Genomic DNA, 144,179 nt, shown 5'->3' with positions numbered 1-144,179 from the left:
AATCTCAAAAAAGGTAAATGAAATCCTGCTTCCGTGGCAAACCCGCGGTTACTACAGATGCTATAGATGTTCAAATAGTTTGAGGTTTACCCATTGGCGAGGCATATAGGCATATTCTAGAGCCGAAAAGGAAGTATACTTGCAGTTCCTCTCCTGCTGAAAGACGAACTGTTGTTCTATGCCCAAGGACGTGTTTTGTTACAAATTCAAGTTCAAGTCAATAAATACCAATCTATTCACTTTGGTCGCTTTGAATTTGGCTTATCTACAAAATCCTGATATTAATTTTGCCGAACCACCGAACTGAATATCTAAAACCCAAAGATAACACTCTTTTTTAGAGAAAATTTTTTAAAATACTTTTTTTCACATAAAGATTCGGGGATGAAGGGTTTTTTCTGGCCGCGTGACAATGAAACTTCAGTGTCCACAATGCTGTGCGTAAGCGGATTTGTCCACCCGCGCATGTTTTGACATCTTTGAATGCCGCGACGCTTTGGAATCGACTTTTATGTGAATTGCGAATGACGTCACGTTGTTTTCAAACTGCTAGCTTCCAGGTAAGTCGTTCCACTTTATGTCCAACTTAATGCGCTATTTTATACCTCCTATGATGTTATAGACTGCACTCACCGAAACCGCTACCTTCTTTTTGGACTTTGATGCTAAATGGCTGGATTTCCACTAAATTGCACAGTATTACGCGCGATACCGTCCCAGGAGAATGTTTACAAATCAATAATTTGCAAGGCAAGTGAAGCAGCTCTCCATTGAGTCGGGAACCATCAGAGTGGTTCAAATACGGAGACTATGTGAGCAGACACAATTGTTCCGGGGAAACTCCGTGCGTTCCACCTATTTATTCATCCAAACCGCTTCTTTTCCAACTTAAAACTCTATGTTCAAATGAGTACCATTTAGAATTAGAATTACTAACTACATGACATGTCGCCAAAGCTGCTTTATTGAATGTTTTTTGGATAAACCCAAGCCCGATCAGCTCGCGGTGAAATAACAATAATTCTTCAAAATCTAAACACTTTCAAGAAGTCAATCGAAAAGTTTGCTTTCGTCAGCACGCTTCAGCCAATACTTCATTGCTTCTTGGAATCTCGCAGACAACACTGAATGCTGCATATTCGACCCTACTTTCCCGGAGCTCATATTTTCCAACGTGTTATCTTTGGAAACACATGTATCCATTGATAGGATCGGAAGTACGCCAATAGCTAAAAGCACGCCGTAAGATTCTTTCCTTCGTATTTCAGCCATAATTGCTTCCTCGGTGGGAATTCTTCCATAACCGACATTTTGCAGTGTCTGCTTAAAAGACTGATAGTAGTATTCTCTGATCATGTGTTCGTGTCGATTTTTGAGAACTTCAGCAGCAGGACTAAGACCTAGAAAATGGTTGATATCATTTCCAGGACTCCCATAAACTGAGCATTGGTAATCAACCTAAAAGATTCCTTGTGTTTTTATGTAATAGGGAAACAAATTTTCAAATTTCGCTACTTACAAAAATAAGGTCCTCTGGTTTTCCATTGCTGTCATACTTGAATAAAAAGTTGTTGACCCACATATCACCATGATTCAGAATTTTAAAGCTGTCATTTGAACAATCCGCGACAGTTAAAAGCCTTTCAGCAAGCTCCTTGGCCGTTTGAATACCTTTCATCTTCTGTGCAACAGCTTCATAGCCAGGCCAACTTTCTGCAAGGGCTATTGTAGACTTGAAATTTGCCCAATGTGTCATTTCAAATGCTGGCGTGTTAACAGAATAAGGCGTTACAACGCCTTCTTTGAAATGTTCCATTTTCATCGGATTCTTTGGTAATGGAATGATAAATTACTGTGAGCTGATTGATTGATATAAGTGACATAAATACAAATTACCTTTTCCGCATATAACATGGAAAGTGCGTGAAATTGCCCCAGCTTTTCTAACACTAGTTTGCAATGGTCTTCGTTTAGCCCCTTTTGGCGATCACTTAGACGATATCCTAGATGTTTCAAATCTTCAATGACAATGGTTTTTGGTTCTTTAAGCGCCGCGAAAAAACCTCTGAAGAGATGTAGTTCTTATCTTAATATAAAATGTTTAAAAATGGATAACGAATTTCAGTTACCTTGGGCTCATCCTCCCTTCTTTCAAGCCCTTCTCTATTGCTGGTAAAATATCGAAATACATCATTGCTTCTTTTTCATGCATTTCACTTCCGCCTCCCGCATACAGAGGGATGTCGGGGACGACTTTAACGATTAAGGAGACCGATTTTGGTGGCGCATTGCCGGTAGAGTATGTTACCAACACTCTATAAACGCTACTAAGGAAGTTCTCTCCAGGACCGCTTCCCATCGAAAATTGCAAATTAACAATTTGAATATTGTTCGTTTTTAAACCATTCTCCAAAGCGATTTTGAAATATTGATGATCCAGGAATGGTGGAATGTTTGACGTGTCCATAGTGGGGATTTTGAAATAACCCTAATCTGCGAAAAATAAAAATGAATTTAGGTTAATGAATTCCATCTAGTTTGTAGCACAAGATTGGATTCTGATAATTTTATATTATTATTATTCTGTTAAGGGAAAGTCGCACCGCGTCCTTGAAGAACTATTGTGCCCGTTTTACTGGTTATAGTGTACCTATTGAACGTAGTATCTCAAGCGGGCCTATAACCGTTAGGAACTTTAGTATGTTCCCTACTTCTAGATCTTTCAGCCTTGCATCTGGTAGTAAGTGTTCTCCCAGATGCCTCGACCTACTTTGCACAAGTGCCGGATACTGCCCCCGGGCGTGTATAGAGGTTTCGTCCTCCTCCTCGCAAAACCTGCAGGCAGTGTCCGTAGATGTCCCTAGCTTCCCTAGGTGATAGTTCAGCCGACAATGACCAGTGAGAATTCCTACTATGATTCGGAGGTTCTTTTTGGTGAGGTTTAAGCAATCCTTTGTGTGTATGGGTTCGTATCACCCAATAAGCACCCTGGACTGCTCCATCCCCGGTAGGTCCGCCCAGTATAGTTCCCACAACCATTCCTCTTCATTTCTGAGATTCATAGCCATGAAACCGTTTCCGATTCCACAGAAGGGTTCTGGCCCGTGTAAAGGCGTCCCTGCTCCCTTCTTGGCTAGTTCGTCCGCTGCCTCGTTGCCTTCCAACCCAGTATGGCCTGGAACCCAAAGTATCCAGACCTTGTTGGACGAGCCGAGTGTATTCATTCTCTCAAGGCATTCCCATACCAGTTTAGAGTTCACCTGGTTGGACCTAAGTGCCTTGATCGCTGCTTGGCTATCGGTGAGAATAGCTATGTTCTGCCCCTATAGTTCCTTTCCATACTTTTATATACTTAGAAATCTGTTTCTGCGTAAAAGTTTCCATAACGCCATTGGAATTCCTATTGATCCAAACCGCGCCTGTATTTAATCACATAAGAGTTTGCAGTTTCTTTGCGGAAGTTCACAATGAAGACGATACCGACAAGTGGAAAATCATTCGGGAATATCCTTACTTGCCTCTTACATTCTGCTAGTTAGCACCTTCGCTTTTCCTAGTAGCAACGTTTTGACGATAATAATAACATTTATAGGAGAAATTTCATAGTGTTGCTGTCTTATATGTTACTATAAAGCGATGCTTCGTTCCGCTTTTATTATTATGACGAAAATATCACTTTGCGAAACAACATATGTATGGCGTCTTCGAAAAATGTTTTATTGACAACGAATTCGTCACCATTCCAAAGCCACGTATTTCGACTAGTGAATCACTTTTTATGTGAGATACCAATGATTCGATCATACCCCTCCATGACTAGATACGTACTTTGAATTTCCACCCTTGTCATCAGCATCACGATTAAGTTTGCCTTGCTCTAAATTCCAAATATATTGTGGGCCAGATACTTCCAACTACCGAAGGAATTGCAAAACCAAAACAGTATCTATCATACGCTTGGCAATTCCTGCTCTAGTAGTGGATGCCGTCAGCCTACATATTCGGAATTCATAACGTACTTGCCAAGCGCACGCCTATATTCCAAATAATTGACATCATGTGAAGATAATATCTATTATATTTCCAAACCGCAGCATCAGCACAGGCGTATAAACTTCCGACCGATCAATTTAAATCGCTTTTTGCTAAAAGGACTGGAACGACTACGGTTCATAAGGGATGCATACATCCCTATGTGGCCACTTCATTGTGGACAAGATGCATACCAGAAAGGCAAAACTACGGAGACAGCACTCCATGAGCTAACGGCAAAAATTGAGAAGGCGTCTTCAATTATGCCTCACTCGCGGCGATTTGAAACGCGGCAAAACAGAGTGAAATCAATCCGCGGTTAATCAATTGGATCCTTCACATGCTAGAGTAGAGAAAGGTCCATATATTGGTCGGACAGAAGTTCATTGAGGCACGATGTGTTAGGAGTTGCCCCCCCCCCCTCTGCTATGACTCCTGTTATGGATACCTTGTTATAGCTCGCGGAGTACGCAAAGGTTTTCACACAAGCGTTTGCGACGATGTGGCCTTAATAATTATCGGCAAATTTGCGGGCACCGTATGTAACCGCTTGTATACAACATGCATGTAATTCACAATGCTTGCCTCCGCAATAGACAATAGTGCTGCAGGACGGCGATAGGTCGAGACTTTCAGCGCAACGAATTCATTGGATGTATTATATATATCCATAATAAAATCCATTTTGATGCATGCATGTATCGTTTAGTAGCTGAAGCTAAACTTTGCCAACAGTAAAAACCTGCTGACTCACAGTTCTCGGCAAATCCGATTATGGAACAGGTTCGACCTATCGGAAAATTGACGATCATATTCCCGGAGGAGATACATACCATTTTATTGGCAGCAGAAGAATGCTTGCTACAAAAATGGCGAGTCGCATCATTCGAATCTCTTCCAACAGTCGGACAGCGTTATCAGCACTAAACAGCAATGACCTATCAAACCAGTTGGTGTGAAGTTGACACCGGTTGTTGTTGAAACTGGGCTCTCAAACATCACTGGTAATAAGGAAGCTGACAGTCTGGGTCATCAAGGGTCTCGCTTTACCAATGTGGGTCCGGCCGTTCACTAGCAAGTCTACTTTGAAGGGTAAAATTGCACGGATTCACGCAGCTGAGTGAAGAAACTTGAACTTTTGTCGGCAGGTGGAAATCCTTGTGGAACCCGAGACGGCCAAAGTGGGATTTTTCTTGTCCCTTAATAAAGGGGACATGTAAACCCTAATAAGGCTTTTAACGCAACACTGTCCCTTAAACTAAAACAAGTCGGGCAACCGGAAGCTGGACACTTCAGATATGAAAGGTTTTGTGTATTCCTTTTATAAAGACATTTGAGTATGAATTTGTTGGAAAGGCGGGGAGTTCAGGCAGTCGAAAGTGATAATTTCTTTAACGGGGCCATTCTCAGAAGCTACCCAACCGAAAAACCTGAAAACAATCAAGAGGCTGCCACTATATGGTGGCTAGGTTCCCAAATACCATACCGACATCCCCTCAACTAAAATGAATAATAGTATATTATTATAATTTTCAGTAATTGGCTGCGACACCCCCTTAAGTTCATCCTAGCACCACGACCAACCGACCACACCAATTTTGTAGCAATGTAGACTATAATATAGAGCTTGATCCTACCAAGTTTGGTGGACTTCGCACTAGTACTATCAAAGGTATAATAGGTCAAAGTTGTCGTTATACTATAAAAGTCAATATCACCCGAAAGTGGATATCCTCACATAATATATACATACATTACATGTTACGTACTAATGGGACAAATGCACACCCAAATGTGTTTATATGAGATATACACAAAACCCTTCATACCTGAAGCGTCCGACTTGATATTTTTGCCGGATCTATCACCAAGAGAGTTGAGATATTGATCTATCTCCCTGATTCCAGCAATTTATCTTTATTTTACTAACGGTAGTACAAAGAATGTTGCCTCAAACCCCCTCTTTGGGCTTGGGACCGGTGTGCTATATAATTAACATGGCTGAGTTCCCCATTGCAGCGCTGGCTCTCGTTCACGTAGGGCCAGTTTGCGAAATCCTCGAATGACAGCAGTCACCCGCATCCTGAATTTGCGGGCACTGTACCACCTAGCACAGAAAGGCCTAGTCACCATCCCTAGGGTGCGAATGAAACCCATTGCCGAAATTAAGGGGGTCATCCCGTGTGAAGGCGGTTTTTTTCGCTTTTTTTTAGAATTTTTTCGTGAAGAACTGGATAAAGATACAAATACGAATTTTTCACCATATATTTATTAATATCTTGAGCGTGTATAATAATTTCCCCAGCTTGATAGCATAATTTATTGTTGAAATGCAGAGCAATTTATACACCCATCTCCAAAAAAGGTGTTTTTCTGCTGCCACGCTAGAGGGCGCTACGATCATCTTAAAGAAAAAAAGTAAACGGCATTTTAACGTCAAGACTTAACTATAGTTCGCAAACTAGGATTATTAAAAAGTATGAAAAGCTAAATTTTTGGGGTCGCGTTAAATTTTTATTTGTGAATTTTGGTGTCTTTTAAGGCTTCTTTCATGAATGAAAAAAAACTACTGAATGAATCGCAATTATCCTAGTTTGCGGATCGTAGAAATATGTTCTGAATAAGTCCTGAAAATTTCAAAGAATTTGGTTGGATAGATTTTGGGCTATGGTGGCAGCCGATTTTCAACATGCGGTTTCGAGAAAAACGCATTTAAAAAGTATAATGCGATTTTTAGTCATAAAATCTTAACTGATCATTAATCTACTATACGTAGTCTATTAACCTTAGGTTTCTTCAAGAAACACATGTACAGCCTTGGCTTCAATTCTTCTCCTTTTAGTGAAGTCATTCGAACGTCATTCCGACCGATATATACGTGCTTTATTACGGCGATGGGCATAAATCTGGCATATGACTTATTACGTGTTTAACACTCTAATTTCCGAATCACTCCGAATATCAAAAAATCACATTGCCCATATATTCTACACTATATCTAGATACACACTGCGACACACGGAATGACCCTCTTAAGAAGGCAACTGAGGCTTTAGAATTAAATGGCCTACAATAGGGAAAGAGTGAGTTGAAGTACATTGCCAGGAACCAGCAGCATTGGCGCGTAGGCCTGGTTGATGTGGTTTGCCCTTACAGCAGTTTATGGTAACCATGTAAGTCAGGCTGTCACTATCGGCATGGAAGAAGGTTTTGGAGAAAGCTTCCTCGCAAATATGTTGAAGAAAGAGGGATCATAGTGGAAATCAGATGTGACGGAACACTACTACTACAGTTACAAATGCATAACTGTAAGACAAACAAATGAACATTCACATCTGTTTGTCATAAAAATAGGATAAGAAATGCATAACTGTAAGACAAACAAATGAACATTCACATCTGTTTGTCATAAAATAGGATAAGAAATGCATAGTGATAAGAATGCATAGTGATAAGAAGTTTCACATCTGTTTGTCATAAAATAGGATAAGAAATGCATAGTGATAAGAAATGCATAACTGTAAGATAAACAGATGAGCATTAACATGAACATTCACATCTGGTTGTCATAAGATAGGATAAGAAATGCATAGTGATAAGAAGTAGTCATCGACTCCTACCACTCATGAGTCATGTGTATGTAAGTAGTGATAAGTTCGAGATGTAAATGTAAGGATCAAAGTACGAGCCTGACCTTCTATAAAATGTGATGTAAGATGGTCCGCTCGCCAGTTGTATTTGACGTATCGGAAGATACGTGTCGAAAATAATAAAAAACGAAAATAAAGAAATAAAATTGGCGCAGTCGGTAGGATTGCTACCCAAAAGTGAATTTATTAAAATAATTTTCACAAGTTTTAATAACAAAGTTTTAATAAAGTGAGTGTACATCAAAAAAAAAAAAAAACTTTTTATTAAATAAAAGGGCAGTGGTTCGTCCTGAAATGACTGAGTAAAGTGAACGTATATCACTTTAACTGCAACTCAGTAGCTTATACGTAATAAGCGGACATTTTAAAGTTATATTAAAATTCGACACAAATACATACTCAGGACACAGATTTTCCTTAAAGTTATTTCGTGAAACTTGAAAATTTTGTGAAACAGTAGACTACTGTTTGTCAAATAGTCACCGCGTTCTACTTGAAGTAGAAATTCGAAACAGTAAACCACTGTTTATTAAATGGTTATAGTGAAAAACAGGAAATAAATGTGGACATCTGAGATCATCCAGAGGAGCAGATTAAATTTCAACGCAGAGGAATACACCAACAGCACAAAAAAGCAGGAATCAAACGAAGAAAGCGAACACAGAAACGAAATGGCTACAAATTCAAACACCACCGTGGATCTATCATCAATAAGATCAGCAATTCGAGGATTAATTGACCAACTCCCGACGGTCACTACAAGTAAGGAATATTATGAGTTTAGAGACAAGGGCGATCAAATAAGCTATTTGGCACAATTTCTTCCAACTGTGGAACAAGCTCCAGTTTTAATAACAATGTTACATAAAATTAATATTTTGCGAATTCGCTACGATTCATCGTTAAGATGGGACGTAATTAAACAAAAAGCGGAAAAAGAACTAGACAATGGCAAATCGTATGATACCATGTTAGATGATATTAAATTAATAAATGTTAGAAAGACATCTGAATACTTCGATATCCTTAGAGATAAATTAAATGAAATCAAACTTATGATAGACATCAGAGAAACAACTAGGCAAGACGAAACAAAAAAACACTATGAAGCGAAAGTAATTAAAATAGCAATCCAAAAACAGGATAGCAGTATCATTGGAGTATTAAAATCAATCAAACCTAAAACTTTAGAGGATTTGATACATGAAATGAAAGAAGAGAATTATTGGGATAATGATGAAGACACGAGACAGAACTATACCGCTGAACGTAGAAATAATTTTTATAATAGGCACAAGAATGAAAATTTTAGGCAAAACAATTTTAGGAATCAATACCGAAGTTCAAATTATACTCAACAACACCAGAATCATGAAAATAGACTAAATCATACACAACAAAACCATAACTGGGGTAATAATTCAGGAATATCTAGACAAAATTTTTCACAACAAAATCGGATTTGGGGACAAAATTCAAGACAGAACAGGCAAAATTCTACACAAACCAGACAGAATTGGGGACAAAACAGACAAAACTCTGCACCAACTGTACAAAATTGGGGGCAAAATAGAAATTGGGGAAATCATAATACATTTCAAAACCCTTACAATCAGAGCAATAATAGCGTTCAAACCAGAAGGGAACACACTCCCATGGATACTAACACGATCAGTGAGCAAAATTTTCGGCTAACAGCCTCAAGATTAGATTACCTTACATAGAGCTGTATCACCCATTGAGGAACATAAAAGCCATGATAGACACAGGTTCTACAATATCATTCACTAATACTAAAATAACAGACCCAAGAGGATACATTAAAGTTGACAAAAGGATAATTAATACAATGAACGGTGGGACCGTTTTAGACACAATTATAACTAGGGATGCATTCGAAGAATTCAATTCAAAGGAAAAATTTTCATTTTTCGTACATAATTTTTCGGATACATTTGATATATTATTGGGTTCAGACATATTAGAGAAACTTAAAACAAATATTAATTATGAAACACAAGAAATCACCTTCAATGGTAGACTCCATAAATTAATAATACCTGGTAGGGAATTATCCGAACCGTCACAATTAGAAATAGAGGAAATATGTAATTTAGTTGAGGAAAAAGTTGACAGATTTAGATTAGACCACTTGAATAAGGAAGAAAAAGACAGCTTAGGGAAAATATTAGGTAAATATAACGACCTAATGTTTAATGAGGAAACTGACAATTTGAGCTTCACTCATCATATTAAACACCATATTCGTACTAAAACAAATGAACCAATATATACACGGGTATATCGCACTACAGGAAAACATAAAGAAGTAATAGACAAAACAATTGAAGAATATCTAGAATCAGGCATAATTAGGCATTCCGAATCACCATACAATGCACCAGTTTGGGCTGTACCCAAGAAAATGGATGCAAGTGGTAAGGAAAAATGGCGAGTAGTAATAGACTACCGCAAGATTAATAATGAAACAATAGAGGATAAATATCCTATACCTAATATCGAGGATATATTGGATAAATTGGGAAGATGTCAATATTTCACGACATTGGATTTGGCGAAAGGGTTTCACCAAATCGAAATAGAAGAAAAGGATATAGAGAAAACTGCTTTCTCTACTTCTAGCGGTCACTATGAATTCTTAAGGATGCCATTTGGGTTGAAAAATGCACCTGCAACTTTTCAACGATTAATGAATAACGTATTAAAAGAATATATAGGTAAATTATGTTTCGTTTATCTCGACGATATAATTATATTCAGCACATCATTGGAAGAACACTTAGTTGCACTTAACAAAATATTCGAAACTCTGAGAAAAGCCAATTTGAAATTATCACTTGACAAATGTGAATTTATGAAGAGAGAAACGGAGTACCTAGGGCATATTATTACAACAGACGGCATTAAACCAAATCCGAAAAAGATTGAAGCAATTCAAAAGTACCCTCTACCAAAAACTGAAAGGGAAATAAAATCGTTTTTAGGCTTAGTAGGCTATTATAGGAAGTTCATCCAGGATTTTGCAAAAATCGCAAAACCAATGACCAAATACTTGAAAAAGGGAAATAAAATAAATATTACAGATATCGAGTTTATCAGTGCATATAACAAATTTAAAACTTTATTGGTAAATGATCCGATTCTAAAATATCCAGACTTTTCAAAAGAATTCACATTAACTACTGATGCCATAGGAGCAGTTTTAGCTCAACAAGGTCATCCAATTTGCTTTGCCAGCCGAACTCTAAATCAGCATGAAACCAACTATAGTGTAATTGAGAAAGAATTCTTGGCGATTGTATGGGCAACAAAATATTTCCGGCCATATTTATATGGAAGAAGATTCACAATAAAAAGTGATCATCGTCCGCTTCAATGGATCAATAGTCTAGACGAATCAAATAGTAAATTTGTCCGATGGAAAGTTAGACTATCCGAATTTGACTATAAAGTAGAATATCTTGAAGGGAAGGAAAATCATGTCGCAGATGCTTTATCTAGAATTAAAGAAACTAATATGCATGTAGAACAACAGGAACAACAAGATGAAAATGAAAGTTTAGCCACTCAACATAGTGCCGAGGAAGACAATAGAAACTACATAGAAATCTCAGAAAAACCTATTAATATATATGGGACACAATGGATTATAAAAAGGGGAAGAATAGGAACTCACATATTTGAAAAACTATTTAATACCAAACAAGTCGGAATACCGGAAGCTCGCGCTTCGGGTATAAAGGTTTTGTGTTCATCTTATGTAAGAGACGCACATTTCTCTGTCCGTATATAGCTACAAATCCAACATAATCCTTCATATTTTTCCAAACTACGAGACATACGTACATATTAGAGCCATAGATATCACGCTCACCCTAAACAAACAAACTGCCTATTACCTGCTGTACACATATATGCATGTATCTAAATTTATCGTACCCATATTTCCGATTTACGTCTTATATCTATCTGAATTAGGCACTAGCCGCAAAGTTCATTAGCACGCATATATTATATACCTACATATACACATGTCTGGTTGACAAATAACTAAAAAACTAAAACAAAATAATTCTCTGCGACCCAATTCATAAGAATTCTTTTCGTTGTGGTATTGACGAATTGATATGTGATGATGACGTCATGCGGGTTGTAGAGTGCACGAAATTCACAAAAAATTGTAAAGTTTCACCCCCAATAACTTTGTTAATAATAATTGGATTTTCTTCAAACTTGACCAAACTGTGCATTATATTCTTCGTTACACTCATGCCAAATTTTGTATTTCTGGGATGAACATAAGGGGTGGTGCCGGGTAAATTTCTAAAATGTGGAAATATACTATTATTAACTTTATTTGTGCAGATATCGGAACCGGATATATTTTGAGGCCTAGATTTCGTAGAGATGCACCACTGTGATTTTTTCCAGATTTTTCGGTTGGATAGGTTCTGAGAACGAGACCTGTTACACTTTTTGTGGGTCATATTTTCAACCCTTACTCCCCTATGTTTCATCTAATATCAAATATTGAACCAGATTCGAAAAGTACTAATTGAGACCTTTCATTTGATACCCTACTTGGCTACATTCTGTGAAAAAAAAATTTGCACCCTCCATTCACATGTACGGAGAGCCCCCCCTTAAACTTAACGCAAGATGGCGCCACTTACTGCATGTAAAGGGATCACCAGATTACATACTCTCACCAATTTTCGTGACAATCGGTGTAGCCGTTTCCGAATAAATCGGGTGTGACAGACAGATAGACAGACAGACAGACAGACAGACAGACAGACAGACGGACAGACGGACAGACAGACACCGTCACCATTCTAATAAGGTTTTGTTTCACACAAAACCTTAAAAACGACATACGTGGGTAGTGAAAGATAAATTAACTGAAGAAAAAAGTAAAGAGATACTCAGGAAGATTCATAGTGAAAGTATCATAGGAGTGAAAATTGATAATATAGACGACTGGAATATGTTTCAGAATACGTATTTAACATTTATTAATCAAGATTTGAAAGTAAAATTATTAAAATGCAATACTTTATTAGAAGATGTAAGATCAAGAGCCGAGATGCAGGAAAAAATTTTAAAAGAGCACTTGAAGAATAATCACCGCGGAATCAGTTGTGTTTACCAAACGATGAAAAGAAAGTTTTACATACCGAATTTAGAACATCTGATCACTGAAACTATAAACCAATGCGAAACTTGTAAACTGGCTAAGTATGAACGAAATCCAGTTAAACTGCCATTTAAAGAAACAGAAACATGTAATGGACCGAGAGAAATTTTTAGTATGGACATTTGGATGCCTACTACGGGTGTTAACTATGTATCATGTATTGACAGATTCAGCAAATACGCTACTCTTATTAAAATTAAAGACAGATCATGGTTATCAGCGAAGGAAGCGATGTTCCAAGTAATAAATATAATGGGGAAACCAAAAAAGCTCATTGTTGACCAAGACGCATGTCTTACAGCCGAATGCTTTAAGAATTTTTTAACTAAAGAAAAAGTAAAAGTGCATATCGTTAGTTCAAAGACAGGTTTAGCAGACATAGAACGATTTCATGGGACAGTGAACGAACATATTCGAATTTTGAGAATAAAAGAAGACAAAGAGAATATCGATGAAGTTGTTGAAGCACTCAAACATTATAATCATACCCTTCATAGTACTACAGGACAAAGACCAATTGCCTTACACCTACAAGACGAAAAAGAAACAAAGAATAAAGTGAACAAAAGTAAATGGGTACAGTACAGAAATAACAAGGAAAATAGAAAAGACGTCGAAATTGACGAAAGGTATGTTAAAGATAAAAATAAAAAGCTTGGTAGAAAATATCGTAGAGTTGGTAACACTTCGAGGGAAAATGATAGGAGAATTTTAGTTCAAAATAAAAAAGAAAAACGAATATACAATAAAGGAAAATTTAGGAAAAAGACTAAAGTATAAATATTTCACTATTCATAATAATTGCCTTATTAAACCAAGTAGATGTCAAAGATGACTGTATTTTAAGTATATTGAAAAATGTGAATGGAACGTGCAGTTTCGTAAAAAGCTCTAACAGACTTATAGAATCAATTAATGAAAACATGATAATAACCCAAAATTTACAAGCTACGAAAATTTATCATAACTGTAACAATAGATACAAAGAAAACATTTTAGGAAGTAAAGTAATCAAATTTTTTAATTGTACTGTAGAGATTAGTGATTTTAAGTTTGAAGGAATTCCTCATTATAAAAATTTCATGATTCACATTCAAAATAATAATATGACGACTGAAATCCAATTTGTAGAGATAGATTCAAAAAAACAAATAGTCGAACATATTAATGAAATTAAGGAAATTAAGTTACAAAACCAAATTAACTCCCGACTCAATTTTTCCACAATTACGATTATAATTACAATATGCATAATAACCTTCTGCTACATGTATGTAAAATGTCAAAAGAATAAAACGAAAATTATAGTTAAGACCGGGTCTAGCGTTGAATATCAGCCCACAGCTTTTAAAAGAACTCCTACCCCAGATTCATTTAAACGAGTTGTTTTTCCACCTATGGATAATCCTATTAAAAATTCGACTTTCTAAATTTTTCGGGGACGAAAAAACTTAAGGAGGGGGGAGTTACAAATGCATAACTGTAAGACAAACAAATGAACATTCACATCTGTTTGTCATAAAAATAGGATAAGAAATGCATAACTGTAAGACAAACAAATGAACATTCACATCTGTTTGTCATAAAATAGGATAAGAAATGCATAGTGATAAGAATGCATAGTGATAAGAAGTTTCACATCTGTTTGTCATAAAATAGGATAAGAAATGCATAGTGATAAGAAATGCATAACTGTAAGATAAACAGATGAGCATTAACATGAACATTCACATCTGGTTGTCATAAGATAGGATAAGAAATGCATAGTGATAAGAAGTAGTCATCGACTCCTACCACTCATGAGTCATGTGTATGTAAGTAGTGATAAGTTCGAGATGTAAATGTAAGGATCAAAGTACGAGCCTGACCTTCTATAAAATGTGATGTAAGATGGTCCGCTCGCCAGTTGTATTTGACGTATCGGAAGATACGTGTCGAAAATAATAAAAAACGAAAATAAAGAAATAAAATTCTACCACCATTACGACTAAGAAAGTTCTATATAAGATCATAAAATTAGATAAAGGATCATCATTGAGATGCTTTCGCGAATTAACGAACTCTTTTGATGCAAATTTCAAGTTAAAGTGGGTCATTATAAACAAAAGTAGCTAGCACGGGTTAACCTACGATAACAGAGTGACAGGTACACGAAAGGCGACAAATGCAAAATAATGAACCTATCTATTTAGCCTATTGGCAGCAGAAAATGTTTACTACAAAACTGACAAGGTCACAGATTTCGAATCTGTAATGAGAGTCACTTGGTATTATGGGTACCAAAAGAAACTAAATGACTAGGACACCAGGGCACTCGATTATCGGTGGTAATGTGAAGGCTCAGGAAGCGCTGACTCCACGATTGAAGTGCTGGAGCCAGATTTTATTTCCAAGCCGCTCCCCGGTTCATTTTTAAATCTACCAGTATCTTAATTAACTAATTACTAACTCATTCTAAATTAACTGACATTATTTTATTTTTAGGCTTCATTGCCTGGGGAGTACCTATTAAGCACTGTTCATACTTACCAGCACGTAGTGCGTGCAGTACGAATCGCCACAGATAAAAATATTCTTTCACATACTATTCACGATGCCAACATTCATTTAACTTAGCATAACCGCAGAAAACATGGGACAGTACACGTCTGAATTGAGAACTTGCATAATTTCTAGCATGCCTTTTTAAGGTGCTGTGTAAAACAAAAGCTTATTAAAATCTGTCCATTGGCTGTTACACGTACTTTATTCAGAAACGATTATACCGATTCGTACAAAATTTGGTGGAAAGACGAAAAATATGCGTTCTCACTTATGCAGGCGGTTACCTAGTTCCGCACCCCCTCGGACACCACCTTGTCGTGGTGGGGGAGCCTGTAGTAGTTTACTACTACACTAACGGTGTCCAAAATATGAATATGGAAACGATGGATATAAACTCTCCAAGTGGTAAGTAGTCATAGACTTCGAATCCACCCGCGACCAAGAGCAATTATGTCGCGGCCGAGGCGCGGATTTTGGAGGCCTCACCACATTCATACTCGCCTATAGATCAATCTGTAGAAGGCATGCTTTCCGACTCAGTGGAAAGCTTGCATTTAGTGCCTACGGCGAAGTTAGCCAGAAAGGAAAGTACGGAAACTCTCAAATTGGGAGAAACTGGAAATCCGACTACGGCCGGCCGTCCCCGGTACTACAGTCCAAATCTACCTGCAAGCGGAAGAGGAAGGCCCGGCAGAAGGGAACTTCGGCCACTAAGGAGGGGGGACTGTAGGCTGAATCCTGCCTGTCAGAACCTTCTCCTTCATCCTTACCGGGAAGAGCGGAAGAACGGGAAGCTGGTGACGTGGACGCTACTGGTTTAACGTCAGTATGTGGTAATGGATCCAAGCGGTCCGGACACCGTGAACCTGGAAAGGCCCTAAGCCGACGGCAGAAGAGAGCACTGCGAAGGAAGATGAAGCACCTTGGGAATGAGGACATGGACGTGGCTGTACCACTAGGCGCGGTAACGCCCAGAGAAATTGGACGCAAGGAAGCGGAATCTCCGGCAGAAGGTGGGGATAAACTGGAAACTCCGGTAAGATCCACAGTGGATGCACCAGACTCTTCTGTCAGCGGTAATGCGCGCAAGAAGCGTAAGACCAACACATCTGCTGTGGCCAACGCTTTATTGTGCTCCGCACCAGGGCTTATATCCACGCGTCGCGCGGGGATTAGGACCGGTGTGCTGGGAGGTGATCAAATCAGCGAGAGAGATCTCAATGAAGCTGGTCCCTGGTACGAACACGAAGGCGGGAAGGGAGAGGACGTATGCGCAAGCTGCAGCCTCTGTTCTGACTGCTGCCGTGAGAGTTTACTCCAAGGATGGCAAAATGTTTTATGACTAAGTTTATGTCGAAAAACATAAAGATTGGTCAAATCAACCTATAGCATGCCAAAGGTCCCTCCTACCTGTTGGCAGCGAGAATGACAAAGCTACAGAATTTCCCCTATATCTTTCTCGTGCAAGAACCGTGGGTTCGATTTAACAGAATCTGTATCATTGGATCAGTAAAGAAGGCTAGGATCTTCTACGACGAAAGATCCATACGACCGAGAGCTTGCGTCCTGATGTCAAGACGGTTAGAGGCAACTATGCTGAGACAATATTGTTCCCAGGACTTAGCTACGGTCATCATACAATACCAGATAAATGGCGAGAGGAAAAACATCATAGTTGCCTCCGCTTATTTACCTTATGATTCTTTGTATCCTCCACCGACGCAAGAACTTAGGGACCTGGTGGCATATGCAGAATCAAGTGGTCTCGAACTCTTAATAGGTTGCGATGCGAATGCTCAACATATTTGTTGGGGCAGTAGCAAATGCAATCCAATAGGAGAGAAGCTATTTGATTTCATCACTTCAGCTGGTCTTATGACTGCAAACGTAGGGTGCGCCTCTACGTTCGTGGGACCGAGAAGAAGCGAAGTAATTGACCTAACAATCTGTACCCCAAAATTGTTAGAGTTGATTACAGACTGGCAAGTGCTAGACGAGGTCTCACTGTCAGATCACCGATATCTAGAAGTCAATCTGATTATTGCGGGCGAACAGTCTGCAGTACAAAGACGGAACCCTAGGAAAACGGATTGGGCAAAGTTCAATGATCTTCTTGGCAATAAAGTGCAGTTCCCTAGGCGACTAACGACTCCTTTGGTGCTGAAACATGAAGTGAAAACTCTGAACTGCACACTTTTAGAGTGCTATGAAGAGGCTTGTCCTATTTTCCGAGGCCAAAGCGGTAAAACAGTTCCTTGGTGGAACCGAGAATTGCAAAAACTCAGGAAATCAACCAGGTGACTTCTAAATCGTGTTTGCAAAAGTAACAAGAACGAAGACTGGTTAAATTTCAGGAACTCACAACGTGAATATAAGAGGCTCGTGAGGTACTCGAAGCGAGACTCCTTTAGAGCGTACTGTGAGGAACTGGAAGGCGAAAGGGAGACTTCAAGGCTGTGCAGAGTCCTCAAAAAGGATGAGTCGGCCAAGTTGGATTCTGTTAGAAAACCCGACGGTACTTTCACGAGCTCCAGACTGGACTCAGTTCGGACCCTCCTGAAAGTACACCACCCGGGAGAACGGGTGAGAGAAGTGGTAGGGGGAGAGTTGATGGTTTTGCAACCCCTTCAACACGCAAGTGTTACAAGGGGAACTGGAACACTGCGAAAGCGGTTGTTACCCATGAAAAGGTGAGAGCTGCCGTACTGTCCTGTATGGAGCATTTAGAGCGACCTCTAAGAAATGTTTTTCGAGGATGTCTTGCTCTGGGCTACGTGCCTTCTTCCTGGCAACAGGTTAAGGTAGTGTTCATACCGAAACCTGGGAAAGATGACTATTCTAATCCAAAGAACTTCAGACAAATCAGCTTGACTTCATTCTTGCTGAAAGGTTTGGAGAGACTGGTGGAGGGTCACATTCGTGGAAACGCACTTAGGTCGCACCCACTTAGTGAAAACCAACATGCTTACCAACGTGGAAAGTCCTGTGAGTCTGCTTTTCATTCTTTGGTCACAAAGATAGAGGATGCAACTTTGAATGGTGAGTACGCGATGGGGGTGTTCGTGGACATTGAAGGGGCTTTTGACTGTGCGCCTTTTCAAAAACTTTGTGATGCCGCCAGAGCGCATGGTATTGATGATGCTTTAATTAAGTGGATCTATGCTATGCTAACGCAAAAGATTGTTGTGCGCTGAGGTAGGGGTCGATCGCTACCTGGCTACGGAAGCAACGAAGGGCTGCCCCCAAGGAGCTGTGCTTTCGCCGCTTCTGTGGAGTATGCTGATCGACTCACTACTATGCGAACTGCAAAATTTGCCAATACACGCTGAAGCTTATGCTGATGACGTGGCTGTACTTGCTGTTGATCGGGATCTTGGAACGGTGTGTAGGAATATACAGCGTGCCATTGATTTGATAGACAGCTGGTGCCTTAGACATGGTTTGTCACAATGGTTTTATTCACAAAAAGGAGAAAACTGGATGGACTTTATCTGCCTGAGATGAGGGGTACTACCCTTCAACTCTCCGAAGAAGTGAAATATCTTGGTGATATCTAGATAAAAAACTTCTTTGGAACAAACATGTAGAGGTAAAGATGAAACGAGCTCTCACAGCTTATGGGCTGTGCAGACGGACCTTTGCCTCGACATGGGGACTCAGGCCTCATGTGGTAATGTGGATATACGTTGCCATCATTAGGCCCATGTTCGTATATGCATCCGTAGTATAGTGGGTTAAGGTGAGACAAAAAGGTTTTCACCGTAAACTAGTCGCACTGCAAAGAACTGTTTGTCTGGGTATCACTGGTGCCATGAGCACGACATCCGGCTCAGCTCTGAATGCACTACTCAATTTGCAGCCACTGGATATATTTATTCAAAGCACTGCAATGAGGGCAGCTCATAGACTAATTCGATTAGATCTATGGGAAAAGAACGGATGTGGGGGGCACAGAGCATTGGAAGAGTTACTGGGAGGACTGAATCCAGTTCTTACAATGTCTTCCGATTCTCGTGTCCCCATACATATGTTTGGTAGAAGATATGTAGTTACCCTGAAGCGTAAAGAGGACAGGGAAGACCCAGAGGAATGCGTGGCGGGATATACGGAAGTCTTCTACCCCGATGGCTCAAAAACAGGAGAGGGTTCTTGAGCCGGAGTCTACCTCCCGAATAAAAACGAGAAGTGGGCTTTTCCTTTGGGACAATATGCAACGGTTTCTCAAGCCGAAGTATATGCGATCCTAAGGGTGGCAAACTGGGTGATTGACGAGCGGTTGAAGGGCAGGCGCATCGCAATCTGCAGTGACAGTCAAGCTGCACTGAGGGCATTGAGCAGTCCTTTGATCACCTTGAAAATCGTTCAGGAATGCAGAAACCGTTTGAACTCTATGTCTAGATTCAATACGGTGGAACTACTCTGGGTACCTGGTCACTGTGGCATAGAGGGAAATGAAATCTCGGATGCTTTAGCGAAAGAGGGGTCAATCTCCCCTATGCCGGGACCGGAGCCAGCAATTGGGGTATCAGTAGCATTGGCTAAATCTGTTTTCAAAAACTGGGAAGAAGTTTCCCATAATGACAGGTGGCAGAGCCTAAATGCTGCTCGACACACCAAACTTTTCCTGCCAGAACCCAACATACGTACCGCAAAGTTTAATAATAATAATAATAATCATTGGCGCAACAATCCATATTGGATCAGGGCCTTGAAGTGTGTTAGAGCACTTCATTCAAGACCGTAACGGTACACTAGGAGGCAATGTGGTCAGCATTGCGCTCGCCCGAGATTATTACCCTGATTTGACTCAGGTACTCATTCACAGCTGAGTCGACTGGTATCCGACGTCAAATCACGATGCAAATTCCACTGCCACCAGTGAGATTTGAACCGCGACCTTCCGTATGACAACCTAGTGCTCTAACCACTGAGCTATCCGGACACCGCAAAGTTTATTCTGTCGAAAAGCAGGAGGACCTGCAGGTGTATTGTGGGCATTCTGATAGGCCATAATTCACTAGCTGGGCATATGTTCAGAATGGGAATTACCGAAGATGATACGTGTCCCTCCTGTAATGAGGAAGCAGAATCCACGAAACATTTCCTATGTGAATGCCCCGCCTATGGACGCATCAGGCATCAGATCTCAGAAGCTGTAGCTTCTCCCCCACCACACACACACCTAGTTCCATGGGGCTGTCAAATTTTTTTCATCGTGCGGGGCCACACTTTCCGAAGCCAGTCTTAGCTTTGACCTTTATTGAAAACGCGGGGAAATTCTCAGAAACTACCCATCCGAAAAATCTGAATAAAAACCATGGAGCTTTATCGGGTCCATGCCCTTCATACCGATATAATCTATAATATGGGGCATGATATTCCCAAGTTTGGTTAAAACTGCTTTATTATTAGTGACAAAGTTACAATGGCTCGAAGTAGTCAACCGAAAATACTAAGTATTAAAAATCACACTAAAGTAAGCAGTCTGACGTGCTAAATGCATCTACATTACGAGCTTCGTAGAAACTGAACAGTTTTCACTCAGATTATTTAAGCAAAAAAGACACAAACTCTTTCATACCTGAAGCATTGAGCTTTTGGGTTTCGGCTTGCTTTTTGTTTTTACAGGAAGATTTAACAGAAACGCAAGGAAATATGCCTGATGGAATGAAAATCACTGACGATGAGAAACCGAACTTAGCCATCGCTTGCAGATTTCACAAAGGAACACATTTCTCACTATCACACCAGAGTTAAAATTCCCCAAAAATCATATCACCTTGAAAGTTTCTTTACCAAAGGCCAGTGACACAGGAATTAATTATCGATTAAATCAAATGCAAGCTCCCATAATTAGCGAAATTATCCATAAAAAAATAATACTTTTACGAACCTTTAACAGCTTAAACTGGGGAAAAGTGTAATTGTTGGAATTAAGTCAAGACTAGCACGGCCTAGTTTTGCTACTGACACTTTTCGCTAAATATTCACTTCAGATCACGTTTTCAGCTTTTATCAGTTAATGTAATACTTTGTAGCTTGTAATAAACAAAACATTTAATAAGCAATAAAAATTCATGAGTAAATTTATTTGTAAAGTGCACTGACGGTGTATTAAAATTACAAAGCAAATATGTTACTCAGTAACTGGTTATCACCAGGTGAGAAGTAAATGCAGTTTAAATATATTCAGGTTCTATGCACATAATACATGCACATATACGGGAGCAAATATATGAAAAAAATGCACATGCATATGAGCATCGGTTAGGCGGTCTCTTTAGAAGGACTTTCAAATGGTACCCATAATAAACTGTAAATGTGAAAGCACCTGCAGTGCACATATCCAATATCCTAAACCAAACACCAAACAAACTACGCGTATAAGCTGAGTGTAAAATTGGCTATAACAATTAATATACCCGATATAGTTCTAATTGAGGAACGAAAGAAGAATATATTATTATAATATATATATTATAACCGGCTGTCAACCGCTGAGTAGACATAATAAACGTTTTGCGGTTGGAAACGTCATTAAACAATTATTCTTCCATTCTGTCGAATAAGCGAATAATTACACCGGCATTATCGGTTCTCACAATGCACTAAATAACAAAACATTTCAATAGAAAAACGAAGTATCAGCATTCAAGGACTATCGCGCAAAGTTAGAAATGACTTGAAGTTAACAATGCAAAAATAAATAAATGGCTCAACTATTATACGCCCAGCCGGTTTTAGACTTCATTTCACTACGACAAGGCGATGGTCGGCGTTGGAAGAAGAAAATTTACTTCTCCCTTTTCCGTAGCAAGGACTCGCTTTTCTACATCCAATTCGCCGACATGTTAATTATGTGAACTGGGTAAAAGGAAAACTAAGAGCTTTAAACATAATTTCTGAACATTTAATCGTCACTACCGCTCCACCTCTCACTCAATATACCTCCGCAACTCACACTTTTAAAAATGGGCGGATTAGGGATTGTCTTACAAATAATTATCGAAAAAATAATTATCCAAAACAATAATTCACAGAAGGCGGCGAAAATGAAATACGCTATCACACAGTCATACGAAAGCGCAAGCTTCGCCCTGAAATCGACCCATCATCATCATCATCATCAACGGCGCAACAACCGGTAACCGGTCTAGGCCTGCCTGAAAAAGAAACTCCAGACATCCCGGTTTTGCGCCGAGGTCCACCAATTCGATATCCCTAAAAGCTGTCTGGCGTCCATCGCTCCATCCCAGGCAGGGTATGCCTCGTCTTCTTTTTCTACCATAGATATTGCCCTTATAGACATTCCGGGCTGGATCATCCTCATTCACACGGATTAGGTGACCCGCCCACCGTAACCTATTGAGCCGGATTTTATCCACAACCTTCCGGACATAGTAGCGCTCATGGACTTCGTCGTAATATTGGCTACAGAATCGTCCATCCTCATGTACGGAGCCAACAATTCTTCGCAATTCCTCTTGCTAAGAACCCAAGTCTCCGAGGAATACATGCGGACTGGCTCTTCACATTGTCTTGTACAGTAAGAGCTTTGACCGTATGGTGGGACGTTTCGAGCGGAACAGTTTTTGTAAGCTGAAATAGGCTCTGTTGGCTGACCACAACCATGTGCGGATTTCATCATCATAGCTGTTATCGGTTGTGATTTTTGACCCTAGATAGGAGAAATTATCAACGGTCTCAAAGTTGTACTCGCCTATCTTTATTCTCCCCGTTTGACCTGTTCGATTTGATGTTGCTGGTTGGTCGGTTTTCGGTGCTGACGTTGCCAATATTTATTTTGTTTTCCCTTCATTGATGTACAGCCCAAGATCTGGCGCCGCCTGCTCGATCTGGATGAAGGCAGTTTGTACGTCTCGGGTGGTTCTTCCCGTGATGTCGATATCGTCAGCATAGGACAGTAGTTGGGCGGACTTAAAAAGAATCGTACCTCTTGCATTTACCTCAGCATCACGCATCACTTTCTCCAGGGACAGGTTAAAGAGGACGCATGATAGCGCATTCCCTCGTCGTAGACCGTTGCTGATGTCGAATGGTCTTGAGAGTGATCCTGATTCTTTCATCAGGCCTCGCACATTGGTCAGGGTCAGCCTAGTCAGTCTTACAAGTTTCGTCGGGATACCGAATTCTCTCTCTCTCTCTCTCTCGCCGTGTACACTTTTACTCTGACTATGCTATCATAGGCGGCTTTAAAGTCGATGAATAGATGGTGTAACTGTTGTCTATATTCCAACAGTTTTTCCATCGCTTGCCGCAGAGGGAAAAGCTGATCTATTTCTGATTTGCCTGGAGTGAAGCCTCTTTGGTATGGGCCAATGATGTTCTGGGCGTATGCGGCTATTCGGCCTAGCAAGATAGCGGAGAATATCTTAAAGATGGTACTCAGCAACATGATACCTCTATAATTACTGCACTGTGTGATATCTCCCTTTTTATATATGAGACAGATAATGCCTCGTTGCCAATCGTCAGGCATTGATTCGCTGCCCCATACCTTGAGTATCAGTTGATGAACCACTTGGTGTAACTGGTCGCCTCCGTATTTAACTAATTGGGCTGTAATTCCATCGGTTCCTGGCGACTTATGATTTTTAAGCCGGTGAATTGCACGGACTGTTTCTTCTTGGTGGTGGCAGTATTTGCCCGTCGTCTTCAGTTGGCGGTGCCTCCATCTGGCCGATGTTCTGGTTGCTCAGTAGTTCATCAAAGTACTCAACGCGCTCGCTCCAATATGCCCATTCTGTCGGAAATCAGATTTCCCTCTTTGTCTCGGCAGGATGAACATCGAGGTGTATCCTGCTGACTTGTTGGTATGGTTGCTCCCTGTACTTTTCCAGTTCCGACTTGACTTGTTGGTCCTCCCAGGCTTCCTTTCTCCTTCTGTGAAGTTGCTTCTCCGCTCGACGGAGTTCGTGATAAGTCTCTGCGCGTGCCCGCCTTCTTTGAGAATGCAACATTACTCGGTATTCTTCCGTTCCGTTGCTAGCTTACATTCATCATCAAATCAGCCGTTTCGACTTTTTTTGCGGATGAGGCCAAATATCTTTGTGGCCGTATCAATAGTAACGTTCTTCAGGTGGTTGTGAAGATCATTTGTTGATGCATCAACTCCAGGACCTCTGTTGAATGTGGTTATTGCGCGCCCATTTCCCTCTTATAGGTGTCGCGGAGGGCTGCGTTGTGGATGGCTTCAGTATTCAGTATTCTCACCTGATTGTCAGAGGGGATTGTAGGTGATGTTGTAATTCGAGGTCGGAGCACCATGCCAACGAGATGGTGATCCGTGGAGTTCGATCAACACGTGATCAATTTAGTTGAAAGTGGTCCCCCCTGGAGAAGCCTACGTTTGTTTGTGGACCGCTTTCCGCACAAACCAGGTGCTTTCAACAACCATTTCGTATGACACTGCTACTTGAATAATCCCCAGTCCGTAGTCATTTGTATTTTGATGAAAGCTGTGGGAGTCAACGTATCGCCCGAATACGCGCTCCTTCCCTACTTGGCTGTTAAAATCCCCAAGTATGATTTTGATATCATATCTGGGACAGGCTTCGAGGGTTCGTTCTACTGCCTCGTAGAAGGTATCCCTCTCCGATTCTGCAGTCGCCGCTGTAGGGACGTGAACGTTATTGGGGCTTATATTTCTAAATTTGCCTCACAAGCGCAGAATGCATAGCCGCTCGCTTATGACTTCGAAGCTGATAACAGCAGGTTTCATTTTTTGGCAGACCAAGAAACCTACTCCGAACACATGGTTTACTGGATGGCCATTATAATATATGGTGTAGCGGCTCTTCTTCAGGAAACCGGTCCCTGTCCATCGCATCTCTTGCAACGCTGTTATATCAGCCCTATATTGGGACAGGGTATCGGCTAGCTGCTCAGCAGCATTCGGTCTGTACAGGAAGCGCATGTTAAATGAAGAAATGCGCAAATCGTTAAGCCGTTGTCGTTGCCGAGTTCGTCGTTGTAAGATCCATCCTGTCCGAGGCTCTTTTCGTGGCTTCGTAACATCGGTTTTCCGTGAAGGGTTGTCAGCCCTACCCAACCCCCAACCTGAAAGACCAGGTGGTAAATTTGGTCCCGTTTTAGGCGCGGGAGATTCGCCTTTATCCTTCTCCGTCTGCAGTTTTTCATAAAGAAAGAACTTCCAGCGATCACCACGTGGAGATAGAGATAGGGTTTGGTAGTAGAGCTGTTGATGTTGGTTCAGCAGGCGTTTCCTAGGTTTTATGCTCTATCGTGTGTACCAATCTATGCTTCGCCCTGGGACCTATACTACCCTTTGACCCATGTGCTTACAAATTGCACAATCCGGAAGCCAACTTACCCTTAACCCTTCAACTACTTCCACTTAACAACTTTTTCAAGTAATTCATCACACGGACAACAATTTGATGCTACTAGCGTTCAACTCCTTCGCTGCAGTAGCTATGTGCTAAATGCTTCGCAATTCCCCGAGATGATACGGTATGCAAAATGGATGCGCATGGATAATCCAGGAAAGACACCAAGAAAGAATATTGCTACAGCATTCATTTGAGAAAGATGACATGAAATTTTATTATTATTTCTGTTCCCTTATCTAAATACAGTAGCACGGCTTTCAAATCACAAGCCAGCGTATCAAACTATTTTTGCTTCCGACCCTGGCCTCTTGGTCGTTTACCATCGACTTCGATGTTCAGACCAATCTTGGTAAGTGAATTCTCGTTAGTGCCAATTACGTGAGCATACCATCGAAAGCGCCTCTTTTGAAATTTTTCCACGATCCGTGCAATTCCATATTGATCATTCATCAAGCCATGTTACGACACAAATACAACGCAACATCTTCGTACCCATTACCATAAGACCCAATGTATTGTCTTTTATGGTCAGCCAACACTCAGAACCATAGAGGGTGAAAGGGTAGACAACACTGCGATTAATTTTAGATTTTTAAACATTCGTTGATGTGTCGATCTCAAAGAACACCAGTTGTAGAACGCCATTCCACCCAGGTTGCGATAATGCGTGAAGGAATTTCATAACGCGGCTCTCCATTGGCTGATAGCATTGACCTGCTCTGTTTTGGGCAGATCACTGCCATTGACAATGGTAGTGCCTGTTTCGAAAAAAATTCTGTTTTATTCAGATTAAGTAGGAGACTATGTTGGATGAGGTAATCTTCCATTTTTGGACAAGTTGCTCGAGATCTTCTTTGCTTTTAGAAGCTAGGAAAACAGCATTTGCATGAAGCAGAATATAGGGCGTTAGACGCTGGCTGTCCGGTGTGGTAGTGTCCATAACGCCATCTATCGGTCGTGGCTCGTCGGTCGGTAAGCAAAGAACCGTCCCTGCCATTAACGCAACAGAAGTTTTCGATATCCTGCATGCGTTGGTGTTGGCTTTTGACAAATCGATACAGATTTCTTTCGCAATCCCGAGTGTCCAGTTTATCATAAAGATCTTGCTAATCGATTGCTTAGGTGACAACGATCGCTTCCTTGGCTTCCCGGTGGGCATTTTTATATATCTGTCAATTGGCCAGTGTTTTATCGTCGAGAAATTTGTGGTAGAGGCCTTTCTTTTCACAGACTTTTGTTAAGCCCCTTTCCCTATGGCACTTGCTTCTGTTTGACTTCTCACCCACATGACCATTAATGTCTCCTGCAATTGTAATATGGTCATCAGCAGGCACGGTATAGTTCTTTGCATCGAGAAGATGCTAGAAGGCAATGCCAACAACGGATTGAGTGTGTGGGCTACCGAAATGGGGAAATTGGGTTTCTTATGAAGCGCAGGTATCAATGAGCTTTTTCTCAAAGTACTCTTTGGGGTTTGTAGGTCTTTCCAGCGAGGGTGCCAATATTTGGCGTGCGTACTTCAGGAACCCTTGCCCGCCCTTCCGCGTCAACTAAAGTGAATGCGCTAGCATTTCTCCGAGACCTAGGATTTCTCAACATGATCAATTTATTTTTGACAACATTGGATTCGTTTTCTTGGCCGGCCTGTCACTGGAGCTGTCATCCAGGGAGAGCAGGTGGGATTTACTGTATTGGAATATTTTCAACTATACCTATTTATCTTTTTCCGATTTCAGCATTTTATTTTTATTTTACTGAGGATAGTACAAAGTACTTTACCGCAAAGCCTCCTGCTTTACCTGGGCTTGTGACCAGCATCTTATGTAATTAAATGGCGGAGTCCGGGACCCTTTTGAATAGTTTTCATAAAATCGTCATGAAGGAATGATACTTGCTGGTCTACAATAAACCAATTTTTCGAGTGATTCTTCGCGACATCCGACAGAAAATAAGGGATTCTCCCCATAGCAACCCCATTTCATATAATATATTTGGCGCTGAATATAAATGAATAGAGAAAAATGTTTTTCCACATTAGCTGCGTACTATGACACATAGAATTCAACTTGTAGGGAATATCATGCACCTAGTCACAAACTTTCACTTAAAATGAAGGAAGGCTATAGCAATAAAGAACTCGATGGTCTTGTAAGGGATTTAAATGAAGGTCTAAGTCGGATGAATATGATATAAAAGCAACAAACTGAGGTATATGCTTCATGCCTGTAATTTCAAAACGCGAATCACCTTATTTTATATGGGAATATATAACATCTTTATTTGCGTCCAGCATACAAAATTTTTATCGCCACATGGTACTAAACGAAATAAAATGCAATTCAACTTAAACGAAAAGATTCAAACTTATCGAATCCAACCCAAAACAATCCTCTTCCGATAATTCACCACCTAGATTATAAGACTAATCTACATGTTTTCCGCTTGCCACAAACCCTAAACATTGTTTGTAACTTTTCCACAAACCTGCAATTTTCCGACCGCCCTACAATCTTACTGCTACCTCCATAAATGTGTGAACTATAACTCGCCTGTAACTACAATGTAGAATGAACATCTCACGTCGACGTACTTCATTCTCCTTCATCTCGCACACATATTTTACGAAGTTTAGAACATCCTCACTAGACAGCTCACACATTGCACTAAAAAATACTCACGGCCGGGAGTGCTCACAAACATATCGTGGTGTCGCAATCACTGCCGGCAAACTCCCTTTGATTTGTGCCAAAAAACCGACACTCCATCGGATCGGCTGCAAGCGCTAACAAACCTACGTAACAAAACTATATACTCCATTGACAAGTTCGAATTTACGACAGTTTGTTGAGGTTTGGTAACTGAGCGGACGTGACAGATCGTCTGCAAGCGATAGCAAACCTATACAAATCACGTCTAACAACCTATCCACACCTTTGGTTTGTGGCTGTTTGGTAAGGTTTGGCAAACTTCTGGATGTGACCTAAAACTTATAAACCGCTAAACCTAGTGAACGTAGGCAATTGAGTCAGTCAAATAAGCTACATTAGTAGATTCCGAAAATCGGACCCAGACAGCTCTTAAACAATGAGTAATACGAACTAGAGTTCTTGTGTAGGAAATTAACTTTCTTTGTGGTCTGAATAATCGCCCCTGAAAATTGTTTAACTTTTCCAGCAATCAGGTTTGAGGTAGGGATACCTCAGGCTTGCGACAAGTTTTTATCCAAGGATGCAACGGATGCACTCTGAATGTTACGTTATTTCTGAAACCCATTAAAAAACATCCTTAAGGCGTAATTAAAGAACACAAGAGCAGATGAGTCCCTTATTTAGTTGAGTTGGTTGACGACCATGCTAACATATTATCTCTTATCAGAAAGAATGGATTAAACGCATCAACAAGCACCTTATCAACCCGAAGGGTCCAAGAGCATTGATGGTGTGTTTTAACAGAACTTCAGACACTTTGTACAGAACTACTTGCTCATGCACAACTGCTTCAATTGAACCAACTATCGTCCTGGAGAATGTCTCAGGCCAAAGGCAGCTATCGCGGGTGTTCGATTTACGAGGACATGGTTACCAGAAGCTAATCTGGCAAAATGGATAAAAATAAACAACATTTCGCCAGCCAAGCAAGCAATGATCAGCAGATCCCGCAAAGAAGAGAGAAGACCGCCGTCAATCCATGGCCTAAAACAGATGAAAAGTGTTAGTAGTAGTAGTAGTATCGCGATGATAGTTTTTTTACAATCTTCTGTAGCCCTGCCTGAATAGCAAAATGTTTTATCTCAATAATAATAACCGATGTGGCAATAATTCAACTTGGGTCAAAAACTTGAAGCGCGTTAGAATATTTCATTTTAAGACTGTAACGCTGCACTATAAGCGAAGGGCGTGACTACGCTGCTCGCCTAGAACTACTGCCCAATTGGGGGAAGGTGCTGATTCACGGTTGTCCGATTAAACTTACTTAACGGCTTGATTTGAATAAATTGAATTGTTGTTCGGATGGTTCAGCGGTGGCAGCGGGATGCATAATGTGGCTTGGATGTCGAATACCAGTCGACTTAGTTGTGAATGAGTACCCTAGACAAATTAGCGGAATAATCGCAGATGTGCGCAATGCTGACCTCATTGCTTACTACAGGGCATCGCTATTCTGTAGCGTGACATTACGGCCTTAAATAAAAAGCTCTAACACATTTCAAGACCCACAATCAAATGGATTGTTGCGCCAAAGATTATTATTATATGAATATTAAAAGTAATTCGTATCTACTGTTTTCAGTGATAATGTTATTAACATGATAATGTTATATTATTAACATATGTAAGTAACATACCATTTACATATTAAATAAAAGGAGAACTATCCGATAAACCAAAAAAGTTGACGAAATTGACAGCGAAGGTATTGAAACTCCACCAAAATGTTTTGGTTATCTACGCTCGGAAATGTGGGGATTTCCTTTTAAGGCTTCAGTCCCTCACACGTCTCAACAAAACTTCACGTATTCTTACACCAATGAATGGATCCAACTAACCGTTCGCATGAGCGCATGAAGCAGTAAAACTCAAACACGAATGATAATCTACAAAGGATCGCATCCACAATAGATACTTCTTTAGGGTTCCCATCCAGTCTTGCCATCCTCAAGCCCCTATATTGGAAGTTGCCCCTTTGTTACTATGGGCCTTGCGGGCTAAAGAAGACAAAGTCCTCAAATTAAAAGGAACCAGCCCCAGTCATTTCATTATAACCTAAAATAAATCATTCAGCAGGAACAAAAGACATAAAAAAAGTGATAACAACTCAGAAACCGGGAGCCAGGGGCTTCAGATATTAAAGGTTTTTGTTGATCTTTTATTCAAGAATATATAGAAGAGTTCACATGGTTCCATCTATGTATAGATCGTAGTGTATATACATACAATCTACCCGTTTTCAATAAAACTTTAATAAAGAAGAAGAGAAGCAAATTGAAAATAAAAGAAGGAAAAAAATTTTAAATAACTGTTCATCTAAAAAATGTAAATAAAATGAAATGTCGAATTCAAGCGATCCGGAAACGTCATTACGAGCCCCATGCCAGACATAGCACTGGTGACCTCTACATCTAATCTATGACCGAGACAGACTTCTACCGGTACCTAGCGATTCTACAAGGAAGCCATGCTCGCGTTGGTCTGAAGGATGCTCTGCTGCCCGAATTACGGCTACGTGTAACGTTGGTGTCGAAATTGCATCTCTCGGGGAAGAATAAGATAAGCGCATTGAATGTATTTCCTTCATCGGTTTATGCATTTGGGATATTAGACGAAAACCGATCTGGAAATCGTCCAGCGGCGGATACGGACTGGGTACGTAGGTAAGTATCAGTGGCCGCTCTGAGGAGCCCAATTAGCCCTTTGGTGCGCCGTTTTGATACCAAAAACTCCTAAGACCGTGACTGCTGTTATCAGAGCAGGGAGGCAGAGTCCAGCCGGCTCAGATCTTCAGAGCCAACCCATAGCATTCACGAAGGAAAGCAGCTCTCCCAAAGAATAGTTTAAGAGTAGACTCCGCCCATGACAGCCGCCTGCGAAATACCGACTGTATTCACCGAAGGGCTGCCAAGAGCAGAGCCTCGCCTGGCAAATCCGTCAGCCCGCTCATTCCCCTGTCATTCCCGAGAACAAACAGGAGGGTGAGCGTGCCGCCCAGACGGTTCAGCGCGTCTGCACATTCCCCCACTAGCCTGCAAGATGTCGTTGCTGAGTACAAGGCTTCGATGGTCGATTGGCAGTCGGTCAGAATGGCTATGTTGCGCTTGGGGCTCGGATTTCGCTCCAGAGATCGACAGACTTCCAATATCGCCAGTACTGCCGCTTGTAATACACTGACGAAACCTGGGAGACCATTCGACTGAGATATGGACTACTATGTTCAAATTCCGAATGCATCATTCGAACTCTGCCATGAAGCAATGCACGGTAAATACAACACTAAGACGGAGGAGTTTATGTGGGCCACTCAGGACGGCGAGAGAGCGACTAGTGAAGAATATGTGGTTCGGCGTTAGAGACATTATACCGTATAATTTCTGCACTGTTGTGACACGAGGGTAATAAACCGACTGGGATGATGCTGTATGTAAGGTGCTCCATCAAAAGCAACTTCGAGCAACTTAATGTGTTAACTTGTATTGGGACCGGCAAAATCTAAATGACCTTACCACCACCACCACCACCAGCCACCGAGTCCCGTTATCTCTTAAGTAGTTAGGATCATCCGAGTCTAAATGCCTGGTCTTAGTACTTAGTATTAGGTAAAATTCAGCATCTGCCGAGATTGTGAGAACTAGTTAAGAAAATAAAATGTCCTGCCTTTTCAGAGCTCCCTAAGAAATGATTTGAATGAGTATTAGCAAAAGCCGTCTAATTATTTTCAAATAATTTAATTATTTTAAATACCACAAGGACACACCTAGATTCACTAGCGTCATCCTTGCAAATTGTATGTTAATTTAGTGTTTAAAGATGTCACACAGTCCACCGGAGCCTGGGCTCAGCTCGTCCGGTGGTCCCTTCATGGGAGAATTCTCGCCTTGAACCAACGAATACGCACATGAACACAACCAACAAATGAATATATATCTTTCGTTCAAACACATATCTTTCCACTCTGGATACTAACACTCTCGCCAACAATTGAAGAATTTGTTACTTCGCACATTTCTGAATGTTCTGTTCTATTTTTTGACCAGGGTGAAAAGACGGCGGGTTTGTTTAAAAACAAAACCTTATTCAAATCGGTTTACTGTCTGTCTGTCATACTCATTTCCTCAGAATCAGTTAGTTCTATTGATGCGAAATTCGGTGAAAAGGTGGGAATTTTGAATCCCCTGGCATTAGAGTTTAAGAGGGGGTACACATATATGCAAAAGGTAAGTGTCAAATCTTTTTCCCGGAATATAGTCATGTGGGATGGCAAATGAAAGGTCTCGATTAGTGCTTTCCAATGCCGATATTAGCTGCAAAGAGGAAGTGTAAAAGTCCGAAAAGGGTCAATCACTTCAAGGACCCCGAATCTACCCAAATCAAATATCTGAAAAAATATGGTGGTCCGTGCGCATGCTATCAAGGCTTCAAAATACTCTTCACATCTATAACTCTTTAAATAAAGTTAATAATAGTATATTACCATATCTCGCATTAATATATTTCAAAGAAGTTGACTATGAGCGAGTATAGGCTACATTATAAAGCATATTTTTACAAAGCTTGGTGGATATTACTAACAAAGTTATAATAGTACAAAGTCGCCACTTTTGTGAAAATCTATTGCAATCTAAGACTACGGATGTTATACTAAATGCATAGTTTGAAAAAATAAATGTGTAAACAATACGAGCTAAGCACAAATGGGGCCAATACTTACTCAAATATTCATATATGAGAAAGCAGCAAAACCAACACGAAAAATCGATTCATAAGGAAACCATCCACCCCTGTTCATGCCCTAGACTATAATCGACTAAGACTAAATAAATTCACTTTGTATGCGGTGACATGTTTCCATTGCTAAGAAAAGATTGAAAATTCAGAGAATGAATATATTTTTTTCAACGACTTCTACTGAATATAAATAACACCAAATTAAATAGATTTTTGTACCACATTCTTCATATAAATTTATATTTTATTGGTCTAAAAGTCCCAAACTATCTGCACGACGCAGCACGTATTCCAGTTTCGCCCGAAATTTTTCTGCGCGAGGTGCCAAATTAATACATGTTTCAAATCTTTTCTCATCATTTAGCCCCTCCAGAAATTTTGCATAGGATAGTTCATGTATCAGTTGGTTTATAGAGGAGCCGATTGCCGAAAATAACCCAAAAAACTCATAATTCAATATATCTGCTTCAACGTCGCTATAAGTTGGAACTTTCTTATAAGAAAGCTCTTCTAGTGTCTTCCTCAAGGTCTGATAGTAGCACTCCTTCAAAAGGTAATCGCGTTTACCTTTAAGTATGTCAATTTGTACGCTAGTATTCAAAAAGTAGTTAATGTCAATTCCCGGGCCTGAATAGATGCACCCTTGGTAGTCGATCTAAAAGAAATGAAATTTGATAATTATAAAAAAATTAATTATACTCGAAATCACAGATAGTTTTGCTCTTAAATAGATATAAACTGAAATGAAAGCAATTGCCTTCTTCTTCAAACACAGAGCCATTTGGCCAAAGCCCAAGGCCTTGAAGGAGTTTGAGAATGTTTTGAGTACAGTGCCATGCCACTCTACTCTACGCCGGTAGTAGAAAAAGACCGGAATCATCCACCACACCATTGTAGCAAATGTAGTCAAGCGACCGTAATTTCCCGATTGTCGGCAGGTAAGGGTGGAAATACCCATGCCCTCTGAACAGCTGGATTAGATAATAGTCAACTTAATCATACTTTCCATTGGACCACGACTGCACGTCTTTTATGAGTTGCCTGATCCATCTATACATTCATTCCTTTTCCCTCAATCCATCCTGGCATTCTTAGAGGGTGTTGACTCTCTTTTCACAAGTAACGACTTCCTTATTCTCCTCTCTTTTCAGAGGTATATAGATCTCTGTTCTTTAGCATGGGGAGTGATCGGAATAACTTCTGTTCTCACCATTACTACTGGCAAATGCCAAACATTCTCGCTGTAGCCTTGTCTGCGGTCATCCGAATGTGCTCGAAGAAGCTTATCTTTACGTCTATCATCATACCAAGGTATTCCATTGCCTACTACGGCAAAACCATGATTTTATCAACCTAATTATGGAGGACTATAGAAACCGTCCCGGCTCGGTTATTATGAGCTTTTCAGGCGTCCGGTGAGATTATTCGACCATGTCGAAAGTGGTTAAAATTTTTTTGATGGTCCCGTGGAGGACGTTAACGACTCTTTATTTCTCATAATGAACCACTGAAAATATTGAAGGAACGTTCTATTAGGTTTTCCGACCCTGTAACATACGGTGAAGTTCCACTTTTCGTGTATGGAATAGTTCGTTACCGGAAAATGTCGACACGGACTGCAATCCAAATCCTCTGAATTTGAGAAATTTCTCAGCGAGGAGAAGAAAAGTATGATCGTCAAACTGGCGAAAAACGTCAGGTATTCTGAGAGCGTAATTGGATACCCTTTCCATATGCTTCCTGCCGTTTCAAAGATAGGAGCTAAAATGATCCTGGGACGAATTAACGAGTGCGCCCATTAGGAATGATACGGCACGACACGCCAGTTTTGCCAGCATCCACCGGAAACGACACAATACGACAGATTGGTTAACATCCACTGAGAGCGACACAACATCAGACAGAAAAATGTCTGCGTAACGCAATTGTCTGTCTCAGACAAAATCTTTTTCAGCATCAGGTAAATGCCGCTGCCTGTAACATCAAACAAGCCTGCCGGTGCCAAACAAATGTCTGCTTCACGCAGTCTGTTTCTGTTTAAAGCAAAAGTCTGAGTGTGGCTCAGACATCAGACAGAAAAATGTTTGTATTAGAATCTAACAAGTTTTTCTATTTGAATTGGACCACTGACTTACATTTGTCTTTATAAATTGGGAGTAGTCCAGGCTGTCCAGTAGGTGCACATATATATTGTGCGCTTCTGAATTCGCTACCTGGGCTTGCAGTCAAGACAATTCTAAACGTGAATATATGTATAAATTGTAAACAACCCCTTATGGTGTGCACCATTTCGGAAGAGTGAGTTCCACTGCATGGGGTACTCAGCAATGCAATTGCCGTTCCTTCCTAGTGGGAGGCTAATTCACTACCACTTCCGCCTTCCTACCAAATGGCCTGTGTGCCAACTAACTTCCTTGTTCGAAATAGTGCCAAGCCAGCATATTCCGATAATACGTCGCAGACAATTCTCGGTTGGATAGGTTCTGAGAAGAAAATTTTGCAGCCTCCTTTCACCTGTATGGGGAGCCTCCCCTAAAACGTAACACAAAATAGCGCCAGTCGCTGCATATAAAGGGAACGGCCGATCACATACTCTTACCAATTTTCGTGACAATCCGTCCAGCCGTTTCCGAATAAATCGGGTGTGACAGACAGACAGACAAACAGACAGACAGACATTATCGAGAAGCGCACAAGAAAAAGCTTTACAGGTCGCGGAAAAATTGCAGCTGGCATGCGATGCCTCTATGCTACGGCGTAGCGCTTTCCGAAAACGAAATCCCAATTTCTGGTGGAATTCAGAAATTGAGGAATGTCGAAAAAACTGCCTCAGAGCTAGGAGATGCTCCCAGCGCAGGAGAAATCAACCTAAATTCGTTGAGCTACACATGCAATACAAGAACGCGAGGAAAAAATTGCAAGGAGCTATCACGAAGAGCAAATCCGAACATTTCAAGCGGATGTGTACCGAAGCTGATTCTGATCCATTGGGTGGCGCCTACAGGTCTGTAATGTCATCACTGAAAGGCACCGATTACCTGTCCAAAATTACTACAAAACATAGTGGACACTCTCTTCCCAGAGGATGTGAACTACACAAATCTGCCTAAAGTGCATGTAAACCCCGACGAAATTCCTGAAGTGGTAGAAGAGGAAATTTTTGATGCAGCAAGGAAGTTCGCTGAAAATAAGACCCTAGGGCCAGATGGAATCCCGAATATCGACCTGAAAGTGGCAGCCAGGTCAGCACCAGGTATGTTTGCCAAAGTTTTTACGGCATGCCTTAGAGAAGGAGATTTCCCCGAGAAATGGAAGCTGCAAAAGTTGATACTTATTCCGAAGCCAGGTAAACCATTGGGAGACCCCTCCTCATATCGACCGATATGTTTGGTCAATACCATTGGTAAACTATTTGAACGGGTATTATACAACAGGCTGCTAGCTGTTGCGAAAAAGGAAGGAGGCCTATCCGACAACCAATTCGGGTTTCGTAAGGGGAGATCAACCATCGATGCAATCAGCATGGTGACTGGCCTGGCTCGCGCTGCAATACAAAGTGACAAATGCTGCGCAGTGGTGATACTCGATGTAAAAAATGCATTCAACACTGCAAAGTGGACGAAAATCGTAGAGGCTCTAACCAAACTACAGGCTCCAAAGTACATTGTACGCATCGTTGTTGCATTTCTTCTTGGAAGAAGATTATATTGCGACTCGGATGGTGGAGAGGAATTATTCCCAATGATGTGCGGCGTACCACAGGGGTCTGTCTTAGGTCCCTTACTGTGGTTAATTATGTACAATGGAGTGCTGACGCTATGCCTTCCTAACAGCGTGACAACTATTGGCTTTGCGGACGATCTCGGGATAACAATAGTGGCAAAACACTTAGACGAGATCGAAATCTACGCAAATGAAGCGATATGGGAGATCAATTCCTGGTTAGAAAAGTCCGGTCTATCACTTGCTGAACATAAAACGGAACTAGTGCTAATCAGCAAAAGAAGGAAAGACACGACCGTGAAAATCAAAGTTGGTGAAAAAACAATTTACTCCCAAGAGTCGCTTAAATATTTGGGAGTAATGATTGACAAAAGACTCAATTTTAAAAAACACATTGAGTGCGCTGTGACTAAAGCATCTTCCATCGCTGTAACGATCTCGAGGATATTACCGAACATTGGTGGACCAAGACAAAGTCGACGTCGTCTTATTTCAAGGGTAGTTAATTCCGTACTACTCTACGCAGCTCCAGTTTGGACAACCGTTCTGGAAAACAAATCAAACTGCGGAAAACTAGGAATGGCGTATCGACTAAGTGCACTCCGGGTATGCAGTGCTTATCGAACAACATCAGGAGAGGCAGCATATTTACTGGGAGGGACAATCCCCATAGACATCTTGGCGGATGAAGGTCGGCGTCTCTACGACAAAATGTACGCAATCGGGGAGGCTATTGTACTTCGGCGGCAACTAGCACGGCGGGAATCCATCGCAAACTGGCAAAAGAGATAGAACGAGGCACAAACTGGCCGTTGGACCTACCGTACCATTGCACACATTCGAAGATGGATGGAAAGGAATCACGGGGGACTAAGCTACGAGCTAACACAGTTTTTAAGTGGACATGGAGGTTATCGGGCTTATCTTTATCGATTTGGATACGACGAGTCACCATGGTGCCCAAGATGTGGTAACGTGGCTGAGAATGCGGAGCATATTGTATCTGAGTGCCCAAGGTTTACAGCACACCGAACTAGGCTGGAGGCGGTCGCAGACAGGCGCTTAACACCTGAAAATATAGCGGAGTTTATGTTGGAATCAACGGAGGCTTGGAATCAAGTGGTAATTGAGCTGAAGGTTTACAGCACACCGAACTAGGCTGGAGGCGGTCGCAGACAGGCGGTTAACACCTGAAAATATAGCGGAGTTTATGTTGGAATCAACGGAGGCTTGGAATCAAGTGGTAATTGAGCTGAAAATGATTCATCAACAGCTAAGGCATAAAGAACTGCGAAGAAAGCAAGAAAGGCAGCGAACAATAATGCGCCGCAGTTAAGAACTGATCCAGCCTCACGATGCAGTGCTTATAGCAGTCCCGTGGGGAGAGTGGAAGAAGAAGGAGGTGGTTTTAGTGAGTAGAAGTCTCACATAACTGTATGGCAGGAGCGAGCAGTCGGGCTTGAACCTTTCCACCTTCCAACGATGCAAAAAAAAAGACAGACAGACAGACAGACAAACATCGAATCGATTCTAATAAGGTTTTGTTTCACACAAAACCTTAAAAAACACTTGCAGAAAATAGTCCCAATTTGATCTTAGTTTCGAGATAACTGCATCGCTTTTAGTGAATCGAGATAATATATTGTATTATATTTATGGACCTCAAATCCCTGTCAGCGAGCGCAATGCTACCCACATTGTCTTCTACAGTGTAGTCTATTGTAAGGTTACGGTCTTGAATGACTGAACAATTATTATTATAATATATGTCGCTTTGACATTCATTGAAAGCTTTCTCGAAAACTAAAGGTATTCATGTGGTCAATGCAGAAGATCCAAAAGATAGCCAACCTGCCTTTCATAGGTGAATTTTTCGAGATGTTGCCTTATGTGCTCCAGAATTAATTTAGCTATTATATTTGCGACAGCAGGGAGTATGCAGATACCAATTCAGTTATTGTATTCAAAACGGGTGCCCTTCTGCAGACTGTTAGCGATTATCCTTTTCCTTCCTTTCCTATCCTTTATTCCGTTTGAGGCTGATTTCTCTTCTGTTTGGACAGTCCATATCAGCATGTTAACATGCTTAGCCTTTTCAGGCACGTCCTGCAAAAGACATCGGTGACAGACTGTGATGCAATATATATATATACTTTTGATATGATTGCTTTCTTCTGAATTTTCTACTTTCCTGGTAAGCATTTCAATACCCCCTTACTCCCATTTCAAATACCCTTTGTCACGCGCATACTATGTTCAATTTCCTGGGATTTCGCATGGTTTCAAGACTTAAGCTTATTACGCACACCGGCAATGTGTTTAGTAGCCGAGAAACGAACATTTTTGATTTTCGCCCAATGCCAATCGGTATTCTCGGGCGAGTTAATCACCGTACCTGCCGTCCGATCGGCCAAATAGCTCCCCCACTGGCGAGCGGCAGCTGAATTATATAAGCGATTGATATTCAATTTGGGGGTTTTCAACTCTCCAACCTTATGCTAAGTTTGGTGCTCGAACAATATGTCACCAATGACGAGGTGATGGAAACTGCAGAATCCTTCCACCATTTTCGCAACGATCGACAAAACCGTGTTTCCCCATCCCGAGCAACATGCTGTCAGAGTCCACCTTGGTATTCAGATCATCCATCATGACCACAATATCACTGTACTAGAAGAAAGAATCCTTCTCCACTATATCGGAAGCTTCGTTTGTGCGCTGTACAATTATGATCCTCCTTTAACCAAGCAATCCATAGGGCTTTGATCCTTATCTACTAGAAATAAGTCATTGAAGAAATTATGTTTTAATTGGTTAAGGACATGTAGCATTGGGTCAATGCGAGCATGAATGGGTAGATGGCCGCCCAGGCTGAACTTTGTTAAAAGTATTGCTTGCTTATTATTCGTGCGATAAAATATGCTGCTCACGGCAATACAAAGGGTTCTACATTGTCACCCTTCCCCTTTCATTATATGAAATGAAACTAGATAACGAAGCGTATAGGCTTAATATTTTTGGCGCGCGAGAAGGTGATCAATAATCACGATCATGAAAATCAGGTGCCTCTGATGCCAACTGATCAAGTGGTTTCCGGGCTTGCTTTTGAGAAGGATTGCCTGTTGTAATCAACAACAAACGTAGGGCACTTATTGGACATTTTCGAAAAATACTTTGTCCTATTCACTAAGATGCAGAAAACTTCATATAAAAATTAGTCATTTCAGGAGGATCGCATTCAAATATATTTTCAGAAAATTTGGAAATAAAACCGTTTTAACTCCCTGCAAATAGGACGTGTCGTATTCCAGTGGAACAATTTTCCCGGTAAAACTGACATGGTTGCATTAATCGATTTTCTTCCGGCAGCAAAATTGTGTGAATATTGCCAGACGATAATTCCATGCCAAGCTACCACAAGCCACTTAAGGGGGTCATCCCGTGTGAAGACTGTTTTTTCTTAAGCATGCGTAATAATTTTTCCAGCCTGATAGCATAGCTCATTATTGAAATACAGAACAATTTAGACACCCATCTCCAAAAAAAGGTGTTAAACTTTTTGTTTTGTGAATTTTAGTGCTTTTTTATGGCTTCTTTAAGGAATAAAAAAAAACTACTCAATGAATCGCAATTATCCTAGTTGCGGACCGTAGAAATATGTTCTGGATAAGTCGTGAAAATTTCAAAGAATTTGGTTGGATAGATTTTGAGCTATGATGGCAGCTGATTTTCAATATACGGTTTCGAGAAAAGCGCATTTCAAAAGTAGAATATGATTTTTAGCCAAAAAATCTTAACTGATCATTAATCTGCTATACCTAGTCCATAAACCTTAGGTTTCTTCAAGAAACACATGTACAGCCTTAGCTTCAATTCTGGCCCTTTTTGGCGAAGTCATTCGAACATCATTCGGGCCGATAAGTACGCGCTTTATTACGGCGAACGACATAAATCTGGCTTGTGACTTATCACGTGTTTAACATTATAATTTCCGAACGACTCCGAAAAGAAAAAAAATCGATTCCCCCGGATACACGGGTGACCCGCTTAAAAGCTCAGTTGGCTATTCGTAGCAATCACGATCTAAGGGTCGGACTACTCAGTTACTACTGGGAATAAAAAGGAAGGTGGATTAGCTAACAAAGTCAAAGTCAAAACATTTTTGGGGCCAAAGCCACCGTTTGGTACATTTCGTTCACCGTCGCGGTGTTGCTGAAGGACGAAGTCGCTTTTATTACCACTTCGTTAGCCTATTTTCCCTGATAAGCAACCGTTTTCTCATTAAAATGAACAAATTAAAGTAAACAAAGGGTCGACTTAAATTACGCAAAATACACTTCTAGGAAAAGCTTATCTACATCGAGTATATAACGGATACTTACAAATAAACATTCAGTTGGAATATTACTCTCATCAGATTCGTATTTGAAAAATAGATTGTTGCGCCACAAGTCACCATGATTCAAGACTTTAAGGAGTCCTTTTTTGGAATCAAAATTTTCCCACGCTCTCTGAATATATGTTGGTTCCAGGACCTTCATTTTTTTAGCTATGCTTTCATATCCAGCCGTCCTTTCGGTTATCTTAATTGCCATTTGAAATTTCTTCAGGAAAAACTCCCTATTTTGCTCTGCTTGAAAGTTGCGCTCGCTATACATTCCTATTTGGAAGTTGTCGAAAATATTTGGGTTCTGTAATTATAGATTAAGTGAGATCAAGCTGGCAAGCTTGGCGTTCTGCTAGAATCAAATGAGAAGTACATACCTTTTCGGCCAAGTGCATGGACGCAGCATGAAATTTCGCAAGTTTACTGAAAACGATAGCACAATGACTCTCATCAATTGCGTTGAAACGGTCTATTTGCCTGAGTCTGCGAAGTTTCAAGTCTTCAAAAACTATCGTGTCGATTGGCGTACTTGTTACGTAGTAGCAGCTGAAATGACAAGGAAATGGAAAATAATTTCATTCATTTATTGTTGTAAGTTTCTTTTCAAAAATGGAAATGAATAGAGATTATACTTTTCTAGACACAAATCTAAATATTAACTGGTAAATCTGATTATTTCACGAAGAACAACAGGTGCGATCCCTTCGAGGTCAAAGGAGTGAAACGGTCTCGGAGTGAACATTTTACCAACCACCTCCCTGCTAAAACTAGTCGGGAAACCGGGAGCTGGACGCTTCAGGTATGAAAGGTTTTGTGTATTTTTTTTATAAAGACGTTTGGGTGTGCATTGCCCCATTAGTACCTAGCACGTAATATATGCATATATTAAGTGAGAATATCTATATTTAGGTGATATTGACATTCAAAGCTTTAAATTTCCAAAGAAGTGACAACTTTGACCTAATATAACTTTGTTAGTAATAGTGCGATTTCCACCAAAATTGGTAGGATTATGCTCTATAGCAGTCCTTATATTCTCTTCCGAACTTAAGGGGGGTTTTCCTGCCAATTACTAAAAATTATACTAATATATTATACTATTATTAACTTTATTTAAGCAGATATCGGCATGGAGAGTATTTCAGAACCTAGGCACCATAGAGTGGCAGCCTTATGATTTTTTCAGATTTTTTGGTTGGGTGTTTTCTGAGAATGGCTCCATTAAAGAAATGACAAATCCACAATAATTATTGCGCTAAGCAAGCAGTAGGGAAGGACACATCTTTATTCTGCAGGGCGATATAGAAGAAGTGGTAAGAGACCATTGTTTCATAAAGAAATATGAAGACAGCATTATCAGTGGTTAGAATTATTACTCCAATTATTATTAGTCCAAAGGCGAAACGTAAAGTCAGAGTAAGTTATTTATATGATTGGCTTTTTCGGGAAACTCACAAGGTTAAAAATATTTTTTGCAAATTAATTACTTTCTGTCAATTGTACGTTGAAATTCGAGACCTTAAAATATATTAGGCGGCTAAAAGGCATACTAGTAGTTTTGAAAACTGCTACCGAAAGTACGGAAAAGAAAGGGTTATTGGCCCTTATTGGAAACATCGGCAACCGAACTGCTTAAAAAAAGCTCTAAAGAAAAATAAAATTGCCAATTCACCCAGAGCCAATGATTGCCCTTAATGTGGGCAATCTATCATATGTGGGGATACGAAAAATACTGACCAAAACTGACCCGTGTCCGGATAGCTGGGTGGTTAGAGCACAGGGCTGTCATACTGAAGGTCGCGGTTCAAATTTCTCGCTGGGCGCGTGTTTTGACATTGGATACGAGTCAACTCAGCTGTGAATGAGTACCTGGGTCAAATCAGGGTACTAATCTCGGGCGAGCGCAATGCTGACCACATTGCCTCCTACAGTGTATTGCAGCGTACCGTTACGGTCTAGAATTAAGTGCTCTAACACACTTCAAGGCCCTGATCCAATATGGATTGTTGCGCCAACGTTTATTATTATTATTATTATAAAACTGACCCGACCTAAAAGATCGAAGCATAAATATCAGCAAAACCCGAAGGAGGCAGATAGGCGATCACATGTTTACCTAGCTTGGGCAAAACTGACGGATTTCGTAACAAAGTTAAGAACTCGTTGGGGAGTATGTCACAGTATAGGCTCAAAGCTGGGAGATCTATATGCAGTGCAAAGACCTCGACGAAGTAACATCTATAAGAAAAAGCTGCATAGCATTGAAAGAACAATTTAACTTGGAAGAACTGGAGAAGACCCCATTGTAAGTTCGGAAAAATACTGTGGTAGTACTCAAACCTACAATATACCACGTACGTAATGCATCACCAAATTTTTTGGCGCGTCTATGCCCAGGAGATGCATATTCCCCAGTAGATAGCTGAACTACTGTTGTGATAGTGAACTAACCTTCGATCAACCTGCTTCCGAGCCAGATGAACGATTTAAAGTCGTGAGCAAGTACCTATCGAATTATCATGGGATAAGTCGGATGTCGCTCATCCCCACAGATCACGTGCCTTACCCTATTGTTGAAAATCATCCGGTTATTCCCAAAGCGAGGGGGCACTGGCAGCTTCAGAAATCTCTGCATGTGACGGCGATTTCTGCAATAATCAAAAACGAGCTGCAGAAAATATATACTGTTATAGGCTACAATAAAGCCTAAAGGGTAAACGGAGTGCCGAATGAGACCCTTAAGGTCGCCATGAAATCTAGACCGGACATATTCGCTGATTTGTTCAAATAGTCCGTATCAAAATGAAATGCAACATGGAGGCGACAGAATGTGATATCGCTAAGGCAGGCAAACCTCCAGGTAAGCGCTTCGCCGATAACATGATTCACAGAAAGAAGCATCATTGTCAGCAAGTATTGCATGGTGATCATTTACGTAAGAAATGCTTTCAACTCCGTCAATTGGAGCCTAATATGAAAATTCATGGCGACGACTGGTATTCCTATTTATTTTGAGCCTCTTACCGATAACTATTAAGTAGAACGGCAGCTCGGGTATGGCACCAGTGACGGGCCCGAGGAGTATATTGTACCCACGGATATCCTGCGGAGCTACATCACGTCCAATAATATATTTAACCTTCCGATTGCACAGGAGGCTACGGTGATGGGTTACACTAACGATATAGCACAGGTTGTAGTGCAAAGTATCTAGAATATTCTAAGCTATTTCGTGGCAAGCAATCAGTGCTGCTAAAGCCTGTTTAGAGAGTGCTGGAGTGGAGGAAAAAACGGAAGCGATCACTTAAAAGCCGGCCATCGAATACTTGGGAAAAATAATAAACAAAACGCGAAGTTTTAAACGACACGTGCACTATGCTTGTGGTAAGACATCCACTACGAGTATGACAACATGTCGAACGTTGAGTATCTGCGGCATACTTGTCGGCTACTTATTGCCAGCGTGGTGGACTGGATCGTTCTTTTTGCTACCCCAATTTCGAGAAGCGCATTTCGATACATTCAGTTTGCTTAACTGAGTGCGGTCTACAGGATACTCTGCCTTCAGAGCCATCTCAGATAAGACAGCATTTGCCACCACGAGAATGATGCCGATTGGCATCTTGACACATGAGGTGGCGATAATATACAATAAGAAGCAGTCGAATAATATAGGCAGATATCTGCAGGTAGATGGCAAGAGCGTTGGGAATGCTCGGGAAAGGGTCGGTCAACACACGACAACCCGTACTATCAAAGAGTGATTAGAGAGATTAATATAATCTCACCCCCTTTCTCATGGGGTATGAACTATATCGCCAGTACCTGCATAGGTTTAAATTAAGCAACTCACCCAATTGCCCAAACTAGCATTGAGGCACCGAGGCCCTTATGGTAGCTCAAGGAGGCAAAGTTTAGGTGGATGTCGGGGTGATGCATAAAAATGGGTAAAAATTTCCCACACTGGTGTGGCCAGCCAGTTTGTTCTGAAGATCTCCATCTCCTTAAGAAACAAGTCGGGAAAACAGAAGCTTCAAGTATGAATGGTTTTGGGTATTTCTTATGTAAAAACATTTGAGTGGACATTTACCCCATTAGCACCTAGCACGTAATGTAGATGCATAGATGATGTCAACTTTATAAATTATGTATTATTACTATAATTTGAAGATTTTAGGATGAACTTAAGAGGGGTTTTGTAGTCAATTGCTAAAGATGATGGTATTATACTCCTATTAGTTTTATTTTATCAGATATCGATATGGGAATATTTCGGAACCTAAGCCCCGTGTAGTGGCAGCTTTGTTATTTTTTGCAAATTTTCGGTTTAGTAGATTCTGAGATTCGGTCCGTGAAAGAAATGACCACTTTGCAGCTCCTGTCCTGCCCCTTTGTTCATTAAATATCAGAACTGCAACAAGCTTCGAAGAGTACCTTCCATTTGATATCCTACATAACTAAATTCAGTGAAAAAAATGTAAATCCCTCATTTGCATGTATGATATAGAGACCCCCCTAAATTCCATGGAGAAGGATGTAACTCACTGTATGCGTAGGTGTTCACACATTGGTATAACCGAAACGGACAGAAATCTATGTGGGGGGGGGGGGGGGTTAGCGATAGATGTAACTGACCGTATCCCTTAGATAATAGCTGACGATTTCCACGCATAGGTTGAAGAATAGGGCAGCCGAGAAACGAACGCAAGCTCTTTCTCGTCTGAATATCAAGCACTGACGACATCATCAGTTTTCGAAAGAAGAAATGGGTTCCGTGATAGATGTCACATTTGTTAGCGATATTTTAGTTAAGGACCTCCAGTAGTACGCAAGCGAAGAATATACGCACGGTGACCACCACGCTATCATTTTTTAAATAATGCATAGTACAAGAACGAATTAATCCCGGAAAACAGCCGAAGGATGCGCAAACACTAAGTTCGACGAGGAAAAGAAGTTTTGCATTACAAGACAGCGCTCGAAGGAAACGCAGATGATAAAGGCTTACAAATTGGCGAAAAATTACGGCGAGCAAGTGAGCGTTCATATCAAGTTGTAGTGTATCCCAAAAGCGAGTTCCGAAGTTTTGGTAGATCTCTGAAATCGGAGAATACCGCAAGGCCTGCTTTAAGGCCGTCTGGGTGCAAGCAGCTGCATGAAGAATATAAAGCGACTAGAAAGAAATTATATTTGACTATCATAAAAAGGAAGGGTGAACACTTTAAGTGTGCAAAGAGACTGAACTCGAAAGTCAAAGGCAAACATTCACCACCAATTTTTGTCTTAACTTGCTTAATGAAATTGTAACGAATTTCTACAAAATTTGAGTATCGCTAACCTTCCACTGACGCGATAGACACCAACGAAGTTTCCTTGGTAAGTGAGGAGGAGGTGTTAGAAGCTGGGAAAAAAATTGCTGGGAACAAAGCGCCTGACTTGGATAGTATCCACAACCCCTCTCAAGGTAGCAGTCAAAACAGCGCCAAACATGTTTGCTGTAGCATTTACCACATATCTTAAAGAAGGGGTATTCCCTAAAGAATGGAAAAGGCAAAAGCACTAGTCCCCAAGGCAAACAAACCTTTGGGTGACACTTCATTCTATAGGCCGATATGCTTTGTAGATAACACTGTAAACTATTCGATGCAGTTAACCTGGTAGCTAACAAAGCTTGACGGGAATAAATGCTGTGCAGTGATCATACTCGGTGCGAAGAATGCCTTGAATATACTTGAGTCCCTAATCAACCTAGACGGGCCGAAGTATATGGTGTGTATGGTTGCCGATTTATTATTCGATAGGCTTTTGCGCTGCAAATCAAATGAGGGAATAAAATCATATCGCACGACATGCGGAGTCCGACAAAGCCTGCCCTAGGCCTCCTTTTATAGATTATTATGTATTATGGAGTAATGGCGTTAGACCTTCCTATTGGTGCATCCTGGTTGTTTTCGCGAACGATATTGGAGTGACGGTTGTTGCATAAAGTAGCTCATGATATTAAGTCCTGGTTGGAGAATGCTGATCATTTGCTCGTAGAACATAAGACAGAAGTTGTATTTATTACCAAGCAGTCAATGAAAGTGAAACACAAGCTATGCATTCCAAGTTTACGTTCAAGTTTTTAGACGTAATAATTAATAATAATTCAAAACCACATGTGGAATGTGCAGCAACGAAGGCATATAATACTGGAGCACTGATTGTGAGAATGCTACAAAACATAGGTGGTTTCCTCCTTATTACGAAGGTAATCAGTTCAATCGTATTGGGTCCACGCCTTGTGAGAGTGGATGCACTGGAAAATACAATAAATAACCGACAAATTGGAACCACGTATCGCACTAGTGCCCTCCGAATGTGTTACGCTTACAGAACAATATTTGCTGAAACAGTCTGCGTGATAGTTGGAGTGATCCTGCTTGATATACTAGCCAGAGAAGGTCAACTTCTTTATAATCGAGCGTATTTCATCAGAGAAGAAAAGAATCATATCGAATATTTGGAAATGAATCGCCATGTTGTTCAAACTGCCCGAATATTGCGGAGGAGAGCGAGATTCGCACCTCAGAGGACTGCAATGCAAGTTGCAACCGGGGAGTACCTACAAGCCAAAAACATCATACACGTTGAAGTCGAGGGCGATATGAACTCAAGTTGGAAAGGTAATAGCAGCCATCTTAGGTAGGAAAAAGAAACGAGAGAGGAGCACGAACATGAACTGCAGGACAAATTCTCCTCCAGTTTCGCGACGTATCACCATATGTGAGTCCCGTGGGAATGCAAGGAGGTGGAGCCGATTTTAATAGGTAGGAATTCCACATAATTGTTTGAAAGATGCCAGCGGTAGACTTTGAAGCTTTCCACCTTCCATTGAAAAAAAAAGCAGACGGACAAATGGACAGTAAACGGATTTTAATAAAGTTTTGTTTTACACAAAACCTTAAAAAGACGGATAGGTGGATATTGAATAGATTTTAGTAATATTTTCTTATACCCAAAATTTAAAAAAATGGTTCAATATCATATGGAAGGATGAAACAAAGATTAGTTTCTTTCGCAACGAATCGTTCGTTGACAAAAGGACAAACAGTTTCATGGTAGGCTAATTCAAAATAACGAATTATGGCCGGGGAAGATAGCAAAATCAAATCGGTGATCGGCCAAAGAATGGTTCCAATCCAGTCAATCCGATTGTAGATTTCAAAGTTGATTCTCCAGCAGATGAACACCAAAAATTAAGTTACCTTTTATTGAAAAAAAGATAATAGCATTTACTTATGGAGTAAATTATTAACTGCAAACGAGAGATGCATCAAGAATAAATAATATTCCGTTCAATATCCGCATAACATTCCTCTCCAAGTAATATGCGTAATACCTTATTTGTGTTTTTTATTGAACAATTTACCTGGGCCCAAAATTAGTCTGAGCGAATTTATCCAACTCGGGAAGAATTTTGAAGTAAGTCTCACTCTCCTTCTTGAATAATTGCATGTCTTCGAAAACCTCATATTCTCCAACGTATGGCATACTCTTCACGATCCACGTTGCACTTTCACATTTTGATTTATCATACGAAAACTGCACTCGAACGCGATAAATAACGCTGCAAAAATTCTCACCGCTCCCGCAACCCATTGAGAGCTCAATCCGGTCTATGTTCCCATCAGGCCTCTTGAGGTAGTTTCGCAAAACTTCTTGAAAGAACGCATTGTCGAGGTACTCGGGGACGGCCAGCTTACTTTCTTCCATTCCGATGTTGACACTGTACACAAAGCATATGAGCAAATGCTAGAGCAGAAACAGTTCGTAGGTAGCCGCTAACTTCATTGATTCAAACCTGTTGGCTACACAGCGGCTATGGTGGAACTTATACAACATTACAGACTTAGTTTGGCACCGATTTGGCATTATCTACTACGCCCATTTTATTGGTCACAGCTGAAATCTGTTAAGGCGAATATTGTCGGCCTACATTTTATTTTTAATTTTATGGTGCTATAAACTTTCGCTAATCTAGATATTAACATTGTCAAGACCTATAAAGATACGTTCGTTAGCTGTGCTCAATAAAATACGAATTGGGCATATATTTGTATGCAGATCTGACCAGGGAGGCGTGGAAAGAAGAATTTCCCCTTGCTCTCGGAGTTTTCTGAAGAAAATTTCAGTGAAAAAGTAACAGAGGGGCCCCCACAATTTTCGTCCCAGGCTCCGTTTGTCCTACGGCTTTGTTTATATATTTTAGATTATATGCATATCGATTTGTACCTATAATATCTACTTAAAATTGCATATATACATACAATTGTTTGATTAAAAACACCTTTAACATAATATACATGGTCTTTAATCGGGTGTTCCTCTTTGTAAAGACTAGACTGCGAGAAAAATCAAGATCAGAGACCGGATTGAGTTTATCTACAGACTTATCATATGTACATATATACATGTGAATCTAGATTATTTATGTTCATTAGTCATAAGTCTCTGCTTATCAATTTGCAGGGATCAATTATTGCTTTCATTTAAAAATTACATGTGGTGACAATAATCCACGTTCAAGGTCTTCGAGATACTATGTACACATTTCTATTGTGGCAAAACAGACAATTGTTCCAATAAATCCCTACACATATAGATAGATAGAGATAATCACTATGTGGGGAAACTAGACGGCTGTGAAAACTACGCATCCAATATTTCTTATATTCCAATCCCTCCATATTATTTACATCAGTAAAATGAAAATAAAATGCTGATATCAGGGAAAGAAATACAGTAAATAAAGTACAGTTGGAGTTAATCCATCGTGATACTGATTGATATACATATATAGTACTGATCTCTTTTGGTGACAGATCAGTGTTAGCACGTAACCAAATTAGTCCACGCTAAACAACAGGCAAGGCGCTAGGTAGTCACGGCGACCTTCGCGGTTCCCATACATGTAAAAGGGGGTTGTACACATTTGTTTCATCGAATATAGTCATGTGGGGTATCAAATGGAAGGTCTCGATTAGTACTTTTCGAAACCGGTCTTAGTTTGGAAATTTATTAGAAAGGCGGGGAGTGGGAGAGGTCGAAAGTGATGATTTCTTTAACGGACCCATTCTCAGAAACCTAAAAATCTGAAAAAAATATTGATGCTGCCTCTATATGGTGCCCAGGCCTCAAAATACTCTTCATATCGATATCTCTTCAAATTAAGTTAATAATAGTGTATTACCATATTTTTGGGGGAATTAAGTAAAACCCCCTCTTAAATTTATCCCAGAGTTATAAAAGTTGGTAGTATTATAAAATGTAATATGGAGCATATTATCCCTAAGTTTGATCAAAGTCATACTATTACTAACAAAGTTACAGTAGTACAAAATTGACTTTACCGTGTAAATTTTTTACAACTGAATATCAATATCACACTAAAGTGGGTAGTCAGACATGCTAAATGCAAATACATAACGGGCTACGTACAAATGGGATAGTTCTATACTTAAATATACTCACAGAAGAAGCAAACAAAACCTTTCATACCTGAAGCACCCAGCTTCCGTTTTCCCGACTTGTTATTAGTAAACAAGTCGTGAAACCTGAAGCTAGGCTAGGTTTTGTGTATTTCTTTTATAAAGACATTTGAGTTTGCATTTGTCCCATTAGTACGTAGCACGTAAAATATGCATACTTTATGTGAGAATATCCACACTCAGGTGATATTCACATTCGAAGTTTTAAATTTGCAAAGAAGTGACAACTTTGACCTATTATAACTATTAGTAATGATATGATTTTCACCACACTTGGCATATTATGCTCTATATTATACCTTACATTGCTGCATTTTGTGGTGCTAGAATGAACTTAAGGGGGCTTTTGTAGCCAATTACTAAAAAGTATAGTCATAGATTATTATTAAGTTCATTTCAACAGATATCGCTATGGAGGGTATTTGAGACTAGGCACCATATAGTGGTAGCGTCTTGATTTTTTTGAGATATTTCGGTTGGGTAGTTTCTAAGAATGGGTCCATTAAAGAAGAAATGATCACTTTCGATCCCCACCTTTCCAATAAATGTCAAAACTAACAGCACTTTCGGAAAGTACTAACTCAGGACTTTCTTCTAATATCCCACATGACTATCTTTGATAAAAAAAAATACACCCCCCTTTTGCATGTATGGGTACCCCCCTTAAATTCGATGTAAAATTATGTAACTCACTGTATGCGTGATCGTTTACAGTTCCCATCTTTCCACCAAATTTGGTGAGAATCGCTACAATAAAATGCGTGTGACGCACAGAAAGACAGAGAGACAGATAGTAAACCGATTTTAATGAGCTCCTGTTTTACACAAAACCTTAAAACTCCATGTCTGTAGGCTATCCAGTGACACCTCTTCCATGAAAACGGGGGAAATTAATATTCACGCTCTGCAGCAGACTCGAAGGTAAGTGCTTAAAGGTGCGACATAGAACACGATCGCGGTAATAATGGTTATAAGCTTCTGTATTTTGATAGCCCACGCACTGGCTGAGGGTTTCTGTGATGTCATTGAAGAAGTCGAACGATTTAATGACCGGTTGCTGAAGCTCCTCATTATATCAGCTGATTGCACAATCACTTCTTCACTGCATAAACACTGCATGCCGTCTGGCAACTACTTAATACAAAGACCTGTAGCGTGTCTCCCGATAATTATATTGTCATGGTAGGCGATCTTGATGGTCATGTATATATATGAACAGGCAGATGGCAACAGTTGCTACTAAGGGAAAGGATTTGAAGCACACAATGAGAGTGGCGAGCGTATCGTCGATTTAGCGGACACTTACGTGATTATACTTGTCAGTACATGGTTCATCAAACGATTGCCCCTTTTGTCTACATTTTATAGTAAGAACAGTAAACGCAAATCAGCTATATCCTCATAAGGCGCAGGCCACCTATAAAACAGTTTGAGAAACGCATTAGGTCATCGCGTATTAAATGGTGGAAAGAAATATTCATCAACCGAGACACTCTTCACTCTTCTTCGTTCTTGTAATGGACACTGTCACCCGGGATGCTCACTGCCCAATGCAAATGATGTTTTCCTTATACCAAAGCTGATTTCGAGCAAGTTGATCAAAAATGGAATGATAGCCCCATGCGACATGGCCTCAGACTGGCTCTAAATAAAACAGAATTTTTATTGATCGATCCCAATGAAACAAGCATGATCACTCTCAGTGGCACATTCGCGATCGATATAGGGTTAGACCATGGCAAAATTGCGAGAGTGACGTCTTCGATGGTATGAACATCTAATTCAAGTAAGAACTCACTCACCAGGATTGGTCTGAATATCGAAGTCAGTTTTTTAAATTTATTTTGTAATCAATATTATCCAACGACGACATTTTCCATATGAGACAGAGCATACTGTAGTGTAGTGTACTACATCTACAATTGTACTACAGCTGTCAATGAATCAAAACATTCATTGCAACCCGCGTCATCATTAAACTAATAAATTACATAATCGAGTAAACAAAACAATCCAAGATACAATTCCAAGGTACTTGAACTCGACATAGAATAAATTCACACAACCTAAAAACCTATTCAAAAAAAAATGCCAGGGTAAAGAAATCACATGCATTGCATTTCTTGCATGCATTTCTGATTCGAACGAAATATATGCATATGGTTATGAGTAATGCATATACACACGGATGAAATTTGATATTTGAAAGCACGTACCTCATGGGAAAATATGCTAAGTGCAGTGTTCGAAGTAACTTGGTGTTGAATTACTTTCGAACCAATAATTAGGTCAGATATTATTGTTGAATCTATCAACAGCAATAGCAATTTTAGGTTTAAGAATTTTGTATAAAAAGAAACGAACCGATGCAGTTTATCTCTGCACCCCATACACTCGTGGCAAGGTGAAAATCAGGAGCCATTAGCAACCACGGCAAGTGTTCGTAATGGATATATTGCCATCTGTGTTAGGTAAGGAATTTTTATTCCTTGAGTTCTCCCCTTTTATCTTTCGGACTCAATCCGTAGTTCGCAACTATCATCTAGCGATAGCTCTGATGGACCTATCTACCCAAATACAGCAAGCTACGATCCAGCATTCAGCGCATCATACATGGCGACTTAAACATCATCCCTCATCCTGCAACACATGGCGACCGTGACAACCTCCCTCGTATATTACACAGCCATCCTGCCTGCCTCCATCATATATTACAATACCATTTCTCTTTTTCCTACCATAGATATTGCCCCTATAGACTTTCCTGGCTGGATCATCTTCATCCAAACGGACTAGGTGAACTGCTCACTTTAGCCCATTGAGCCGGCATAATGAACGGCAATTATACTGCTCGTAATGTTCTTCGTTTTTTACCCACTGGAATCGTTCATCCTCGCATAGAGGGTCAAAAGTTTCTCGGAGGATTCTCCTCTCGAACGCGGATAAAAGTTCGTAATTTTCCATGCTAAGAATCCAAGTCTTCTAATAACGAATGACAACTAACAAGGTCAAAGTCTTGTACAGCGGGAGCTTTGACCCTTTGACATTTTAAACGGAACAAATTTTGAAATGGACTTTCTTGACTGCAAATAATTATGCGCTAAATTAAAAATCATAGCTGCTATCGGTTGCAATTTCCTACCCAAGATATTCAAAAGTTCTTCAAGTTTAACTAGTCTTCATTCTTATTACCATTATAAGCTCGATGAGTTTTTAGCTGTTCACCACATTTGCTTTGGGTCTGTCTCTCTCTCTGTCCGCTTGTCCATCTGTTTGCCACACCAGATTTACTCTCAAACGGCTAACCTCATTGTCACGAAATTTGGTGAGAGTATGTAGTCTGCATATGTCGGATTTAAAGGAGGGCTTCCCCAGTATTTGAAAGAAGGTGTGCATTTTTTTCGGTATATGGTCATCTGAGGTATTCAATAAAAGAGCTTAGGTAGTACTTTTGAGGACTGGTGCAACTCCTAACGTCAGCTGAGTGATAAGCGAGATAATGTGCAACAAGCCCGTTCTTGGAACCTTTCAAAGCGAAATATCTGGGAAAAATGAGGATGTTATATCTATATGAAATCTAGGCCTCAAAATACATCCCTTTCCGAAAACTGCTCAAATAAAGTTTATATAATTATCAAATGTATACTAAAAGATTTTCCAAATTTATAAAAAATAACTTTATGCTTGTCCTGGGAAAGCAGGATGGGTATAAATAGTAATATAGGGCATACTACTGGAAGGTTTGACCAAAATCCCGCAATTATTAACAATGTAATATTTGTTCCAAGTTTTCTATTTCATGTGGATTTATTGCCCTCTAAGACATCATGCATAGAAGATATTTCAGATATGTACTGATATACCACAGTAAAATGAGAGCCTGAGATAATAGTTTGTACATAGGGAAGATCGCATGGGCTTATTTTTAGGTAGCGCCTAATTCAAACAGATATAAAGGTATCTATGTCCTCAGTGTTAGTGTTATTTGCTTTTGAATACAAAGTAGCGGAAATATTTGCATAGATGGATGCGCAGACAGTCGCGATAGTATAAACGGTAATAGGCTATATTTGTCTGTTTACGATAAGTATAATATTTGTGGCTCCAATATATATGTGCAATGTCATGCAGTGCTAAAAGCATACTCTGGATGCAGTGGGAAAAACAAAACCCCATTATTTTGGAAGCATTCTTTTTGTGCTTGTAAGAGACCACTGGACCTGCATAATTGAAAATATATTATGCATCTAGTTGGTGTACTGAGCTATGAACGACTTTCTACATATTGATATTGACACTTCGTTCATATCAAATCTATGATTGGTTTTCAAGATTTAATAACAGGCTGAGATTAAATTATTTTTGCGACCCGAATTCACAAGTAGGCTAGAATTGAACTGTTAAGTTAGATTATGTAAAGAATTACATGATAGATCTCATTTTCGCCACAAGGAATGAGTAACATATTTTTGCGCTGCTTTGCTAAAATACTATGCTCCAAATTTAGAAAATTATTCAAGTAATACATATTATAGGTTTATCGGCACCCTTTTACTTTACCTCCTTCAGTATACATATACGCATACGCATTGTTATAATATATATACTCATATAAGAAAACCTATATACATATTGTTACGTTACTTGCTTTACGTACACCCGTACCACAGAATTGCTTAAAAATTCCTTGAACTGATATAATTCGAGGTGTATTTACAACTGACGTGATCTGTTCTAACTCTAGCACTAAACTGACTCCAAGGGCGAACCTCCGGCCCTTTTATACCACGCGGAACATTCCAGAAAGGCATACAAAGACCTTAATAGAAAATTACTTTGCTTCTTTGACAAGATCTCCTTACTGACATTAGAATTATCTGCTAACAATTATCCTAACTAAACATTCGCCCTACTGCTATACAATTTTGATATCCTGGCTAATTGTAGTTGCTACGATTTAAATTGTCATTAGACATAATTTTCCCAAAGTGATTTTTGTCATTGCTATCTGCCTTGTGTTACGAATCGTGCCTTTCCCTCTAGGTACTCCAATTCCATGTTCGTCCAACTTTTACCCACTTCGCTTAATTTAGTTAATTTCCCGACGAAGGACTGTAAACTCTGGAACAATATTAGTTGGTCCCCAAATAAACCTACTGAACATTCTTAAATCAAATCTTGCTTGCCTCTTATCAGTTTACAGGTTCAATTCCTTTTTGCTGCACCCTGATTTGTAGTGTAGTTGCAAGCTTACATATCCACATGTCCCTTCGCCTTCGTATCTGCGGCGATTTTGCAAACTCATGTTGGCAACATAATCTTACGCAATCTGGTCCCTAAACATGTAGCCCAGTAGAACCGCCGCCCGTCCTTCGCAATAGTTCCTCTGGCATCCAAATTCTCACTGCTTACTACTTCATGTTGTTCTAAAATAATGCCTTTGTCCTTGCTTGGAACGCAACAATCAACACTTGTACGAGTCCACTACCTTCATTTTCCGAAACGTTGAATACGTATCTCTCCACTTGCGGAATATTCTGCCGTTGTGCCACATAAACCTTAGCTATCCAAATTTTAACCATAAATTCAATCCATTTCATCTTTGGTTTTTCTCCTCCAAACTAATTGTTTCTTTTACTTTTACCACTTTTCGAGAGCCTTGCCATACTTGCTCGAAAATCAACTCCTGCTTTGCCATAGCACTCAAAGGATAAATACTAGTGGATCACCTTACGACATTCAGTTGGGTATCCTCCCTACTTTTCAACTTTGCCAATCTTCTTCTATCGATTCCTTCGCTCTTTTTGCAGTAATTATTCCAAAACTCTGGCCTTTTCTGTGCTGTTTTATCCATCACTTCTGATTCCTTCCAATTCTTGCAACGCTTCTTATAATTCCGTGCTACGTAACTTCCTCTACTCCAATCAAGGTACTCGCCTCAAAAAATGCACACAAGTGTTACACTCATCAATTTTTCAACTTTGCGAACCATTGCCTTCAGGTCACTCACCGAGTTGAACACTGCTGTTGGATTCCTTGCCGTCCAGCATATGCCTGTTGCTACCTCTATCCTTAAAGGTCTTAAGTTCTTATCACTTGCTATTGATTCTTATTATCAATTCTTCAATAGTCATCCTCCGGCTTTTCACTATGTTGCCAGGTATTTTCACCCTGCTTACAAATTTCCTATTGCCTCCTCATTCTGCCATTTTACATCTTCACTTATGATCTCCTTTCCATGGTCTACAACTTCTCAGTAATTCCGCTAAACTAAAGAGAAACTCTTTAGTTATCTCCTGGTCGATTACTACTTGTAGTATTTCAACTTCCCCACCCTTATGAAATTTCGTCCTTCCTACCTTTTTGTAGCTTTTGAATAGCATCCACCTACAATTTCAGAACCGCCTGACTAATCTTGTTCGCTTTGTAACTTGTCTTTATGATGCATAACTTCTAACGTGCTTCTGTCGCTGCTTTTTATCAATTGGTTCATCGTTTTTTGAATCGATTCGTAGCTTTTTTGCGTACGGCTGTCTCTTCGTAGTGCTTTTTGTGATTTCCTCTGTTTCCTGCTTTGACATTATCAACATTTTCTTCATCTTCTGTTCGCTTATCCAATTTTCGTTCGCCCGTCGCCACTTGCATCGCATCTTCCCGGTGAATTGGCAATTACAGTTTTCTTTGCCTCTTGGTGCTTCGCGTTATTTTGATGCTACTTTGAAAAACTCCTAGTCAAACTTCACTGTCACTTTTTACTTTCTCGTACGACCTCTACTCCTCCGCTTCCTTTCTGCTGCATTAACTTCTCGTCCTGACGCACTTTTCTTTTCTGTCCTGACGTTCTTCAGGGGAATCTTCTCATTGCTTTGTAGTTTTTTCCATCTGTTCTGCTACTTCTGGAGTACCCACATACTGCGATTTTTCATTCTCTCGACAGGCTACTTCCCTGAGCGCTTTCCTTTTGTTCCTCGTCCACCTCCTTTCCATTAGATATTTCTTGAAACCGTTGCTTGAATTTCATACATTAACTCCAGAATTACTCGAACCAGGAATCATCCATCCCTGCGGCTTACGCAATCCCACCGCTGTTACCAATTGCTACTTTATTTGCGTCTACGTGGAGCACGTATCACGTAACACGGGATTGCGTGCATTAGACAAAAGCCTGTTCTACAACTTTCATATAAGTGTTTATTTTACACTAAATTAATTATAGAACAATTCCTTCAACTGGTACAATTCGAGGCGTATTTACAACCGACGCGATCTGTTCTTACTCGAACACTAGACTCAAGCGGAAAATGCAATTAAGATGAATGCGTAATGCGCACGAGACAAGCTCCGATCAACATGCGATTTCAATATGCAATGAAGATTTCCGGTCGGCAAAGTTCCCTCCTCGTCGGCTAGGTTCTTTGTAATGACAGATTACGCCATTTGAAATTTGGCGGCACTTTTCGTTTTCGGCTGCTACTTTTAAATGTAATTAATTTGAAATAATTCTATGGAAGGCATTACTTGCGTTGCAAATGCTAATTATTGATGTCACTTGTATTAGTTCCGTCATTCCCTTCATAGACATTTTTTGGAAAACTTGGGTGTTTAACCAAAAAACGTGGACTACAAGATTGGAAGCAAGTTGCTTCCCATGTGGTCCCGTCCCTCATCAAGTGGGTGGGTGGGACTCAGAGCTCCCAACATCAACAGAAACTGAACTTACGACAGATTTCACTTCAATTTAATTCGCACTCATGTCGTGTTTGCTATTATATATAAATGGAGCGATTACCACCTGTCGTCACATTCGGTCACGCTGCTCTCACGGCAGAGGTGAGACAGCGTCTGATGAGTTGCTTCTGCCCTGAAAGAAACGGTCAGTCAATTTTTTTTTAAATTCTCGAAGTTTATGCAACTATGATATGTTATGAAAACTATGCAATTAAATGCCAGTAAGAGTGCATATACCCCCGAGTTAAATACATTTTTTTATTAGTAGACCGCATTGCTGCGGCCGAACGCTGATCCTTCCATGAGTTCCAGGGTCAAATGAGCGAGGTCAAGCCTCAGGGAACTGGGATAGGGCCTTTATTCCCGAGAGTATACCCATTCCTGACAACTGTAGCCCGCTCCCTTGCATACGATGCGATGGTAAAAGCTTAAATGGTGAATACAAACATTATGAATGAGGAGATAGTGGGAATGGAGAATGAACTGGCGACGAGACATCGTGATGTACAAACAGAGAAGAATACTCGTAATCCAAACAGTACCACACAGTTTTCTTGTTATTAAAAATTGTTGAAACTGATCAGCTGGCTTCCAATATAAACCGAGTTGGAACTCTGTCGACTACTCCAACGAATGTGAAGAGGAAAAACTTATCAAGAAGTTGTGAAGCGCAAGCCGTCTGCGACGTTCCTTCAGAAAAACGTCAGCAAAGACGTGCAAAACGCACGGACATGGAGAGTAACAGAAGATGCGCAAATATCAGAAACAACCGCGCCCATGCTGAAAACACCGCAAGTGCCAAATGCAAATCGCAGACAGCTCGTTGCAGAGCGAACTGGGAAAAAAACGAAAGGAGGGAGGGCATCTGAAGGAGACTTCATTCAGCCCCTGTGCAAGGGTTAAAAGAAAAGGACGAGGAAGGACAAGAGGCAACAACACGCAGCGTGATTGGTTACAAGGCGGACACGAAGGATGGAGCACAAAAACAAAATATCAGGAGTCGAAGGAAGACTAGGCGGGCAGCTCTGCTTATTATGCCTACGGAAGGCAACACCTGCCGAAGTCTTCAGCGAAATCCATTGGAGGATCAAACGCGAAGATAACGGAACGGAAGTGTTTTCCATTCGGAAAACAAAGCGTGGAAGAGAGTAGAATTAGGCCCGAGGACAACAGATAAAGTTACGTTCTGTGAAGCAGTCAAGGGGGTGCTGGGAGAGAAAGCCTTGGTTTCTAGTCTGGAACCCACATACTCTCTGGAAATCTGAGACCTCGACCTCGAACGAGGTAGAAGAGGGCATCAAGCGCGAATGTCCAGAGGTACCCAATGTCCGGATTAGTATCACCTCTGCAAACTCTCGAGGCCAAAAACTGGTTGTGGTGGAAGTTTCGGAGCAATACGCGAGAAAGCTTCTAAACAGCGGGAAAAGTGTAAGTCGTTGGGTAATATGTAGGATATGACACCGAACGAAAATGAGAGTTACGTTCTATGCAGGGATCCGAGCGGACTGGACGGATAACACGGCGGAGGAACCCGGCAACGAGAACTGATTAACGATTTGCGCATTTTCCCATGGAGCGTGCGCTTCCTGTACAGTGCGAATCTACCAAGCAACTAGCCGATACCCTGTCCCAATATATGGCTAATATAACAGTGTTGCAGGAGATGCGTTGGAGAGGGACCGGTTTCTCGGAGAGGAGCCGCTACATGATATATTATAGTGGCCATCTAGTAAACCATGTGCTTGGAGTAGGTTTCTTAGCCAGCGAAAAAATGAAACCTGCTTTAAAAATATAAGCGAAAGGCTATCCAGTCTGTGTTTGCGAGGCAAGTTTAGAAATATAAGCAGGCAGGAGGCATTGAGCGGACCCTCGAAACCTGTCCCAAGTATAATATCAAAATAATACTTGGAGAGTTCAACAGTCAAGTAGGGGCGGAGCCCGTATTCAGGCGATACGTCGGCTCCCATAACTTATATAGGATACCAATGATAACGAACTGCGAATTATTCAGTTATCAGTATCGCACGAAACGTTCGTTGGAAGTCTCTGGTTTTTGTGGAAAGCGGCCCACAAACATTCGTGGGCCTTTCCAGGTGGGACCACTTTCAACCAAATTGACCACGTGTTGATTGAACGCCGCCACTTCTCAGCCTTGATGAATATCGGAACATATAGGGAGGCCAATATAGACTCGGCATGGTGCTCCGAGCTCGAATTACAACACCACCTACAATCCCCTTTGACAATCAGGTGAGAGTGAATACTGAAGCTATTCACAACACAGCCCTTCGTAACATCTACAAGGGCGAAATGGATGCCGCAATAACCGCAGCCAACTGAGATCCTGGAGGAGAAGCATCAACAAATGATTTTCACAACCCCCTGAAGAATGTTATTGATACGGCCACAAAGATACTTGTCCGCCGCAAAAAAATTCGAAACGGCTGGTTTGACGATGAACGTAAGCTAGCTAAAGAACGGAAGAATGTCGCATACCGAGTAATGTTGCATTCTCAAAGGCCGCGGGCAAGCGCAGGAAAAAGTAGCCTCTGAGAACCAACAAATCTGTGAACTAGAAAAGTACAGGGAGCAACCGCACTAGGCGTGGAAGTTTTACCAACAAGTTAGTAGGATGAAGCCTTATCACCTCGATGCTCATCCTGCGGAGACAAAGGAGGAGGTCTGATTTCTGACAGAATGGGCATAATGGAGCGATTGGTTGAGTATTTTGATGAATAGGAAGAATGGCTTTACAATTTGTGACGGTGGTAAAATGTCGGCGTCATGAGAATATAGTCGATTTGCATTTTACTGTTCCCACTATAAAATGTAGGAAGATGAGACAATTGTTTGATGAACCATGTATTCATAAGCACAAGGTCATGGGTGTCCACAAAATCGTTGCGCGTTTCAAACCCGTTGCTCCATGGCACCTGTTACCGTCTGCTTTTTCACCCACATGACCATTAAAGTCACCGGTAATAATGATATAGCCATCAGCAAGCACGTAATATGTCTTTTCATCAAGAAGTTGCAAAAAGGCATCTTTCTCGGCATCAGGTCGACCTGTCTGTGAAGCGTACATGGTGAAGAAGTGAATAGTGCGAGCAGCCGATATAATGGTGAGCTTCATCAGGCGATCATCAAATCGTTCGACTTCTTTAATGGCATTACTTATATGCCAACACCATGTTGAGTGTGTGGGCTACCAAAAAAATAGAGAATTTTATAGCCATTTTTACCGCGTTTGCGTTCTATGACGCAGCTTTTGGCACCCAGTTAAGCTGCCAGCGTTTAGTGTGCAGATACGTATTTGTTTTGCTTTTGTTTGGAATATCTTACTTACGTCCTGACGCCGTCCACGACAGTGAATGCATTTTCTTCATCGGCCAGTCGCGGGACACCAAAAGAGATCAGGTTGGAATTAGGATGGTGGAATAATTACAGCTATACTTTATTTAGCACTTTCCTTGATCTCAGCATTTTATTTTTGTTTTACTCAAGATAGTACAAAGTACATTGCCTCAAACCCTCCTTTACTTGGGCTTCGCACCAGCATACTACAGGGTGCGGCAGCATAACTTCCTTTTTTCAAAACTCAATAAAAACTATTGTATGCATCGGAAAATATTTATTTATTTTTTATAATGTAGGTGCATGTCTAAAGTTTTTATTTACATTGTTTTGAAGGTCAAATCTGTTAGGTGACGTCCCCCATTCTCCATACATTGCGTAAACCGATTTCTGGCATTTTTCATGACTCTTGTTAGCATAGCAGGTGTTATGTTGGCAATTTCTTCTTGTATGTTGGTCTTCAAATCTTGTCGGGTTCTTGGACGGTTCACATAAACACGGGATTTCAAAACACCCCATAGAAATAAATCACAAGGGGACAGATTGGGAGAGCGTGCCGGCCATTCCAAATCGCCTCTAATTGAGATAAGGCGCTCTGGAAAGTGTTCCCTCAAAACAGCCATCGATGCTCTTAAAGTTTGTGCTGTTGCACCGTCTTGTTGGAACCAAGTGTCCCCCAAATCCAAATTTTCTAGTCGTGGGAAATTCGTCGTCCGAATTCACTATCACTGTAACCTCATTTTCCTCAAAAAACCAGGGACCAATAATTCCAGCTGAGGAAATTGCACACCACACTGTGACTTTGGGTGAATGCAAAGGCTTTTGATGCAATTCTTGAGGGTTGGTGTTAGCCCAGTAGCGCATATTTTGTTTGTTAACCGACCCACACAAATGAAAATGGGCTTCATCGCTAAAAAAAAAACAATAGCACCCTCGGGAACGACATCAAGAAGAAGCTCACACGCGTTCATCCGAGAATTGAAGTGACGTTCTGAAAGTTCCTGCACTATCGCTATCTTATAGGGATGAAAATGAAAATCATCACGAAGAATTCTTCTCACGGAACGATCGGATAGTCCAAGGGCAGATGCGTGTTTGCGCGCAGAACGCCGTGGCGATCGCAACATTGACGCTCTCACTGCTTCAATGTTCTCAGGTGACCTAACGGGCCGAGGGACTGCAGTTCTTCCTTTTGTCGCACTTGCAGTTTGTCTGAATGTAGTGACCCATGTAACAATTGATTTGCGGTCTGGGACGGGAGCCAACGGGGCTAAATTAAAGCGATTCGGAAATGCACGCTGTGTTGCAATAACCGAACATCCGCTTGAAAAGTAAACCTCAACGGCAAAGGCACGCTCCTCACTATTCCAATGCATGATGGCGACAAAACTGTGTCGGGACAAAACTTTACAGTATCCCTTCTTGAACGAGACCACTAGTGCTCCGCTATGACATCAACTAACTGAGTGGCGTGCATTTTAAAAAAGGAAGTTATGCTGCCGCACCCTGTATGTTAATAGCATACCTGAAACGACCTTGTTTTACCGGCCAGTATTTAATTTTATGCTGCTGATCCCAATCGGCCAATTTCCAGTAGGAGTATCAGCTCTAAACTCGTGATTAACATAAACATTTCGGGATGGTTTTTCGATTACTACAACATTCCATATTCATTATGGTGTCAAGAGATTTCCAAATAAGTTGTTTATGATAGACTGGGCCGATTTATATGAATAAGCCTTATGTCTTTTACCAAGATAAAATTTTCCTAAATATGCAATGGATTTTTCTAAATTAAGGTGGGAAAAAATGTCTAGTAATGATTATGGAGCCAAAATATTATCATTTACCGAAATTCCACTTGGTCATCCTCATCGCAATTGATATCATTATATATATATAGTATAATGAATTGTTACGCAATTTCTAATCAGTGTAGTTCCACACTTGTATCTGCTTATCATTTCATTTATTTCATTTAGCAAGGACAAATCTGTATTGCACGTGCCAACTGAAATATAAAACAATCTTCCGTATCAATGTTTGGATGGGCCATTCAGTGAACAGTTCATTAAGCCGAAGTTTACGTTTGTTATAAAAGTTTGCGCAACTTTAATATTGAAGTTAGTGGTGCTTACCGTGTCATATTAACAAAAAGGTTAGAGCAGATTTCTATATTTTTTCTAAATAGTTGAACTTATTCAGTGCAATGAGGGAACGGTTACCTTGAAGAAGTCTTAAGCGGTTGCCAAACCCAAATAAGAGCCTAGAAATAGTTGTGCAAAAGTCAAGCCTTTTTTAGGGTTTAGTGTACTATAGAACCTTTTAAAGTTGGTTTGTTGTCTGTCTTTTTGTCTATCAAGCCTTCTTGCACCGATTGCAACGAAATTCGATAGACATACGGGAGCTGTGAAATCTTACGCATATAATAAGTGCCACAATTTTGTGGGGAGTGTCAAATGGAAGATCTGGACTAGTACTTTCTCGAAGAGAGAAATTTAGAGGAGCAATTTATATTGATTAGCTGTCTAAAGTCCGCCATTCACGTACAATTCGGCCTGTTAGGTACGTCTGTGTAGTACACATTAGACTGGCGGCCGTAGCATGGATAGAAGGCTGGGCCTGTCAGAGGTGTTTGTTTAGGTTGTGAGCGAGAAGGTTGCGAGTGAATTAGAATTTTGTTGGCATTTTTATCGCTGGGGAACATTTTTGATAAATGCGCGCCCGAGTTATAATTTTGCTTTTCGCAAAATACCAAAAAATGTATTTTATAGTTGGGCAACCGACCCAACTGAATGAAATAAATACTTTGTTTAAGGACTAATACACTTTATTATTAACGAACTCTTAAACTTAACAAGTATTACTTTATAAAGACAACTTTAAAACAATTGAACCACTAAACAGTACTCGACTCAACTGAAGAAGTAACTGAAGAACTAACTGAAGACAGCTTGTGCCTGTCATTGCTCCTTATATACTCTTGTCTCAAGATCTCTGATCTGTTTTTTATCTGTTTATTCCCACGATCGAAAGAGTTTTAATTAAATTGTGCTGATGCAGATATTAATATGCAACGGATATGATGTTTATGAAATATGAATTGGTTGTTTATACATTGTTGAAATTTGGAGATAATTCTATTCTTGGAACAAAGGAGTTATATTGGGATCTTTGTCGGGGTGAAGGGTGGATGAAGTGTGTGTCACATGTAACTCACGCAATATCTCAAATTCTCATCTTAAGGCCCACCTCGTCCGTGATATTGCGACTAGACGGTACGTGAATGATGTTTTTAGGTAAACTGGGGGTCGGATGCATTGTGGGCTAATTCTAACTGAACGTGGATAGCGGACTTAAGATACCACGCAACTTGATACCACTCAAACTTGAATTTCCACAGCAGTACAGCTAATTCTGCGAATAACTAATTGCTTGTTCAATACGCAGAATTCATTTTGAACTGACGTACTCTTGGCCCGCCGTGTTTCAAGGTTCAACAATAATCAATCATTGAATCAATTCGCTGGGATCTCGCGTGCAACTTAAGCCCGCCATCCAGATACAGTTCGGCCCGTCAGTTACGCCTGAATTGTTTACATTTTCCCGGCGGCCTCAACGTGGATGGGATGCAGTTGGTCATTAGCTTTGATTTGTCCAGGCAGTCGGCGATCGAATGAAAAGTGGTTCCACCAATCGGCCAGATATGTTTGTTTAAGTTGCGAACGGGAATTTCATGTTTGTTTAAGCTGTGAGCCAGAATTTTATAGACATCTTTATCGGAAATGAACATTTTTGATAAATGCTCACCCATAAAAATATTCTCGTCTCAAATCCTTTCATGTCCAGGGTGGAACTAATGATATTGCAGCTCGCCGGTACGTAGATGATGCTTTCAGCTCAACTAGCGGCGAGGTGTATTGCGAGTTCTTTCGGCGTAAACGACAGGCGGAACTTAACGTAGATGGCGGGCTTTAGACTTCTGATATTTAGTTTGGTAATCTGGCAAAAGTAAACCCAACCTATCTGGGCATATCTACAGGAAAGTCAAATTGGGGAAAGTCGGTTAACTTGAGGCTTTAAAGCAACCAGGGTGAGTAAATTGGTATCTACTGGCTATAACATGACAACGAATTTGTTGTACCTTGATTTGTAACAAAACACCACCTTAGGCTTGTTTGTCTTCCATAATATCTTCTTTGAATAATGTTCTAGCCAACTCTATATGTCTCTCCATTTGGCAAACCTTAACCTGGTTGAACATCTGTATTATTTGCTAGAGCTCCAGGTCTATAAAACCCACATCACCACAAAAATTATCTTTGGGAGATAGACTGAGATGGCATTGTCGGAAACAAAATTTGCCCCACTGTGATTCAATTTCAAATGGGTCATTAACCAGGTTGGAAGCCCTTTAAAGTCATAATGCGTAATGCTGTCTAGTACTTCTATCGGCTTACAATAAATTTGCAAGATCAAAATTGAAGTCTTTAATTTCCCCTTTATCAACCTACGTTTCCTCGATAAGATATATACATGAACTAATTGATCGATGGCTGATCGCGTTATTTGTTATTACAAAATGCTTGGCAAATGTTATACGTGATCTATGCTTTAGATGAAGGTGCCATACCCCATCGCTTCACTAGCCTTGAGAGCCGACAGTAAAAATGTTAAAATCGAAATTCAGTGGAATAGTCGATAGTCTATTTATTTGATTGCCAATAGTCAGGAAAATTCCCAAAGATATCATACAAAACCCCTTCGACTTCGATAGAGAGCGTGGACTGGAGTTGGGCGAAACATCACTTTACAAGGTAATGTAATACCACACCTATTTCTGAAAGTAGTGGCGTTCCAAATTAAGAGAAAAATAAAGAAAGCGTTCCATATAAGATAATAGATAGTATGAGAACACCAAAAGACTAAGGAATCATGACCTATACGAAAGAGTATTAGTTCGGTTAGAAGTTATCTTCACTTAGTATAATTTTAAATGACGTACAAAATCGAAATCATCTTTTCAAATCAAAGCCAGCGCAAAGATAGTCACCTCGGTCGCTTGCACTAAGAAATATTAAATAGTCCAATGCCCTACACAAATTAAGCAGAAGCTGACGTTCATTGAAAGTCACAACATTGCGAATCAATTACTTAAAGCCGAGAACTTGCATACCCACACACCCATCCAAAGCCGGCATTGGTATCGAGTCCAGACTCGACAACTGCTTTTCGAAACAACCTGATGAAAATTAACAGTGGTTTTGTTATTAACCACTTGCTCCTCCTGGAAGGCATCCGAGGTTAGGAAGTTCATTTTCGCTAACATTATAAGCTCAGATTGCTTTGATAATAATGCTGTGAAAATAAAGACTAGAGATCGCTCTAGCCCTTTTGTTCACTATGTATCTTCCGAGTTAGTTAATGATTTACTGAAGAGACAACGGAAAGGGAAGAAACTACAAAAGGCGAGATATGTTTAGTTAAATTTGCTCCCAGCGGAGACGACGTCAATTTCGCAAGGTTATTTATATAACATTCAGATGCTAAGCTGGGTTGGAAGCGATGTGCTTAATATCATCCTCAGTTGAGAGGATAGTCTATTTATCTGTTAAAAAAGGAAAAATACTGCACTTTGAAGCTGATAATTTCACCTATAAAAAATACAAAATAGCGGCTACCCCGGCCCAGCGCTCCAGCGGTTTTAGATAAAAAAATTCTTGGAATTCTCGGAATTAGGTACAAGTGTATTTGGTCATTTTTACAAGAACGAGCCGTACAGTCTTTCGAATACGATGCAATAGAAGTTAACGAAAAAGGATAAAATAAAACCCTAGCGTAGAGAAATTGGGTATTTGTTAAACATTCAAGATATGTCGAAACAGTGACCCAAAACATCAAACTTGAAAAACACGCCGTTGATAGTGTTCCATTATCCAAAGATACTCAAAGCCTATCCACAATCCTCGGACATAAATAAAAAAAATTAAAAAAATTAAAATTTTGCGTTTCTATAATAAATTTAAGGGGGGTTTTCGGTAAATTTCTTAAACATGGTAATACACTATTATTTACTTTATTTTTGCAGATAACAGAACAGGATGTATTGTGAGGCCTAGATTACATATAGATGCATCACTCTAGGTTCTAAGAACACTTTTTAGGAATCACATTTTTAAAGCTATCTCTCCTGTTTCGCATAATATTAGAAAAACTACAAATCGACCCCTTCCTTGATAACTCACACGAATTAGGTCACCTGCCCACCGCAACCTATTCAGTCGGATTTTATGAGACATTCCGAACGCAATAGTTTTTGTAAGCTGAAATGGGCTCAGTTAGCAGCCAACAACAATGCGCCGATTTCATCGTCAAAACTGTTATCGGTTGTGATTTTCGACACTAGATAGGAGAAATTATCAACGGTCTCAAGATTGTAATCCCCATTTTTATTGTTTTTACTTGACCAATGTGATTCGATGTTGTCGCTTCTTTGTCCTTTGGTGCTGACCTTACCACCATGTACTTCGTCTTGACTTCATTAATGTGCAGCCCAAGATCTCGGGCCGCCTGCTCGATCTGAATGAAGGTAGACTGTAGATATCGCGTAGTTCTTCCCATGATGTCGATATCGTCAGCGTAGGCCAGTAGTTGGGTGGACTAACAGCGAATCACTTTTTCCAGGGCCAGGTTAACGAGGACACAAAATCCGCCTTGCTATTAACATAGGATGCTGGTCCCAAGCCCAAGTAAAGGAGGAGGGTTTGAGGCAACGTACTCTGTACTATCCTCAGTAAAACAAAAATAAAATGCTGAAATCAGGGAAACAGATAAATAGAGTATAATTGGAGTTATTCTACTATGCTAAATCCTACCTGATCTCTCTTGGTGGTTGGTTGATCAAGAAAATGCATATAATGTCGTTACAAACATGATGATCAGATTGAGTCACAAGCCTCGGAGAAATGCTAGGGCGTCCACCTCAGTCGACGCAGCAGGATGGGCCCCGGTCCTGTCGAGAAATGGGGAAGGTTTCTTGACGCATGGACGGCGTCAGGACGTAAGCAAGTAAGTCCGAACACAACGAACAAAGCAAATACATGTCTGTACGCTAAATGTTGGTACCCTAACTGGAAAGACGGAGGAATTCTCAAGAGCCTTTCGGAAAAGGCGCATTGCTATCTGCGCTCTGCAAGAAACCCGATGGTCTGGTGCCAAAAGCTGCGACATTGAACGCGAACGCGGTAAAAGTGGCTACAAACTTCTCTATTTTGGTAACCCACACACTCAATATGATGTTGACATTGCCATCTCAGAGGGTTTCCGTGATGCCATTAAAGAAGTCGAACGATTTGATGATCGGCTGATGAAGCTCACCATTATATCTGCTGATCGCACTATTCACTTCTTCATCGCGTATGCACCACAGACAGGTCGACCTTATGCCGAGAAAGATGTCTTCTGGCAACTTCTCGATGAAAAGACTTGTCACCTGCCTGCTGACGATTATATTATATAATCATTGCCGGCGACCTCAATGGTCATGTCGGTGAAAAGGCAAACGATAACAGGTGCCATGGGGAAAAGGGGTTCGGAGCGCGCAATGAGGATGTCGAGCGTATAATCGATTTTGCGGACACCCATGACCTTGTACTTATGAATACATGGTTCATCAAACGATTGTCTCATCTTCCTACATTTTATAGTGGGAACAGTAAAACGCAAATCGACTATATTCTCATAAGACGCCAACATTTTACCACTGTCACTGATTGCAAAGTCATCCCCTATGAGACCATCGCACCTCAACATCAGCCGTTGATTGCCGTCCTGCGTATTAAGCCACTGATAAAACACCGTGAGGAACGCATTGGCCCGCCGCGCATTAAATGGTGGCGATTTGGTGAGAAGAAAGAAGAAACGGTCTCACTCATACGATTGCCGACCATTACGAATGTGGAAGAATCATGGAACCAAATGGAAGACACGATCTACAAAGCGGCCTCTGCAACCCTTGGGGTCACCAAGCCGAGTAAGCAGTACATCACCCGAGGTACTTGCCTTTGGAATGATGATGTTGAAATGAAGGTCCGTGAAAAGAAATGCCTCTACCACCAATTTATCGACGGTAAAACGCCTGCTAATTGGCAAATTTATAAGAATGCCAACCGGGAAGCAAAGAAAGCGGTCCCTGTCACCCGAGCGAACCATTTCAAAAATCTTTACGATGAACTGGACAATCAGGATGGCGAGAGAGATCTGTATCGACTTACTAAAAGCCATAATAAACGCACACAGGATATCGAACACTTCTGTTGCGTTAATGACAAGAACGGTACTTTGCTTACCAGCCGTCGAGCCGCAACGGATAGATGGCGAGAATACTTCGAGCAGATTTCAACTGAAGAAGAAGGATAAGCAACCGCCACTTCCACAATCATTGCCGACATTTGGAGCAGTTCCACCAGTCAGCGCAACTGAAGTCCAGGAGGCAATAGACCAAATGAAATCGGGGAAAGAAGCAGGACCTGACGACATCGCATCTGAGCTCTGGAAAGCGAAGAGCTGGGACCCAACACTGTGGCTCAGTGAATTCTTTAACCGGGTTATTCAGAAAGGAAGAACACCATCTGACTGGCAAGAAAGTACCATTGTTCCAATGTGGAAAAAGAAAGGTAGTCCAGCAGAATGTTCAAATTACCGACCGATCCGGTTACTTTCCCTTACTATGAAGATTTTTTAACGCATTCTTGACAACCGTATTCGCGAAATCGTTGAAATAATCGTGAATGAAGTCGGATTTGTCAAGAACTGCGGAACTACTGACGCAATACACGCTGCGCGGTTACTCATGGAGAAACACCGTGAGAAGCATCGCCCTCCTTACATTGCCTTTCTGGATCTAGAGAAAGCGTTTAACCGTGTACCATACGAACTCATCTGGTATGCTTTACGACAACACTTCGTGCCAGAAGAACTCGTGCGCTGGTTCCAATTGCTCTACCACGATCCGGAAAGTAAAGTTCGAAGTATGGCGGGTGTATCAAAACCGCTTCGTGTCTCTGTTGGTGTTCATGAAGGAAGCGCCCTCTCACCACTCCTCTTTGTTCGTGTTATCGACACCGTCACACGTCACCCTACACACTGCTTTATGCAGATGATGCTTTCCTAGCATCTGATAGCAAAAATGATCTCGAGCAACTTATCCAAAAATGGAATGATCGCTTCATGCAAGACGGTCTTAGATTGAATCTAAACAAAACTGAATTGTTGACAACCGATCCCCATGAAACAGGCACAATCATTGTCAGCGGCAGTGATCTGCCCAGAACTGAGCGATTTAAATATCTCGGGGCAACGCTATCAACCAATGGAGAACTGCGTTATGAAATTGCTTCACGCATTAACGCAATCTGGATGAAGTGGCGTTCCACAACTAGTGTTCTTTGTGATCGACGTATCAACGAACGTCTGAAATCTAAAATTTACGGCAATGTCGTCCGTCCAGTCACTCTCTATGGTTCTGAGTGTTGGCCGACTATAAAAGAACGGCGTCTTGCGGTAATGGAGACGAAGATGTTACGTTGGACTAGTGGCGTCACACGTTTAGATCACATCCGAAATTAGGATATCCGGGATCGTTATGGGGTTGCACCGATCGTGGAAAAGTTGCGAGAGAGGCGTCTTCGATGGTATGGTCACGCAATTCGTGCAAACGAGAATTCACTTGCCAAGATTGGTCTGAACATCGAAGTCGATGGTAAACGACCAAAGGCAGACCTAAACAACGGTGGCTTGATACGCTGGATGGGGATTTGAAAGCCTCCAGATTTCACTCAGATCAGGCATTCGATAGAGCCAAATGGCGAAACTGATCACGACGAGCCGACCCCGCTTGTGATCGGGACAAAGGCTGAAAAAAAAGAATGTTAAAAAGGACGCATGATAGGGCATCCACTTGTTGATGTTGAATGGTCTTGAGAGTGATCTTGCTGATGTTATCTGGCTTCGCAAATTGGTCAGGATGAGCCTACTCGCTCTTATCAATTTAGTTGGGATACCGAATTCGCTCATGATCATGTACACTTTTACCTTGGCTGCCTATATAATGCCGGCCCTGTATGATATCATCCTTTTTATGTAAGGGACAGATAATACCTCAATGTCAGTCATCAGACATTGATTCGATGTCTCACACCTTGAGCATCAGTTGATGAACCACTTGGTGTGATTGATCGCCTCCATATTTAACCAATTCGGCTATAATTCCATCGCTCCTGGCGACTTATGATTTTTAACCCGATGAATTGCACGGGCTGTTTCTTCTATGCTTGGTGGCGGCAGCATTTGTCCATCGTCCTCGGTTAGTGGGACCTCCAACTTCCTGATATTTTTGTTGTTAAGCATTTCATCAAAGTACTCAATTGATCGCTCTAATATGCCCATTCTGTCGGAAATCAGATATCCCTCTTTGTTTCGGCAGGATGAGCATCGAGGTGTATAAAACTGACTTATTGGTAAAACTTCCGCTTGCTCCTTGTACTTTTCGAATTTATAGAGCTATTGGTTCTCCCAGGCTTCCTTTTTCCGTCTGTGAAGTCGCTTCTCCGCTCGACGGAGTCCATGATAAATCTCTCCCGATGCTCCCGTTCTTTGAGAATGCAACGCTACTCGGTATGCGGAAATCTTTTGATCCGTTGCTAGCTTACTTTCGTGGTCAAACGAGTTGTTTCGATTTTTTTTGCAACTGGGGCTAATTATGTTTGTGGCCGTATCAATTCTAGCGCTCTCAGGTGGTTGTGAAGATCACTTGTTGATGCTTCATTTCCAGGACCTCTGTTGACTGCGGTTATTGCGACATCCATTTCCCTCTTATAGGTGTTGCGGAAGGCTGTGTTGTAAATGGCTTCAGTATTTATTCTCACCTGATTGTCAGAAGGGATTGTACGTGGTTTCGTAATTCGAGCTCGGAGCATCATGCCAACAAGGTAGTAATCCGAGCCGATATTGACCCCCTATATGTTCCGACATTGATCAACGCTGAGAAGTGGCGCACAAACTGCCTTCACCCAGATCGCGCAGGCGGCGCGAGATCTTGGGCTGCACATCAATGAAGTCAAGACAAAATATATGGTGGCAACGTCAGCACCGAAGACGAACCAACCAACAACATCAAACCGGACTGGTCAAACGGGAAGAATAAGGATAGGAGAATGCAACTTTGAGACCGTTGACAATTTCTCCTATCTTAGGTCGAAAATCACAACCGATAACAACTACGATGATGAAATCCGCTCACGGTTGTTGTCAGCGAACAGAGCCTATTTCAGCTTACAAAGACTGTTCCGCTCGAAACGTCTCACCATAGGGTCAAAGCTCTTACTGTACAAGACCTCATGTATTCCTTGGAAACTTGGGCTCGTAGTAAGAAAAATTGCAAACTCTTGGCCGCGGTCGAGAAAAGAATCCTCCGAAGAATTTTTGGCCCCTACATGAGGATGGACGATTGCGTAGACTACACAATGGCGAAATCTATGAGCGATCCCATGACCGTCCAGTTGTGGATAAAATCCGGCTCAATAGGTTACGGTGGGCGGGTCACTTAATCCTTATGGATTATTAAGGCAGGCCTAGACCGGATACCGGTTGTTGCGCCGTTGATGGTGATGATGAGAAGTGGCACGTGGTCAATTTGGTTAAAAGTGGTCCCATCTGGGGAGGCCCGCGTATGTTTGTGAACCGCTTTCCGCGCAAACCAGGTACTTCCAACAACCATTTCGTGCGATACTGTTAACTGGATAATGCGCAATCCCTTATCATTGGTATCTCTATGTAAACTATCGGAGCCGAAGTATTGCCTGAATACGAGCTCCGTCCCTACTTAACTGTTGAAATCTCTAAGTATGATTTTGGTATCATAGTTGGGACAGGTTTCGAGGGTCCGCTCAGCTGCCTCGTTGTAGGTATCCTTCTCCGACTTTGCAGTCTCCTCTGTAGGGGCGTGAACGTTAATGAGGCTTGTACTGTATTTCGAAATGTGCCTCGCAAACGCAGTTCGCACAGCCTTTGGCTTATGTTTTCAAAGCCGGTAACAGCAGGTCTCATCTTTTGGTTGAATAAGAAACCTACTCCGAGCACATGTTTTACTGGGTGCCTACTATAATATAGAGTGTAGTGGCCATTCTCCAGGAAACCAGCCCTTCTCCAATGCGTTTCATTCAACGCTGCTGTTACATCAGCTTTACTAAAGGACAGGGTGTCAGCTAGCCGCAATCGGTGGGGCCGGTTGGCACAATTTGTCCCGTTTTTAGGTCCGGGAGACTCATCTTCATCCTTCACTGTCTGCAGCTCTTCGTTGAGAAAGAACTCCCAACGGTCACCACGTAAAGGTCGAGGTAGGGTTTGGCTGTTCGTGTTGGTTCAGCAGGCGTTTTCCAGGTTTTATGCTCCATCGTGGGTACCAATCCATGTTTCGCCCTGGAACCTCAACTACCCTTTGACGACATTTGTTTCACACTTAGTCTTAAAAACATTGCCTACTACCGAAAATTGTACATATACTGTGTACACGTACGTTTATAAATTGATCATACGAGTATTTTTAATAGACTTCATGCACAAAATATATATGTATGTATATGTACATATAGAGAACGGAAACTAAATACAATACAGTGAATTAGCCACTCCCCGCACACATAAATAAACACACATGTCTGCTTGGAGTAATTAATACAGATATTCAAATTGCCGGAAAAACCAAAAAGGGAAAAGAAGTTCTCTTCCGGTTATAAATATAAGCAAAATTTGAAATAAATCTATGTAATCAGGGTGCGGCAGCATAACTTCCTTTTTTAAAATGAGCGCCACTCAATTAGTTGATGTCATAGCGGAGCGCTAGTGGTTTCGTTCAAGAGGAGATACTGTAAAGTTTTGTCCCGACACGGTTCAGTCGCCATCATGCGTTGGAATAGTGAGGAGCGTGCCTTTGCCGTTGAGGTTTACTTTTCAAGCGGATGTTCGGTTATTGCAACACAGCGTGCATTTCGGAATCGCTTTAATTTAGCCCCGTTGACTCCGGTCCCAGTCCGCAAATCAATTGTTACATGGGTCACTACATTCAGACAAACTGCAAGTGCGACAAAAGGAAGAACTGGAGTCCCTCGGCCCGTTAGATCACCTGAGAACATTGAAGCAGTGAGAGCGTCAATGTTGCGATCGCCACGGCGTTCTGCGCGCAAACACGCATCTGCCCTTGGACTATCCGATCGTTTTTTGGATTTGGGGGACACCTGGTTCCAACAAGACGATGCAACAGCACACACTTCAAGAGCATCGATGGCTGTTTTGAGGGAACACTTTCCAGAGCGCCTTATCTCAATTAGAGGCGATTTGGAATGGCCGGCACGCTCTCCCGATCTGTCCCCTTGTGATTTTTTTCTATGGGGTTTTTTGAAATCCCGTGTTTATGTGAACCGTCCAAGAACCCTACAAGATTTGAAGACCAACATCCAAGAAGAAATTGCCAACATAACACCTGCTATGCTAACAAGAGTCATGGCAAACGCCAGAAATCGGTTTACGCAATGTATGGAGAATGGGGGACGTCACCTAACAGATTTGATCTTCAAAACAATGTAACTAAAAACTTTAGACATGTACCTACATTATAAAAAAATAAATAAATATTTTCCGATGCATACAATAGTTTTTATTGAGTTTTGAAAAAAGGAAGTTATGCTACCGCACCCTGTAGTTCTTTTAAAACTTTTACATAGTGCATCAATGTCTGCACAGCATCAAATTTTTCGTCTATTGTTAGGATTTTGTGTTAACCAACTTATTAAAATCGGTTTATTGCTTGTGTGTCTGTCAGAAGCGGTTGCTTCTATTAGTACGAAATCTGGTGGGAAGGTGAAAACTGTGAAACCTCTCACGCGTGCTGAGTAACATTGTTTTAACTCGTGTTTAAAAGGACTGTAATTTTTTTCACCGAATCTTGTCGTGTACCCCACATGAAAGGCCTAGATTATTACTTTCCAAATCTACCAATACCCAAATACCCTCGAAGCCAATATCTGTTTATATAAAGTTAACTACATTTATTATTACCATATTTCTTACAAGTTGTCAAGTTGCCTTAAGTTTATTCTAGAACTACTAAGATTTTCAAACATTTCAAAGTCGCTTGTGTTCCGAAACGCAGTAGAATCAAAACGAACTTATATTGACTCGAAATTTTAAACTGATATTCTGGAGTTATTATGCCATCGATATAGTTAAAAAAGCCCACGGACCCTCTTCCCGCCCAACCGGACCGAGGGGCAACCAACCTAAGGATGGGCTGAAGGCAACATCCAAAGGCCCGCATCACAGCGATGATGCGTTTTAACGCAAAGTGTGTGCGACCATGCGAAAATGTATTACTACATCTCGATTGTCCCAAACACTTCAGCCAAGGACGCGGAGGTTCTACACTACAGAGACATGGATCTTATATCGAAGACAGTGCGAATCAAGGCTATAGCACAGGTTGCAAGGATAACCGCTTTTTGCATCTCCATGTATAGTCCAGCCCTAAGATCGAGCGTTTTCAGCGCTTTATGTAAGTTCTGCGGGACTAATCCCGTCGCTGAAATTACCACTGGGACTACTATAATCTTTTGTAGTCTCCAAGTCTGCTTCATATCGTCTGCCAAGGGGCCGTAGTTCCAGATTTTTTCGTGTTGTTTTTCAACAGTGTTCCGGTCCGGTCCGGTACGGCTACATCGATTATAAAGCACGCTCGTTCTTCCTTCAGAAGCAGAACCAGATCGGGTCTGTTATGATTAACACTGTGGTCGATGGCAATAGTGTGATCCGACAGTAGTTTGCCTGACAAACAACAAATCTTTTATATGACCTCCGTGAATGGGTTTCTCTTTCCACATGTCGATCTTCTGTTGGACTGAAGTAACATTCGACATGGGATCCCATTCTCTGCTTCTCAAGTTCAAAGGAGATAATTTATTATCTGCCATGACGGTAGCCTGATGTATTTGGCTAGAGGATTGTTTCTCAAAGAAAAATTCTAGAAGAGAATGCACTTGATTGTAGTGCAACGTTTTTAAATCAAGTACCCCCCTTCCTCCCTGATGACGTGGGATAGTGATCCTCAATTTTTCGGCAGCTCTATTGTGCATGTTGTTGTTTGCAAGAACTACCCTTACCCGTCTATTGACAGATTCTAAATCAGTATTACTCCACTATATCACACCGAAAGTGTATAGAAGGACGGGAATGGCGAAGGTGTTGATTGCCATGATTTTATTTTTCCCGTACAGCTCAGTTTTAAGGACAAGATCCAGATGCCGTCCAAATTCCCCCAGCAACTTAGATTTGATTATTGCCACAGCAGGTGTTGTTGCTTGCAATATGCCGAGGTATTTGTAGACGTCATCCGAATCCATACCCTCAATTCGGATGTTATTTGGGCTGTATCCTTCGTTGTCGGTGTGTTTTCCCCGGACAATTGTTTTTATGCAACATTTCTCCAAACCCAACTGCATGCCCATATCCCTGCTGAACTGGATGGTGATGTCCAGCAAGGAGCGAAGTTGGTTCTCGTCTTTGGCATACAATTTGATGTCGTCAATGTACATCAAATGGCTTAATGTACATTTCGACAATATGCCATGCTTGACCTGGAACCCATATTTGCTTTCATGCAAAAGATGGGATAGCGGATTCAAAGCCAAACAAAACCACAGTGGGCTTAGAGAGTCGCCTTGGAAAATGCCACGCCTGATTGGTATCTCTCCTGATGTTTGTGAGGATACCGATAGCTTCGTGCTCCAATTCTTCATTATTGTTCTCAGAAGAAGAACGACATTCGGGTTGATTTTATACAAGCGTAACACTTGTAGTAACCACGAATGTGATATGGAGTCAAAGGCTGATTTATAATCGATGTAGGCTGGCGAGATATTTCGTTTCTGATGGACAGCCTGCTTTACAGCTATCGTATCGATTATAAGCTGTTCTTTGCAGCCTCGGGAGCCTTTTGCGCATCCTTTTTGCTCCTCAGCTATCAATTTATGAACATCAAGATGTTTTGAGATGTTCGCGCACAGAACTGAAGTGAAGACCTTGAGATGGTAGGAAGACAAGTAATTGGTCGACATTTTGAAGGGCAAGAGACACGCTGTTCCTTGGGGATGAGGAAAGTTATCCCCTTGGTGAAAAATGGTGGAACTAAATCAGGATCGGCAATCATCTGATTAAATTGATTTGCCAATATCCTGTGAGTGCTCTTGAACCGCTTCAGCCAGAAGTTGTGAATCTTGTCAACTCCTGGCGCCTTCCAGTTACCTGCCTTGTCAAGGGCTGCTTCAACGTCGACTTCAGTTACGTCAGGCATGGTCATTTCGGGGAGGGCCTCGCATGAACGCATAAGGTGTGGGAGCCACACTGCTTCTAAATTGCAACGGCTGGATTCGCTCCAAACACTTCTCCAGAAGTCTTCTGCCTGATCCAGATCGAGGTTACTTTCCCTATCTGAGTTGGTGAGATTTTTGTAGAATCCCCGTTGGTTCTGGAAGAACAAGGTGTTGTCTGTCCTTCGCTGAAAGCTTTTCTGATACCTACGGATGCGATTGGAGCATACCGCAAGTTTCTGCTTCAGCACCTCGAGGATTTCTTCGATTGGCATATCATTGGACAGATGGTAGTTTCCAATGATGTTCGCAACGCATCTGTGCACTCTTGGTGATGGATTTCCAAGGAATGCTTGCGTCACACGACCAATCTCCTTTCTCAACTTTTCGACTCTTTTGTTGAGTCGAAACACCCAGAACGGTAAAGTCCTTCTGTGCATACCTCTGTTATTCGCTCTAAGATGTTGGTTATGGAGACGAATAACCGTGGCAGCTGCAACGTAGATCAGGCTGTGAACCTCTGTAGCAGTAATCTCGCTAGCCAAACGATCAGCCAAAATTCTGTCAACGGCAGCAATGATGCTAGTAGTTGCCGAAGTAAACTTCAGTTTTGGGATCTTTGGCCTAGTGTCTGGGAGAATCTCAGCATACTCTGTGAATGCGACCTGGAATGTGGTCAAAGCCTTATTATAAATTGGGTCGACATCCCCAGTTACTAAGCTTCTCCTGACTACTGGATGCATGGAGTGCTTTACAGGTGGAGTACTTGTGTTACTCCTTTGACTAGTCCGGTAATTTGATGACTCCAGCCCGAGCTCAAGTGAAACCTCTTGGAAGATTTGTTGCCTAGTTGGTAAGGCAACTCGGTTGTTATTCACTATCACCCGGTACTGGTTGACGACGTTCTGTTCCAGAACATGACTTAGCTCCGGAAATCGGGTTATGAACGCGTCATGGAGTCGATGTCTATACCCTGATGGATTCCGTTCCAAATCCGTGACACGGTAATAGACGCGGACGATAAATTCGTTGAGTTGGTTCGTCCAAACCATACGACGCCTAGGTCTCCCATCCCTGGTGGTTGACGGCATAACCGCCAAAACATCCAAGGGCGAAAAGCCGCTCTGATGTTGTTGAACGACCCTTAACCGTGTTGGGTACTGTCTTCGTTTCCCTGGGGTCCCATTAAAAGAATTTAAATTGTTTTCCTCAATTTTGTTCCCACGAGTATTGGGGAGGCAGTCAACCCTGCAACAGAGCCCCAATGTTGCAATGCCCCATGGTTACCTCCAAAGGTAGGGAAGGTATTTGGAGGGGAGCCGCTGAAATACAGTGTAACGTCACTGCAATTCATCCGGTAGGCGCGTCGATCCCTTCACCCCGGATTACGGATTTGTTAAGGATGTTTACTCCCCCTGAACGGGAAGAATCGGTAAGGGAGGACGAACACAAAGGGAAACGTTCTGCTTGTCCGCGGCTACTTATTTACAAGATTAACTTGCGATATTCGTAGCTGAGCCGGTGGGTCATGTCATTATCCGCAACCCATGACACGCGCCTGGTCGCATGCAGCTCTGCGTTTGCAACTCAGGTGAGGATAAACCTGATACGCCAGGTATATATACCCTGCAGCTCTGCGTTTGCAACTCAGGTGAGGATAAACCTGGTGCGCCAGTATATATATATATATGGCGTACCAGGTTTATCCTCACCTGAGTTGCAAACGCACACCAGGCGTGGCATTTTCCAAGGCGACTCTCTAAGCCCACTGTGGTTTTGTTTGGCTTTGAATCCGCTATCCCATCTTTTGCATGAAAGCAAATACGGGTTCCAAGTCAAGCATGGCATATTGTCGAAATGTACATTAAGCCATTTAATGTACATTGACGACATCAAATTGTATGCCAAAGACGAGAACCAACTTCGCTCCTTGCTGGACATCACCATCCAGTTCAGCAGGGATATCGGCATGCAGTTGGGTTTGGAGAAATGTCGCATAAAAACAATTGTTCGGGGAAAACACACCGACAACGAAGGATACAGCCAAAATAACATCCGAATTGAGGGCATGGATTCGGACGACGTCTACGAATACCTCGGCATATTGCAAACAACAACACCTGCTGTAGCAATAATCAAATCTAAGTTGCTGGGGGAATTTGAACGGCGTCTGGATCTTGTCCTTAAAACTGAGCTGTACTTGAAGAACAAAATCATGGCAATCAACACCTTCGCCATTCCCGTCCTTCTATACACTTTCGGTGTGATACAGTGGAGTAATACCGATTTAGAATCTGTCAATAGACGGGTAAGGGTAGTTCTTGCAAACAACAACATGCATAATAGAGCTGCCGAAAAATTGAGGATCACTATCCCACGTCATCAGGGAGGAAGGGGGGTACTTGATTTAAAAACGTTGCACTACAATCAAGTGCATTCTCTTCGTGAGTTTTTCTATGAGAAACAATCCTCTAGCCAAATACATCAGGCTACCGTCATGGCAGATAATAAATTATCTCCTTTGAACTTGAGAAGCAGAGAATGGGATCCCATGTCGAATGTTACTTCAGTCCAACAGAAGATCGACATGTGGAAAGAGAAACCCATTCACGGAGGTCATATAAAAAATTTGTTGTTGTCAGGCATTGACATCGAAGCCTTCAACAAATGGTTGACTAATGGTGTACTTTTCTATGAGACCGAAGCATTCCTAACTTCAATTCAAGATGCTTTGCTCCCAACAAAAAATTATAAACGGTACATTCTTCACGACTCCTCAATCACCAACTCCAGTTGTAGGTTATGCAACTGTGAAGAGGAGACCATCCAGCACATAACATCTGCGTGCAGGATGTTGAGCGGTACCGAGTACACCAATCGTCATAACTCCGTCTGCAAGATTCTCCATCAAAACCTTGCGTTGAAGTATAACTTAGTGGCAACCTACCATCCTTACTATAAGTATACTCCGCAGAGAATCTTGGAAAATGATCGGGTCAAACTACTGTGGGATCACACTATTGCCACCGACCACAGTGTTAATCATAACAGACCCGATTTAGTTCTGCTTCTGAAGGAAGAACGAGCGTGCTTTATAATCGATGTAGCCGTACCGTTGGATCGGAACACTGTTGAAAAACAGCACGAAAAAATCCGGAACTACGGCCCCTTGGCAGACGATATGAAGCAGACTTGGAGACTACAAAAGATCCAAGTAGTCCCAGTGGTAATTTCAGCGACGGGATTAGTCCCGCAGAACCTACATAAAGCGCTGAAAACGCTCGATCTTAGGGCTGGACTATACATGGAGATGCAAAAAGCGGTTATCCTTGCAACCTGTGCTATAGTCCGAAGAGTTCTGTCCGGTAACAATCTGACCTAATGGGTTTCAGTCTTGATCCGCACTGTCTTCGATATAAGATCCATGTCTCTGTAGTGTAGGACCTCCGCGTCATTGGCTGAAGTGTTTGCGACAATCGGGATGTAGTAATACATTTTCGCATGGTCGCACACACTTTGCGTTAAAACGCATCATCGCTGTGATGCGGGCCTTTGGATGTTGCCTTCAGCCCATCCTTAGGTTGGTCGCCCCTCGGTCCGGTTGGGCGGGAAGAGGGTCCGTGGGCTTTTTGATATATATATCAACAAGTCAGAAAACCTGAAGCTAAACGTTCCGGGTATGAAAGGTTTTGTGCATTGTTTATTTGAGCATATTTAAGTGGGCATTTGTCCGATTTGTATCTAGTTCGTAATGTCTAAGCCATTAGTTTGTCAAACCATTCACTTTGGTATGATACTGACATTCAAAGTCTTAAAATCCAAAAACTTTGCACAAACTCTGCTCTGCATTTGTGTTGGGTAGTTTCTGAGAATGGATGTAGGAAGCAGCTCACCCCTTTCGGACCCCCGCACACCTGCGCTTCGTCACCAATGTTAAAACTAATATCGGTTTCGGAAAGTACACTTGATACCCAACGATACTCGATAAAAAAAATTGTATACCCCTCTTTGGCATGTATGGGGACGCACCCTTAAACTCAAGCGGTAGCAGCTCATTTAGAGTGAACGGTTAAGAACTGAAGAGCACTGCGAAGCAGTACTAGAATGGTGGTCGCGCGGGAAGATAATATAGAGGTTTTAGTCCGCAAATGTCCGACATGCATGCATGCAATGGGGAACACAATCCATGAAAGGTGCTATGCAAACCTCAGAATTACAAAGCCCGATAAACGATTCACTAATCGTAACACTTACACAATTACTTGATTGATCAAACTGGATTCGTTTCGAAGCTAAACCTAAAGACCCCGCTACAGAAAGATGCATGAATGCTTTGCTAGAAAATAGTTTTATGTCGGAACTGTAGTTTTTTCATCTTCCTATATATTAGATCCGTAACTTCGATGACATTCTTTGTGTTTAACGCATTAATGAATGCCTGTTTCCAAAATAACTGCCGCTTCCCGCCAAAAGAGACGGAAATTCTGTGACGACGTCCGCGGTAGGCATGATGATGAAATTACGAAAGAAAAGTTATTTAGCCTTATTCTCTTATTTTTTATTTGTTTTTGGGATAGCCTAGGTGAATGCATTTACGCATGGAGTGTTGAACTCCCACAACGGTGCGCCGTCGGGCTATCAACTAAATATGTCACCCTCGTCAGAGAGCTAGTCTACATTCGTGTCTCACACTACTTCGGGCTAGCCGCGAGCTCTCCCGTCTTTCGGAGCCTTCAAATTAGGGAATTCCTTTCACCAAATGGCGGCGACAGGGGGAAGGGAACTCTTAGTTCATTGATATTTTCAAAGTTTTGTGCCAAATAGAACCTTGTTAAAACTGATTTGTCTATCTGTCTGCCACACACACTTTTCTCAGAAACGAATACTTCTGCTGCTACTATGCGGTGTCCAGTTTTCAAATTTTTTTCTAATATATGTTCAAATAAGGTTAATAATAGTAAATTGCTACATCATAAACAATCAAAAAGTAATATAGGCTATAATATGAAACATAATTCTACCAAGTTTGGTGGAAATCGCACTATTAACAGATCAACTTGTAATCTGGAGACTTTGAACGTTAATATCACACTAAAGTGAATAGTCGGATACCCTCAATACACACGTTTGTGTTTTGGTCTTTCAGAGTCACGATGCTGGTTGACTATAATAATATCAACATTCCCCACTTTATGGACTCCAAGTTTTTTGAAGCTACATTTAAAAATGGGTTTCCCGGGAAACTCATCAAAGTGAAAAACATCTTTTTCACAATGGGGCCCAAACTAGGAGAAAATTATGTCAGCCACATTTACAGAGCAGACGCAACATATAACGATGGAGAATCAGAAGACAAAACGATATCTCTCATCATAAAATCTCTTCCCGAAGGTGAACTTGGGGCTCATTTCGGAGAAATGGGATTATTTACTCGAGAACGCGATATATACATACATTTTTTGCCGAAAGTGGAACGCCTACTTAATGGTGTAACTATTGCTCCAAGGTAAGTTGTTGATCAATACTTATATAGAAACTAACGTCGACAAATTGTAGATTTCTGTATTATACTGAGCAGCCAATGGAAACGTTAGTCTTCGTGGATGTTTCACCACTGGGATATGTCCTTGCCGACCGCGTTCGCGGCTTAGATGAGAAGCACTGTAGGCTAGTCTTTGAGAAACTAGCTGAATTTCATGCAGCTTCAATGGTTCTTGCGAAAGAGGTAATGCATGGGAGGCTGAAATAAAAACGATTGATTTTTTTCGAAACTTGACACTGAAAACATGTTTTAATTTCATTCCTACATATTCAATATTTTCGCAACCATTTGTTTCCTTTTCTGCTAAGAAAACCAAGAAGAAAAATTTGTTTTTTTTTTATTTTTATTTCAAAATTTACCATGAATTACAGCAACCAAAGGAAATAGGTGAAAAGTTCAACGAAGATAGGCTTATCGATGAACAGAAAGTGATGGGAAATATGTTTAATCAAAATTTCACGCATTTTGCCAAAGTGGTGGAAACATGGCCAGGATTCAAGGACACTTCGGAAAAACTCCGCAGATTCATTTCAACAATCCCGCAGAACATGGCCAAATGGTGCGGCCCTGCTGACAAAGAAATAAAGGTCCTGGCTCACAATGATCTATGGGTCAATAATATATTGTTTAAGTATAAGGATGGAGAACCTGTCGATCTTTACTTTGTAAGTTGGCTATTATTCGTATTAAATTTTGGATTCAAAATGAAACTGATCGATTTCGTTTTTAGATTGATTTTCAGGCGTCGGTGTATTCGAGCCCTGGTATCGACTTCACCCATTTCTTGTATACGAGTCCCCAGTTTGATATTTTGGACCAAAAACGGGATTTACTGATCGAAGGGTACTACAAAAGTTTCAAGGCAACTTTAGAGAATTTAGGATACAGTCCTATTCCTACTCTGGAGAATATTCTTGAAGAAATTGAGAAACGAGAAACGGTTGGTTTTATATGGGCCGTGGTGAAATTGTTCCTAATTTGCATGGATCCAAGTGAATGTGGAGAGAACAGTTTGGAAAATTTGAATGACAAAGACAAAGGAGAGAAAATTCGGGAAATTGGGATGTCCACGAAAAGATTTGTGTCTACGATGCAATATGTTTTGAGAAGAATGGAGAAAATTGGTGTTTTGAAATAAATTAAATACTCGAAAGCAATACATACCAAATATTTTACTTGTTCAGAAAGTTATTAAAATGCTTTCAATGCCTACCTCTTGAATATTCAGTCCACCCTAATTATTTATATTACATGGATATTTTTGAATCCTTCCCTATCACCCACATCATCTGCCGCTATTTTTTGCTATATTTTGGTTTCTCTTAGAAATAAGTAGAAGTCTTTGATATTATGATAAGGGGCAAGAAAGCTAGTAAAGCTATGCAACCGTTGTTATGAGTCACTGGGATTGAGTGTTGGTCCGAAAACAAATACTGAAACTGCACTTACAAGCCTTTAAACGTTTGAGAACAGCCTCTCATGTCTCGTTTTTATGGTTTTGTTTGTAAAACTCCCGACTTCCCCTGCCATGTGGAAACACTATAATGTATTATATCAAGGGGCGGACTCAGCTCATTTTAGCTTAGTCATACTTCATACTTCTCTATGCGGCGTCTCCTTTGCCTTTCGCAGTCTGTTCTGGATAGATACGATCATGGAGTTGATCGCGTCCAAGTTCTCTTCATATGCCAGCATTCTCGACATGGAATTTTATAGTACTTTGGTTCTATTTAGTAAAATAACACATCACTATTCATATCAACCCCTTCACATTTAATAACCACCATTGTTTGGTTGGCTCAAGTGGTTAGAGCGCTGGTCTGTTGTAGCAGAAGGTCGCGGTTCAAATCTTACTGGTGATAGAGGGATTTGTTATCGTGGTTGGATGTCGGATACTAGTCGAACATTAAAATTGAAAATCTTTTAAATCTTTATAACAATTAATCCAATTTCCCATAACATTAATATTAATATTTCCAAATTGAAAAATTATTAAATCGCCATAATACTTTTTTCTCCTTGCCACCGCACAGTAAGCATCCCTGGTTGCTCTGTCGATCTCGTGGCTGTCAATTCGATACCAATAGGTAGGCGAGCCACTCAGGCGGGTGAATTTCGCTTCGTGGTGAGTTAAACTACTCTGATGCGGAGCTCACACGAATCCTCGCTAATCGACACTGCGGCGCCTCCACACTACCCCACCCCCAGCTGATACTAGGTTTCAGCGACAAAACCCGACTCCTGGCACACCAACTTTAGAAGCGCAGATCGAATCTCACGCACCGTTCACTCTCGTTATCCCCGAAACCTCATCCCCGGAGACAAACGACTTAAGTCTGGACACGGAAACGTTTTTGGGCCCGCCGTCGACGGCAAGCCTAAAAAGGTGCTCCCCTCTGCTGAATATTTTATATGGGCCCTCATATGGTTGTTGCAAGGACTTCCGAGAAGCATCCACGCGTACCTGGACCTTTGGGGGTGTTAGCCCTCGTGGAAGACTGACGGAATGGCGGGGTGATTTTGTGTGTCCTGGAGCAAACGCAAAAGCCTAGTGGTGAAAAGGGCTGACCTGGTATCCAACATCGGATCACTGGGGGGTCGGTGAAGCTGGTGGCAAACTCTCCACGATGGGCTGTATGTAGACCAAGTAGAAGGAAATGCAGGACTTGCGAGGAGTCATTGTGTACCATTATAGCGGCCTTCAATGTCCTGTGCCAGCATTCCAGCATTCCATTGGATTCCAGGTGGTACGCAGTCGTCCGGTGGAATTTGAAGCCCAGAACTTTGCTCAACTCCGAGAATAGGGTGGACTCGAACTGCATTCCCTGGTCAGGAATTACTTCGGGCGGAACTCTAAAGCGGTGGATCCATTCCCGACAAAGAGCCTCGGCGCATGATTGTGCGAAAATGTCAGCCAGAGGTATTACTTCAGGCCACCGTGTAAACCTATCGATGGTTGTGAGCAAATAGCGAATTTTGCAAAGGGCCAATAATGTCGATGGGGATCGTGTGAAAACGGTTTTTAGACCCAGGGAACGTGTACTGCATGGAATACTTTTTTGCGAGAAGCGGCCGGAATATATTTCCTAGGTCCCTTTTCAGCGGTCCCGCAGAGTATTTCGGAAGTTGAGCCGAAAAGGGGAAACACTCAAAATTTGTATTTGGAGTTGTCGTTGAGGCTCTGAAGCCCTGCATCATCTTTCTGTGCCTCGGCGATTGACAAAAAATCGACCGTTGCAGAAAGTTTAACCTCTGAAACGCGTGATCAAGCGTCTGCAATTGCATTAACTTTGCTGGACACGTGCTGGATGTCAGAAGTAAACTGACTTATGAAGCTCAGGTGTCGGAGTTGGCGATGGGACGCGTTGTCAGGCCTCTGCTTGAAAGCGAAGGTAATATCCTTGTGGTCCGTGAGCACTGTGAACGGCTTGCCTTCTAGGGGATATCAGAAGTAGCTCACGATCTTAGGTGCTCTAGTTCTGTTGATCTGTATTCAATTTTTTGGAAAAGAAGCTCAACAGCTACCAGATTTAGTTAACCTTTTGATGAAGGGCGGCACGTACTGTGATGTTTGAGGCATCGATGAATACGGCTGGAAATGCATCCATGGCAGGAATTTTGCGTCCGTTTGGCTTGCTCAAAAACCTGAACGGCTATCGTAGAGGCGTGAGTGTTTAATCTTGTGTTCAGACAAGTAGGCATTGGGGAGCGCTTAATGTTGTGCGGCTTTGGGGAAGAAACGATGATTGAAGTTTAACATACCCAAAAACTTACGCAGATCCTTCACCGTTTGTGAGATGTCAGTGATGGCCTGAAATTTGTCAAAAGTTAAAGTTTCGCAGGGCAGAGTAGATGAACCTCTGCAAAGGTTGCGCTGCATTGCACAGACCAAAAGGCATCCGTGTGAACTCGAAGAGTCTGAAGGTTACGCATATTGCTGTTTTCGGAATATCTTCTGGAACTACAGGAAGTTAATGGTACGCTTGGCTAAGTCTAAAGTCGTGAAAACGCAGCAATTAGCGAGGTTATGCGCAAATTCGTGGACGAGTGGTACATTACAGCGGTCTGGAATGGTCTATGAATTTAGACGTTTCAACGCGCAAATGCGAAGTCGGCTGGTTTTTCAAAAATGATTGAAAGACTGACAGTAGGTTTTGAAGACCTAAGCGAAGTCGGGATCAATAAGCAACCTATTCTGCAGATCCAGTAGCAATCCATAGTGGCCTAGAAAGTCTGCGCTTAATATGGGACTACTGATACCCGCTACAACAAAACGCCATGATAATGTTCGCTGAAGTCCCAGACTTACGTCTATTTGCCTATAGCCGTAAGTGGGCAGGAGAACTGAGATGTCTGCTCCCGTGTCGATAGGATAATGGCGCTTACTCAAGGGATCACATATTGTTAAGCTGGGTGGAGCTGTGTTCTGGGTAGCTGCCGCCGAAGTTCCTAACGAGTTCAGTTTTTTAATGCCAAGAACGTGCACGGGCTGGAACACTTCTTTGATCAGCAAAGATGCGGTGGTGCCAGCAAATTGCAGGACATCCGATCGCCCATTTCACATGGCGGACCGCGAACGAGTTTGCGACCTACCACCCATGTACAAAGCCCCTACGGATGCCGCTAGTTTGGAGACGGTAGCCGCAAAAGTTGCAATTTGGCCCGTAGCAGTAGTGTTTACTAACACCTCCAAACCGAACCGGAGTCCGCATAGGCCAAGAGGATGTACGTACTTTACGGAAGTCGCTGCAACCACAACGACTTCGGAAGCCCAAATCCGACCTTATCCCCATCCAACTGCTTCATTGCACGCAGTGTTTGGCCCGGGTAGCGGTTGCTTAAGGTAACCTCTATCAGCAAGTGATTCAGCTTTGGTAACCCACTTACCAACAATCGGTTGATGAGTGTACCCTCACTCCTCCAGAACGTCGGTGATGAACCCAAACGACTCCTCGTTCAGGCCGACGAGCGCATGATTAAATTCATCAGCATTCATCAGCAGTGATGACCGCGAGCTCGAACTGCGCCTCCAGGTGACGGAACCAGATTTCCGTGTTACGACGCTAAAACGGTGACACTCGTACCCCCACTGCGGCCACGGGGGGTGCGAAAGCGTCGGAGGCGTGTGCCGCGCTGTTCTCAAACAACATTTTCGAAAATACACGGATTACTTAGAGAAAAGCAAGAATGACGGTATGGAGGGTGTGATTTTAGCAGCAAATTTAATATAAGAAAAGTTGAAGTGTTTTACTATGTGATCGTTGCAGTGCTGTTTAGCCCGCGGAAAAACGAGCTTACCACTGAAAGGCGAACCGCTTCTAATTGTTGGATGTCCTGAATATGAGCTTCGCTTCGATTCGGGGGAAGTGGCAATTTCACGTTGTCGTTTAGTGCTGACGGACGCTGAGTTGATGTTGTGGAGAGGCCGATGCAAGCGGTGGCGTGATTCCCCATCGGTTTCCTTTCAATTCCAAAAAAGTTTCGCAATGTGAAGGTAAAGCTTATTTGAACGATGTACATATGAGGTGGAAAATTGCGCATCCAAATGAGGTGTTGCGAATATTACAAAGTTCATCGGCATGCTTAAATTCGTAGAAAATTGATTTTGTTCCACAATTCTTTCTGATATTTGGCTTGTTGGGTGGCGGAAACCTGGAAAATACTCAGGTAATGCAGGATTCGCGGAAATTCGCTTGTGTTTCACTTCACGAGACAAGCGATCGATCCGAGAATTCTGTTCCCTGCCAGCTTCTTTCCAATTCCAATGATTTTTGCTTTGTTGCCACGAAAACTTCCGAACAACACTTTATTGCGTGTGTGCATTGACATGGGGTCACCAATTTGGTTCTACTTAGTTTGGTAAAATTAAGTCAGTGACACTACCCTGATGCGGAACTCAGACGAATCCTCGCTAATCGACTTCACACTGCAGCGCCTCAACAGTATCAGCACCTTTCGTAGAGTCTCCTCTAGGTTCCCCTTTCTTCCGCATATCTTGGCCAGTGGAAGAATACATGTTCTGGGTCCTCTGGGACTCCATCGCAGTTTAGACAATCGGGTAAGGTATCCAGTTTAAAACTGTGCAGGTACGGGCGATATCCTCCATGCACCGTGAGAAACTATGTAAAATTATGATTGATCCCATCGTGTCCTCTCCCCTTTGATTGCAGGGATCAGCCTGTGAGTCCATCGACTCTTTCCCGAACGTTCTCAGCGTTCTGGCCATCTATTTGCAGGTGGATCCCTTTCCGCTCTTCGTTCGCGATAAGGGAGAAATTAGCTCCCCACTGTATGTGTTCATCATTTCTTCCGCCAAGATGTCAATGGGCATCATTCCAAAGATGAAGAACGTTACATCACCTGAGACAGTCTTGAATGCAGTGAACACGCTTTAGGCTGGCCGCCTGGAGACTGAACTCGGTTTATTAGCGTATGACATTTGCAATTTACAGGGCCATTCTTGCAATGGATGTTTTGCTGCACAGTGATATGCAAGTGTTGTGTATAACTGAGTTTTCCGTCTATCATGACTTCCAAGTCGGTTTGGAAGTGATGACAGATTTCCGATTTGAATTGAATTTACGTCCAGGCACGGGGCTTTACTGTCGCCTGTTCTGCCGTAATTATCCAGCAACTCGTCTCTGGTGACCGGTGGGATTGCTATAGTCCTAAGCCAGTCCGCCGTATCCTCCATCGCGCATTCTACAAGTATAAGATGAACACGAGCTCCTTCATGACGATGAGGTCCTGAATTATTTCCATCTCCTCCTGATAGAGCATTTGCTGCAGAAATACTTTCGCCAGCTGTAATGACATAAATGGGATGGTAACCATCCTGAGCCGCCGGCCATCCTAAGTGGCCGGAGTTTTACGACTCCACGCGCGGTCGGCCGTCATTTTCATTTTTTTTATTTCATTTTCAGGTTTAGCTCGTGTGATGGTCATTCGTTAGCCTCGCGAAAATCTCCGTGATTGTAAATTTCTCAGGCACCGGTGTGGAAAGAACACGTGAATTTCTGTAAAATGCCACGTGAGGGATCGAAATGTTCAAGGGGGTTCACAAATGTTAAGCTATCCATTATTTACTTCGCATCAACGGTGCAACAACCGGTATCCGGTCTAGGCCTGCCTTAATAAGGAACTCCAGACATCCCGGTATTGCGCCGAGGTTCACCAATTCGATATCCTTAAAAGCTGTCTGGTGTCCTGGCCTACGCCATAGCTCCATCTTAAGCAGGGTCTGCCTCGTTTTCTTTTTCTACCATAGATATTGCCCTTAAGGACATTCCGGGCTGGATCATCCTCATCCAAACGGATTAAGTGACCCGTCCACCGTAACCTATTAAGCCGGATTTTATCCACAACCGGACGGTCATGGTATCGCTCATAGATTTCGTCATTGTGTAGGCTACGGAATCGTCCATCCTCATGTAGGGGGCCAAAAATTCTTCGGAGGATTCTTCTCTCGGACGCGGCCAAGAGTTCGCAATTTTTCTTGCTAAGAACCCAAGTTTCCGAGGAATACATGAGGACTGGCAAGATCATAGTCTTGTACAGTAAGTCTTGTACGGACAGCTAATTATATTGAGCATAAATCCGCCTATACTGGGCCAAAGCTTGACCAGAACTGGAAAATTGTGTTTGAGGATTGAGAGATCCCAAGTCCGCATTGATATCGGACCAGGCCAAATGGGGAGCAACTTACGCTCAATATAATTTGCAGTCATATCGTGTCTGCATACATCAAGTATGAACTTTGATTAAGTTGAGATGCGAACCCTCAGCATATTTGTTGGGGCAGTAATAAATGCAATCCTAGAGAAGTGAAGCTATTTGGTTTTATTACTTCAGCTGGTCTCATGACCGCGAGCGTAGTCTGTGAACTAGCAATCTGCACTTCCAAGTTCTTAGAGTTGATTAGAAACTGGCCAATGCTAGATGAAGTCTCACTGTCAGAATTTAGTTTGACTATTGCAGGCGAACAGTCTGTACTGCAAAAACGGGAACCTAGGAAAACGAAATGAACAAAGTTCAATCAACTTCTTGGGAACAAAGGGAAGTTCCCTAGGGGACTAAGGATTCCCTGCCTGAAGTATGTACTTTCATTAAATCCGAATAGAACCACAATGGCGTTATTTACAAAACGAGAGTAATTCTATAGATAAAAAGCTTCTTTCGAACAAGCATGGAGAGATAAAAATGGAACGAGCTCTAACAGCTTATGTGCTGTGTAGGCGATCTTTTGCCCCTGCATGGGAACCTAGACCTTCGGTAGTAATGTCGATGAATGTTCCTATCATTAGGCCGATGTTCGCTTATGCGTCCATATTGTGTTGGGTTGAGATGAAACAAAAGAGATCCCGCTGTAAGCTAGTCACACTGCAAAGAGCTGTGTGCATCAGTAATACCGGTGCCATAAGTACGACATCCGGTGCAGCTCTAAATGCATTACTTAATTTGCAACTCATGGATTTGTTTATTGAGAGCACTGCAATGTGAGAAACTGCTAGATTAATTCGAATAGATCTATGGGAAAACAATGTACGTGTGGGGAACAAATTGTTGGAAGATTTATTGCAGGAACTGAATCCAGTTTTCGAAATGCTTTTCTTTCTCAGATTCACATATATCTATGTGGTGAAAAATATGAAATAATCTTGAAGCGAAGAGAAAACTTAGACGAACTGGAACAATGCGTGTCAGAATATATTGACGTCCTCTAAACCGATGGCTCAAATAGAAAACAGAGTTCTGGGACAGCCTACCTCTCGAATAAAAACGAGAAATAGACTTTTCCCGTGGGGCAAATGAAGTAATCTTTCAGGCAGAAGTGTTTGCGATCCCAAGGGGCCTGGAGTGATTGACGGCCAATTGAAGGGCAGGTGCATCGCAATCTGCTACGATGGTTAAGCTGCATTGAAGGCTTTGAGCAGTCTTTTGTTTCCTTCAAAAATCGTTTAGGAATGTAGAAATCGATTGAACTCTGTTTAGAGTTCGGTAGGACTACTCTGGGATGGTTTAGCCAAACTGGGTTCAATTTCTCCCATACCCGGACCAGAACCAGCAATTGGAGTGTGAATAGCATTGGCGAATGCTGCTATCAAAAACTGCGAAGAAGCTTCCCATAATGGCAGGTGGGAGAGCCTTTATGCGACTAAACGCACTAAACTTTTCCTTTCAGAACCAAGTAAAGATACGGAAAAGTTGATTCTGTCAAAAAGCAGGAACACTGGCGGAAGTATTGTGGGTATTTTGATAGGCCATAATTCGCTAGAAGACCTCAGAATAGGATCTTCTATGCGAATGCGCGGCTTATGGACATATCAGTCTAAGATTTTTGGTGCTGATGTGTTTCAACTGCATGCTACCTACATTCACATCCACTAAAGGAAATCCTGCGATAAATTTCTTCTTTTGTTTTTCAGAGGTGGAAATCTTCAAAAGACTAACCTACGATCCCTGATAGTGATGGATTTTCACCAACTAAAACCACCTATCGCCAAGCTACGACTGAGCACTTTGGTTATCTTCGGTGAGGAACTGGCGGTCCCTGAGTAGCTTCTATCTGTAGAGATCTTTTATGTTAACAAGTCGTTTGGCTTTACTCTTTTCAGTTATCTTTTTATATTAGCGATATCAGTCAAGTCATGGAGCAGTGGCGTAGGCCAGGACGCCAGACAGCTTGTAGGTATATCGAATTGGTGGACCTCGGCGCAAAACCAAGATGTCTGGAGTTCCTTATTAAGGCAGGCCTAGGCCGGGTACCGGTTGTTGCGCCGTTGATAGTGATGATGATATCAGTCAACTTTCGGACTTCGTTATTCTCATATGATCGTAGTCGGTGGCTATATTTAATTGCTTGCGCTTTGATGGCTTCACTAACCAACTTCACTTTCAGGTCCCTATGTTGATCCTCATTACGAATGAACCAGGAAGCGTCTACTATGCTTCTAAGCACTTTATTTTAAAACGTTTGTATGGCCTTCAGGTACGATTCTTTTGCGCAGCCCAAAAGCTCGATACCGAATTTCCATATTGGCCTTAGGATGTGCTTATAAATAAGCAGTTTGTTGTTGTTAGTCAGCTGGGAATTCCTCCCAAATAGCAAGCACATCATGAACTTAGCATCGAGTCATCATCATCAACCGCGCAACAACCGGTATTCGCTCTAGGCCTGCCTTAATAAGGAATTCCACACATCCCGGTTTTGCCGAGGTCCACCAATTCGACATCCCTAAAAGCTCTCTGGCGTCCTGCCCTACGCTATCGCTCCATCTTATTCAGGGTCTGCCTCGTCTTCTTCTTCTACCATACATATTGCCCTTATAGATTTTCCAGGGTGGATCATCCTCATCCATACGGATTAAGTGACCCGCTCACCGCAACCTATTGAGCAGGATTTTATCCACAACCAGGCGATCATTGTATCGCTCGTAATGAAGGCTACGAAATCGTCCATTCTCACCTAGGAGGCTAAAAATTCTTCGAAGGATTCTTCTCTCGAACGCGGCCAAGAGTTTGTAATTTTTCTTGCTAAGAACCTAAGCCCCCGAGGTATACATGAGCACTGACCAGATCATTGTCTTATACAATAAGCGGTTTGACCCTATGGTGAGACGTTTCACACTCAAGACCATTCGAAATCAACAACGGTCTACGACAAGGGGATGCCCTATCATGCGTCCGCTTTAACCTGGTCCTGAAAAAAGTGATCCGTGATGCTGAGCTAAATGCGAGGGGTACCATCCTCTTTAAGTTCACCCAACTACTGGGCTGCACATCAATGAAGACAAGACAAAATATATGGTGGCAACGTCAGCACCAAAAGCTGGATTCTCTTTTTTGTTTGTGAAGGTGGTAAGGATAGCAGTGTCGATACATATGATTTTAAAAATTCTTCTTGGAGCTCCTTATGCAATTTATACAACAGACCTTCATGGCACATCTTATCAAACGCCTGGGCGACATTGAGAAAAATTACTGAGCATATCTGCTTTGTTTCCAATGCATACTCTATCGGATTTATGTTCCTGTGCAGCTGTTGGATGGTGGAATGCTTCTCGCGGAAACCGTATTGGTGAGGTGGTATTCGATTTCAATCCGCAATGATTTGCTTCAGTCTCTTAAGGAGAGCCTTTCAAATAGCTGGACTGTAGTAGGGAATAGTGATATTGGTCGATACGATTCGACTCTACTTGACTCCTTCCCTGGTTTGAGCACCAGTATAACTTCGGCCAGTTTCCATTGTCACTGTCCATTGTGTTCTGACAGTTCTTTTAGTATTCTCCTTGTAATAAGTTCATAGCAAGGAGCTTTATTTGGAGACATATTTGATTTAATTTCTGTCCTCAGCTCATTTACTTTTATACGGCGTATTGGGTAATAGTACACTTTTCTGGCTGGTGTTAAGCAGAGTAGACGCTTGTATATGTAGAGACTGAAAGATGCTTTCTGTATGTTTCGCAAAATGATCTGCCTTATCTTGTACAGAACAAACTCAACGCCCGTTCTCCCGTTTAATATTTGGCATTTGTTGCCTGGGTCTTTTTAGATCTCTCGCGGTCTTCCACACAGAGCAGCCTTTGTTTTTTTGTGCTGTAAGATTTGAAACATATCTGTTGATAGATTCATTTCTATTTGTTAATTAAGGCCTTTAGCTTCTTTGTCAGAAAGTTTAAGTTTTTTTTCTTTTCCGTTGTGTTTTTTTTTTCCATAGTTTGCAAGCTCTACTTTTCTCTGCAATTAGCATCTGCAGGACAGTCAGTATATTTTTTATTGAGTCCATAATGCAAGAGTTAAGATTCGGTTGTATTTCACACTGCAAATGGGTTTTCGTTAAGATTACGGTGAAGTACTCCAACTAATTTAACTGTATATTAGAGCGTTTCAACCCAAAGTCTAGGGCGAAAAATTACACTAAACTTCATTGACCCCGTAATAAACTGTCACATGTAAAAATCAACATGTCTAAGAGAATGTAGTTAGTTGGTGTCCGCTTGTTGTTCATTTGAAATTTTCGTTCAAAAATCGACTGTTTCTGATATTGCCTCCATAGTTACAGCCGTCGAATTTGCGATATTTACCACTTTCCTATTATTCATATCTGAAGCATTTGTACTGCTTTAGTGGAACTGCACGACATGTAAGAGATGACTATACAGCATTTGTAGGACAACATACATATATAGAAGGCGACGATATTGGGGATGACAATACCTAGCAGTTGAGGTAGTCTACGTTGGAAAACATACTATTGGATAGTCCATCAGCCGCATTATTATTATTATTTTGTTAAGGGAAAGTCGCACCGCGTCCTTGAAGAACTATTGTGCCCCTTTTACTGGTTATAGTGTACCTGTTGATCATAGTATCTCAAGCAGGCCAGTAACCGTTAGGAACTTTAGTATGTTCCCCACTTCCAGAAGTTTCAGCTTTGCATCTGGTATTAAGTGTTCTCCCAGATGTATCGACCTACTTTGCACAAGTGCTGGACACTGTCCCAGGACGTGCATAGAGGTTTCGTCCTCCTCCTCACAGAACCTGCAGGCAGTGTCCGTAGATATCCCTAGCTTCCCTAGGTGGTAGTTCAGCCGACAATGACCAGTGAGAATTCCCACTATGATTCGGAGGTTCTTTTTGGTGAGGTTTAAGCAATCCTTTGTGCGCATGGGTTCGTATCCCCCAATAAGCACCCTGGACTGCTCCATCCCTGGTAGGCCCGCCCAATATAGTTCCCTCAACCGTTTTTCTTCGTTTCTTAGATTCATAGCCATGAAACCGTTTCCGATTCCACAGAAGGGTTCTGGCCCGTATAAAGGCATCCCTGCTCCCTTCTTGGCTAGTTCATCCGCTGCCTCATTGCCTTCCAGCCCAGCATGGCCTGGAACCCAAAGTATCCAGACCTTGTTGGACGAGCCGAGTGTATTCAGTCTCTCAAGGCATTCCCATACCAGTTTAGAGTTCACCTGGTTGGACCTAAGTGCCTTGATCGCTGCTTGGCTATCGGTGAGAATAGCTATGTTCTGCCCCCTGTAGTTCCTTTGTAGATTAAAGGAGGCACATTTGTCTATGGCGTAAATTTCCGCCTGGAATATGCTAGTGTACCTACCCATTGGCTCAAAGTACATTTTCCTTGGACCAATGACACCGGCACCCGCTCCCTCTGCTGTGAGGGATCCGTCAGTGTACCAAGTAATCAGTTGCTGGTTTAAGCCGTATGTCACAGCCACGCTTTCCCAGTTTGTCTTGTTACTCCAACGTGTTTCAAACTTCTTATCGAAGTGAAACCTCGTTGTCATGTTGTCCCTCGGTATCAGTAATTCGGGATACCGCCTAGAAAGGATATCAATCTTCCTTCGATTTAGGCAGCTCCCCGCCTCACTCATGCTACCGGCCATCCTGAATATTGATCTCCTTTCCTGCATCTGTATGTGCAGATGGAGAGGGGTTAATCCCAGAAGGACCTCCAGGGATGCCGTTGGGCATGTCCTCATTGCCCCACTGATACACACGCAAGCCAGCCTTTGGAGCTTATGTAATTCCCTGGCTTGTGTTCTGAGTTGGGTTCTTTCTGCCCAGATTACCGCTCCATAGGTAATCATTGGTCTTACTATTGCAGTATATATCCAAAGTAGTATCTTCGGGCTACAACCCCATTTTTTTCCTGCTATGGATCTGCAAGTCATCAGAGCCCTCGTGGCTTTCCGACAAGTGTTTCCGACATGTGTCTTCCAGAGTAATTTTTGGTCTAGCGTGATTCCCAAGTATTTGACCTCTGTTTCTCGTTTCACCTCCATATCATGTAATGTTATGGCTTTCAGGTGATCCAGTTTACGCCTCCTAGTGAATGGTACTATGGTGGTTTTGGTTGGGTTGATCCGCAGTCCCACCTTCCTGCACCAGGCACTAGTAACCCTTAATCCAGTTTGGATTCTATCACATAGGGTATCTTCATATTTGCCCCTACAGATTAAAACAATGTCGTCCGCGTAGCCCTGGACTTGTATTCCAGTATTAGTTAACACGTCCAGGAGTTCATCCACTACCATACTCCACATCAGCGGCGATAGTACTCCGCCCTGTGGACAGCCTTGAGTGGTGTTCATAATAATAGAATTTGTACCTGTTTGTACCTCTATTTGTCTGCTTTCTAGCATTTTGCCCATCCAGAGTGCCAGGGTGTTTCCCACTCCTTTGCGGCTCAGGGCATCCTGTATCTCTGTGTGCGATGTGTTGTCGAATGCTCCTTCGATATCCAAAAACGCGCACAGTGCAATTTCTTTTGTTTCAATGGCGTCCCGTAGTACCTCTGTCAGCTGATACAGAGCAGTTTCAGTTGACCTTCCTGCCCGGTAAGCGTGTTGACAGTGATGTAAGGGATTACGCCTTAGAACGTTAGTTCTAATATAGTTGTCTATGACCTTCTCCACCGTTTTGAGTACGAACGATGTTAGGCAGATTGGTCTGAAAGATTTAGGGTGAAAAGGATCCTTTTTACCCGCCTTCGGAATAAAGACCACTTTTGCCCGTCTCCATGCCCTTGGTATGTAACCCAGTGCTATGCTCCCCCTTACCACCCTCAGAAGAGACTCTAGGATAATTCCTAGGCCCCTCTGGATAAGTGCAGGGAAAATGCCATCTGCTCCGGGAGATTTCATTGGTTGAAAGGTTCCCACTGCCCATCTTAGCCTAGCTTCTGAGCATACCTCTTTTGCTAGTTTCCAGCTCTCTTTCCTTCCCCTTTTATTCGTTGTTGGGGTGTCAGGCAGGTTATTGTCGCCTGCCGCCGAGGGGTAGGACCCCGGGAAATGAGTTCTGAGAAGCAGGTGTACCCTGTCCTCCTCATTCTCGGTGAATGTCCCATCTTCCTTTTTCAAGCAGACAGAGGATATTCTCCCGTCTTTGGCTACAGCCTTGTACAGCCTAGTTGCTTCTGTGATCTGTTCAATCCCTTCACAGAATTCCCTAAAGCTGTTCCGTTTCGCTTCCCTGATGGCGTTGCTATACGCAGTCAGTGCATTTTTATACCTCCGCCAGTCCCCGGTTCGTTTTGCCCGGTTAAAGAGTTTTCGTACCTCCGTTCTCATTCTGGCTAAGTTTCTGTTCCACCATGGTACATCCCTTGATGACTTGACTGTCTTGGCCGGACAGCTGGCCTCATATGCGTCAATGACGATTGTGTTGAGGTCTTCCACCACCGTTTCTAATTCTAATTCGCTCCTGATGTCCCCGCTCCCTTGAAGGTGGGCAATGTTGTTGCTCAGGTGCATTGTGTAGGATTCCCAATCCGTCCTCTTGGGATTCCTTATTATTCTTTTTATTTCGGAGTTACCCTCAATGTCGAATCTGATTATCCTGTGATCAGACATTGAGGGTTCATCCGACACCCTCCAATTCCTGACCATCCCGTTCATTAGGGTATTTCCTAGAGTTATATCTAGTACCTCTTGTCTGGTGCTGGTCACAAATGTTGGAGTGTTCCCTACGTTGTATATTTCTAACTTATTACTAAGAATAAATTCGAGAAGGTACTCACCTCTACGATTAGTGTCACTGCTTCCCCACACTACGTGGTGGGCGTTGGCATCGCAGCCGAGAAGAAGTGGTAACGCCCTCTCCTCGCAATACTCCGTCAGCTTTGCGACTTGTTCCGGTGGAGCCCGGCTCTCGTCTCCTGGGAAGTATCCCGATGCTACCACTACCTTTCGAGTGCTCCTCCCGGCTTCCAATGAGACTTGGATAGCCACAAGGTCCCCGGTTAAGAACTCTGAAAGACATATGTATTTTAGATTACGTTTGAGAATTATGCAAGCTCTTGGTTTTTCACAAGACGAGTCCCAAATTACCTGCATGTCTCCTCCTTGCAGACCGCGAATCTGCCCCCGGTACACCCAGGGCTCCTGAGCCAGCACTATTCCAATGTTCTCCTTGGAATTTGCCCTTGCAATCACTGCAGATGCAGCTCTCGCATGGTGGAGGTTTATCTGGGCTATCCTAGTGCTGGCCATTGGCTCCGTTATTGTTTGGAGCTCTTCTCCACTGTCGGAGTGTCACCCTCCTCCTCCGACATGGCGCTTTCCTGCGCGTCGCTGTCCACCCCGAGCCCTAGCAGTCCTAGGTCTAGGTCGTCCAGCTTCTGCTCTTCACTGGGCAGCAGGTCTATTTCCCTGATTGATCCCGTTCTTTCCGCCTCTATGGCTTCCGCGACTTCTTCAGGGACCTCGGTAAGTTTTCCACCCGATGCCTCCTCCGAGGTTTCTTTCCTTGGCTTTTCCTTGTGCACATGCACGGGTATGTTGCCAAATCGGTAGTTGATATGACAACTCCGACGTTTAATTGCCTCTAGTGATCGGTCATCTACCCCGATCGTGAGGAGTTTACCCTTTCCCTCCACCTTGCTTCTGAAGACTCTCCATAGTCGAGTATGGAGATCTTCGTTCTGAGCAATTAGGAGTCTCATGAGGTCTTCTGTTACTATTGCCGCGGCCTTTGGGAGAAAAACTGTCACCATGTGGGCTCCTGGTATATCATCTCCAGCACATGTTGACAGTTCCACCCCTTCCCAGCCTGGCAATCTAGGAATTATGGTTCTGACCCATTCTGCGGTACCTTCCGTCGCGCAGTTCACCAGTATAAGGCCTGGTCGAAAGCGTATCCAGGTGAACACCAGTTTCGACGTCCATCCCTTGATCATCTGCTTGACGACCAGTTCTTCAATGGTTTCCTGTTCCTCCCGAGTGAGTATTTGCTCGGGAAACCTTTTTGGCAGTATGGCCAGCCGAATGCCCTTGACCGCACTAGCATAGCTTATGCCGGGCTTCCTGGGTCCTGCCTTCACTCCTGACCTGCCCGGGTTTTCTCCTCCCGTGAGTTCAGGTCTGGGTTTTTTGGGGGCATTCCCTTCATGCGGGCTGATCTCTGCTGCTCCCCGCTTTCTCGGCTCCGGTAGAGATGGCTTAGGTCTGTTCTGAGCCTTCTTAAGGGCCTCTTCTGGTTTCAGGCCTTCCTTCAGATAGCGCAGGTACCATTTAACCCCGGCGCCACTGAGACCTGTCTCCTTCCTGACGTCTGTTATGTTTATCTCAGACGTGCTTTTGCTGGTCCCTGCTCTTTGAGCAGTGGTGTTCGTTGGCTGTAGTCCATGCAGTATACCAATGCTCACCTTGGATCCACTGCTTGACGTCCCAACTTCTCCCTTCTTGGGTGTAGTCACCTGGCTTTCAGTAATTCGGAGACGTGCCTCCACCTGATTAACCAGTTTTGGTGCGGTACGGGGCCCCGCTTTTTTGGTTTTTGTTTTTTTTTCCAATTTAGTACTCATTTGATTCCCACGAGTATGGGGGTTAAGAGGTCCGCCGTGCCATAGCCCCCCGTAGCACGGTAAGATCTAACTTACTCACTGAGGCGACCAGGTATCAGTGAGGCTCCGTTCGAATACAGTCAGTTACCCCCGACTGCAAACTATCCAATGGGCACGGTTCGCATGACACCCTGGATTGGGGGAGGTGTTTTTCAACTCCCCAGTCTAGATCCGTATCGTTTTGTTAATAGTAGGGTCACCTCGTACAGGGTGTGGCTATCACCACTCACTAACGGTCTTGGTAGACGAGAGGCTTGGCCCCTGAAAAGGCACACACCGTCCCAGAGGAGAGACAACTCATCCTTAGACAAAGATAGGTTGGCCTCAGGGAGCTATGTTCCGCATCAGTCTATCCTGCAGTACACTGCTTGACCCCATCAGCCGCATTAGAAAACGAGATCATGCTTCAAGTCTGTCCCGTACGGGCCTTTTACGAGCGAATGGGTATCAATCCCAACTCTGCAGAAGATGCCCGCTGCATGTCCTGAAATGAAAATGAACACTACCCCACCTCCAGCATCGCTCATGGTTCATGGCCTATATACCCAGAAATGAAGACCTTAATCGGTCCTGGAAAAACAAGTCAAGGTACTGGAACCTGGGCGCCTTTGGTATAAAGCTTTTGTATTCATCTTATGTGAAGAACTCTGTGCCCGCAGACATGAGTTCGAGCTATTCCTTGGCGAGCACAAACCCTATATAGTTCTCCTATGTGAAACTAGGTTGAACTATAGATACAATCTTTCTTTTCCCAACTTTAACCTCTTCCGGACTGACTGACCTCAGTCCAATCCTCGAGGCCGGGACACCTGTGGCGGAACGGCCGTCCCTATCTCCGACAAATTCCTAGTCACCCAAATACACCCACCTCCCACCACCTTCAAATCCATCGAAATCTCACTAATCTCTTTCGAATCCCAATCAACATCGGTCTTCGTCGCCTCTGTATTCTGTCCCAACCAATCCCTCGACACCCACGACTTTCTCCGTATCAAGTCCCTCTGTGCGTCCCTACACCGCTCTCCCGGCAAACAATTGTCCCTAATCATTGGCGGAGATCTCAACGCCAAACACCCGTCCTGGTTCGATGCACGGTCGAACCACAACGGAGATCAGCTCCATCTGTTCCTCACAACCTCAAATCCCAACATCAACCTAGCCCATTTCAGTCCGGCACTCCCGACCTTCAACAAACAACCACACTACCATTCCTACCTAGACCACTTCCTGATTAGCAGCAACCTGACTGTCATTACCAACCCTAACACCTTCCCCTTCCTCGAAACGCTCCCTGGCATCAGCGATCATGATGCCGTAATCCTCAACATAAAACTCCCGGACAGAGTCGTTCGGTCTACCCCTACCCTCAGTTCCCGACTTCCAGCGTGCAAACTGGAAACATATCAACCTGGCCCTCAAAACCAAACTTCAACCTCTCCTACTCCCATCCAACCGTACAGTTCCTAATGAGTCCATCGACCTGACAGTTCGTCAATACACCGAAGCAGTTCGGCAAGTATGCGACGAATTGATCCCTTCCAGTCCCTTAAACTACCGCAACTTAATCACCCTTCCCGGCGATATCCTATCCGACATCCAATACAAAAAGACCCTTAGCCGGAGATTATTTAGGAATAGATACTCTCCGCAATTCTCTCACCTCCTCACCGAAATCCGCGAGCTGGACAACTCCATCCGCGAAAGAATCCTCACCCTATACTCCCAATATCTCCACAACCGCCTCTCCAACACCGAACTGAACCCTGGTACATACAAAGAACTCAGAAAGACCTGCCCGCGTTTGGGCAAATCTGTCCAACAAAACGCAATCCTTCCCCAAAACATCCCACCCACAGAAAAAGTGAAAGGCCTCGCAGACCACTTCCTGCAAGCTCACCACTGCACCCTGCACTTCCGTGAACCAAGTTTCGATAACGAGGTAAACGGAAAGATCTCCCAACTTCTAACCTACCCTTCGTACCTCATTCCCCAACCCGCACAAAATCCTTTCACCCATGCCCTCACCGACCCAAGTCAGCGAGAGAATATCCTCCCCATCCACTTTGTCAGTCCAAACTTCGTCAGGGCAGCCATCGCCGCCTCCAAAAACGGTCGGGCTTGACAAAATCCCCTCCATCGTCCGTAAGAAATGCGCCCCAAACATTGCCCCCATTATGTCCACTGCCTTATCAACGCCCACTTCCCAACAGATTGGAAGAGTGCTCGAATTGTTCCTATCCCCAAAAAAAACCAAAACCCACTAAATCCCGATAGCTACAGGCCTATCTCAATCCTCTTATCCTCCGCCAAGATTTTCGAGCGGATCGTCAAATTCATTATCGACGAGCACTGTGACACCAACCATTCAATCTCACAATTCCAATTCACCAACCGCCCCAACCACTCAGTCAAGCATGCACTACTCGTGCTCAAATCGGACGTCCTCCTCGGTCTCAACCGGAACGCACCGACCATAGCCTGTCTCCTCGACATAAAAAAGGCTTTCGACTCCGTGTGGCAATACGGACTCGCATACAAGCTTTCTGAAGTCCTCCAGTTCCATCAGCACCTTTACAAGCTAATTCTTAGCTTTCTTGATGGGCGGAAATTCCAAGTCCAACTTCGTGAACACCTCTCCTCCCCATATTCTAGCCCGGCTGGCATCCCTCAGGAGTCAGTCCTCTCCACTACCCTCTTTTCCCTGTTTACCGCAGACCTTCCTAAACCAACTCCACACCCAAATCCACTCCGAATCCTTCAATACGCGGATGATCTCATCCTCTACACCTCCACCAGAAACATCCCTGCCGGTGAAGCCCGCCTGAATTCCTATTTGGACGAGCTCTGCCGGTATTTCACCCGCTGGAAACTGTACCCAAATCCACAAAAATGCGAAACCATCGTATTCCGTGGTACCGCTAAGATGACGCCGAAAATGAGGAACGGCATTTCAACCCTATCCCTGAAGATCCACAACTACATCATCCCAACCGTCAAAGAAGTCACCTACCTTGGGGTGACAATCAATTCCCGCCTATCCCACGTCCCCACATATCACGAAGGCACTGAAACGTGTAACAGATGCCTTCAAATCCCTCTACCCAATCCTAAAATACACTAGCCCAACACCCCAGAAAGTCAAGCTGTTTCGCTACAAACAGCTTATCCGTCCCCTCCTCGTTTTCGGCTTTATCTTCTGGTCCGACGCTTCCCCCCCCCCCCCCCCCCCCCCCATCTCGAACGACTCCGCTGCGAAGAGCGCAAAATCCTTCGCCACTGTACCAACATCTACAAGAACGAAGACCGCTCCAAATACATCTCCAACCAGATCCTCTACGACTCCTCTCAAACGCCCCGCATTGACGCCATCCTAGCCCGTCATGCCCTCAAATTCCTAGAAAAATCCATATCCCAGCCAAATCCACTTATCTCCCAGGCCATGCAGACCGAAATCGTCGAAGAGAATCTTCTACGAACTCGTCTGTTCCCTCAAATCCTCCTATCTCTCCAGTCCCGTAACCTCCGTTTCGACCCCGGCGGTAGAGTAATCTTCTACAACGGCATCTACTCCTCATCCCAATTTTCAAAACCTAACCATCCTTAGCGCCACTCCCAGCTTCCTTTCCCAAACCCCTCCCAACCCACATCCTAGTTCCTTCCCCGCCCGCTCGCTTTTATAAAAATAAAATTTAACGAGTGGAGGTTTTTTTCAACTTTTCCTCCATAACATTTGATGCATTTTTCCATTTATTCTTTAGTGATAAGTTAGTTTAAGCCATAGTTTGCACCTTTGATTAAGCTCAGCTGTTAAGGTAGTACATAAGTTAGGTTAATTTAGACATGTAATTTTATAGATTTAATAAAAATTGTTGTTTTTTTTTATGTGAAGAACTCTCGATGCAAGGTTTTTTCATTCGTACATAGCTAAAAATGCCAAATATTCCTTCATTATTTGCTAAACTCTAGATATATATATTTTTTTTTTTGAGAACTGTGGGGTTCCAGGTCCACATCAACTTAATGCTGGACCGGACCATCACCTAATTTTTAGAAAGTTTGGGTGTTGACCCCTAAACGAGGGGTCCGTGAACCAAAAAAGGGGGAAGAAGTTGCTCCCCATTTGGTCCAGCATTAAGTTAATTCGAACTTAGGACCCCACAATTCTCAAAAAAAAAATATTTTCAGCTCTGGCGAAGCTCTGGTCAATAAGGCGAATTTGCGCTCAATATAATTCGTAGTCATGTTTTGTTCTGCGCATTATATAAAGGAACGCTTAACATCTGCGAGCCGATTCGGTCACGCTGCTCCCAGGGCAGAGGTGAGGCAGCATCTGACGATTTGCCCCTCCTGGTAAGAAACCGTACAGCCGTCATCGCCTAATTTCTAGATATATGTCCATATACATCAAAGACATCAATATTGTGTTAATGCTAAATAAACGGACGTTGTCTATCCAAATTGATCTAACGCATCTTCACACATTTCCATTTTATCCCATGCACAAAAGCATACATATATGTATTTAAAGTAAATACCATTGGTACTAACGTACACGCACGTAATTAGCACATACTTATCCAGCCACATGTCTATCTCGATTGAGTATGACTGATAGACAAATAATAGAAAAAAGCTAAGAAAGGAAAAATAAAATATTCCCATGGAACACGCGTTCATACAAATTCACTTTCTACGGTGATGACATCATACACATCTTGGAGACCAATAAGTTTACGTGACATGCGAAACTTTGAATTTCGATACCTTTGTTAATAATAGTTAGATTGCGTTCAACTTTCCAGAATTATGTCCATATTATCGCCTATACTGCTATCATTTTGTACTTCTAAGATGAACTTAAGGGGGATTTTCGGGTATATTTCTAAAAATATTAACATGCTAATGTTAACTTCATTTGAGCAAATATGAGGCCTAGATTTCGTGTAGGTGCATCACTGTAATTTTTTTCAGATTTTTTGGTTGGATAGGTTCTGAGAACGAGACCTTTTTCACTTTTTCGGGCATAGAATTTTTGGATGCATTTTGAGTCCTCCCCATCATCCAATATGAAAAATGAGGTCAATTTCGAAAGAAGAAATGGCGAGCTGGCGAAGACACTCAAGGCCCGCCATCTCCAAAGGTAGTCAGGACACAAGTGAAGCTTTCTTCAAATACAGCCATGGAGAAGCCGGGCTGCCTTGAGGGCGAACAAGTTTTCGGCAGCGAATTCGTCCGTATGGAGAACATAGGAAAGAATCAGGCTGACGATACGAGAGACAGCTAGAACGGTGGCGGTGGAAATGTCCCAGAAGAGGGTGCTAACCAGGCTGGTTGTAGTAGTGGAGAGGGAAAACTGGGTCAGTTTTTGCTATATCTTCTTCTCTTTTTTTCAGCCTTTGTCCCGTTCTCAAGCGGGGTCGGCTCGTCGTGATCGGCTTCGCAATTTGACTCTATCGAATGCCTGATCTAGGTGCAACCTCGAGGCTTTGAAATCCCCATCCAGCGTATCAAGCCACCGTTGTTTAGCTCTGCCTTTTGCTTATTTACCATCGACTTCGATGTTCAGACCAATCTTGGCAAGTGAATTCTCGTTTGCACGAATTGCGTGACCATACCACCGAAGACGCCTCTCTCGCAACTTTCCCACGATCCGTTTTTGCTCTACGTTTCTAAAACATTTAAAAAAAAAAAAAAAAAAATTGTAGAAAAAATGTTAACTAATGTAAAGAATAATATAAGTACGACTGGAAATTTCAAAAATGGCCCGAGCGGGACCGCACATAACATCCGAAATAAAAAAAAGCGGGAAAGGGTGCTCCCATTAATGTTTATGAATTGGGTGGTAGAGATTTAGCCACTCGACTTAATGGGAGCGCGGGGCTCTCGAATTTTATTATTAAAAAGACGGGGACCGAGAGAGTCCAAGTCAAATGTAACAAAATAGCATATTACAAGAAAGCACGGGAGATCGTCGAGCGAGTGAAGGCTCCTCACTTCACCTACACTCCAAAGGAAAAGAAGGTGGAAACCTTCTAAAAGGCTTGGATGCGAAGGAAAAGCCCGATGAGGTGCTCAAAATGCTCTGGGAGACGGGAACTGAGGTCAAGTTCCTCTTAGTGTCACGCTTTAGTACGAGGAGATTCGTTTTGGAGAAACGAATCCTGCCGCACTTCCTCGCGCAGATAAACCCGGAGAGCCGGGGAAGCGATCTGATTGGCATCAGGTCGCTTAATTACCAGGCCATTCATTTTGAACCCCTGCTGAGGGGCAAAATAGTCCAGTGCCGAAGATGCCAGCGCTATGTTCACTCGGCAATGAACTGTCAAATGACCTTGTGATGTGTAAATTGCGGGAAAGGCCATACCGCTGCCGAATATTCGCTGACTGAAGCAGAGGGCAAGAAAAAAGCATTCTGTGTCAACTGCGGAAGCGGAGGGCATCCGGCTTCGTACCGTGGATGTCCTGCATACCGCAATGTTAAGGTCACAAGGCAGCAGGTGTCAAGATCAGCCCAAAGGACAAAGGTGCTCCCATTTGCAGAAGTATTTCGACAAGGGCGATCTAAGAAGCCCCAACAAGATGCAAGTGGCGGGATGAAAACCATCCTCAATAAAATATTAACCATGTGTGAAAACATGCAGCATACGCTACACGTACACAATACAAAAATAAACAGTATAACGGAATATTTACACAAACAGCATGCTCGCTGCTAGGTCTGCAGTGACAGCGGTACCACTAGATGATCTCCGGATCATCGCGATTAATGTGAATTAATGACCGAAGCGGGGGTTTCCTTGATTTCTATGCCGGCAACAGCCTGACATAGTCTTGACCTCAGAAATCCACCTCAGTCCGAGGCAGTTTTTTGAATTCGTGAGGAACGATAAATGAAATTGTACAGGGTGCGGCAGCATAACTTCATTTTTTAAAATGCGCGCCACTCAGTTAGTTGATGTCATAGCGGAGCGCTAGTGGTCTCGTTCAAGAGGGGATACTGTAAAGTTTTGTCCCGACACGGTTCAGTTCCCATCATGCATTGGAATAGTAAGGAGCGTGCCTTTGCCGTTGAGGTTTGGTTTTCAAGCGGATGTTCGGTTATTGCAACACAGCGTGCATTTCGGAATCGCTTTAATTTAGCCCCGTTGGCTCCCGCCCCAGACCGCAAATCAATTGTTACATGGGTCACTATATTCAGACAAACTGCAAGTGCGACAAAAGGAAGAACTGGAGTCCCTCGGCCCCTTAGATCACCTGAGAACATTGAAGCAGTGAGAGCGTCAATGTTGCGATCGCCACGGCGTTCTGCGCGCAAAAACGCATCTGCCCTTGGACTATCCGATCGTTCTGTGAGAAGAATTCTTCGTGATGATCTTCATTTTCATCCCTATAAGATGGCGATAGTGCAGGAACTTTCAGAACGTCACTTCAATTCTCGGATGAACGCGTGTGAGCTTCTTCTTGATGTCGTTCCCAAGGGTGCTATTGTTTTTTTTAGCGATGAAGCCCATTTTCATGTGTGTGGGTCGGTTAACAAACAAAACATGCGCTACTGGGCTAACACCAACCCTCGAGAATTGCATCCAAAGCCTTTGCATTCACCCAAAGTCACAGTGTGGTGTGCAATTTCCTCAGCTGGAATTATTGGTCCCTGGTTTTTTGAGGAAAATGAGGTTACAGTGATAGTGAATTCGGACCGCTATGTAAACATGCTACAGAATTTTTTTTTCCCACGGCTAGAAAATTTGGATTTGGGGGACACTTGGTTCCAACAAGACGGTGCAACAGCACACACTTCAAGAGCATCGATGGCTGTTTTGTGGGAACACTTTCCAGAGCGCCTTATCTCAATTAAAGGCGATTTGGAATGGCCGGCACACTCTCCCGATCTGTCCCCTTGTGATTTTTTTCTATGGGGTTTTCTGAAATCCCGTGTTTATGTGAACCATCCAAGAACCCTACAAGATTTGAAGACCAACATTCAAGAAGAAATTGCCAACATAACACCTGCTATGCTAACAAGAGTCATGACAAACGCCAGAAATCGGTTTATGCAATGTATGGAGAATGGGGGACGTCACCTAACAGATTTGATCTTCAAAACAATGTAAATAAAAACTTTAGACATGTACCTACATTATAAAAAATAAATAAATATTTTCCGATGAATACAATAGTTTTTATTGAGTTTTGAAAAAAGGAAGTTATGCTGCCGCACCCTGTATAATAGGTCGAATTCGCTTTTGTGCAAATTTACTGCAATTCTTTTTGAATATCAGGGTCATACTAAAGTGAATAGTCTCACATACTAAATGCATAATCACTAGGAACTAGATATAAACAGGAAGTATGCCCACTTAAATATATTAGAGTTTAGTTTAGTTTACTGGGGGGAGTCGCAGCTCCGAGTACTCAGGCCATTGTTAGGCCCATTGTACTATCCTCGTAAATTGCCTAAGCAATGGCTTCCCGTCTAAGGTGTTCGCAGGCTTTAGCGAATCTGAGAACATTCTCCAGAGACAGAGAGTGTGCAGACTCTTCATTAAAGCAAACCTTGCCAAGGTGTCTTCGTCTGAGATCTGAATTGTGCCGCCCCTCCAATTTTGTTGCAGACATTCTTCTGCTCCCAATGAAAGGGCATATATCTCCGCCTGGAATATGGTGGTAATTTCTCCGAGGGGTCGGGCCGGTTCTATAATCGGATTCTCCTAGAACACCCCTGCGCCCGATCCATCCTCCATGACTAACCCGTCGGTGAAGATTATAAAGTCTGTAATCTGAAAAGACTCATGGCCACTTGTCGACCATTCTTCTTTTTTGGTGATTATGACAGTGTATGTTTTCTCAAAGACGAATCTGGAAACCATATGATCGGTCGACATCAGGGCTACCGGATGTTTTTCAAGGAATTTCCAAAAAGACACATGACCGTTTGATTGGTCGCCTTCCACGCTCTATCGAGCCTATATGCGTCGTTGGCTGCTTTCCGTTTCACCTCCAAATATATGGGGGTTAAAGTGCCGTAGTCGGCGTAGTACTCATTGCTCCAGTAATACTTAGGCAACTAAGTCCCTGAATCTGCGTTAGCAGTTTCTTGCTGTTAGCAAAGTTCAGTCTTGCTGCTGCTGGTAGCGTATAGCTGCCTCACTTGACGTTCCTAGTGAACATAACTGGTCCAATCTTCCTAGAATGAGTCCATTTCGGAGACACCAGCTATGGATTACATGCAGAGTTGCATTCAAGCGGTCACATACAGTGTCCGCAAACTCGCCGGTAATTATTACGGCTGGGTCGTTCGCAAATGCTTGCGCGAAGACTTTTTTGTCCTCCAAGAGCCACTGCAGGGTATCCATTACCAAGAGCGATAACAGTGGATAGAGAACCCCTCCCTGTGGGCAGCCCCTGAGACATCCTGCTTCAATAAACTTCTGGCCGACCAATATGTGGACTTTTCCCCACTCTAGCATGTGAAGGATCCAACTGATTAGCCGCGGTTCGATTCCATGTTGTCTTGCCGCATCACAAATTGCCACAATGAATAATTGCCCCCAATGAATAATTGAAGGCACCTTCGATGTCATGAATGCGCCTAAGGCGTATTGTTTTTCGGACATCGCCTTTTCAATTTTTGCCGTAAGTTTATGATTGCTGTCTCCGTGGATTTGCCTTTCTGGTAGGCGTGTCGCCTATGGTGAAGTGGCCACTTAGGAATATGTGTATCCCTTATGAACCGATCTACTAGTCTTTCTAGTCCTTTTAGCAGAAAGGACGTTAGGCTGATCGGTCGAAAGCTTTTTGTGTCTGTGTAGGTGGGTTTTCCTGGTTTGGGAAAGAATAACACCTTCACATTCCGCCATTTAATTGGAATATAAGCATGTACTAGGCATGCACGATATTTATTGCGAATGTGCAGACCCAGGGCATCCATTCCCTCTATTACTAGCGCAGGGATGATGCCATCCGGACCTGCAGACTTGTATCTATGAAACGAGTTCAATGCCCATTTCACTCGCACCAATGGTACTACTTTGCATGCCAGATTCGAGTCTCTCGGTTGGGGGCTGTATGCACCTGTTGGCCCCGAGATTAGATTTTGGGTGCTGCCTGGGAAATGGACTTTAAGCAAATAGTTTGCCGTTTCTTCATCGCTTTCTGTGTACTTCCCATTCTGTAAACGTAAATAACCCAGTTTCTGGCTACGTTCTTTGACCAGTTAGCCTCTTCGCAAAAGCGTCTCCATGATGATTATTTAGCCGATGTTATGCTCTTCTTTAGAGCCTTCTGTGCCTTTTTAAACCGATTCCAGCTAGTGCGTGATTCACCTTTCAGCGCACGATTGAGGAGCGTCCTTGTCGTTCTCCCCTGTTTTGCCAAATCCCTTTACCCTTCTTTGGCATCTTGAGTGGAAAGCTTTCTTCGAAAGCTTCTCTCATGCTAGTTGTGATCATCTCGGTTGTCTTCTCAATTCCAGCAATGGATTTGATGCGCTTCCCAGGGATCGTGACTCGGGCGCTCAATTCTATTTTATACATCACCCAATCTGTCTTCCTCGGATTCCAAAATGGAGTAGGTGGAGGTGGATCTATGCCCATAACGAAATCAATGCGTCTGTGATCCGAGAGTGTGATTTCGTTTGATACTCTCCACTCTCCGATCAGAGCCGCGATGTCAGGAGATGGCACCGTGATGTCGATGCCCTCTCGCCTAACCACGTTGAAGAAAATGGGTTCATTACCCATATTTAGGATCTGGAACTAGGTTCCTACTAGATACTCCAGTAGTCTCGATCTTCTTGCATTGATATTCGAACTTCCCCAGCATATGTGGTGAGCGTTGACATCACATCCTGCTATTACCCCGATGCCTCTACTTTTAGCATATTGGATAGCTCTTATGCATGTTCCACTGGGGACGTCTTCTGCGTCGTAGGGAAAATATGCAGAGCACCATAGTATCTCTTTATCTCCCTGCTTTTTATGGTTAGCTTAGTCCATGCGTTGTCGCCAGCACATAGGTCGTTAACCAAATTAGCCTGGAAGTCTTTGGAAACTACCATGCAGGTGCGGGGTCGATCGCTTCCATTGGCATACAATAGGTCCACAAGTTGGAAGTTTAGGCCCCTGACTACCCCACCAGCAACCCACGTCTTGCAGCTATTGATCCGATGACTGAAAAGTGCAGTCGTCGCTTTACAATGCTGCAAATTTATTTGGAAAATGTGGCACCTCATCTACGTTTCAGATGAAGATGCCGAGGGCTGCATGTTCCCTTCAATGGTTTTAAGAGCCGACACTTGTAACGTGACGGTCTCCAGCCCATAGTAGAGCCGGCATCCCGAGTTTTCCCGAACCTTCTTAACATTGGGTTCGGGAACGCCGATAGTGAGGAAAGTTCCCGGCCTATCGGCTCTCTCCCCTGTTTGGCTGCGTAGTAGCAACCAGGTGGAAGTGTTGAGGTTTTTCTGTACACCAAGTTGTTCCAGAGCCCCAACACCATTTCACTCTTCTTCTGGAAGATGGAAGCTCAGAAACCCTTTTCAAGGTTAGTCGCGCATCCTCCCACATATCGTTAAGGGAGGAGCAGTACTGCCTGAGCCACTCGTTCCTGTCTTCGTCGGCAAAGTTCAGCCGTAACATTTTACGGTATACACCGACTCAAAACAATGCTTAATGCCTTGCGCGGACGCAGTCAGCTGTTCACACTGCTCACTATCGTAGTCGGATGGATTAGAGTCGTCATACAGGACCCATCCATCGGCTTCGATAGAATCTGAGTCTAGACTCATGTTCTCCATCGATGAGCTCAGGGTTGCCCCTTCACTCGGGGTTGGAGCGCCACGATCGAAGTTTAAATGTGTGGTTTATGTTTTTTTTTTGTTTTTTCATAATAAGGAAGTTGATGTCGGGAGATCCCCTTTTTGCCGAGACAAGACTAGTTGAAACTGGGGGTCGCCTGGTACCCAGAGTTCACCGTTTACGGCCACATCTTAACCCCTGTGACCATTCAGCCCTCGGCACGGTAGTCACACCTTGGCTTGGGTTTTGATTACCGCTTGGCTTCAGGTGTCACCTCCCTCCCTCACCACGACAAGGTAGGTAATCGTCGAGGAAGAAATATATTAGATATATAAAAAACCTTTCATACCTGAAACAATCTTGTTTTACCAACCAATATTCAATTGTATGCTGCTGACCCCAATCGGCCAATTTCCAGTGGGAGTATCAGCTCTGACCTCCTGATTAACGTAAACATTTCGGGGTGGTTTTTCGTTTACTGCAACATTCCATATTTATTATGGTGTCAAAAGATTTCCAAATAAATTGTTTATGACAGACTGACCCGATTTATATGAATAAGCCTTATGTGTCTTACCTCATATCCCCTTTTAATCAGTTTTGATCAAAACTGTATTCAAGATAAAATTTTACCAAACATGCGACGGGTTTTTCTAAATTAAGGTGGGAAAAATGTCCAGTAATGATTATGGAGTCAAAATATTATCATTTACTGAAATTTCACTTCGTCATCCTGATACGCAAGTGATGTCATTATACACATATGATTTGATACGCAAGTTCTAATCCGTGTAGTTCCACACTTGTATATGCTTATGATTTCATTCATTTCATTATTCAGCAAGTTGCAATCTGAATTGCACGTGCCAACTGAAATATAAAACAATCTTCCGTATCAATGTTTGGATGGGCCATTCAGTGGACAGTTCATTAAGCCGAAGTCTACGTTTGTTATAAAAGTTTGCGCAACTTTAATATTGGAGTTAGTGGTGCTTACCGTGTCATATTAACAAAAAGGTTAGAGCAGATTTCTATATTTTTTCTAAATAGTTGAACTTATTCAGTGCAATGAGTGAACGGTTACCTTGAGGAAGTCTTAAGCGGTTGCCCTACCCAGATAAGAGCCTAGAAGTATAATAGTTGTCCAAAAGTCCAATCTTTTTTAGGGTTTCGTGCACTGTAAAACTTTATCAAAATTGGTTTACTGTCTGTCTTTCTGTATATCAAGTACATTCTTCTTGCACCGATTGAAACGAAATCCGATAGACATACGTGAACTCTGAAATCCTAAGCATATAGTAAGTGCGACAATTTTATGGGAGTGGCAAATGAAGGATCTAGACGAGTACTTACTCGAAGAGAGAAATTTAGAGGAGCAACTTACAGCCCGCGGTTCACATACAATTTGGCCTGTTAGTTACGCCTGAATAGTATGCATTAGACTGCCGGCCGTAATGTGGATAGAAGGCTCTGGCCTGTCAGTTTGGACTCTTCAAGCGGCCGGTGATCGAATGAAAAATGACTCCACCATCCGCCCAGACATGTTTAGGCTGTGAGTGAGAATTTCTTCTTTGTTTAAGATGTAAATAAGAATTTTATGGGCATTTTTATCGCTGGTGAACATTTTTCATAAATCTGCATGCAGTTGGTCTTTAGTTTTTACTGTTCAGGCGGTCGGCGGTCGGCGATCGAATGAAAAATAATTCCGCCAACCGGCGAGATATGCTTGTTTCAGATGCGAACGAGGACTTCATGTTCATTTAGGCTGCGAGCGATAATTTTAGTGGCATCATTATCGGAAATGAACATTTTTGTGCATAGGGAAGGTGAATGCATTTGGGCACACAGTGTTGGATTCCCGGTTTGGTACGTCGGACTACCAACTAAACACCCCCCATCGTCAGAGAGCTAGTCTAGAACCGTCTGTCACATTACTTCGGGCTAGTCCCCGAACTCTACCGCCTTGCAGAGCCTTCACATCAGGGAATTCATTTCACCAACAGGAGGGGAGAGGAGGAAGGGAACTGTCAGCTCAAGGAACCCCCCGCTATCCGGCTCCTCCACCGGTCGAGTTCTATCTTCTTAGCAGCGAGAAGGGCCCGAACGTAATGGGCAACACGGCTCCACCTGTCCCCAGTCCTCAGCATCTCTTCGACAATGTTGTCTGGAGAGAGATCGCCTGTATTTAAATAGAGCTGCTGACGAACCCCACCCCATCTTGCACAAGAAAAAAAGTGTGGTGGGAGTCGTCCACAACTCCATTGCAAAACACACAATTCGGAGATCGCGCCTTTCCAATCTTGTGCAGTTAAGACTGAAAACTTCCATGCCCACTTAAAAATTGGGTAAGGAAATAGTCAGTCTCACAATTTTTCCGATTCAGCCACCCACCTAAGTTTCCGATGAGCCGCGCAGTCCAGCTACCTCTAGTTTCATTTTGCCACGAGAGCTGCCACTCGTCTAGATTGTGTTGCCCTTTCTTCGCGAGCAACCACCTCCCTTGGCTCATCTCTCTTGCGCTTGTATATGGCTTGACGCTCCTTAGCAAGAAGGGCAACCGCGAAGCTCCCGTCTCTGTACTTGCGCGAGGGGTTTACCTCCTTGTTAAGAGCGCCAGCCAGGAGACGTCGTCTGCTTGACGAAGGACCCCCAATGTTTGCCATTAGCCTACTTAATGCCGAAACTCTAGCCGCAGCCTTGTTCGCTGCTGCTTTGATTTGCTCAAAAAAGCTCATCTTTAAGTCAAGAGTCGAGGTACTTTACCGCTGATTTTGATTCGATTATCGACTCGTCGAACGATATGGGACGCAGGGTCGGAATTCTCTTTTTAGTCAGGATGACTACTTCGGTTTTTTCCAGTGCAATGTTGAAATCATTACTAGTCATCCATCCGCTTATCCGTCGCATCAATATGCCGAGCCTGTTTTGCGCCTGTTCGACAGTGCGTCCAGCAACAAGCGTTGTGACATCATCGGCGTAGCCGACCAGGCGCGACTCTTCTCGCATGTCGAGTTTAAATAGACTGTCATAGGTAGCGTTCCAGAGGTCCGGCCCTAGGATTGATCCCTGTGCTACCCCCGAGGTGACCTCCATCCTAGGGCCGGACCTCTAGGGTTTCATGGAGCAGGGAGCGGTTCCTCAAATAGTTCCTCAATATCCGTAAGAGATAGTTCAGCACGTGGAAAGTATTGTCTAGCGTGCCTAGAATGTCCTTCCATCTTACAGAATTAAAGGCGTTTCTGACGTCAAGTGTTACGAGAAGCACTATCCGTCGAGTTCGGCGGCTATGTGCCTCTGCTCGTCGAACGGTGTCCACGACTTGCATAACAGCATCAATTGTGGATATCCCTGCTCTAAAACCAAACTGCCGATGAGATAAATCTCCGGCAGCGCGTATCGCTTCAGCGAGTCTACTTCTGATGAGCTTTTCGAGCACTTTCCCAGCAGTGCCAAGCATACATAATGGGCGGTATGAAGACGGCAATTCGGGGTCGCCTTTCCCTTTATGAATCAGCGCAAGCCTCGCAACCTTCAATATTAAAATTAAAATGAAAGTACGAATTCGGTTTTCATTTAGAATCCGTTCATTTTCTTGATGTGCCAAAATACAGCAACAAAAGAGGTGAAAATCTTTTTAGTTTTGCTAATATAAAAGTACTATTTAGCACCTTTTTGACAGATTTTTTAGTACCAAAATTTTTCCTTTTGTTTCTCACTATTAATTACAATCAAAATACAGTTATGCACTAGTGGAAAGGACTGATGCCAAATAGTTATAAATACGTCATTTATTTGTGCTGCGACATTACGTAAGGACATAAAGTGACCACCTCCTGGGCGCTCGAGCCTGAGCCTAATCTGAAGGGACCCGAATTTTTCTTTGAAATTTTTGCAGGGTATTCTGGAATAGCTAAGTTCACGATCTGTGTAACAAAAAAGAATTCGATTCTAAATACCTTCTGGGTTTTGACTGACCACATTGACGAAAGTGGGTTCATGCCCTAAATCGAGCATGTTCTGCTCCTACTAGACTTTCTAACCGTCTAACCATCGATATTATCATTAAAATCGATGGTTACCCCTATCTCGTAGAGTAAATGAGCAAGTAAGTATCCGAAAACCTCCACATATCCGGACTTGATTTGAAATGGGTCATTCACCAGATTGGAGGCCCTTTGAAATCACAATGCGGAATACTGTTTCTAACTTTCATTGGCCTGCAATGAACCTGCAAGCTCGAAACTCTAACAAACTACGTTTCCCTTGATAAAGTATACAGCGTACATGAAGTAATTGATCGGATGACTGATTGCACCATTTGTTACTTCAAAATATTGCAAAATAATTTTCAAATGTTACACATTATCTAGACGCAGGTGCCACGCCCCTTCGCTGGCCTTGAGACGGACACTAAAAACGTGAAAATCGAAATCCAGTGGAATAGTCGATAGTCTATTTATTTGATTGTCGATTCTCAGGAAAATTCCCGAAGATATGATATAAACCCGCGTCGGCTTCGATAGAGAACGTCGACTAGAGTTGGGCGAAACATCACTCTACGTCTTCTTTTTCTTCAGCCTTTGTCCTGTTCATAAACGAGGACGGCTCTCATGCGTCAAGAACCCTCAACCATTTCATGACAAGGCCGGAACCCGTGCTGCGGCGTCGCCTGCGGTGGACGCCCTAGCATTTTTCCGAGGCGTGTTACTCGATCCGGTCATGTTATTTCTAATGACAGTGGATGCATTTTGTTGATGGGTCTCACGGGACCTGTCACCATGAGATATCAGGTAGGGTTTAGCATAGTGGAATAACTCCAGCTATACTTTATTTATTTATTTCCCTTATCTCAGCGTTTTATTTTTGTTCTACTCAGGATAGTACAAAGTACGTTGCCTCAAACCTTTCTCCTTTTCCTGGGCTTGGGACTAACATACTATGTTAATAGTAATACCATATCTCTTTTTGGAAGAAGAGATATTGCAAAGTAATATCACAAACATCACCATTCATTATCTTATATCATCATTAGAAGCAGCCGATGTTACCAAATATTATTTAACACTAGATTAATTAGCCCTGAATTTACAGATTACATTCATAGCGTAAAGTGTACCACAGCGCCAAATAGGTCAGTAAAGGATGAATAGACCTTTAAGGCAGAGAAGAAGAAAAAGAAAGGGTTCCATATAAAATATTAGATAGTAAGAGAGCAGCAAAAGAGAAGGGAATCATGATTAATTATCTTCGTTTGGCATAATTGAAAAGTTGTCTATAACGCACAAAATCGAAATCATCCATCCAGCCTCGGCCGCTTGGTCTAAATAATATTACATAGTCCAATGGCATACACAATCATTTTCTAATTCAAAGCTTTGTAAAGTTTGTTAATATCTGGATTGCGCTTGGTAATACAGATGTGATATTACACTTTAAGGTTATATCACTGCTATGATATTACGTACATCCCCTTTCGATCTCTAGTGTGGGCTTAATTTTCCCATTGATGAATTTTATTTTAGTTTTATAAGTTTTTTGTTTACCTTTATTTAAATTTTCATAATTGATTGTCATAGTGTTAATTTTTACCAGGGATACTATTAATAAATTTCATTTATGTAGGGGTTCCTTTTGCCCCTTTTGTCAACCCTGATTGAAACTACTTGCCACCTAGCAACCCGAATCTACCCTTTGCTAATTAATCGATCTGTTTTCCCTAGTTTCCTAAAGTTTGTTCTGATTCATCGGGACTGAAAGTAGTAGAACCTTTTTTGATAAATCATAAAATGGATACATCATATTCGAAACAATTTTTCTATCAAAATATGTCTGTGCAACACAATCCATGTATATATTCATTCCCCATTGTTCCTTTCGAAGCAAGCTGATGAAAATTAACAGTGGTTTTGTTATTAACTGCTTGCTCCTCCTGGAAGCCATCGGAGGTTAGGGAGTTCATTTTCGCTAACATTATAAGCTCAGATTGCTTTAATAATAATACTGTCAAAATAAACACTAGAGATCGCTCTAGCCCTTTTGTTTACTATGTATCTTGCGAGTTAGTTAATGATTTATTTAAGAGACGACGGAAAGGAAAGAAACTACAAAAAGCAAGATATTTTTAGTTAAATATGCTCCCAGCGGAGACGACGTCAATTCCGCAAGGTTATTTATATAACATGCAGATGCTAAGCTGGGTTCGAAGCGATGTGCTTAATATCATCCTCAGTTGAGAGGATAGTCTATTAATCTGTTAAAAAAGGAAAAATACTGCACTTTGAAGTTGACAATTTCACCTATAAAAAATACAAAATAGCGGCTACCCCGGCCCAGCGCTCCAGCGGTTTCCCACGAAAAAAAGAACTTTTGAGGTGTTAAATCTTTACGAAACTACCTATATGTAATTATAATATAAAAAAAAAATCTTTTAGTTACTTTGCACTGCACCGACCCCATTTTAGATAAAAAAAATTCTTGGAATTCTCGGAATTAGGTACAAGTGTGTTTTGTCATTTTTAAAAGAACGAGCCGTACAGTCTTTTGAATACGATGCAATAGAAGTTAACGAAAAAGGATAAAATAAAACCCCAGCGTAGAGAAATTTGGTATTTGTTAAACATTCAAGATATGTCGAAACAGTGACCCAAAACATCAAACTTGAAAAACACGCCGTTGATAGTGTTCAATTATCCAAAGATACTCAAAGCCTACCACAATCCTCGGACATAAAAAAAAAAATTAAAAAAATTATAATTATATAATATCCTATATTGTCGTCTATACTGATGCCAAATTTTGTGTTTCTATAATAAATTTAAGGGGGGTTTTCGGTAAATTTCTTAAACATGGTAATTCACTGTTATTTACTTTATTTTTGCAGATAGCAGAACGGGATGTATTGTAAGTCCTAGATTACATATAGATGCATCACTCTAGGTTCTAAGAACACTTTTTAGGAATCACACTTTTAACGCTATCTCTCCTGTTTCACACAATATTAGAAAAAATCGACCCCTTCCTTGATAACTCACACGAATTAGGTCACCTGCCCACCGCAACCTATTCAGTCGGATTTTATGAGACATTCCGAACGCAATAGTTTTTGTAAGCTGAAATGGGCTCAGTTGGCAGCCAACAATAATGCGCCGATTTCATCGTCAAAACTGTTATCGGTTGTGATTTTCGACACTAGATAGGAGAAATTATCAACGGTCTCAAGATTGTAGTCTCCCATCTTTATTGTTCTTACTTGACCAATGTGATTCGATGTTGTCGCTTCTTTGTCCTTTGGTGCTGACCTTACCACTATGTATTTCGTCTTCGTTTCATTAATGTGCAGCCCATGATCTCGCGCCGAATGCTCGATCTGTTTGAAGTTAGACTGTATACCTCGCGTTGCTCTTGACATGATGTTGATGTCGTCAGCGTAGGCCAGCAGTTGGGTGGACTTAAAGAGGGCGAAGCCTCTTGCATTGACATCTGCATCGCGAATCACTTTTTTCAAGGCTAGGTTAAAGAGAACGCATGATAGGGCATCCCCTTGTCTTAGACCGTTGCTGATGTTGACTGGTGTTGAGAGTGATCCTGCTGCTTTTATCTGGCCTCGGACATTGGTCAGGGTCAGCCTAATTTTTAAGGTTTTGTTTGTAAAACAAAACCTTATTAAAATCGGTTTACTGTCTGTCTGCCTGTCTGTCTGCCTGTCTGTCCGTCACACGCATTTTTCTCGAAGACGGTTATAGCGATTGACACCAAATTTGGTAGAAAGGTGGGAACTGTGAACGCTCACGCAATTATCGAGGTACATCCTCTTACGACGCATTTAGGGGGGGGGGGGTCCCCATATATGCAAAAGGGGGTGTACATTTTTTTTTCATCAAATATAGTCATGTGGGGTATCAAATTAAAGGTCTCGGTTAGTACTTTTCAAAGCCGGTATTAGTTTTGACTTTTGCTGAAAAGGTGAGGAGTGCGGGTGGTTGAAAATGGTCATTTTTTTAACGAACCCATTCTCAGGAACTGCCCAACCGAAAAATCTGGAAAAAATCAGGGGGCTGCCGCTGTGTGGTGCCTAGGCTCCGAAATACCCTCCATATCGATACCTGTTCAAATAAAGTTAATAATAGTATATTACTATAATTTTTAGTAATTGATAGGAAAACCCACCTTAAGTTCACCACAGAATCACAAAATTTTACAGCAATGTAGGCTGTAGTATAGATCATAATCCTGCCAAATTTGGTGAAAATCGCACTATTACTAACAAAGTTATACTAGGTCAAATCTGCGCCCCTCTGCAAATTCAAGACAATGAATGTCAATATCACTTGAAAGTGGCTATTTTCACATAATATATGCATATTTTACGTACTACATGCTAATGGGACAAATGCACACCCAAATCTCTTTATAAAAGAAATACACAAAACCTTTCATACCTGAAGCGTCTAGCTTCCGGTTTCCCGACTTGTTATTGTTTTTACTTGATGAATTACACGAACCGTTCCTTCCACGCTTGGAGGTGGCAGTATTTGTCCATCGTTTTCGGTTGGCGGGACCTCCAACTAGTTTATATTTTGGTTATTGAGCAGCTCATCAAAGTACTCAATTTATCGCTCTAATATGCCTATTCTAGCGGAAATCAGATTTCCCTCTTTGTCTCGGCAGGATGGGCATTGAGATGTATTAGGCTTAATCCTACTGACCTATTGGTAAAACTTCCGCTTACTCCTTGCTTCTTTCGAGCTCACAGGCCTGTTGGTTCTCCCAGGCTTCTTTTTTTTCGTCTGTGAAGTCATAATAAGTCTCTGTGCGTGCTCCCGTTCTATGAGAATGCAACATTACGATCCGTTGTTAGCTTACTTTCGTCGTCGAACCAGCGGCGACTTTTTTTGCGACTGGGGCCAAGTATGTTTGTGGCCGTATCAATGATAACGCTCCTCAGGTAGCTGTGAAGATCATTTGTTGATGCTTCATCTCCAGTACATCTGTTAGCTGCAGTTACTGCGGCATCCATTTTCCCTTTATAGGTATTACGGAGGGCGCCATTGGGAATGGCTTCAGTATTCATTCACATCTAATTGCCAGAGGGGATTGTTGGTGGTGTTGTTTTTCGAGCCTGGAGCACCATGCCAACGTGATAGTGATCTGAATCTATATTGGCCCCCTATATATAATATTTTGGCATTCTTCAAGGCTGGAAGGTGGCGGCTTTCAACCAACACAGGGTCAATTTGGTTTAAAATGGTCTTGTCTGGAGAGGCTCATGTATATTTATGGATAGCTATCCCCGTAAACCAGGTACTTCCAACAACCATTTCGTGCGATACTGCTTATTGAATAATCCGCAGTCCGTTATCATTGTTGTGCTTATGAAAGCTGTAGGAGCAAACGTATCGCTTGAATACGGGCTCCGTCCCTCACTGTTAAATTCCCCAAATGTATTTTTATACGATATTTGAGACATACCCGGGCTCAACTGTTTCGTTCTAGGTATCCTTATCCGTCTCCTCTGTAGGGGCGTGAACATTGAGGCTAGTATTTCCAAACGTACCTACCAAACGCAGACTGCACAGCCTTTTGCCTAGGTTTTCAAAGCCGGTAACAGCAGGTCTCATTTTTTGACTGACTAAGAAACCTACTCTGAGCACACGGTTTACTGGATGTTCACTATAATATGTAGCGCAGTGGCTCTTCTCCAGGAAACCAGTGCTTGTCCAATGCTTTTCATTCAACGGAACTGTTACATCAGCCTTATTTGAGGACAGCGTATCGGCTAGCAGCTGAGCGGCATTCGGTCTGTCTAGGGAGGAGACGTTCCCCTCCTGTCCGAAGTTTCTTTCGTAGCTTCGTAACTTCGGTTTTCCGTGTAGGGTTGTAAGCCCTACTTAAACCGCAACCTGGGGAGCCAATTTGTACAATTCGTTTCGTTTTTAGGCGCGAGAGACTCGTCTTTATCCTTCTCTGTCTGCATCTCTTCATCAAGAAAGAACTTCCAGTGGGAGTGGAGATAGGCTTTGGTAGGAGAGCTGTTGGTGTTGGTTCAGCAGGCATTTCCCATCGTGGGTACCAATCCACGTTTCGCCTTTGTTTTAAACTTAACCTTAAAAACATTGCCTACTACCGTATATTGTACATAAACTACACTCGTTTATAAATTGATCTTACGGATATTTCTGATAGACTTCATGCGCAAAAGTATACAGATGTATCATACATATGCAGAATGCATACTGCACAGCAACAAATTTTTTTCGTGGCTATCCATCTATTGTTAGGGTTCTGTGTTAATAAACTTATTAAAATCGGCTTACTGTCTGCCTGTCAGAAGCGGTTGCTTCTGTTAATATGAAATTTGGTGGAAATGTGAGAACTGTGAAACCCCTCATATGTAGTGAGTAACATTGTTCTAGGTTGAGTTTAAAGGGATTGTACATTTTTTTTCACCGAATCTTGTCGTGCACCCCACATGAAAGGCCTTGATTATTACGGGAGAGGAGCGGGGAGGGCGGGAACTGAAAAGGAAAATACCTTCCATGGGCCCGTTCTCAGAAAATACCCCGCCGAGAAATCTGACGAAAAAATCACAAAGTTGTCACTATATAATGGATAGGCATCGAAATAATATTCTATTATTATATTAACTTTATTTAAATAAGTATCGGTATGGAGAGGCCACCATATTTCTTTTCAGATATTTGGAGAAGGGGTCCATGAAGTAGCTGACCATTTTCAAAACCACCCTGTTATTAGAGAATTAGCCTAGAACTGTCTGACACATTGCTTCGGGCTAGCCCTTCCGCTCTCCCGGCTTTCGGAGCCTTCAAGTCAGGGAATTCCTTTCACCAACGCAAGGGGAGGGGAGGAAGGGAGTTGTCATTTCGGGGAACCCCTTACCGTCCAAACCCTCCTCCAGTCGAGTTCAAACTTCTTCGCAATAAGAAGAGCCCGAACATAATGCCCAATACGATTCCAGCTGCCAGCGCTATTCAGCATCTCTCTGGCAATGTTGTCTGGAGAGAGATCCCCTGCGTTTGAATAAAGCTGCTGATGAAAGCCGTTCCACCTCTCACAAGAGAAAAAGGTGTGTTCAGCGTTGTCCCCCACTCCATTGCAGAACACACAGGAGGAGGTCGCACCTTCCCAATCCTGTGCAGGTAAAACTGAAAACATCCATGCCCGCTTAGAAGTTGGGTAAGGAAGTAATCAATCTCACCGCGCATTCGATTCAACCACGGGTCTAAATTGGCCAAGAAAGTTGCCACTAGGTAAGGGTGCGTTGACGTTCTTCACGAGCAACCACCTCTCGTAAGTTCTCGCCCTTAGGGCGATAAATAGCTTTAAGCTCCTTGGTAAGGAGGACAAGGGTGATCACTCCAGCGATTACCATCACAGCCAGATCGAAGATAGTGCGATAAGCGAACGCCATTCGCAAAGCTCCCCGCCTCTGCACTTGAACACGCGCCTACGATGCACCTCCTCGTGAAGGGCATCAGCCCATATCTCCGTGCCGTAGAGCAGAACCGACTGCGTTGATCCCATAAGGAGACGTCTCCTTATAGATAAAGGGCATCCAACATTTGCCATTACCCGAGTCAAGGCCGCTACTCCAGCTGCAACCCTGTCCGCTTCTGCTATGATTTGCTCAGAGGAGGTCATCTTCGAGTCGAGCATAAACCAAAGTATTTAACCGCTGATTTTGACTCTATAGTTAACTGGCCGATCGATATGGGACGCAGGGTGGGGATTCTTCTTATGGTCAAGATGACTACTACGGTTTTTCCCAGCGCAAGGCTGGAACCGTTAGTAGTCGCATCAATATGCCAAGCCTGCTTTGCACCTGTTCAACAGTTTGTCCGGCAACAAGTGCCACAACGTCGTCTGCATAACCGACCAGGCACAACTCTTCGAAGTCTCAGCAAACTATTATAAGAAGCGTTCGAGAGGTCGGGCCATACGTGCTACTCCCGACGTGATTTCCATTCTCCTTTGGCCCTCTAGTGATTCATAGAGCAGGGAGCGGTCTTTCAGATAATCATTCAATATCCGCAAGAGATAGCTTGGAACGTGAAATGAGTTTTCTAGTGAGCCTAGCACATCCGCCCGTCATACGGAATTGAAGCATTTCTCATATCAAGTGTTATGAGGAGCACTATCCGTCGAGATCGGCGGCTGTTTAACTTTAATATTAATTTCTTTGCAAACCACACTTTTAGGTACACCGGAACATAGACTGGGTTTTTACAATCAATACTCGATATATTTAACCATTAGACTTTATTAAATAATTTGTGTGACTTTATTAAATAATTTGTGTGACTGTGACTGTATGCTCGTTAGAGGCAGAAGAGAGTCTCGCTTCATGTGTTTCTTTTCTGCCCCTAACTCATGGCACACTTTTCTCGCCGGTCCTCCACTCCCGTGGCGAGCTCCGCAAAGTGGATAGATCCGCGCCATCTATTCGTTCGCATTCGCAACATTCGAAATAAATTTCGAATGCTGCGAATCCTGCCGCGCCACATCACTCCGCCCCCAGATGAAACCTAGGGGTTTCGGCGACTGATCCCGGAACTTCGTTCGCCGTCAATCCACAAAACGGACACGACGCTGCTTCGGGGCGCACACGGGTTTCAGCCTGGACAGAGAGACCGCCCTCCTGCGTCCACCGATCTCGAGCTGGAAGAAATGTTCTCCCCGCTCGAGAACGCGGTACGGGCCCTCATATGGAGGCTGCAGCGGCTTCCGGACGGCATCCGTCCTGATCAGCATGTGCGTGCATGTGTCCAGTTCCTTGGGCGAACAAGCAGGTATGGACGAGTGTCGAGTGGGTGGTGGCGCTTTGATGCGTCGGAGATTGTCCCTCAGCAGACGCACCAACCCCGACTCCGTAAGACCCGATCTCTTGTCGAAGACCGGATCGCTTGGGAGTCTTGGGTTCTCCCCGTATACCAGCTCTGCGGGGCTGGCAGCAAATTCCTCTCGTCGGGTTGTACGTAGGCCGAGTAGGACGAGAGGCAAGACTTGGGACCAGGACGGATCGTCACGTGCCATAATGGCGGCTTTCAGCGTCCGGTGCCAACGTTCTAGCATCCCATTGGACTGCGGGTGGTATGCAGTAGTCCGCTGGCGTTTAAAACCAAGGAGTTAGCCTAACTCGGAGAAAAGGGTGGACTCAAATTGCATTCCCTGGTCAGTGATGACCACTGCAGGGACGCCAAAGCGAGGTATCCACTCTCGACAGAGGGCTTCGGCACATGATTGCGCCGTAATGTCTTTCAGAGGTATTGCCTCAGGCCACCGCGTAAACCTGTCGATGATTGTGAAACAATACCTATAACCGTGCGAGTCCCGCAAAGGCCCTACTATGTCGAAGAGTATCGTGTGGAAACGCTTGGTAGTGCAGGGGAATGAGCCCACTTCTTTCCTTACATGCCTGGAGACTTTACACTTTTGGCATGCGATGCACTCTCTGGCCCAGGAATTGATATCCTTGTTCATGCAGGGCCAGAAGTATTTTCCGGTGACTAACCGGTTTGTTGTCCTGATGCCGGTATGCGCCAAGTCGTGAACTGCGTGGAACACTTCCTTGCGAAATGTGGCCGGAATGTATGGCCGAGGTCCCTTTTCCGAGTCTTCGCAGCAGAGAGAGAGGTTTGAGTCGAATATGGGCAACTCCCGAAATTTGTATTTGGGGTTGGATTTGAGGCTCTGAAATGCTGCGTCATCCTCCTGCGCCTTGGCAATAGCCGAGAAATCGAGTGAGGCGGGGATGTTAACCTCGGAGACACGAGGCAAAGCGTCAGTAACTATGTTGTCCTTGCCGGACACGTGCTGGATGTCTGACGTAAACTGGCTTATAAAGCTCAGATGACGAAGCTGACGAGGGGACGCTTTGTCGGGCTTCTGTTTCAAAGCATACTTGAGAGGCTTATGGTCCGTGAACACTGTGAACGGCCTGCCTTCTAGGGAGAAACGGAAGTATTTGATGCTCAAATACGCGGCGAGCAGTTCGCGATCGTAGGTACTGTAGTTCCGTTGAGCTTCGAGAAAAAGCTCAACGGCTGCCAAACTTGATCCACCTTTTGGTGAAGGGCAGCACCTACTGCGATGTCAGAGGCATCAACAAAAACGGCTAGGGGTGCACCTTGCAGAGGGAATGCCAAGAGTGTAGCGTCGGCCAATTGTTGACGGGATTTGTCAAACGCGCAGATAGCCTCTTCAGACCAGACGATATCTCGTGTGTCCTTAGTTTTGGGGCCAGACAAGTACGCGTTCAAAATGGACTGGTGATGGGCGGCCTTGGGCAGGAAACGACGGTAGAAGTTCAGCATGCCCAAGAACCTCCTCAACTCCCTCACTGTCTTTGGACGCGGGAAGCTTGTTATCGCTTGCACCTTGTCTGGGTCGGGCTGTATTCCTTCAGGGGAAATGAAATGGCCGAGGAATCTCACTTGTTTTTGGAGAAATTTGCATTTCTCAACGTTTAGGACTAAACCGGCCTCAAGGAGACGTTGAAAAATGCACTCGAGATGGGCTAAGTGCTCAGACTCAGTGGAAGAAGCGACCAAAACATCATCCAAATATACGAAACAGAACTCGAGGTTTCGCAGGACTGAGTGAATGAACCTTTGAAAGGTTTGCTCCGCATTGCACAATCCGAAAGTCATCCCGGTGAACTCGAAGAGTCCAAAGGGTGTGCATATTGCCGTCTTTGGAATATCTTCAGGAGCTACTGGGATTTGGTGATAAGCCTTGGTTAAGTCCAAGGTCGAAAAGATGCGGCAATTCGCGACGTGATGCGCAAAGTCGTGGATGAGTGGAATTGGATATCGGTCAGGAACAGTCTGCGCGTTTAGCCTTCTGTAATCCCCACATGGGCGCCATTCGCCGTTTGGCTTAGGGACCATATGCAGTGGGGAAGACCAACAGCTGTTTGAGGGCCTGCAGATACCCTGTTGAACGAGTTGTTCAAACTCTTTCCGTACAATAGCCAGTTTCTGGGATGGTAGAGGACGCACCTTCGAGAAGATCGGGGAACCAGTAGTGATAATGTGGTGCTGCACATTGTGCTTCACTGGTTTGGAGAGACTACACTTTGTAGTAATCTGGCTGAACTTTTGGAGAAGTGCCCGAACAAGAGAGTCGGTAATGTCTTCTAAAAGAACGGAAAGATTATTGCCTGGGTGAGATACCATATGTCCCGACGAATTAAGGTTGGTCGTGGAATCTATAAGAGACTTGTTTTGCAAGTCCACCAGCAATCCATAGTGACACAGGAAGTCTGCGCCTAGTATGGGGAAGCCGACATCCGCCAGGATGAAACGCCACGAAACGCCAAGACTCACGTCCACCTGCCTATACCCGTACGTGTTTATGCGGGAGGAATTTGCTGCCGCAAGTTTGAGCGGTTGTGGGAAAAGTTGATGTTGCCGAGGTACGGGAAGAACCGAAACCTCCGCACCAGTATCGATGAGGTAGCTGCGCCTGCTGAGGGGGTCGAAAGTAGTTAGGCGACATGGCGCTGCGTTCTGGGTGGCCGTCGCGAAGACCCCCCGCGGACCTAATTTTTTGCGGTAGGAGGGAATCTACACGGTAGCGTACATCTTGTCGCTTTATCCCCGAATCTGTGGTGGTACCAGCAAATCCCTCGGTCCGCGGACTGTCCTGACGACCTGCTACCTGATCGCCCTTTTCGGGTGGCAGACCGCGAGCGTGCTCGCGATCTGGTGCCCGAACGCTGAGCGTCCAACGTCGCCCGCATCTCGGCCACACTGGCTGTTAAAGCGACTATCTCGCGCCTCAAGTCGCTCACCTCATCCGACCGTGGTTGAACGGCCGCCATGGTTAGGCGTACGTACACCTCCAGCACCTGGTCGGCCGTCGCTGCCAGTTCCTCCAAGGAACCGGAGAGGCAAGCGAGGATCGCCTGGGTGCCCTCCGGGAGCCGTCGCAGCCAGAGCGACTTGATCAGGTCATCGCCAATCTTGCTCCCACCCAATTGCCTCATTTCGCGAAGCAATTGGCTGGGAGTTCGATCACCCAACGTTAAACCCGCCAGCAAGTGGTCTAATTTTGCCGACTCGCTTGCCGACGGGCGCCTGATCAACTCGCTCTTGAGCTGTGTGTACGATGCCGACTTCACTACGTCGGATACCAGAAGAATAGACTCCTCGTCCAGACCGACCACCGCGTAGTTGAAGCGGGTCGCGTCCGATGTGATGCCGGACATTTGGAACTGCGCTTCCAAATGCACGAACCACAGCTCCGGGTTCCGCCGCCAAAACGGAGGAACGCGTATGGCGAGGGCGGTCACTTGCGGGTCCGATGGGCCTGCCGCGTCTTTACTGTCAAACGACATCTCGAGTAACAACAAAAAAAAAAAGTAATAGTTTTCAATGAACACCCGGTGAGTTTATGATGAAACGCGGTGAATTTTGCTCCGACACGGCAGGCCGCACCCACAAATGCACGCACGAACAGAGAAATGACGACCGAAGCGGGCGCTCTCCAGCGCAGACCAAAAACACCACCAAGGAAAACGGAGAACCCGCGATGTGAGACACCTAACGCCGTCTCTTGCAGCGATTTTCAATTATTATTATTGAAATGTTATCACAATTTTAACTTTTAACAATTAAATTTGAAGATTGATTGCCAAATAATCTATAACCTAAGTTGCTGCTGCCAATGTTGAAAGGTGGTCGCGCTCGTTGAATTTCTGATGCGGCAATAATGCTGGTGTCAGCTACGTTTGAGATGGTGATGGCTGCGGCTGCGGCAGTGATGCTAACGTCTGGCGCTGCGGTGCTGGCGTCTGGGGCTGCGGTGCTGATGTTTGGTTAACTTGATAAAACGCGCTCGAGATCAGAGGAACAAAACGAGTCATCTGAGGTATCGGCTGCACAGGTTGTTCAATAGTTATGTTTACAGGTGAGGGTCCAGCCTCTCTTTCTTCACTTTGGATACTGATAGTACTAGGGCTTTGTGCTCTTCGGAGTCACCAATTTAACTTTAATATTAATTTCTTTGCAAACCACACTTTTAGATACACCGGAACATAGACTGGGTTTTTACAATCAATACTCGATATATTTAACCATTAGACTTTATTAAATAATTTGTGTGACCTTATTAAATAATTTGTGTGACTTTATTAAATAATTTGTGTGAATGTATGCTCGTTAGAGGCAGAAGAGAGTCTCGCTTCATGTGTTTCTTTTCTGCCCCTAACTCATGGCACACTTTTCTCGCTGGTCCTCCACTCCCGTGGCGAGCTCCGCAAAGTGGATAGATCCGCGCCATCTATTCGTTCGCATTCGAAACATTCGAAATAAATTTCGAATGCTGCGAATCCTGCCGCGCCACAGCTGTGTGCCTCGGCTCGATGAACCGCATCTACGACCTCCATAATAGCAGCTACTGTGTATCTACCTGAACTGCTTAGGGAATGGTTCCCGGCAGCGTGGATCGCTTCAGCGAGTCTACTCCTGATAAGTTTCTCGAGTACTTTCCCGGCCGTGTCAAACATACACATTGTTCGGTATGCAAACGAGAGCTCCGGGTCTCCCTTACCCTTGCTGATCAGCGCGAGCGTGGCCACTTTTCAGCGACAAGGAAAAGTGCCCTTCTTCAAGCAAGCGTTGAACAATTGTGGCCGTTGGTGGAACACCAGTCCGTAAACTTCCGCCAGGATGCTATCAGCACCTGGCGCCTCCTTGTTTTTCATAATGAGAATCGCTTTTCGAGCTCTCTCATTGCGAAAAGGGGGGCAATCCTCGACACTTCCTGCGCTATTGACATCAACTCCTACAGGATATCTGGGGAACAATGCCCGCACAATGCGGTAAATCTGGTTGGTACTTAGTAAGCAGGGCCTCCACAGAGCCCCGATTTTCCAGGCGACAAACTTATAGCCAAGTCCCCACGGGTCCTCATTCATCTCGTTGACAAGGTTCTGCCAGCCGCGAGCTTTGCTTTTATTTATAGTTTTACGGAGTTTCCTTTTTATAAATCTATGTTTCGCCTCTAGGGCGGATGCCATCTTGTTGGCGTGCAAACGTTGTGCGTCGGCAATTTTTGCCCTACCGGTACATAGAAGGCTTGTCACGCCTGAGATCCCTCTGACGGCATGGAAGCCTCACATGCCGTCGTTATCAGGTTCATCAATTTACGACAGTATCAGCTGTGATACTACCACCCCCCGAAGCTTCGACGAACTTCCCGATGTTCACCCTCGCGACATTCCACAGACAGGGAAAGCGCCGCGTTGGTGCTCGGCGGCAAGTAGCGTCAACCACTTCGAACGCGATATACTGCTGATCACTTGCCGAGAAGTCTAGGACTCGCTACCAGTCCACCGATGATGCCAGACATTCCGATGCAAAAGTGATGTCCTTCACAGCCTGGGCGTCCGGTTTTCGCTGCCATTTCCAGAATCCGTTTCCCCTGGAGTCTGACTGAGGCATGACCCATTCAAGGGCCCAGCATTAAAATCACCGCCTACCAGATTCGATTCTCTGTGCTCGAAATGGTGTCTCCCAGAGCATCAAGCCGGCACCAAAAGTCCGGCATCGGCGTCAGGGAAACGCTAAGAAACATTATCCCTAAACTCCGGATCCAAAGCAGCCTGTTCCTTCGGCCTTCGGCAAGAACACGAAGTCGAACGTCGTCCTGGACCCAGATGGCAGCGGTGTCCGATAAGTCGAGATGCCATGAGAACGGGTAATGCTCGCTAATTAGCACTAGATCAGCATTTACTTCCGCAGCGAACTGTACTAGCAACTGGTGAGTGGTTGCACTCCGGTGCATGTTAATTTGTAAAATGAGGATCATGCCGTTCGCACCCTAGCCCTTTCCAATTCCGTCCTGAAAGTTGGACACCGTCCCCAGCCCGCAGTGTGTGCGACGCTCTCACCAGACGTGCCACGATCCCTGCAGAGAACGCAACTCTCGTTTTCATTCTAGGTTTTCGCTTGTTGATCCACTTGGCCGCATCTCCGGCATGCTGTCCTCCTGTCCGATCCCTTACAGGTTACTGACGTGTGCCCATAGTCCAGACACCTATAGCACTTGGTGGGGATTATCCGCATTTGCACTCTGCATTCTACCCATTCAAATTTCGCTGCTCGGGGACTTTCACCGCGGCGAGCTTTTGTGCTTCGAGCATTTACAGAGGTGATTCCTACCCGGGCATTCACACTTTATCGACTCCTCCACTTCGACCTTTTTTGTGTGAGGCAGTTAAGATCGCGGATAGAGAGCACATGGGCTCTAGACTGGAAACAAGATCGTTAGTCGTCTTTGGGCCCAGTTCGACGAGAACTCCGCCACTCCTAGTTTTCCGTATGGAAGAGACCTCCTTTGTCTTCGGGTCTCATCCTGCAGCGGTCTAGTCCTTCTTCCTTTCCTCGTCTTTTCAGCTCCTGGCTTTTGGCTGGCAGCCTCCTTGTCTTTGGACAAACTTGTTTCTGGCGGCGCAGTCAGTTGTTTCCGTTTTTCCTTCTTTACCCTCTTTTTTTCGGCCCTGGAAGCTACTTCGATAAAGTCTCCTTCTGGCACGTCATCCTCTTTCCGCTTTTCCCATTTTTCGGCCCAGTTGACGCAAGCAGCGTTCTCAGCAGGGAGTGCCACTGTTTCTGCTGTCCAATCGTCTACCCCTGCTCTCCACGTTCGCCTATAGGAGGAGATGCCGTCCAATAGTTCCTCTAGTGCCATCAGCTCGTTTCTGATGCCTTTGCTGACTTCCTCTGGAGAAACGTTGCCGACCAGATACGCTTTCCTGATGAGTCTTTCCTCTTCGGCTCCAGCTAGGGTGGCCGACTGCATTTGTACTCGGTTTGTGCCCGAATGCATCCGCTCTGGACTAGCGATTCGGACTGAGTTTTCCCCTGGAACAGGGGCACTATAAGGTATTGGAGTTGCCATTTCCGCATGGTCAGTTCCGACACTTGATACGGCTTCCTCGTTATTTGGGAGCCCCGGTATCACATCGGGTATGTCAGCCCTCGCTGCCTCTCTCGCTGATGGCTGCGGTGAGTGACGCATTTTTGCGCTACGCCCAAATGCACTCAGCTCTACCTCTTTCCCTTCTCTTCTTGGTGTTCGCGCTGAAAGGATGTGGATTTCAGATACTTATTCATGATGGGTTTCCCCCGCCGATAAAAGACAGAGAAACGGAGAGACAGTATGCCAATTTAACCTGGAAAATTGAAAACACAGTACACTAACCTCTTAATCAAACAAAGTGCTGGAAGGAGGAGTTACTCCTCTATAGTAATCTCACCTTATTTTTCTTTGTTGTAAGTCCCATAATCGACGGAAAAGAGACGAAAATATTGCGAAGACACTCCCGATTCGCATGATGAAGCCATGGAGCCAGATTCGCATTTTAAGGTCCTGTGTAAACCAAAACCTTTTTAAAATCGATTCACTCTCTGTCTGTCTGTCACATGCACTCTTCTCCAAAACGGCTGAACCGAACCGAACGAAATTCGGTGGACAAATGGGAACTATGAAACCCCACGCCTACAGTCAGTAACATAAATTTAGGTAGAATTTAAAGAGGGGCTCCCCATACATGCAAAGGGAGGATTTAAAAACTTCTTTCACCGGATATAGCCGTGTAGGATATCAATTAAATTCATCCTAGAACCGCCAAATATTGCACCAATTTCATGGAAATCTTCACATTAACGCTAAAGTTATAGCAGTTCAAACTTAGCAATTTCACGCGAATTTACTGCAGACGTCATAATTAACGAGAATAATTGACATTCGCGAGAAATATTAGAGTCGCATACATAAGTAAAATTTAATGGAAATCCGACTATTAGTGTCAAAGTTAGAGCAGTTCAAACTTATCCATTTCGTGTGAATTTAGCGCATCCTAAGCCACACAAATAAGATGCTGACGTCATAAATAACAAGAATAATTGACATTCGAATGAAATATTAAAATTTCATTCATGAAGAATATACTTCTCTTCAGCCCTTTTTAAGGTTTTGTGTAAAACAAAGCCTTATTAAAATCGATTCACTGTCTGTCTGTCGGTCTGATAGGCGGGAACTGTGAACGCTCACGCGTACAGTGAGTTACATCTTGTTTCGTCGAATTTAAGGGGAAGTCCCCACACATGCAAAAGGAGGGTATACATTTTTTTTCACCAAATATAGTTTTTTTTTACCAAACATATATATGTGGGATACCAAGTGAAAGGTTTCGGTTAGTACTTTCCGAAGATGGTCTTAGTTTTGACATTTGTTGGAAAGGTGGGGAGTGCGGGGGGTTGAAAGCGATCATTTATTTAATGGGGCCATTCTCAGAAACTACCCAACCAATCGTACTATTACTAACAAAGTTATAATAGATCCATTTGTTACCTCTTTGGAAATTCAAGATTTTGAATGTCAATATCACCTGAAAGTGGATACTCTTACATTATATATGTGTATATTACGTGTTACATACTAATAGGACAAATTCACAACTCAAATGTCTTTATAAAAAAAATACACAAAACCTTTCATATTTGAAGCGTCAAGCATCCGATTTCCCGACTTGTTTGTATTTGTTATAGGTTATTCTTCACATGTGCTAATGATACAAAACTCAGAGCGTGAACCGTATGAGGTTGACTTTATCAATACAGTTCTTTCTGTCAAAGGATTTCTGAAAAATAGAGGAAAATGAAATTTTTAGCTACGTGACACGGAGCTGTCATGCACTCGTCGCTCCTCACATCTTTTTCTTTTTGTTCAGCCTTTCTTCTGTTCACAAGCGGGGTCGGTTCGTCGTGATCGGTTTCGCCATTTTATTTTATTTAATGCCTGATCCGGATGTAATCGCGAGGCTTTTAAGTCCCCATCCAGCGTATCCAGCCACCGCTGTTTCGGCCGGCCTTTTGGTCGTTTACCATCGACTTCGATGTTCAGGCCAATCTTAGCAAGCGAATTCCCGCTAACGCGAATTACATAACTATAACATCTCTCCCAGTTTTTCCACGATGGGTCCAACCCCATATCGATCGCGGATATCCTCCATTGTCTTTTATAGTTGGCCAATACTCAGAACCATAGAGAGCGGCAAATGGACAACATTGGGGCAAATTTTAGATTTGAGACGTTCGCTGATACGGCGATCACAAAGACCACCAGGTGTGGAATACCACTTCATCCAGGTTGCGTTAATGCGCGAGGCAATTTCATTGCGCCGTTCTCTATCGGCTGATAGCATTGAATCGAGATATTTCAATCGCTCAGTTCTGGCCAGATTACTATCATTGACAGAACTGAGCGATTTAAATATCTCGAGTCAATGCTATCAGCCAATGGAGAAGTGCGTTATGCTCCTCACATAGAGAAACACAAAACCTTTTATACCTGATGCGTCAAGCTTCCGGTTTCCCGACTTGTTTTTATTTGTTTTTGCGATAGGATAGGTGAATGTATTTACGCATATTTACTCTCGGAACGATACGCTGTCGGGCTGCCAACTAAACACGCTAGCCCCCGAGCTCTCCTGCCTTTCGGAGGCTTCAAATCAGAGTATTTCTTTGACCAACTGGAGGGGAGAGGGGAAGGGAACTCTTAGTTCTACGACCCCCCTGCCATCCAGTCCCTCTATCGACAAACGACATGTTCCATTTTCCAGACTAGCTTGAATTTGAGCACCCTTACATAACATACATACTAACACAAAATGGAGAGGGATGTTTATTTTCAAAGTTTTGTGCGAAATAGAACCTTGTTAAAAGCAGTTTGTCTGTCCATTTTTCTGTCTGTCCGCCACGTGCACGAAACGAATACTCCTACTGCTACTATGCGGTGTATAGTTGTCAAAATTTTATCTGTACTGATATCTGTTCAAAAAAAGTTAACAACAGTAAACTACTACATCATAAATAATGATAAAGTAATATAGGCTATAATATAGAACATAATTCTACCAAGTTTGGTGGAAATCGCACTATAAACAGATCAAGTTGTCTCTTTTGTGCAAATTCCTTGTAATCTGGAGATTTTGAACGTCATCACACTAAAGTGAATAGTCGGTTTGGGAGGTATGGTACGGTAAATAAGTAAAATTCCACACTTTTATGGTATAAGAACTACTCAATGGAACTTATACATATTAAGACTATAAGCACACGAGTTTAACTTTATTATAAAAATGATAACAGGATTGGGATTTTACAGAGTGTGAGAATAATAGCGAGATATCAAATTAGGAACTTGGCGCGCTCGACGAATTGATGTGCTAGATCTCGGTGTAGTAAAAACACTGAACTCATTTTAACATTTTTAAGTCCCTTTATACAGTTCAATTTCATGTGTATTGTAAGTGTCCGTTATTCATAGATTCGTTTCTTTCCGTATGCTGATGCATGTGTTTGGAGAAAAATGTAAAATAAGAACCCGGTGTATAATATTGTTTAAATATGTCCGGAGCAAGTTCCCGTAAAACAATAGATTAGAAAGTGTATGCATATGTTGTATGAGGAAGCTCGATAAAAATAAAATGATTGCTTTTGAGAAACCAGTCTATTAATAAATATGGCGATAATTAGATTTATTTTTTGGTGTGTACAGTGTTCGTATTTTATGTTTAATGTAGTTTTGATACATTTTATTTGTTGTATACTTTTGTGGCGTGGACGCTACAGTCGGATATACTAAATACACACGTCTGTGTTTTGGTCTTTCAGAGTCACGATGCTGGTTGACTACAATAATATCAACATTCCCCACTTTATGGACTCCAAGTTTTTTGAAGCCACATTTAAAAATGGCTTTCCCGGGAAACTCATCAAAGTGAAAAATATATATTTCACAATGGGCCCCAAACTGGGAGAAAATTATGGCAGTCACATTTACAGAGCAGACGCAACATATAACGATGGAGAATCGGAGGACAAAACGATATCTCTAATCATAAAATCTCTCCCAATGGTCAACTTGGGGCTCATTTCGGAGAAATGGGATTATTTACTCGAGAACGCGATATATACATAAATTTTTTGCCGAAAGTGGAACGCCTACTTAATGGTGTAACTATTGCTCCAAGGTAAGTTGTTGATCAGTACTTTCAAAGAAACCAGCGTCCACAGCTCATTTTCATTATAGATTTCTGTATTATACTGCGGAGCCAGTGGAAACTTTAGTCGTCGTGGATGCTTCACCCCTTGGATATGTACTTGCCGACCGCGTTCGCGGCTTAGATGAGAAACACTGTAGGCTAGTCTTCGAAAAACTAGCTGAATTTCATGCAGCTTCAATGGTTCTCTCGAAAGAGGTAATGCACGTGGAGGCTGAAATGAAAAGGATTGATTCTTTCGCGGAAAACGTAATGCCGAAAACATTTAGGTTTTATTCCTGCATATTCGATACTTTTGGAACATTTTTTTTTTGCTGCTGCTGTTTCTTCTTTGCTAAGAAAACTAAGAAGAAAATTGGTTTTCTTTTACTTATATTTCAAAATTTACTATGTACATAACGACAGCAGACATTTTCCAATTACAGCAACCAAAGGAAATGAGTGAAAAGTTCAGCAAAGATAGGCTTACGGATGATCCGGACACGATTGAAAATATGTTGGTTCAAAATTTCACGTATTTTGCCAAGGTGGTGGAAACGTGGTCAGGCTTCGAGGACACTTCGAAAAAACTCCGCAGATTCATTTCAACAATCCCGCAGAACATGGTCAAATGGTGCGGACCTTCTGACGAAGAAATAAAGGTCCTGACTCACAATGATCTATGGGTTAATAATATGTTGTTTAAGTATAAGGATGGAGAACCTGTCGATCTTTACTTTGTAAGTTGGCTATTATTCGTATTAAATTTTGGGTTCAAAATGAAACTGATGCATTTCCTTTTTAGATTGATTTTCAGCTGTCGGTGTATTCGAGCCCTGGTATCGATTTCACCCATTTCTTGTATACGAGCCCCCAGTTTGATATTTTGAACCAAAAACGAGATTTGCTGATCGAGGGGTACTATAAAACTTTCAAGTCAACTTTAGAGAATTTAGGATACAGTCCTATTCCTACTTTGGAGAATATTCTTGAAGAAATTGAGAAACGAGAAAGGGTTGGTTTTATGTGGGCCGTGGTGAAGTTGTTCCTAATTTGCATGGATCCAAGTGAATGTGGAGAGAACAGTTTGGAAAATTTGAATGACAAAGCCAAAGGAGAGAAAATTCGGGAAATTGGAATGTCCACGAAAAGATTTGTATCTACTATGCAATATGTTTTGAGAAGAATGGAGAAAATCGGTGTTTTGAAATAAATTAGGTATTCGCAAGCAATACATTCCAAATATTTTATTTGTTTAGAAAGTTATTAAAATGCGTCCAATGCCTACCTCTTGACTATTTAGTCACCCAATTTGCACGATTTTGATGATGATTGCTCCACCCTAATTATTTATATTAAGTGAATATTTTTGGATTCTTCTATATCACCCACATCATCTCGCGCTAATTTTTGCTACAGTTTAGTTTCTCTCGGAAGTGAGTAGAAGCCTTTGATATTATGATAAGGGGCAAGGAACTAATTTCATCAGTAAAGCTATGTAACCGTTGTTATAACTTAGTGGGATTGGGTGTTGGTCCGAACACAAATACTGCAGCTGCACTGAAGTGTTCCGTCAACCTGAATTTAGAAGCCTCTATGTTAACCTGGCTCAGGAATGTAAGGAGTCCTTTGAACACTTGAGCACAGTGTCTCATGCGTCATTTTTAAAGTTTTGTTTGTAAAACCCCCGACTCCCCTGTCGTTTGGAACCAATGTAAGGCATTATATCAAGGGGCGGAGTCAGCTCATTTTAGCTTAGTCATACTTCGTACTTCTCTATGCGGCGCACAGTGCTTCGAATGTATGATGACAGTGGACAAAAATCCGAAACTTTGTAATCTTATAGGAAATTTTGAGCTGAACAAAAAAGTTCTTATAAACATGGGGTCGCAAATGCTTTCTTAGAGAGGTATAGTGTAATTTGTCTGAAAAACGCTTGTTTTTCCTGTAGGAAACGTCAATTGTTCATTTAACTTTTCTATCGTATCAATCTCCTCCAAGAAAAAAAGGGATTTATTGGCCACAAATGAATTTTTAATTGATTCAGTACTGGTATTGCTGAAAATTAAAAAAAAAATGTTCAAGCATGAAGTTTTGGTAAATAAAAGTACCTAATTATTGGCAACAATATATTTTAAATTTTCAACTACATAATATAATAAAAAAAAAACAAAACAAAGAATAAAAATTATCGAAAAAATCATTATTAAAAAAACAATATACCAAAGAGACAAAATCGGATATATATATATATATATATACATATCGGAATTCGATATAGAATCGGACGGAGAGTCAGATTTTTCAGACACAGATTAGTAACTAATCTGAGTCTGAAAAATTTTTGTCCGAGAAATCTGATTCTCCGTCCGATTCTAAATCAAATTCTGCAAGAGATCGATTTACTTCTGATTCTGTCAAATTCGGATTAACGGAAATAGGTACTAAATATTCCTCGATACATGAGTCAATTTCAGTGACTTTTTTTTCTGTTTATGTCTTTCAGACGCGATATAAGGATCGGACATCAGCAATAAATTATTGATTAAATCAGTGCACATATTGATCCTTGAGGATTTTCGGGTGTGATGTAATCGATTGTGACGGACTATTTTGTGTAACGCTTCTAAAGCATCTTCCGACAAATGCCCTATTGGCATAACAAATGACTCTATTATGTCGGATCCGTGTATAAGAAGTTTGTGAAGGCTGCTGGGCATGTAGTACCATCCATATAGCGATAAATATAATTCATGGGTAGACCTCAGCAATAGTCGGAACTTATCAATATTAATGAATCTACCTAGAGGAAGTACTCTTAATATTATGGATAAGTTCCTTACGAGTTCGACGTCAATTCCGGTGATTTGAGAAGTTAAGACTGGATTTGAAAAAAATCTCCTCGCAGTATTCCCATCATTTGATGAGCCATAACCTTGTTTAGGTGTATCCACTATAAGTCTCATTTTATCTTTGAACTCTTTCCTAATTCTTACCTTCTCAGCTTCTAAAAGCTTTTTTTTTCTCCTCCCCTTTGGCTGGCCACGATTTAAATGACAAACTGTACGCTATGTGAAGAAGGCATTCCATCGATCTTATATATGCATGGAGGGATGACAACCCGAAACGAAAATGCTCTCTGTTAGGGGGTTTCTCATCTATGCTAATGGAATTCATATCTTTTGGTTTGGCCCCACAAATAAAAGATCTCGCTGATGCATTAGTATCCGTTAAAACATTACAAACACTTCCGTCAACCATCGTCATTTCAAGAACAAAACTCACGTCCAGGGTATGGGTTTTAACAAACAATTTATGGTTGACGAGATTTTCTATTTGTGTCCTTATATGATTTTCTTCACTTATTATTACAGATGAACATTCTTTCGTGAAAATAAATTTAATTGGCCTGCAATAAAATGTTGATCCCGGATGATCGTTTTGCCACAAAACTTCACTAGATTCAAAGTCAACTAGCTTCAAAGGGACGAGTGCTATTAAAAAGAGGTATTCATCGGTGCTCTCATTGTCGAGAAACCTTTGTTTGTACAAACTGTGCCCGCCACTGCCATCGAACCCCCATTTACATATTAAATTAGCACGTATATTTCTATCAAGGTCAAGTAATCTCGAAATAGAATCTACGGTGTTATTTAACAATTCTTGTATGATAATGGTACACTTGCTGATACGTCTGTAATGTTAATGATCTTAGGCAAAAAATTTTTTTTCTCTTTTCGGAGTGAGTAGAGACTAGGGAATAAGTTTTCGTTGACATTATTCACAACACTTCTAAGGACATTATACTTCTTGTCAGAAAGGTCAAGGTCTAACTTTAATATTAGCGCTGCAGTCCCCGATAAAACTTCAGGGTTGCTCTTCTGTTCCCTTGTGTTCTGTGCAGTTGAAGTGAACTGAAGTTCCTCCGCCGAATAATTTTCTACCATATGCTGCACTCGTCTCCTCTTCGTTCTGGCACAACACTCTTCAAATGACTTTTTCGGCCGACCACGCACTAAAGTGCTTGAACTTGCTTGCACACCGTATGTCGGCATACATTTGGTGACATACTCAGGAAAAGTGAGGGGAGTATCCAAAAACCCCTGATTCTTGGCTAAAAACAAGGTCCGATACCCTTTGCAGGAATCATACTTCTTTTGAAGCTCAAGGGAAGTTAATCGGGCCCATTTTGAGAGGTCATCGCAAGGTTCCAAATTCCACTTATCTCGAACCAAAGACAAAATTGCCATAGCTTTATCCTGTTTGGGAACGGAGACCCATTTTTCAAAAATGTCCCTCATCAGGATTCTTGAGTTTTTTTCTGAAAATGGGGAAAAAAAATTCTTTAAGGAAAGTCTTGGAAAAATTTGATGTCACACAACGTTTCAGCATGAATCAAAGAAACTTTTTATGCTAAAATCCCAGAACCGTTTTTACCGTTTTTGAGAAAATGCGTTCTGAAGTTTAAAAAACTTTGTCGTTTTAATGCTAGTTTATTATTACTTTGATTCGATCAAAAATGTATATACATACCTTCTGCTAGCTCGCACATAGTTTCCTGGCGCTTTTGTACCGAAAAGAAGGAATAAAACTCACCACTGTTGTTAAACTGCTTCTTCATTAATCCGTTTCACCTTTGTTTACAAATATTAACATATATAGGCGAATATTTTCGGTTCAACCAATGTTGTTTTTCTCGCCTTTGAACCTCACAGAGTAATACCCCAAACAAAGAATCCGCAAAATAAAAAGTCGATTTTTTGATTTTTGTCCATTACTCGAAGCACTGTGCGGCGTCCCCTTTGCCTTTTGCAGTCTGTTCTGGATAGATACGATCATGGAGTTGATCGCATCTCGGTCTTCCTCATATGCTAGTATTCTCGGCATGGGAATTTATGGTACATTGGTTCTACTTAGTTTGGTAAAATTACACATCACTATTCACATCAATCCTTTCCCATTTAGTAACCACCATTGTTCGGATGGCTCAAGTGGTTAGAGCGCTGGTGTGTCGTAGCGGAAGGTCGCGATTGAAATCTTACTGGTGGCAGAGGGACTTGTTATCGTGATTGGATGTCTGATACCAGTCGACTCAGCTGGGTCAAACCAGGCTAACAATCTCGGGCGAGCACAATGCTGACCACATTGCCTCCTACAGTGCACTGTAGTGTACCCTTAGGATCTTGAATGAAGTGCTCTAACACACTTCAAGGCCCTGATGCAATATGGATTGTTGCGCCAGCGATTATTATCATTCAAGCTAATTCTTCTACATTTAATTAAGAATATTCAAATTGAAAATCTTTCAAATTTTTATGACAATCAATCCAATTTCCAATGACATCAATATTCATTATCATCAACGGCGCAACAACCGGTATCCGGTCTAGGCCTGCTTTAATAAGGAACTCCAAACATTTCGGTTTTGCGCCGAGGTCCACCAACTCGACATCCCTAAAAGCTGTCTGGCGTCCTAACCTACGCCATCGCTCCATCTTAGCCAGGGTCTTCCTCGTCTTCTTTTTCAACCATAGATGTTGCCCTTATAGACTTCCCGGGCTGGATCATCTTCATCCATACGAATTAAATGGTTCGCCCACCGTAACCTATTGAGCCGGATTTTATCCACAACCTGACGGTCACGGTATCGCTCATAGATTTTGTCGTTATGTAGGTTACGAAGTCGTCCATCCTCATCAATATTAATATTTCCAAATTGAAAAATTATTAAATCGTAATTTTACTTTTTTTTCCTTGCCCCCGCAGGATAATCACCCCTGGTTGCTCTATTGACCTCGTGGCTGTCAACCCGCTACCAATAGATAGGCAAGCCACTCAGGCGGATAAGTTTCGCTTCGTGGTGAGTTACGCTACTCTGATGGGGAGCTCAGGCGAATCCTCGCTAATCGACTCCACACTGCAGCGCCTCAACAGTACCAGCACCTCTCCTTGAGTCTCCTCTAGGTTCCTCTTTTCTTCCGCATGCCTTGGACAGTGACACAATACATGCTCTGGGTCCTGGGGGATTCAATCGCAGTTTAGACAATGGGGTGAGGTATCCAGTTTAAAACTGTGCAGGTACTGGCGATATCCTCCATGCACCGTGAGGAACCCAGGTAAAATTATAGTTGTCGTCTCTCCAACAATTATCGTTTTCGTCTCTCCAACCACACTTTGATTGCAGGGATCAGCCTGTGAGTCCACCGACTCTTTTCGGAACGTGCCCAGTACTCTTGCCATCTATTTACAGATCGATTCCTTTCGCTGTTCTTCGTCCGCGATAAGGGAAAAATTGGCTTCCCATTGTATATGTTCGTCATTTTATTTGCCAACATGTCAATGGGCATCATTCCAGAGATGACAAACGTTACATCATCTGAGACAGTCCTGAATGCAGAGCACGCCCTTAGGGTGTCCGCCTGTAGAGTGAACTCGATTTATTAGCGTAAATTGGCATCTGCAACGACTCTCCCCAAGCAATCTAGCCAGAGCAATTTTTGCCAGAGCCATTCTTGCAGTGGATGCTTTGCGGCATAGTTATATGCAAGTGTTGCGTATAACTGCGTTTCCCATCTATCAAGTATTGGATAGTCGGCTTGGAAGTGATGAGAGATCTCCAATTTGATATAATTTCCGTCCAGGCACGGGACTTTACTGTCGCCTATTCTACCGAAGATATCCAGCAGCTCGTCTCTGGTGACTGGCGGAATAGCTTCCACATTCAGAGGTCGCTGGAAGCTGTCCGCATTCCTCTTTTGCTGGAGGAATAAGCCCTGGATGATTTTCAGGAAATGAGTAGGGCACGTGCTCGGTGGATCCTGCCAGTTTAAGGACTATATCATTAAGCCATTCCACCGTGTTCTTCGTCGCGTAGTCGACCAGTATAACCATGGTCGGAAGCGGAGTTTTATGGCTCCTCACGCACGGCCGAGTCTTTATTTTTTTATTTCAGAATTTTCAGCGTAAGCTGGTGTGTTGGTCATTCGGTAGAGTCGCGCGAATATCCGTGATTACAGATTT

The 144,179-nt window shown here is 42.6% G+C and overlaps 4 protein-coding genes across 7 annotated transcripts; 2 read left to right on the top strand and 2 right to left on the bottom strand.

The window, feature by feature from the left end:
• Nucleotides 1-937: 937 nt before the first annotated feature.
• LOC119658293 lies at nt 938-21,525 on the bottom strand. 2 transcript variants are annotated; one of them, XM_038065588.1, is made up of 5 exons: nt 21,338-21,525; nt 2,130-2,493; nt 1,897-2,065; nt 1,520-1,828; nt 938-1,458 (listed from the first exon to the last, which is right to left on the bottom strand). In XM_038065588.1, the coding sequence occupies exons 2-5, from the start codon at nt 2,465-2,467 to the stop codon at nt 1,051-1,053; spliced, it is 1,224 nt and encodes a 407-aa protein (XP_037921516.1). In that variant the 5' UTR covers nt 2,468-2,493; nt 21,338-21,525; the 3' UTR covers nt 938-1,050. The 2 variants fall into 2 exon arrangements, with proteins under 2 accessions (XP_037921516.1, XP_037921517.1); XM_038065589.1 differs by lacking the exon at nt 21,338-21,525 and adding an exon at nt 21,026-21,257.
• An 11,875-nt stretch (nt 21,526-33,400) lies between these two features.
• LOC119657863 lies at nt 33,401-49,264 on the bottom strand. Its single transcript, XM_038064988.1, has 4 exons — nt 48,778-49,264; nt 41,744-41,912; nt 41,362-41,670; nt 33,401-33,911 (listed from the first exon to the last, which is right to left on the bottom strand). The coding sequence occupies exons 1-4, from the start codon at nt 49,119-49,121 to the stop codon at nt 33,501-33,503; spliced, it is 1,233 nt and encodes a 410-aa protein (XP_037920916.1). The 5' UTR covers nt 49,122-49,264; the 3' UTR covers nt 33,401-33,500.
• Nucleotides 49,265-63,981: 14,717 nt separating this feature from the next.
• Nucleotides 63,982-85,096, top strand: LOC119657948. Its single transcript, XM_038065140.1, has 5 exons — nt 63,982-64,136; nt 83,540-83,899; nt 83,950-84,118; nt 84,307-84,600; nt 84,666-85,096. Exons 2-5 carry the CDS (start codon nt 83,547-83,549, stop codon nt 85,071-85,073), a joined length of 1,224 nt encoding a protein of 407 aa, XP_037921068.1. The 5' UTR covers nt 63,982-64,136; nt 83,540-83,546; the 3' UTR covers nt 85,074-85,096.
• Nucleotides 85,097-113,974: 28,878 nt separating this feature from the next.
• Nucleotides 113,975-138,382, top strand: LOC119657949. 3 transcript variants are annotated; one of them, XM_038065143.1, is made up of 6 exons: nt 113,975-114,106; nt 119,970-119,989; nt 136,792-137,150; nt 137,210-137,378; nt 137,606-137,899; nt 137,965-138,382. In XM_038065143.1, the coding sequence occupies exons 3-6, from the start codon at nt 137,062-137,064 to the stop codon at nt 138,370-138,372; spliced, it is 960 nt and encodes a 319-aa protein (XP_037921071.1). In that variant the 5' UTR covers nt 113,975-114,106; nt 119,970-119,989; nt 136,792-137,061; the 3' UTR covers nt 138,373-138,382. The 3 variants fall into 3 exon arrangements, with proteins under 3 accessions (XP_037921071.1, XP_037921069.1, XP_037921072.1); XM_038065141.1 differs by lacking the exon at nt 119,970-119,989 and having other exon boundaries at nt 113,979-114,106; XM_038065144.1 differs by lacking the exons at nt 113,975-114,106; nt 119,970-119,989 and adding an exon at nt 114,591-114,641.
• Nucleotides 138,383-144,179: the final 5,797 nt, after the last annotated feature.

The sequence above is a fragment of the Hermetia illucens genome, chromosome 5 (assembly GCF_905115235.1).
Source record: "Hermetia illucens chromosome 5, iHerIll2.2.curated.20191125, whole genome shotgun sequence".
Taxonomy (NCBI): Eukaryota; Metazoa; Arthropoda; class Insecta; order Diptera; family Stratiomyidae; genus Hermetia; species Hermetia illucens.
This window is presented reverse-complemented; position numbering and strand designations above follow the sequence as displayed.

Coding starts and splice junctions, on each gene's coding strand:
- LOC119658293 (XM_038065588.1), bottom strand. CDS start 2,467: ATGGACACGTCAAACATTCCACCATTCCTGGATCATCAATATTTCAAA. Junction 1,829..1,896: donor CCATGTTATATGCGGAAAAG/GTAATTTGTATT, acceptor CCATTACCAAAG/AATCCGATGAAAATGGAACA. Junction 1,459..1,519: donor AACCAGAGGACCTTATTTTT/GTAAGTAGCGAA, acceptor GGAATCTTTTAG/GTTGATTACCAATGCTCAGT.
- LOC119657863 (XM_038064988.1), bottom strand. CDS start 49,121: ATGGAAGAAAGTAAGCTGGCCGTCCCCGAGTACCTCGACAATGCGTTC. Junction 41,913..48,777: donor CAGACTAATTTTGGGCCCAG/GTAAATTGTTCA, acceptor TTGTCATTTCAG/CTGCTACTACGTAACAAGTA. Junction 41,671..41,743: donor CCATGCACTTGGCCGAAAAG/GTATGTACTTCT, acceptor CTATAATTACAG/AACCCAAATATTTTCGACAA.
- LOC119657948 (XM_038065140.1), top strand. CDS start 83,547: ATGCTGGTTGACTATAATAATATCAACATTCCCCACTTTATGGACTCC. Junction 83,900..83,949: donor GGTGTAACTATTGCTCCAAG/GTAAGTTGTTGA, acceptor GACAAATTGTAG/ATTTCTGTATTATACTGAGC. Junction 84,601..84,665: donor AACCTGTCGATCTTTACTTT/GTAAGTTGGCTA, acceptor TTTCGTTTTTAG/ATTGATTTTCAGGCGTCGGT.
- LOC119657949 (XM_038065143.1), top strand. CDS start 137,062: ATGGGATTATTTACTCGAGAACGCGATATATACATAAATTTTTTGCCG. Junction 137,151..137,209: donor GGTGTAACTATTGCTCCAAG/GTAAGTTGTTGA, acceptor TTTTCATTATAG/ATTTCTGTATTATACTGCGG. Junction 137,379..137,605: donor CAATGGTTCTCTCGAAAGAG/GTAATGCACGTG, acceptor TTCCAATTACAG/CAACCAAAGGAAATGAGTGA.